Here is a 144,179-nt window from a genome sequence, read left to right as displayed (position 1 = left end):
AAGAGTTCAGAGCATTCTCTCCCTATAAACAAGTCACATGGGAAGCCAGATTATCATCATGATGCTTGATAATATAAACCAGAGCACCAGGAATTCGTCATATGTTTGGAATGTTTAATGATACTGGTTTCTCAGAGCCTAATGTGTCCGTCTCCATAACAGGTATGTGTGTGTCTGTGTGTCTGTGTGTGTGTCTGTATGTCTGTGTGTCTGTGTCAGGTGGCAGAAACTAAGAGTCTTTCTCTTTCCTGCCAATTTCTGGTGTTTTGAGTGTATCTTTCTGCTTAGCAAATATTGAGCATCTACTATGTGTCACATAAGAAAGGATTTGCGCCAGGTTCCCGCAAGGAGCCCCTAAAGCCCTCGGGATTTCCCAAGTGATAAAAGTGTCTTTGTTGTTCACGAGCTTCCTGGATCTCACCTGAGGTTTGCTAATGAGGCCACTTAGAGAGACCCCTTTGAGGGCTTTAGGATGGGAGCTGGGACCAGAAAGACCAACCACGCAATTAGACGGTCGAGACGTTGAGCCAGCGGGCCCTCCGGGGAGCGGAGAGAGGCCGGAGATGGGGTTCACTCGGGTGGCCGGTGATTTAACCAGCACGCCTCCCAGATCTCAGCCTCTGCGTCTCTTCACTGGGCAGATCCTGATCTGCGTCCTTTATGATAAAGCTGCGATTGTAAGTGTAGCACCTTCCCGAGCTCTGTGAGTCGTTGCAGGGACCCATCAAACCCGAAGGGGATCGTGAGAACCCCCAGACTTGTAGCCAGCTTTTATTTAGTTAAAATTTTATTGCAGACTCTCTGTAAATGTGAAATCTCATAACGGCGTGACACGTTCTCATGTAGACAAACCATAATTTGGGAACGTTGTAGGCTGTTTGCAGGTTTTGCCATTGGAAGACTGTCTGTGTCCCCACCGACAGGGGAATGGCAGGCTGTCGCGTCGCCTGGTGGAATACCACAGAGCAGGCACCATCGACGGGGGGGGGGGGGGGGGGCAGGTAATTAATTCTTTGCTGGGCTTTGGGCACCTTGACCGGGATCCCTGGCCTTATCCACCGTGTGCCAGTAGCAGCCTGCCTCCAGTTGTGACAACCTACACTGTCTCTAGATATTGTCACATGTCTCCTGGGAGCAAAATCATGAGCCATATTCATTGCTGATACAGCAGGGAGAATATGAGCTACACTTACAAAAGCAAACTATAGATGAATGTGGTAAAGGTGATGTCCATGAAAGAAGCCGGACAGAGAACGATGTATACGGTACAGTTTCCTTTGCATAAGGTTCGCTAAGGGGCAGAACCGAGGGAGGGAAGGTCTGGCTAATGGTTCCTCCGGGAGCAGCTCATGGCTGGAAAGAGCGCGGGCGGGGACTCCGCTGCTAAAGTCGCCTCGAGTTTGACCTATTAATTTTTGATATCTTAAATAAGAAATGTTGTTAGTTTATATAGTCAAATCTGTCGGGGTTTTTAAAATGACATCTTTCATCCCTTTATAAAAGCTTAAATTTATACAAGTCATACATATTCATTCCAGAATTAGACATCACAGGTAAGAAAAAATAAAAAATTAAATGTGATTCTATTGTGTAGAAATAACTGCTATAAATATGTTGGTGTATCCGTTTGCAGACTTTTCTCTATGCATATATGTACATGAAAATAGGTTACATAATTTCCTTCTGGGATCATGGTGTATACATATTTTATGACGTGGTTTTTTACATGTTAATGATTTGTCAACATCTTTCCGTTTCAGTAAGTATAGGATTGCGTGATCATTTTGATCGACTGAATTCCTAAACATCGAACTGCTGAGTCAAAGGATGTGATAATGCGGTGTCTTGGCTGCGGCCCGCGGTGTCCCCCGGCAGCCTCATAGGGTCACACTGAGCCGCGGGTGCTGTCACCCGCGCTAACGCCTTTCTCCATCGGGACGGGAACCACCCATATTTCATATCCTTGTTCTGAAGAGCTTTTTACGATTTCCGTGTAAAAGTCTTCAGAAAATATTCTTCCAGTGACAGCTGACGCTCAGTACCCCGTTGTATCGGTGTCAGGTGTAGGGCCCAGGGGTCACACGTCTGTGCAGGTTCCGCAGCGGCTCCCGGGAGGGTCCAGCCCCCGCCTGGCACCACGCTTACTACAGTGTCATTGACTGTGTCCCCTGTGCTGTGCCTCGCGTCCCCGGGACTGTTTCGCAACTGCCAGTCTGTACTTCTCAGTCCCGTCACCTCTTTCACCCTGAAGAGTGTGTTTTTTTTTTAAAAAAAGGCTCCTCTTTAATTCACTTTTTATTTTATTGCTGGTGATATTGTACGCTTTTTTATAGATTTATTGGCCATTTGGATTTCTTTTGTTAATTTCCTGTTCGTATTCCTTGCCTGTTTATTGGGATGTTCATATTTCCCTTTCTGAGTTTAAGAGCTATTTATAGCCTAAGAATTTAAACTCTTTGTCTATTATACAGCGGGCAAAAGGAGGGTAACAGCTGTTCATATGGAAAATAATACAATAATTAATAAATAATAATGCAAGAATAAACTCTATGTTTCAAGCACTCACAACTGCAAACCTACTTTTGCTGAACCCGGTATACATTGCAAACATTTCCTCACAGAATTACGTTTGATTTTTAACGTCTTAGGGATTTTTTGGCCATAGAACTTAAATTTTGCACAGTAAAATCCATCAATCTCTTGGTTAACAATGTCCCTAGCGTCCTTTGTCATGCCTCGAAAGCCTTTCTCCAACTCAAAATTATATATGTATTAGCCTATATTTTTCTAGCGCTTGTAGTAAAATCACGATTCCATCTGGAATTTATTTTGGTATGTAGTATGAGGTAAGAATCTAATTTTATTTTTTTCTCAAATAACTAGGAAGTTGTCTAATCCAATTGGCAAATAAATTCATCCTTTCCCAACGTCGAGATGTCACCTTTAACACAGGGCAGTGGTTTTTCAACCAGCGAGCCACAAAAATGTTTAAAACATGCAACACCTGACTGTCTAGTTACAGGCACTGACCCCTTTCCCCTAGACTGTCAAATGAAAAATGACACCAGCCGACAGCAATAGCCGGCCGGTGTGAATGAAGCAAAATTATACTTTTTTTTTTTTGGTCAGATGGGCAAAAAATGTATTTTTTGGTGTGCCGCAGAATTGTAGAAATTAGTCTGTGTGTGCCGTGAGATGGAAAGGGTGGCCCTGCTGACAGGGAGACTGTCCCCTTACAGTAAACGTGGGCCTGTTCCTAGGCCCAGCCCTGCCCTGCGAGTACCTCTGTTCATTCTCGCGCCCCGGTGGCCGCAGGTTATTGGGCCGTGGTTATCATTGTCGTGGTGTTAGAACATGTCTTTCTTTTAAAAAATGGTTTTGGGTATGATAGTGTGTGTGTTTTTCCCAGTGAACTTTAGGATTATTCTGCTAAATTTAAAAATCCTGTTGGTTTGATTGAATTTGCATTAACTGTACAGATTACATTGTAAAGGACTTGGCAGCTTTTCTGTGCTCTCCTTCTGTCCGTGAGAATAGAGCAACTACAGTTCTTCGTGTGGCCTTTTCCCTCTGTCAGAATATTATCATTTTCTCATCTAAGCTCTGCACTTTTCTCGTTACATTTGTTTCCTGGGTATTTTATATGTTTACTGTAATTTGGAAGGATCTTTTTTCCTCTATCGTTTCTAACTGGACTTTCTAGGTATATAGGAAAGCTGCGGATTTGTGCGCATATCCATGGTTACTGTTCACGTCCCAGTTAGTGCCTCTCCAAAAATAGTCCAAACTATTTGCAATGGATTCCCTTGGGTTTTCCCAGTAAAAAAAAATATATACTCTGTAAATAATGATATTTTGCTTCTTCCTCTCAAATATTTATTTAACTTTTTATTGCATCGATGAGAACTTTCCAAGCTTTGTTGGACAGCATCATAGTCATTGTCCTGGTCTTACTGGTGCGCCTCACTAGTAGGCCCCCTCAGGGCTCCAGTTTCAAGTGGCTCGGCCTGACTGGCTTCCAGTGCAGTGAGCTCTGGTAATCGGCACCCCCACCCCTTCCCTTAGGGAGCAGACACCTATCTTTATTATATTGTGGTATTCTTAACATTGATCGCCTGATTGCATCCCCTAGAGGGTGTATTTTCTCTCCAGTCATTTTTATCTCTATGCTTTTCCTTGTACTCATAGTTCAAGAAATGTTTTTTTTAAATTAATGCATAACAAAATCGGAAAAATTGGGGTACTTCCATATCTAATGTTACAATAAAATAAAAAACGAACGTCTGTTGTCAACAATAATGATTATAATAATAGCTGTCACCTATTGAGTGCTGTTCCAAGCATTAAATCTTTACATCAAAATATGAGTTTATACTTTTATTATCCTAGTTTTACAGATGAGTAGCTGAGGCACAGAAAGGTTAACTAACTTGCCCGGGGTTACACAGCTATAGCCAGCGCTCTGTGCCAGGCAGGCTGTCCCCGGGCGGAGGCGCTGTCCGCGCGCAGTCTCGCTGCAAACAAGGGACGATTGTTCTGCCTCTGAGCGCGACCTTCCCCCGGAGAGGCGCCCCCTGCCGGCCGGGCCTAAGACGCGCGGCCCCAGCGTCTCCCTGCGCGGGTGCCTCCCTGCTGTTGGTGGCTGTCCCCTCTCCCGGAGGGGTTTCTGGTGTCTCCCAGTGTCACTGAGGGTGGTGGTCGTGTTTCTGCTGCTCATCCACCCCCCCTTGTTGCTTTTGTGGGATTTCCGAGAGGAGTAGAGAAAATGGCAACGCCACAGTATGTTTAATACTGCAACCTGGTAAATTGTAAACTGTGATAATCCTGAATGTTAGTATTAATCGGATTGCATTTGAATATTAGTCCTGGTGTAGTCTCTGAACTTCTTGAGTTTTGAAAATTTGAACTAATACAATACTAATAAATATTTGTATGCATCTGAGATTTTAAAATTAAAATTCTAAAGTGATCCAACAGGCAAAATTAAACAATGCTGTTAGAAATAGGCTACTGGTCACCCTGGGAGGAGGTAGTGATGGAGGGAACTCAAGGGGGGGGCTTCTGCAGTGGTTAATGTCTCATTTCTTGATCTGGGCGCTGACTATATAAGTGTGTTCGGTTTGTGAACATAATTGAACTGCACACATGATATGTGACTTTTCTGCGAGTATATTACACATCGATAATCATTTTTTAACCAAAATTTGATATAGGACAGCATTTTAAAAATTCAAGCTGAGGCTTGGCCATGTAGCTCAGTTGGTTGGAGCACCACCCTGTATACCTTAAGGTTATGGGTTTGACTCCCTGACAGGACACATACCTAGAGGTTGTGGGTTCAACCCTGAGTTGGAGTGTGCCAGGGAGGAAACTGGTTGATTTTTTCCCCCCTCTTTCCCTTCCTGTGCCTCTAAAAAATCAATATAAATATGTCCTCAGGTAAGGATTAAAAAAAATTCTAGTTGATTTTAAACCAAAGTTCAAAAATGTTATAAAATGTATATTAGTAATTTTATCTTTCTTCTTAGCCTACGTATAATAAATGTAATACAGCTATCATTATTTAAAAGTTGTTAACTGTATTCCAAGACTTGACACCTTTGTTTATTAATAAGGTCAAGTACAGACTATAGACTGAAATGTAATGAGAGTCTGTGAATCCTTAAAAATTCACAGCCTAGTTTTTGTTTTGTTTTGCAACAGTTTTGCTGCCAGAACACAGGTGTCATTTGCTCGGCTTAGGTTGGGCAGGTTTGTTTCCATTGTTGACAAGAGGGGACCAGCAAGGGTGTGTTTCTAGAAGAAAGGACTTGTTGAGAATTTCAAACTTCAGGGTGGGGCCAAGCAAGATGAGAACTGAAAGGGATTCCTTTTCTTTTTTACTGATTTTAGGGAAAGAGAGAAACATCAGTTTGTTGTTCCGCTTACTTATAGGTTCGCTGACTGATTCTCGCATGGCCCTGCCCAGGGATGGAACCCACACCCTCAGCGTTTTCAGGGCTGCTCTCTAACCAGCTGAGCTGGCTGGCCAGGGCCAGGCGGTGTTTCTTAAATTTGCTAATTAAGAGGTCACCGTGGAGGAGCAGTGCGCCCGCCCGGTGGCAGGACAGCGAGGAAAGCGTGGAGGTGGGGCACAGGAGACGGGCACGTGGAGATCGCCCTGGAAGCGGCCTCTGTGGAGAGAGCTGGCCCGGGCCCAGGACGAGCTCTTAAGGGGTGGGGAGTGGTGGACCGTTTGGGGCCCGGAGGAAAGAGCCAGCAGGGGGGGAACCTAAAGACAAAGGCGAGGGTGGGGGGACTAATGGGCCTGTAGCTTTTGAGTGTTTACTAAACTCCAGACAAGTTTCCTGAGGAGACAGGGGGCAGGTTCTGGCCTGGAACTGGAGGAGGGACAGCTCTTCCTCTGACAGGTAAGGAACGGGGGAGGTGACAGTGGTGAGGGAAGAGGAAAATGTGGAATTTGCATCAGGGGACCTGACTCTGGGGTATTCAGTAGGCGCTCAATACGTGTTTGCTGACTTCAGCCGACTGAGCCCTGGGGCATGAGCAGCAGACACCCAGCAGAGAGAGGGAGCTGGGCTGAAGGAGGCCGAGGAAAGGACCCGGAGCGAGGGGCAGGCGCGCCTGCAGAGGCCCGGGCAGGCCAGCCGGAGCCCGGGGAGCTGCAGGGATTCCCGCCTGGGGCTGAGCAGTCCGTTAGGAGAGCAGTCTTTGCCTTTAGGGACCAGGGACGCATTGTCACCGTCCATCGTCCTCAGATGCTGCCTACCTGTCGAAGGCAGGAGGCAATTCAGTTCAGATGTTTTTGAGCACCTACTACATGCAAGGACCTGATGTGGCCACCAACTCGGAGAGACCGGGAACAGAGCTGGAAGTCATCCGGCCTTCATCTGCGAACGTGTGCTGGTTTGAACGTGCAGCGCGACATTCCGAATCTTAAAAGGGGCTTGAGGGTATTTGTTAAATTTCTCTATTGGTTGCTTACTGGTTTTTTGTTTTGTTTTAGTAAACGTTTGATTTTGTAATAATTGCAGATTCACATAAAAGTTGCAAAGATGGAACAAAGGGCTCCATGCACCACCCTTCACCCAGTTGCCCCGGTGTTGGCATCTTCCATTACCATGTATGTCAGAACTAAGACATCAGCACCGGCACATTCTATGCCTGAACTCGACTGTGTCTGATTCCACTCGTTTCCCCACTAATGTCCTTTTTCTGATTCAGGCTCAAGTCCAGGATACTACATTGCATTTAGCGTTTAGTAGTTTTTGTAGAGTAGGAGTTAGCTCAGTGATATTCTTCTTGCACAAGTTTTCCAAGAAGAGTTTAAACTTTCAAGCCAGTCCACTGAACCGGTCTGAAAAGCTTAAAAACTCTGATTGTCGTTTATTACGCTAATCTGCAAGTAAAACAGACACACAGGCACACCGCCCCCCTCAAAACCCATACGTTTTAACTACAATTTATTGTTCATAATAGTTCCGAGACAGAAGCCGTAAATTATGTTTATTATATTTGTGTGTCCTTACAGCACAATTGCTTTTCTACAAACTCTCGGTAATGAAACAAATGTTTGGAGCCAGCACGGGTAGATCCGCGCACACCCCTTGGGCTAAGGGTGGGGAGCAAGTTTTGCGCGTGTGTTTTGCGGCCCAAGGTGAAGCTCAGCTTGGAAAGGTAGAGAGCGAAGGAGAGGAGCCCGTGTCCAGTCGGCTTTTTTCTTTTAAAAGCACAAGTTAAGCAAGAGAAATGCTCCCCTTTGGCGTCAGTTCCTAGCTTTCGCTTACAGAGTCCCAACTGCAATGTTTTTAAAACGCGGGGACCCGCTTCCGAGCTTGTAAAGACAGCCGTCCCCGCGCTCGCTGCGGGGGCGCAGAAGCAGCACATTTTACAATTTCCTTTTATTGATACCCGCTTCCCTCATTGCCTTCTTCTCCGGTAAAAATGGAACCCGGTACGACCCAGATGGGACTCGAACCCACAATCCCCAGCTCCGGAGGCTGATGCCTTATCCATTAGGCCACTGGGTCACCACAAGAACAGGTCTCCCACAACGCCCTCTTACGCGATGCCATCATCGCGCCCCGCCCCCTGCGCTCTGCGGCCGTGCGTCGGGCGGTGCGTGTTTCAGAAGCCGCCGGCCGGCGGCAGCGCACACGCCTGCGCGCTTCGGAGCCCTGGGCCTGGACTTCAGGCTGACCATAGTGCGCCTGCGCGTGGCTCTCCGCGCCCCGCTGGCCGAGCGGCGGGGTCTGCTCGCGGGCGGTCCTCGCCCGTCTGCTGGGTTTTTGGAAGGTTCTCTGCCCCGGCCGCACGTTACGCGCACTAGGGGAGCTTTAAACAAAATTCCATTGGCTGTGCTCCTGCGTTTCTAGTTCCGTTTACCTGGGCAGGACCCGGCTCTGCATTTTACAAAGCTGCCCTGGACCGGCCTCTGCCACTGGCGTTAAGAAGCACTCTCTCGGCGTAAGGTCCTCCGCACCGCACCCCACCGCACCCCACCCCCACCGCACCCCACCGCACCCGCACCGCACCCCACCGCACCCCACCGCACCGCACCGCACCCCACCGCACCCCACCGCACCGCACCCCACCCTACCCTTCGCATCCCTTACAGGCCCTTCTTTCTCTTCCTTTCCTGCACTTATTCAGGGTACTGTCACTTGATGACCTATTATGTGCTGTGGACTGTAGGGGGGGGGTCCCGGGGTAAAAAGGCTTTTCTTTCAACCCGCCCTCGCACCCCACTTACCTCCACCTATTTCTCTCCTTCTCCTCTTTCCTTCCGGCTTAAAGGGAAAGTGGGGAGGCCCCTGGGCCCGATGACAGTGTAGGAAAATGAGGTACTCGCACCCTTCCACACCCACATCAGATTCCAGCCGAACTACAGAACAACACAATTCCATTTTCTTCTTGGACACGTAATACCTGGTCACTGTAAAACTATAAAATACGGATAAGCCAAACGAAAATCCTTGAAAATGACTATAATCTTACCATTCAGAGGTAAGCACTATTAACATTTTGGAGAGTACCTTTTAAATCTTGTCTGTGTGTCATGTGTCGCTCATTACCTGTGGGTCCAGTCATCCAGGAAATGCTTTTCATGAAAACTAAGACACTATTAGTGAATAATTAATGAATCATCGAGCACGATGGTGCAGAAGTGGTGGTGGGTAAAACTGTAGCCTTAGTGAATTAGGACAGTGGCACCAAATGGTATTTTCACCTTCATGCACTGGAAGGGGGGGGGGTAGTAAGCTTCACTTAAGTCAGCTTCACTTAAGAATGTCCTTGATAATGCTGTAAGAATTATTATTAATTGTATTAAATCTCCACCCTTGACTACACATCTTTTTAATATTTTGTGTGACAAATGGAAAGTATGCCTAAATCACTTCTGCCTACCAAAATACAGTGTTGGTCTCTGGAGGAAAACATTTGTGTGATGTTTGAGTTGCAGGCTAAACTAGCTGCTTTTTCACTGGAACACAATTTTTACTTCAAAGAATGACTGACAAACAGATTATTCATACTTAGACCTGTGTAAGAAAAGGTTATCTCACAAAGACCTTAGGACCCCTGGCCAGCTGGGCTTAGTGGTTAGAGTGTCAACCCACAGGCTGCAAGGGTCACGGGTTCAACTCTAGGCCAAGGGCACATACCTCTTTCGGTTTCCGGCTTCAGGAAGCAACCAATTGATGTGTCTCTCATCTGTGTCTCCCACTCTCCCTTACTTACACTTTCTCAGAAAAGCAATGGAAGAAATATCCTCCCATGAGGATTTAAAAAAAAAAAATGTCCTCAGTAAATAGTCTTTTGCTCTGCGTTACATCTGACCAAACCAATCCATGTGACTGGGGGTTGGAATGTACTGATGGCCTAGGCCAGAGGCCCTCTCCTGAATCGGGGAACTACAATAGCTAAGAGTGGAGGGTGGGTGGTTCCTCAGGGCAATCTTGTATCTTTCAAAGGTAACTCACTTTTGACATCATATTTCTGTTTCAGCTTGTTTTCAGATGCAAGTACAGAATAGTGGTTGAGAGCATGTATGGGTCCTGAAACCAAACAGCCAGTGTTTGTTAACAACTCGTGATTCAATCTCTTCTGCGAAATGGAACAGATAATAATACTACCTCGCAAACTTGTGAAGATTAAATGTATTAATATATGTAAAACACTTAGAACACTTCTGGGCATATAGTACTCAATATTTTCAAGCAAAAGAAAACCTGATTTGACTAGCTTAATCAACAAAGGAAGTATATTGGATGACATAATTGTAAAGTCATGTAATTGCAACCTTCAGAGGTTGGGCAGGCTGTTGATTAGAGTTTTCCTGGTTTCTCTACAATTGCCCTATTCACATTTCTAGGACTCACTTCCCTCAGTCCAGAACAGAGCCTCCTTTCCTACATCCAATCATCAAACAAAAGGCACAGCCTTCCCAACTGGATGAATTTAGTTCACATGCCCTTGCCTGAACCATTCACAGTAGCCAAGGAAATGCCCAACAGTGACTGTTTTAGGGGTGAATTCTTTTCACATTTTTTGCACTTAAGGGATGGGATTATGCTGACTGGGTAGGCAATGAATCCCATGGCTGCTACAAATGAGTGAGGCTGGCATAAATGTCTGCCAGAATGGACAATGTTCAGTGCTTGAGTTTATTTATAGTAAAACAAAACAAAAACTCCAATGTAACTTTTCTAAATATGCCCTTTTTAGAATACAGCACTTTGCAGAAAGAGAACAAAATGGCCCATAATCCCAATGCTCTGATAACCATCATTGCTACTTAAAAAAATACACATGGCGCCCGGCCAGATGTGGCTCAGAGGTTGAGCATCGACCTAGGATCCAGGGGTTTGGGGTTCGATTCCCGGTCAGGGCACAGGCCTCGGTTGTGGGCTTGATCCCCAGTTGAGGGCATGCAGGAGGCAGCCGGTCAATGACTCTCATCATTGATGTTTATCTCTCTCTCCCTCTCCCTTCCTTTCTCTGAGATCAATAAAGACATATTAAAAAAAAATGCACCTGGCAAGAAAATTCAAACATTTTATTCAGAAATGTGTAAAATACAGCAGAGAACATTACTGGAAGGATTGGCAACACTTGAACACAGACTATAAACAAGGGTGGGCAAAAGTAGGTTTATAGTTGCGTATTCTTGTATTATATATTAATTATTGTATTTATTTGTATTACAATTGTACAGCGAGAGAGGAAGGAAGAGAGAAGCAAATGTGGCAAGACGTTAACATTTGGCAAATCTGGGTAAAGATTTGCAATTCTTCCGTATTTAAAATTATTTAAAAATAAGTGTCTAGAGAAACAGGCATAATAAATCTTTTGTTGCCATATTCGTGGTTTTCATGCAGTATGACACAGTTAAAAAGAAAAATGCCACACATCTTCCTTGTCCCTCCCCTCCGTAATGGCCAGAAACCCCTGCCTGCCACGTTCCTTCTGTGAAATGCGCGTAGCAACATGTTTCTATATTAACATTTTTAAAGAGCATGATTTTGGTACTTGGTTAAGGCAGCCGCGAGGGAACGGACCACCGACCGCACGGGAACCCGCAACCCCTTGGCGAAGGTCAGGGTCGCAGGCCCAGGCAGGGCACAGGGCCCGCCCCTCGCGCTACCTGCCGGGATTTGTAGTCTTTCCCCCCCCCCCCGAACTGCTAGGTACTCTGGGATTGCCCGGCCGCTCCCTCATCTCGCGATGGAATCCTCGCTGCGGCTAGGCCCTATGACCACCCCCCCCAACGTGTTTTTCAAATCCACCAATTGACGCTCACCGTAGGCTCGAACCAGCCAATCGGAATGCGGAGCCACCGGGAAATTTAAATCGCGCCGGCCGGCTGCACGAGCCACACCGTCTTGGGCTGACCCGTGGTGGACGTTTTCAGAGCAACCGAACCGCAGCCTGCCCTCCGCGCACCGTCTCCTGAGGAAGCCCGAGCCGGCTGTGTAGGTACGAAGTCAGGCGCCGGCCCGGCCGGAGAGGTAACGGCCGGACCTCAGGCCGCGCTCTGCCCGCGGCGGCGGGAGGGGAGGCGCCGGGTTCACGCCCGGCCTGGCTTTGGCCTCTTTCGAAGAGAGGCCTCCTGGGCGTCGTTCGTTGGCGAGGGGGATGTTGGGCGATGCGAGCCGTCGGGCGTGGGGCCGCCGAGGCTCTGCGAACCTCCGCGGCAGCCTTCGCGGTTCGCGACTCGCGGAATCGGAGAGAGGCCTCAGGGCCAAAGCCCCGGCAGGGAGCCCGGCGCCGCCGCGTCTCCTGAGGGCCGGGGGAAGGGGCTGGAGGTGGCGGTGGCGGTGGCAATGGGAAGAACTGTTTCTTAAAACGTAGGCCTTGGGTTGGCTGTATCAGGCTCGTAAACTCACGTAATGGAATAAAGTTGAAAGGACTGAAATAAAGTTGTCGTCTTGTAGAGATGGCTCGTCAGTGTCCGAGTCTGAGTGATGTCAGCTAATACCGGCCAAATTAAGTGCATTCGCTAGAAATTCCTGGAAGCGAAAGTGTTACCGAGCTGCCGAAGCTGCAGAACTACGTCGCAAATTTTCAGTCTTGACAAAATGTTATGGGGGACTTGATAATGCGACAGTGAACCAGATTTTTCTCTCATTTTCAAATGTGAAGAATGTGCCTATTTGGGCCATTAAGAGACTCAATATATTCCGCCTAGGACATAGATTTTTAAATGTAAGCCCGGTTTCCCCACTTTGTCTTCAGTTAACTATTTATGGGCTGTATATAGTTGAGTCTAGAGCGGCACTGGCCAGCATGGTAGTTACCAAACATTGTGCTGTGAGCTTACAGTACACCCAGGATTTCCAAGGATTGGTATGAAAAAGGGACGTGAAATGTCTATTAACATTCTTCTTACTGACAAAGTAAACTGATAAAAGGGAAATTTTTTTCTCTCCCCCATCTTAGAGCTTTCTCCCTTTGTCTCATAACCATGTCCACCAACGAGAACGCTAATTCACCAGCTGCCCGCCTTAACAGATTCAAGAACAAGGGGAAAGACAGCACAGTGCGTACCTTCTGTTACTTTCATGTGGTATTTTTTAAATGGAAAGAATTGGGAAGGGGTCAGAACTCAGGGAATTGGGGGGGGGGGGTGTGGGAAAGCCTTCACTTTGCAACAAAACCTGAAATGATAGGTGACATGATGTGTTGTCCTTTCCAAAGGAAATGCGGCGGCGCCGGATAGAAGTTAATGTGGAGCTGAGGAAAGCTAAGAAGGATGACCAGATGCTGAAAAGGAGAAATGTCAGCTCGTTTCCTGATGATGCTACTTCTCCACTCCAGGAAAACCGCAACAACCAGGTAAATATATTTTAGCTTGTGAATTATGATAAACCTAGAAAATCAATATGGGACTTAAATATTTAAAAAATATTGCTAGCCTTACGGTTTTAACTATAAAATCTGTGAAGATTTTTTTTTTTTTTCCTGCTCTGACTCAGTAGTTCTGATGGGTTGTTTTTTCCTGCCCACTCCATAATCTACTCAAGCTGATTTCAAGGTCTTCTTTAGCTCTGATCTCCCTCCCTTCAGGTTTCCCTGCATTTACAGCTGCCAGCTCAGTAACTTGACCTGGCTCATTCCACTACCAACTGAAAGTGTGTCCAGAACCAACGATTTTCTGGCCTATTTCTACCCTTTTTTTTGGTATTCTCTATTTTTTTGTACTTGTTTGAGAACTGTTCTGCATGGCCTAAAATAATGAATATTAACGGACAATAAAATGTAGGGTTAATAAACATTTAGTAACTGATCATAAACCTAAAAATGTCGTCACTGTGGCAAATAGGGATTTTATTGTTTGTATTTAATCTGAAAAATGATAATTTGTAAAATTCCACTGCTTCTATAGGGCACTGTAAATTGGTCTGTTGAGGACATTGTCAAAGGCATAAATAGCAACAATTTGGAAAGCCAGCTCCAAGCTACTCAGGCTGCGAGGTAAGTCTTGTAGCGTGGGTAACCCTAGAAATTAGCTTTTTAAGATTTTTTTGGTGGGAAAGATGGTGTGGGTAATGAATGAATGGTTAAGCCTGTCTTAGGCCTATTTTCATTGGAATCTTCCCTTAGGTGAAAGTATAATTTTTTATAAGCCTAAAATCCCACTCACACCCAGTGATCATCACTATTGACCTTTGGTGTACTTTTAAAGAAAATTACAAAGTTTTTGATTGACTTCTCCATTTAGAAAATAACTATATTTAGACACTTCCTTTTTTCCCCCATTGACCCCCATCCCTAGATTTTTTTTTTTTTTTTTTAAATATATCTTTATTGATTTCAGAGAGAGGAAGGGAGAGGGAGAGAGAGATAGAAACATCAATGATGAGAGAGTCATTGATCAGCTTCCTCCTGCACTCCCCCAACTGGGGATTGAGCCCGCATCCAAGGCATGTGCCTTGACTGGGAATTGAACCTCGATTTCTTGGATTCTAGGTTGATGCTCAACCGCTGAGCCAAGCCGGGCCGGGCCCCAGATTCTTATCTTTCATGATATTACAAATATTTGTGACATCCATCACAGAAAGGATTAATAATTTCTGTAGCTTTACAGTTAGGAAAATCTAAGTCACAAGCAAGCATTAACAATGAGAGTGAACTGTCAGATTGTCAAAGTTTTAAAAAACAAGATCTAAAGTAGATATCTGCAGGGATGCAGAGAGGAGGGTAACCTATATTACTGGTAATATTTTGATTTTTGGAAGAAGGGTATAGTTAAGACACCACATATAGTAGTACTATGCAGTCAGTCTGTTCAGCTCCTTTTAAACTCCAGGATATCTGAGCATTTAGTGCCTTACTGTAAAAGGTTGTCTAAAGTTCTAAACTCCTAATTGCATTTTAATTCGTTTTTACACAAACTTTATTTGTTAACTCCTTCTACTTTTGTTTCTCTTTTTGCTCACCCTTAGGAAGCTGCTTTCTAGGGAAAAACAGCCACCCATAGACAACATAATCCGGGCTGGTTTGATTCCAAAATTTGTGTCCTTCTTGGGCAGAACTGATTGTAGTCCCATCCAGTTTGAATCTGCTTGGGCCCTCACTAACATAGCTTCCGGGACATCGGAACAGACCAAGGCTGTAGTAGATGGAGGTGCTATCCCAGCATTCATTTCTCTGTTGGCATCTCCCCATGCTCACATCAGTGAACAAGCTGTATGGGCTCTAGGAAACATCGCAGGTACTTGGCATTTTAAATTCTTTTGACAGAATGTCTCTAATCATGCTGAGGTTGGGAGATGACAACCTTTGCGTCAGGTTTTGAACTGGCTTTCTTCCAGTGCTTATTTATGTAAGTAAGTTGGGGGATTTCTGAGAGTCTTTATGTTAAGACATTGGTGAACTGAGTCATTGAACATTGATGGTGTAGAAAAGTAAATAGGATTAACTTTGCCCTTCTTTTCAGGTGATGGTTCAGTTTTCCGAGACTTGGTTATCAAGTATGGTGCAGTTGACCCACTGTTGGCTCTTCTTGCAGTTCCTGATATGTCATCTTTAGCAGTAAGTTACTGACATAAGTTAGTTACTAGTTGATTCTAATTTTCCCACCTCCTCAAAAACAGGACCTTTCATTGCATTTTTCTTTTTCCCTAGTGTGGTTACTTACGTAATCTTACTTGGACACTTTCAAACCTTTGTCGCAACAAGAATCCTGCACCCCCGTTAGATGCTGTTGAGCAGATTCTTCCTACTTTAGTTCGTCTCTTGCATCATGATGATCCAGAAGTATTAGCAGATAGCTGCTGGGCCATTTCCTACCTCACTGATGGTCCAAATGAGCGGATTGAAATGGTTGTGAAAACAGGAGTTGTGCCCCAACTTGTGAAGCTCCTAGGAGCTACTGAATTGCCAATTGTGGTAAGTTGTTAACTTTCAGATGAGAACATAAAGTACAAGGAACATAATCAGTTGATACTAATGTTGACATAATGTTCATTTTAGGCCATGATAAGCCTATTACTTGTCAAAACTTTTGGGGTATAGAGTTTTTGAGCAATATTGGAAAAAATAAAAGACAGCTTTTAGCATAACTTTTTTTTTTCCTTTTCAGACTCCTGCATTAAGAGCCATAGGAAATATTGTCACTGGGACAGATGAACAGACTCAGGTTGTAATAGATGCAGGAGCACTTGCCGTCTTTCCCAGCCTGCTAATGAACTCCAAAACTAATATTCAGAAGGAAGCTACATGGACAATGTCAAACATCACAGCTGGCCGCCAGGATCAGATACAGCAAGTTGTGAATCATGGATTAGTCCCATTCCTCATTGTTGTTCTCTCTAAGGTAATAAAGCCTTAGGCCTTAATCAAAGGGTTGTTAAGTATTTATGGACAAGCATTTGCTAGAGCAGTGCTTGATAAGATTCTTAATGTTCCAATGTTGGGTTCTACTTGCAGTCATTTGCTAAATAATAGCTAGTAATCTCTTAAGGTTCGATAGTTTTTCTAAAACGGCACTTTCAGAATCTTATTTTTATAACCATTCTGAAATAAACCTGTTTCCTTGTGTTTATTAGGCGGACTTTAAGACACAAAAGGAAGCTGTGTGGGCTGTGACCAACTATACAAGTGGTGGAACAGTTGAACAGATTGTATACCTCGTTCATTGTGGCATAATAGAACCACTAATGAACCTCTTAACTGCAAAAGATACCAAAATTATTCTGGTTATTCTGGATGCCATTTCAAATATCTTTCAGGTAAGTCTTAACAAGGTGTCATTTGTTTGTTTTGGGACTTGATGATTGGCTTGCCATTTAGACTAGAGGGAAGGCAGCTAAGTTTACTCAGTAGGTCACAGAATCAGAAAGCCATTTCATGTGGGCAATGCTTTAAAAAAAAAAAAAAAAAGTTTGGTTTCAGAAAGAGATAGAAACATCAATGATGAGAGAGTCATTGATAGGCCGGTTTCTCCATGGCCCCCCCTACTGGGGATCGAGCCCGAAACCCGGGCATGTGCGCTGACCAGAATCGAACTGTGCTCTCTTGGTTCATAGGTCGATCCTCAGCCATTGAGCCACGCAGGCCAGGCTAACTTCATTTTGATATTAACAAATAACTCAGGGAAATTTGTTTTTGTGCACCATAGGCTATCTTTGCCCTTCAGACAATGGTTCTCCACCTTGATTGCACTTTGGAATGATCTGGGATACTCTTACAAAACAGAAATTTCCACCCTGGCCAGTTATGCTCAGTGGTTAAGGGTATTGGCTCACAGACTGAAGGGTCCTGGGCTCCATTCTGGCCAAGGGGGCACGTACCTTGGTTGAGCCTTGATCCCCCAGCCTTTGTTGGGGTGCATGTGGGAGGCAACCAGTCGATGTTTCTAACATTGATGTCTGTCTGTCATCGCCCCCCGCCACCGAAAAGCAATGGAAAAAATATCCCCAGGTGAGGATTAAAGACAACCCTCAGAAATTTCCTGTTTCCATCACAGACCAATTGAACCTGGATATAGTGTCATTTTTAAAGTTGCCCAGGTGATGATGATGAACAGGAAAGATGGAGAACTATTCAAAGATCTTTGTAGCCAAAAGCTACAGAAGTTGCTGAGAGCAAGTACAGACATGATTACCTTAAATGTAAAATGTAAAATGGAGATAGTTTTTATCTTGTAGGGTTGTTGAAGGAACTGTCGGGCGTTTATTTCTGTCTAATATATATTAGTGCTCAAACATAGATTGGATTTTTTTTTTTTTAGGCTGCTGAGAAACTAGGTGAAACTGAGAAACTCAGTATAATGATTGAAGAATGTGGAGGTTTGGACAAAATTGAAGCTCTGCAAAACCATGAAAATGAGTCTGTGTACAAAGCTTCACTAAACTTGATTGAGAAGTACTTCTCTGTAGAGGTGAGTAACATGGAAATGTTGATAAGAACTTGGAAAGGAGACATTTAAGATCAAGCCCATAGACGTTTTTTCCCCTGTACTTTTTCAATAAGCCCTGTACCCTTGTTAAATGTGGCAAAATATCTGCGACATAATGTAATGCACATATTTGCTCTTCAAGTGTTTGGCTTGATATCTTTTTAACTTGAGATATTTAAAAAATCACCAATTTATTTTCAATTGAATAGCCTTGGGAATCTTAGAATTATCTTGAGGGTAAGCTTGTGTAGGAGTCAGTGGAGAAGTAGACCAACCCCACGACTATACTCTGGGCCTAATAAGCAGTTTTCCCCTTGCCTATTAAAGTGGAGAAGAAAATATTTTTCTGTTATAGTAGCATTTCTTAACCCATTCAGAGGACCTAACCTCCCTACTAACAAATTGGCAAGTTTCAGCAGCCCTCCCTCCATTATTTCAAATATGGTACAGGATTAAGGGTGAAATGTGCAAATGAAGACCTTAAGAGTAAATACAGACTTCTAGGCAGGCTGCTGCTTAGAAATATGCCATATTTCTGGGAATACATACATAGGTTTATTTATTTATTTAAATCCAGGAAGAGGAAGATCAAAATGTTGCGCCAGAAACTACCTCTGAAGGCTACACGTTCCAAGTTCAGGATGGCACTTCTGGGACCTTTAACTTTTAGAACGTACAACTGAGGCATAAAGTTGTTTGTTGTGTACTGTGTTTGGTATAAGTTTGTCTTACTCTTTCTCTACTAAGAACTCTTTTTAAATGTGGTTTGTTATTGTAGCACTTTTTACAACGAATCTATACTTGAACAGTTCCAAACTGTACATACTGTATGATGCTTCTCCTCTCAGTGGGTTTCTTATTTCTATGTGGAATTTCATATCTTGCAGTGTCCTGTAAATAAAGATTAAATTCCACCATTTTTGTTACTTTACCAAGCCTGTGTTTTGTTTTCCAATTTGGAGCTCTTAGGTTGCAAATGAACCAAAATGATGTGACTAATTAGAGGTGTAGTTCTGGTTACAGACATCATTTGATGTAAGGTTTATGATGTCATCAAGGATACGGGTGACAGCTTTTCCTGCCTGCTTCTGAGTTACGGCTTTGCTCTAGGCTGCTTCCCTTGGTGAGTAATAATGGCAGTTGGCACTGCCATTTCACACCAGCCAGAAAAATTTTTTCAGAGTTTTCACAAAAGAATGAATAAAATTTCCCAGAACCCCTCAGCCAGTCTCCTCACATCTCTGGCCAGGGAGATGGAATAAAAATCTTAAATTTAATCTTGAGTCTCTGGGACTTGCAAGTGACATTCATTCCTTCCAAACTTCAAGACTGAAAGTGGTTTCAAGGCTGCACCTTGGCATCAGCTGCAAAGTTTACCCAGAAGTTACGTTTATTTGGTAAGGGGTTGGTCCCCAGGTGCTCCTTCCGTGCAGTCTGGGTTGGAAAGCCACTACTCTAAGGCATAGCTGTGCTGTTAGCAGGATAGGAAATGGATTGGGGTGTGAGTGTTAACTACAGTACCCATAAGTGTGAGGAAGTGAAATGTTCTAAAAAGTAATCTTGTCTCTGCTTTTTGAGTGAGTTAGAAAAGTGAGGAACCAGGTTTCCACTGCTGAACTCTGACAGTGTGCCTGCTTTTTCCCCCCATAGAAGATAAAAGCCATGGTGTAGAGGTGGGGATTTGGGTTGAGACTAAAGTTAGGAGTGATGTGTACTTTACACTGTGGGTCGGCAGAATGGCTCCTGCAAAGAAGGGTGGCGAGAAGGGTCATTCTGCCATCAACAAGGCAGTGACCAGAGAATACACCGTCAATGATCACAAGTGCATCCATGGAGTGGGTTTCAAGAAGTGTGCCCCTGGGGTGCTCCGAGAGATCTGGAAATTTGCCACTCCAGATAAACTGTCTGGGCCAAATAAGAAATGTCCTATACCATATCCGGGTGTGATTGTCTGAAAAACGCAATGAGGGTGAAGATTCACCAAACAAACTATGCATTGGTCACCTACATATGTACCTGCCATTGATTTAGAAAATCTACAGTTAATATGGATGAGAACTGGCTGCTGATTGTCTAATAAAATTCTAAAACTGATAAAGTTACGTAGGACCTTTAAGGGCACTGTATTCACTGAGATGAGTTTTTCAAGTCAGTAATGTAATGTAACAAATTCCCATTTACCTTGTCTCAGCAGCAAAGGCATTCTTCCCCCAGTTAGTCAACATACACATTAATACATTTTTTTAGGGATCAAATCACTTTAATTTGTTGCTTTTCATTTTGAAAGGTAATTACAGTATTCATTTGCAAAATTCAACAAGGAAAGGTGCTGCCGATGGTATGTCCTGGGACCCACTGAGAAACATCAATATGTGTGTCACAAATACATTTTGCTTTGTGCAGGTAATGAGCTTTTAAAGTTTCCTCCATGAAATAGAATGTTTAGTGCTAATCTGTTTGGGTGCAGGAAAGGAACACAGCTTCTCACTGGGACACTAAACCATGTTACGTGTGGTTCCGCCTAAGCTTAGGGCATCTTGTTAGGAGCCATGGTCTTTTTCTCACTTTCTCTGTTCAAAGGCTCCCCCATGAAGGGGAGGAAAAGAGTGACAGAGCTGGGGCTTTCCCAGCTACTTGCTCCACTTCCCCTTTTCCTACACTTTCTGAAGCATAAGTTCCTTCTTGGATGCTGGGTCCGAAATTCTTTCAACTTGAGAAAAGGTAATGCAAAAGGAAATCTGGACCCTCTAGGCTTTGCTCTAAAGACAGGTGGAGCTTACTAGCTTTGGAGGGACTGGTGTCAACAGTACAAGGTCTGGGTTGGTTAAAGTAAAAAGCATGTTTCAATATGAAGTAATGGACAGGAGACAGCTGATTTCCAAAAATACATTTTCACATTTTAGATAAAATTCTTGTGCTAGTTTCCTGGGAGTTGTTAAAATTCGGACAGGCATTTGTTTTTATTGAACTTAACTGGATAACATTTTTGACTTTGAGTTTTCATAGCTTGATGTTTAAAAGTGAAAAAAACACTATATAGTCACCAACTTTTTCCTCTTTCACATGTTAATGTCTAATTGCTTTTGTTAATGCACAATTTTTTTTGGCTCCTAGAAGTTTTAAATCTCATTTAAGACTTTAATAAATTATATTTCTTTGCCTATAACTGTTTCATTTTTGTATTGTAGGTAAGTATGGGTGGGGAGGTAAGAAATTTTCATGAAGCAAACACCAAGTAAAAACTGCTGACACGTATTTTGCTTGTTACAAAAATCTTTAACATTATTAAAAGTGACTCTCAGTAGTAAACATTTCACAAAATATTCTTTAAATTTCTACATTGTATCTCGATTTTAAATCTAAGCAAGCTACTATTTTTTGGAGTAAAGTAGGAAATAAACATTTCATTTCCTAAAGTGGTTTGCTTTTTTTTTTTTCTCCCTTCACCCTCAATCTTTCTGTGGCTGCATCATCACTGAAAAGATAAACTCTGGATAATTTCTTGTTACAGTAAATCCTCATTGTTAAATAGGATTTTCACTTCAGTACTTGGTCTCTTAAATTGCTCTTTTTTTTTTTGCTTCCAGAACCAAAATTGTGTTCATCAAAGTGGTATGTTCCTTTCCATTCTATCAATAGTGGTAAAAGCAAAATCTTGTTTTGTTTGTATGGTCATTTGGAAAGCTTGTGAGATACAGGACCCCAAGTTCAGAAGGCCATTAAGGGAAGTGTAGCTGGCTGCTCCTTACCTCCCTCCACCCTGCTGAAGCTTGCCAAAACTCAGCCGGCTGATTTTGGAAAGCCCTTGAAATATCGCTAATGGTGCTTTCTTTAGAGATTGGGCTGTTGACCTCATTTGTGACACCGCCAAATCATGCGGTGTCCCCATCCCCCAAGGGAAAGTGTAAGTGGAAATGTTTTAGCCACATCACTGATATGTGTCATAACCCCAGCTAATAAAGATGATAAGAAACAAGCTATCGAGTAGGTTTTGGGGTTTTTTTTGAGGGCAGAACAATTTAATTTTGAACATTTGTATGTTAAATGGAGTGTTGGCATAGTTTGAAAGAATAATTCTGGTGTCTATAAACACCCAGTTCCTCCTAAATATTTGGGACAGTTTCATAACACTGTGTAGGAGTTGTATTCACCAAACCCTTTTAAATCGATCAGTTTATGCATTCCTCCCAGCTTTTCACAATCACAAATGTCTTTCCCATCCGCGTTCTGGGACGGGGTGCAGTGGACTCATAAATAGGAGCCAGATCTGCGCGAGTTCAAATATGTTAGTGACCTCTGGGCTGTTAAAATAGCACAATTCCTGGTATAACATAAGTACCCTTTAGATATTAATTACTATATATTATTAATATCCCAGGTAAGTATTAGAGTCAGAACAGCTATTCCCAAGCTTTTAACAGCAAAGCTTTTCTTTTATTCTACACACTTGTATTTTGATATATTTTACCTTCTAGGCTCTTTCTTACTACTTTTTTTCTTATTAATCACAGATATAAATCAACATGAGCTCACCACATGGTTTGTTTCTATATCCAGGATAGGATTCTATCCAAAAGGTGGATGTTTTGCCAGCCTTTAGGCCTTTACAAGCTTGACATAGACTTTGAACAGTGGAACTGGCCCAAGGCCCACCAGCTATCCGGTGAGAGCTCTGAGTTCTTTGTTCAATGTTAACCTTTCTCTCACTTCTATTGGACAAAATATTTGGAGCACCTCCTCATGCACCTCAGGGCCCTGAGGACAGTCACCTGAACCACCCAAGTCCAATGTGGTGATGGTTTGCTTGGAAGCTTGTCAGTATAAACAACAGAGGCCTTTGCTCAGTAGAGATACGAAGCTTGACTGTGAAACAGCAAAACAAACTAATTTCTACTCTGATTAGAGCTTGGACAGGCTCAGGCAGAAATATTGGAAGCTAATCCATAAAAACAAGGGACGGCGAGGAAAAATTGGATGAGCAAGAAAATTAAAAAGGAAAAGTCAAGATATGTAGAAGGCAGTTCCTGAATGGATCTACAAAAGTTACATTTTTTAAAAATCAAAACTGTTGGAATCAGGGAAAATGTGGGAAAACAGAAATAAGACTTTTCAAAATTCCAACCTTCACCAAAGTTTTAGGTGGCCGATGACTGTCTCCACACTCTCTTTGTGCCCATCCTCTCAACCAATGCCTCTGTCACTCGGAGGAAACATTATCATAGTGAATACAAAGCTTATTTCTTTTTCTTTCTTTTTGGTAACTTTATGAAGTAACTTTTCCTAGTTACAGAAGTAATACCAATTTTAGAAAATTAAAAGAACACAGAAAACCACAGAGGTTAAAATACTAACCTACCCAGCCAGTGTGGCTCAGTTGGTTGAGTGTCATCCCATGCACCAAAAGGCCGCCGGTTTGATTCCCGGCCAGTGCACACGTCCGGGTTGCGGGCTCCATCCCCGGTAAGGGGTGTGCAGGAGGCAGCCGGTCAAAGTTTCTCCCTCTTCTTCTCTAAAATCAATAAAAACATTTAAAAAAAAAAAAAAGCCTATAATCCCACCATGGGATTGTACATTTTTTCAGATACGAGCTCTGAATCTGAGTAACCTGGGATCTAGTATAGGCCTTCAGGGGGCCCGTGAACCCTTGAAATTGGATATAAGGTTTACTGTTCAGTGGGTACGTGTGGTGTGAGCTTTCCTGAGAATGGGGCTCATGGCCTGATGAAAATAAGGTTCTCAAAGGCAGAGCCACCTGTGGCAAAATTACGAACTTCAGGTGTAGATCTTTCCAGTTTATTTTCTTCCCATGTGTAGTGTGTTGTTTTTTAATTCACCCTCTGAGATTGCTTTCAGACAGTAGTTTAAGATCTCAGACCCATGAATTTAGCTTTAATTTGACTCAAACTCTAGTTGAATAGGAGTCGTAACCGCTGTCCCTAAACAACAGCCCTCAGTTGACATTCATTCCACAAGCATGATGAAGCCCACTAAGAATGCCGTGCGTTGGGCCCTGGAAACAGGAGATGGCAGGGGCTGTGGTTCTCCCCTTGGCCTCAGTTTGGCTTCCCTGTGGCCCCCGGAGGGTGGGCGGCAACGCAGGACACGGTTGGCTCCTGGTCCTCTGGCTGACAGCGGGTCCCCGAGAGCACAATCACACACTTTCCCAGTGTTGGATCCCGCGCCCCGCTGACCTGGGGGAACGAGTTGTTCCAACTGCTGTGAGACAGCAGGGAGCTTGCCTGGCCCTCACCAGCGTGATCAGGTCTGTGATTGTCTTCCAGAATTGGCTTTCTGGGCCCTGTTCCTTGCTTTGGAGGTAACGACTGCCATTTTCCTCTGGCATTTCTGCTGTGCTGAGCATGCCTGCCTTTCTCATAGGAGACAGGAGGAATTTGCCAGCCAAAGTCACAGCTGGCTCCCAGATGGCTCTCTGTACCCATGTCACCCCTCCCCCACCCCCACGTCCCAACATTGCTTTGCTTGGGATGGTTAAATTCTCTAGAGGTGGGATGAGGGTGATCAGTTTCCCTTTGCTGGACATTCTAGAATTCTGCCTAAAGCAGAAGAAATTGGCCTCTTTCTTAGCAAAGATCGAGGATACCTGGAAAACTAGCAGGCTGTCACTGATGTTTCTAAATTACCTGGTGAAGAAAGTCCGTCCCTCCCCTCTCTCCATATATATATATACACAAACACATATATGCATATGTATATCTACACACATACTCATAATGCTAGAAGAGTTCTCCAGGGTACATCCTTTGGGACATTGACCATGACATCACAATGATCTAAGACGACCGTGGTCTCCAGTTCCCAGAGCCACAGTATTCACCCAGTTCAGGTGGAAATGGGCAGCAGAACTCAAATAGTTTCTTGTTGCAAAGAAATTCTCCGGCGTCCATTTCCTGGAGATAATGTAGGGAATGCTAGCAGGTTTCTAACACACTTCAGCTGTTCAGGAAATACTTGGAATAATTCCCTGCTCCAGAGACTAGGAGGAGGGCCGGGAAGTTGGAAAGCATCTCTCCCTGCGCTCCGCACCGCGCTCCGCAAGGACTCAGCTCTTCACTCGCGCTCCTGGGGGCTCTTTCCTGGCTCTCCCGGCCCTTTTCTGCGGGAACGTTCTTTTTCAGGGTGCGGCGAGGGTCCCAGTGACTTGGCTTTCCCATAGCATCCTGGCCCGAGCTTCCTAAGGAACTGGACAGATAAGTACGAATGAAGCTCGGAAGGCCCGTGAGTCCTCCTGGGGGCACTGGGATGCGGCGGTTTGAGGTGCACCAGCCCCGCCCTTGCCCTCCGCAGCGACTGGAACTGCGGGGAGGGAGAGAGGCCGCCTGCCTCCTGCCGTGACGCTGCAAAGAGGGCACAAGCTCCGCACTGCGTCGTTAATTGTCCCTTGGTTGGCTTTCTGCTGTATTCAAAGGGGTTCAGATACTGGTTTTAAACTGGGTCATTTAGACTTTTGAGCAAGATGTCAGGTAATTGCAAAAAAAAAACCCCCACAAAACAAGTTTAAGATTAATTTTTATCTAAAGCAGTGGTTCAAAATCGAGGGCGATTTTGTCCCCCAAGGGGAAAGCTGAGTGTCTGGAGACATTTTTGGCTGTCACATCTTGGAAAGAGGGATGCTACTGGCATCTAAGTGGGTAGAGGTCAGGGAAGCTCAACCTCTTGCGATGCGCCGAACAGCCCCCCAGTAAGAATCATCTGGTCCAAAATGTCAGTGGTGCTGAGGCTGAAAAAGCCCTCGAATCGACTCAGTGTTGGCTTGTCCTTTCTCTCAGCCCCAGTCTTATGTTGGTGACCTTTGAGCCCATTTAGATCTAGGCTCTAAGCTGCTGGGAGCGGCCTGGGTTGCTGGCTCAGCCCTGCCGTGGGTGCATCTGCAGGTTACGACATCCCCCTAAGCTGTGGGGTGCTGGAGACACGCCCGCCTCTCTCTGCACCGTATGTTCCCTGGGAATCACATGCATTGTGCATCTTGCAAGTGGCTTTTCTGGAAAAGGAACGACTTTTTGCATAGTTCTCAGCTGGGCCCCAGAGCTTGGAGGTCCTGTTGTCCCTGCAGTGGGTAGAACGAGGTATTTCATTTCTCTGCCGGGGGCTATTCAGTGAGCAGCTACTTATTCCTGCCTTTCTGAAGGCCCAGCTGCCAGGGAGACCTCAGTGTCCACCTCGTGGGGTTGTGAAGGTGAAGTGGCTTAATGCAGGTGGATGGTTAAGGCAGTGCGGGGACCACCGCAAGAGCTCAGCGACACCCAGCTGTGGGCAGGCTGGGCGGTGGTCTTTGCCTTCCGGGACCTCCACAAGTTTTCAGCAAACTTCACACGGAGAGCTTTGGTTCAGAGGCAGAGATGTTTGGAAAAGATAAAGGAAACACAGTATCTTTGTCCTTTTAATGACTTTATTTTACCTGTTTGCAAATTCACCTACCTTTGTCCTAACACAATCTGGGCCTCAGAATCCCACCAGTGGGTCACCTGCCCCACTCACTCCCTTGCCCTTCCCTCGGGCTGCTTTTGTCGCCCCCCCCCCAATGAAACCTTAATTCACCACCCCCCAATCCCATCAGCTCTGTTCTAATCTAGTTAATGGGGTCACATTTGCTTCCAATCCCACCAATTAGATCAAACCTACCCCGCCCACCAGGACCCTCCTCTCCTGGACACTCCTGCTCGCCACCCACCACACAACGGAACTCACCGCCCAGGCCAAAAACGTTTGCTCTGAACATTGAGAGTTTTAACAGGAAGAAAATAAACCTGCCTTCCCGCCACCTGAGGCGTCCAAAACACCCGTATGAAGAATGGAGGTGTTTCTAAAACTTTGGAGATGCGACCTATCTCAGCGTTCCCAGATCTAGGGGTCCCAACCTGGGCCAGGCAGCGTCAGCTTCCAGATGGCTCCCAAAATGTGAGTTAATTTAATTCTTTTGGTTTTACACGGAAGGTGAGAAACAATGCTCTCAGAATGGTTGAGAGCCAGAGAGAGTGGAAGTTCTTGGTGAAAAGAAAACCAAACCAGCGCATTTTTTTTTTCTTTTTGTCATGGTGGGTTAATACTTCACGCATGTTGAAAATGTGAACAGACTGGGGTTTGCTGTGAAAAGCGGCGTGGGGGATCCTGAGCTCTGTGTCTCGCCAGGCGGGAGGGGCCAGATTTGGGAAAGCTGGTGACTTCCTCCCGACTGGAAAACCCACCACAGGGAGGCAGTAGAGCCCAGTGGTTAACAGCACCGGCTCCGGCGTCAGATTTGAGTTTGAACTGGAATCTGGCACCGAAAAGCTGTGTGACCTCCAGAAAGTTACTTAACTGCTCTCATTCCAACTCAGCAACGTGGGGATAAAAGTGGTATCTAACTCCAAGGGATATTTTAGGGCCGCATGGGATTGCCAGCTCCGCAAGGAGGCTCTCAACTGGTGGCAGTTTGAAGAGCAGGATGCTGGGTTGCATATTGTATTGTGTGTTCACCACCCCAAGTCTCCTTCCGTCACCATTTATCTCCCCTTTACCCTCTTATACCTCCCCTCACCCCCCTTTCCATCTGGTAACCACCATACTGTGTCTATGAGAAATTTTTGGGGGGCTTAATCCCTTCACCCTTTTCCCCCAGCGCCCCAACACCTCCCCTCTCTCGGCTGTCAGTCTGTTCTCTGTATCTAGGAGTCTGTTTCTAGGTTGTTGAGGGTAACAAATTTCTGACAGATAGGTAGATACGATGTTTTTGAGAACATATTTTCAACCCAGATATCTCTAAACGGTTACTCAATGAGCTTGTCCCCAGTCTTCACATCGCAGCCTGGTGATGACACAGATTCCAAAGCTGCTTCAGAGAAGCCGCGGCCCTTCATGCTACTTTTCTAGCTTTTCCTTCCCTGCGAAAAAATGTGCAATTTGTTCCGTTTCACTCTTGAGGGTGACAAGCTTCCTCTTAGCCTTTGGTTGCGTGCATGCAAACATACATGGAAATGATCCACATGATCTGATTGTTTTATTAACATATCATTCTGTAATAGAGTACATTATTATATGTTATAATTATGTATTTAATTTACCTTGGGCTTTTCATTGTGGGCTTTTTTCCCTGCTCTTTCTTTTATTCAAGGTTTCAAAGAAAGAGCTTTAAGCAAAAGCTTTCCATTTGGGTGTTGATTACACGGAACAGGGTCCAAGCTGGGGGCGGGCAGTTATGTCATGGCTGGTAGTTCAGTGGGTGATGGTTTAGGGGGCCGATAAAGAGTTTTGGGCGTGTGGGGAGCTGGGTGATCAGTGAGAGGACTTGAATTTTCATCACCTGATGTGTAGGTTAGCTGGCCGGCTGGCTTACAGGAGTGGATTAGATGTTGATGGACTCTCAGAGTCCTCACTGCTGAAAGGAAGCGAGAGAAACCGGGTGAGAGATTGTCTCTCTCCCCCAGGAGCCCTGGTAAATCAGTTGAGTTTGCAGGAATTATCTCGGGCTGGAGAGATTCCAAATGGGAGCCAACAATTATAGGAGCCAACCTTTACTGAGGACTTGTTATTGTTTTTTAATCCCTACCCAAGGATATTTCCATTGCTTTTAGAGAGAGAGGAAGGGAGGGAGAGAGAGGGAGACATCGATGTGAGAGAAATATCAATCGGTTTCCTCCCATATATGCCCTGATTGGAGATTGAACATTTTGGTGCACGGGACTACATTTCAACCCACTGAGCCACACCTGCCAGGGCTACTGAGCATTTATTATGCACCAGGCATTGTACTGAGTGCACCCCTTACATACTTGAACCTCTCAGGAAAGCCTCATCATACTCTATAAGGTGGGTAGTGTCTATAACCCCTTTTTACAGATGAGAAAACTGAGGCATAATGAAGTCAAATGATTTGCCCAAGTGTAGCCAGCTTCTCTGGCTTCATCTTCTTCTCCAAAGGACAAAGGGAGGTGGCGTTTCAGAACCTAGACTTTGCTCTGCAGGCAGAGCTGGCTGCCGGCCAGGGCTCTGCAATGGGCAAGAACACCCACTGAAGCGGCGGGGCTCCCCCGGACCACCCAGGCGGGCACTGGAGAAGAGCAAGCTGGTTGCATCTGGCAGAGGGACAATGTCCTTTCTATAAGTTTGAGGACAACAACAGGCAAGAGCAGGGTAGGAAGCTGAGGCCTCCAAGGGGCACTGGCCGGGATGCTGGGCCCCAGAGCTCTCCCAGAATGAATCAGCTCTCTTCTGGCTGCTGCCAATTTTTGCAAAGGAAAGAATTAATGCTGGGCAGACAGAGGGCCAAAGCTGATGGTTTAAAGAGAGGTTTCCCTGATGTGCATCCCTTTAACCCCATAACTTCGAGTTCTCTGAGCTTCAAATATGAGTCTGGGAAGGGAAATAGTTTACACCGCAAACCATCCCAACATGCGTTACCTCCCTCGATTCTCACAAACACCTGGGACGCAGGGGCAAGGGTTCCACTTCTACAGAGAAGGCAACGGTGGCTCAGACAGATTAAGGAAGGTTCCTCGAGTCACACAGCCACCAAAGGGCAGCTGTCTGTCCCCTGCCTCGTACTGGCACGGATGGTACTAATTGCTGAGGTACAAAGCCTGGAAGAAAAAAGTCCTTTCCCCCAAGCTTTTATTATCTACTAGAAGGTTAAGACTGGTATCCCAATGACCAGCGGGAATGGTGGACATTAACTGAGAGCTTTCCGGAGCAGTGACTGTGCCTTATGTTCAGTGCTTCTAATAGGCTAACTGTGGCTCCGTGAGGAAGGAATTGTTCCCATTTTACAGATGGAGAAACGGGGGCTCAGAGCAGTTAAGAAAGTTGCTCAAGATTCCACAGCAAATAGTTGTCCCTTCCCAGCCAAGGGAGGCATCCAGAGAAGCACAGACAAGCCCTGTGGGTGGAGGTGGTTACATTTGGTGTGTGTGTGTAGCGCCAGCCTCATTCCAGACCCAAAATGAGTCATCTGCAAGTCACAGAACCAGCCCCTCTGGACACACGATGAAGCTGTTTTGTACATTAGGCGGAGCTGGGCCCAGAGAATGTGGTTCTAAGCAGAGACGATGGCCTCATTCCAACGGCATCCCCTCTGTGAGCCCTCGGGAGCAGGCCAGGCCCGGTGACCCTCGGAAGGGGTGACGCTGTGCCTTGGTGTCCAAGCAGCACAGCTTGGCCAAGCCTGCTGGGTTTCGTCCAGCCCAGAAACCCGCTGGCTTTCACCCTTCGATGTGAACCAGATGTGGGGCACCTCGCTCTGCAGGGCAGAGGCCGCTCTGGGAGGCCCCTCACCACCTCCTGGCCCCTCAGTGCCAGGGGAGGGGGCTCGTGAGAAGCAGCAGCTGGTGACCCAGTCCCCCCGCCTACTACCCTCACCCCCACATCCCACTCCTCCTGGGCACCCTGCATCTTCCCTCTCCACCAACAGGAAATGACACTGGAAAGGTCTCAAAAGTCCATATGTCCTGGGCAGTCTCTCTAGGAATTTTCTGGGCCTCCAGTTTGCTCTGTGTCATATCCTTTCCACTCACGGCATTAAAAAAAAAAATCGGAAAAAGAAAAAGAAGAGTGAGCATCCTTACCCCCTTGTGATGTGGGGTAAGTAGTTTTTTTATGTCTGCATGGACTCCTGGAGTCAGTCAGTTACCATCCATTACTCTCATTACTTATTTTGTTAATTAAATTATCCCCGTTTGGCCAGTGGGAGCTCAGTCAAGCTAGTTGCTGTGTCCTTTGGCCATGATCGGTCATTCTTGGAGCTTCCTAGCACAAACTGTTCTAGGATCATCTTGTACTTTTCCTGGCCCAGCCCTGGAATCAGCCGTTTCTCCAAGGAAAGTGGTTTTCAGCGGAAATGGTATTTAGAAGTCAAGGTCTGGGCGCTGAGTGTGCTCATTGCTGGTAGAGCGAGGCCTCCCAGTCCCTCGGTGGGAAGAGCTTGGGAATGTCGGGATGTATACACTCGCACCCACAACACGACACGACACGCTTCACACATAATCATTTACATCTAGGTTTGCTTATTACTTTTAAAAATTATGGTAAAATACACATAACATAAAATTTACCATCTTAACCCTTTTTAAGGGTACAGTTTAGTGGCATTAAGTACATTCACCTTGTCTATATGACCATCGCCACATCTGTCTCCAGAACTCTTTTCATCTTGTAAAGCCGAAGCTCTGTACCTATTAAACACTCACCTCTACACCTTTTCTATGTCTGTCTGTATACACTGGCGGCCTCAGTTCACACTGCTATGTCCCATGTCCATCCCACGCCGCAGGGCTCGTTCCAGCCTCTCCCTTTCCCCGTCTCTCACTCCCTCCTCTGGCAGCGATGCTTTGCCCCCGTCCAAGGCCGCGTCCTGTGGGGACGCTCTTGTCCTGCTGGGGCCCTGCCTCCTGTCAGGTTCCCCCTTGTGTGGCGCCCGCCCGGGTCACCACAGCTCCCCACCTCCCTCCACCGTGGACGCCTACCTCGCTCTGTCCCACCTACGTTTTAGGACTGAATTTTTCAGGAAGGGACAAAGGAGGGGAAAGGGCTGTGAGGAAGAAAAGCTATTAGTCTCATGACCTTAAAAGTAAACTACAGGATTTGTTCATATCGCGCCGGTGGTTCTGCCAAAGGCCTCATTCGTGCCAGGATCCAGCCCAGGGTACCGTGGCGTGTTGAGTTTTCGTGTCTCCTGACTTCCCTTCAACGTGGGACAGTTTCTCAGTCCACCCTTGTTTTTCTTTACCTTGACACTTTTGAAGAGTACACACAGATATTTTGTATAATGTTCCCCAATTTGAGCTCATTTGATGTTTTCTCATGATTAGACTGGGGATGTTGATTTTTGGGAAGATTGCCAAAGAGATGAAGTCTCATTATATCATATCAAGGGGCGTCTGATATATGTGTGTTAGTTACATTTTAAAGGTGTAGACACTGGTGCCCTGGCCGGGCAGCTCGGTTGGTTAGAGTGTCGTCCGGATACGCCAAGGCTGCGGGTTTGATCCCCGATCAGGGCACATACGAGGATGAACCAATGAATGCAGAAATAAGTGGAATGACAAATCTCTCTCTCTCTTGCTCTCTAAAAAAAAAAATTTATATATATATATATATATATATATAAATTTTTTTTTTTTTTAAAGAAAATAAAGGCGTAGACACTGGGATTCAGAAGCTGCCACCTTTCTGAAGTCACACAGCCAGCAAATGGTAGAAGGAAGGTTTGAAACGGAGCCATTCTGAGCTCTGTGCCATTTCCTCAGTTTGAGAGGAAGAGCTGTCTGGCGAAGGAGATGACTAAGGCCCCTGGTGTGGAGCGGGGAGGTGGGAGGTGGGAGGTGGGAGACTTCACATCCACATTTGGTTCTTCAGCCGGGGCTGATTCACCCCCAAGGCCTCTTCCCCAGCGCCCTGTCCAGTCTTGTCTGTAATTCCGTCTGTCTGCTGTGAGCAGCTCCTCGTCAAGTAGACCTGCCAAAGACCATCTTTAGTCCATTAGATGAGATTGCCTGGTCTTTGGGCCTCTAGTGCCAGGATGAAAATAACCAGATAATTCAAAAGAGATGCATTTTTCATGAGGGTGAGGTTACACGAGAATCCCATAACCAAACCAGCAAGCAGTTATCAGGCCCTGATTCCCCCCAGCCTTTGGGGTTCCTGCCTGCTCACTGGGCCCCTCCCAGGGGCATGCCTGCCGAAGAGGCCATCCACATGGAACTGGCTGATGGGGGCTGGTGACACCGGCTTTCCTTTGCTTGCTGGTGACCTCTGTGCCTCGCAGTTACCAGCAAAACCACTGCCACTGCATTGGAAACACCCGGGGGCTTCAGGGTAGACGTTCCAAACGTCCTCTGGGCAGTGGTCACCAGCATCCGTGTCTTGTTTCGCCCTCACTTAATTAAAAAAGTTTCAAATTTGCTTACAACATGAAAAAATCAGGAGCTCATCATAAAAGTCTGGATTTTGGTGTCTCTTGAAAGATCAGATGTGGGAATGGATGGTCTGCGTTCCCACAGGGCAGCACGTGGCCGGAGCTGAGCAGTGGCTGCCCTGTTAGGTATAACCCATTTCACTCTCATTCTCACTGTTACTATTACCACCCCCAACCCCCTTCATTTGTATTGTCTGCCTGGCCTCTGAAGGCATTTAAGTCCACAACCCCTGTGTTAGATTCTTGCAGTTCGTTCATTCACTCAACAAACACTTACAGAGCCCCTACTCAGACCAAGTTTTGTGCTAGGCTCCAACTTCAATGGCATATGTACTGGCAGGTCTCTGATAAGCTCTGTTGATCTGTGAACCTTGAAGAGGGTCCCCCAGCTCAGCCTGGAGGGAGTGAGAGGAGGCCACCTGCAGGAGACACACATGCTCGAAAAGTTGTTCACCTTCTAAATTCAAGCAAGAGTTAGAGGGAAAAGCTGCTCCCCTTACGTTGGGACCCCTGACCCCGGGCTGAGCCATCTGCCTTCTGGCCTCGCCCTGTATGCCCTTCAATGGCCTCATCTCTCTGCTAATTCTTACAGCCCCATCACAGAGCAGGACTTTCCCGTGTTTATCTCAGGACCCGAGGTTCCAGGGAGTGTGAGAGGGGTAAGTGCAGGATGCTCAGCTGTGGCAGGAGATGACATCAGGGCTGAATGACCCATTATGTGAGTGATGGAGACTCCATGAGGCAAGGGGAAGGGCAAAAGGCTTGGAGTCAGGCAGATTTGGTTGAAGTCCTGGTTTTGCTATGTGATCATGTGGGGTTATTTACATTCTCTGAGTGTCTATTTCCTCTTTAAAGTGGGAATAATAGTTTATTCACACAGTTACTGTCAATACCATGTGTAATATATGTAAAGTTCCAAGAGTAGTGTTGGGAACATGGTACTTACTAAATAGACACTCATCATGGTTTAAAAAAACAACTCCTTTTTTAAAAAAAAATTATTGATTTTAGAGAGAGGAAGGTGAAGAGAGAGAGAGACATCAATTTGTCGTTCCACTTATTTATGCATCATTGGTTGATTTTTGTATGTGCCCTGACCAGGGATTGACCCTGCAACCTCAGTGTATTGAGATGTCGCTCTAACCAACTGAGCTACCCAGCCAGGGAACACTTCTTTTATCATTATTATTTTTTGGTGCATAATTCTATGAAATTTTATCACATGTGCAGACTCAAGTAACTATCCCCACAATCTGGACACAGATCTGGTCCATCACTACTAAGAAAGTCTTCTGTGTTAGTTACCCCTCAATAGTTACACCCTCCCTCCAGCCCTAACCCCTGGCAACCACTGATCTATTTTCCATCGCTGTAATTTTGCCACTTAAAAAAATCAAACAGTATGTAACTTCCCCCCCCAATTAACATATATTAGTTTTATTACCTCAAAAACAGGAGCTATTTAAATACTAGGCAAAAAGGAGCAAAAACAACTTAAGGGCAGGGTTTAATTATTTCTTTTTTCCCAGTTTTGTTGAAGTATGATTGACAAATAAAAATTGTATATATTTAAGGTGTACATGTGATGGTTTGATACATGTAAACATTGCAAAATGATTACTATAATCAAGCAAGTTAACATATCTTAACATCTTTAGTATGTAACCTTTTAAGATTGTCTTTTTTCACCCAGCATAAAGCCCCAAAATCCTCTCAAGTTGTTTCATGTATCAATAGCTCATTCCTTTTTATTACTGAGTAATATTCCATTGGATGGATGTACCACAGTTTGTTTATCCATTCACCTGTTGAAGGACATTTGACTTGTTTCCAGTTTTTGACTTGTTATGGTTACTATTATGTGTCAACTTGACTGGGCCGTGGGGCACCCAGATGTTTGGGCAAACCTTATTTTGTGAGGGTGTTTTTGGATGAGTTTAACCTTTACATCAATAGACTGAGTAAAGCAGATTGCTCTCCCTAATGTAGGTGGGCCTCGACTAATCAGTAGAAGGCCTGAATAGAACAAAAGGGTTGGCTTCTTTCAAGTAAGAGAATTCCTCCTGCCTGACTATCTTGAGCTGGGACATAGTTTCTTTTTGTTTTGTTTTGTTTTGTTTCTGCCTCCAGACTGCAACTGCAACATCAGCTCTTTCTGGGTTTCAGGCCTTTGGACTCAGACTGGAACTACACATTGTCTCTCTTCAATTTGTCGACTTCAGGTCTTGGGACTTGTCAGCCTCTATAATCACGTGAGTCAATTCTTTATTATAAATCTCCCTACATATGTATACGTGACTATTACAAGTAAAGCTGCTATAAACATCAATGCTCAGGATTTTGTATGAATACCAGTTTTTATTTCTCTGGGATAAATACCCAGGAGTATAATTGCTGGGTCTTATGGTAACTATATGTTTAACTTTATAAGAAACTGCCAAACTGTTTTCTAGAATGGCTGTACCATTTTACATTCCCATTGCTCACCGCTTTTATTATTTTACTGTAATAGTGAAATTAGTTAACTTGGAAATGGGCTGGCATTTCGAGGGCTGGTCACACAGGCATTTTTGCTTGCTTGTCTTATAATCGTGGCTGTCACATGCATCCTTGTTTTAACTTTCATATTTATTAGCCAAACACAGAGGTCTGGAGGGTTAAAGATTTGAAATAACAAACCTGGCTGCCTCAGATTTTCTTGGCTGGCACCAGGTCTTGCCAGGCCTTTGAATCAGCTGGGTGCAGGGAAGGGTCACCAGGAAACTCAGGCTGCCGGACCCAACAGGAAGCGTGGGATGAAGCTTACTCTGGGTCTGGCTCGTGGTCAGCCCTGCTGGGGCCTGAGGCTTGCAGGCCGGCTCGGTGTGCACCGTCAGGAAATGGCCTGGGCTCTTTAAGTCACCCCACCCCTGGAAAATAAATTCCTAAACAAGGAAGCTCTGAGCTCCTTCCTTTAAGAAATAGTATCTTAAAGCCTGGAAGAAAATTGACTTACAAAGCAATTATGACCGTGTGCTCCTTGGGTTCCACATACCCATAAGTCAGTGATGAGTGGCTCTGGGGCTCCTGTTTTTGGAGAAACCTACTGTGGAGTTATTTACTGGTGCTTCATACTATGACCTTCCCCCTTCTACCCTTTCTGCATGCCTCCCCTGAGTTCACATGTACAGAAGTATTTGTCTTGCCCATGTTATTATTACCTAACTCTAGGATTTTAGCACATTGCATTGGGGGTTGATACATAGACTCCATCAGGCATCACAACTGTATGAACCTTTCTAGTTTTAGTTTATCTTGCTGGAGTCTCCCAATAACTCTGTGATATGTGCAGATGAACTGTTAGCTCCCTTTTATTAGGAATTTCCCAGGACCAAGACCGAGATTCACAACCATTAAGCCACTTTTCATTGGTCCCATGGTTGTAAGTGGTGGAGCTGGGCCTGGAAGGCAGGATCCGAGAGCTGGTTTAGAACCTCGCTCCTCCTTCTGGCCTGGAGCTGTCCAGTAGGGAAGCCGTGGGTGCGTGTAGCCATTGAGCCTTTTTTTAAGAAAAATCTGTTGATTTCAGAAGAGAGGAAGGGAGAGGGAGTGAGAGAGAGAGAAACATCAATGATGAGAGAGTCATTGATCAGCTGCCTCCTGCTCACCCCTACTGGGGATGGAGCCTGCAACCTGGACATGTGCTCTGACCAGGAATCGAACTGGCAACCTTTTGGTGCATGGCTGCCATTGAGCCTTGAAATGTGGCTAGACCTAACAGAGAGATGCTGCTAGTGCAAAACTCACAAAGGCTTTTGAACACTTTGTATGGAAAAAATAATATAGAATATCTCATTAATGATTTTTTAATATTGATTACAAGCTGAGATGATGTTTTGGATATGTTGGGTTAAAAAATATCTCGTAAAGATGAATCCCATCGGTTGTGTTTTTTCGTTGTTAATGTGATTACTAGAAATGTAAAATTATACGTGCCTCATGTTGTATTTCTGTTGGACGGTGCTGCTTCAGACCACCTCCCAGGCAGTCTTCTTCATGGAGGAGCATTTTTAGACGTATGATCTCATTATCTTATAAAAGCATGTTCATCCCCAGTGTCTGCTCTCTGCAGGGCCTTTATGCAGATTTCTCCCACCTTCTTTAAATGTCACCCTCTCTGATAAATGTGGGTGAAGGGGACTTGTCATCTGACTGTTCCTGAGCGGTTACCTTCTTTTTTATTTTTAGGTTTTTTAATTGCAAAACATACATAATATAAAATTTACTTCAAGCATTTTTGCATGTACAATACATTGGCACTAAGTGCATTCACGACACAGTGCAACCATCCGCACTCCCATTCCCAGCACTTTCCCTCTTCCCATCAAGCAGTAGCTGCCCACTCCCCTTCCCCAGCACCTCTTAATCTCTGTTATATTTCTGTCCCTGTTAATTTGCCTAGTCTAGGTACCTCATATAGGTGGAGTCATAATAGTTGTCCTTTTGTATCTGGCCTATTTCACTTAGCATAATGCCTTCTAGTTTCCTCCATGGTGTAGCGTGTATTAGAATTACATCCCTTTTTAAGGCTGAATAATATTCCATCGTACACACACACACACACACACACGGACCACGTTTGTTTATCCGCTCATCTGTTGATGGCCATGTGAGTTGTTTCCACCTTTGGGCTACTGTGAGCAGGGCTGCCAAGCGCATCGTAGTGTCTGTCTGATCCCTGCTTTCAGTTCTTCGGGACATACTAACAGTGGACTTGCTGGATCATACGGTAATCTGCTTTACTTTGTGGGGAACCATCACACATTTCCCACAGTGGCTGCATCAATTTGTATTTCCACCAGCAAGGCGTGAGGGTTATCTTTTTTTTTTTTTTTTTTTAATATATTTTTATTGATTTCAGAGAGAGGAAGGGAGAGGGAGAGAGAGAAACATCAATGATGAGAGTCATTGATCGGCTGCCTCCTGCACGCCCCCCGCTGGGGATCGAGCCCACAACCCAGGCATGTGCCCTGACCGGGAATCGAACCCCGATCGCCTGGATCCTAGGTCAATGCTCAGCCGCTGAGCCACGCCCGGCCGGACGAGTGGTTATCTTTGCAAACATCTTTATTCTAAGTTCCACATTCATGCTTACCCATTCTGGCAGGTCTAAACTGCACAGAAGGAGAAGGTAAGCAGCTACTTGGTGGTCGCTGCACTGAGCGTTGGCTGTTTCCGTCTGCCCTTTATCTGTGCTGCTCCGTAGACGGCTGTGTCACCCTCCCTGCCTTCATTCCTGTCCCCTTACACTTATCCTCTGCACACAGTCACACTCGGCCTCTTAATACAAAGCAGAACATATGGCTTCCCTCCCTGGACACTTTCATGGCTGGCACCTAGTTCCCAGCATCTAGCACCTAGCACCTAGCACTTAGCATGGCTGGCACCTCGCACCTGCCTGGAAACTTCCACGGCTGGCACTTAACATCTTCCCCAACTGCACCCCCCTCCTTCGCTCCTCTGCAGCCACATCACCCACCTTGCTGTGGTTCACCCTCGCCAAGCTTGTTCCCCCTCTGGATGCTTGTGCCTGTTCGGTGGCTGCAGAGATTGTTAAAGCTCCCCACTCCTGTCATTGGTTCTCTGCTCAGTGTCACCCTCTCAGAGAAGCCGACCCTGAATGTCCTATCTGCTCTCTGAGACTTGACCCCCTCACTCGGCTCTTTGTCAATATGGCATTAATGGTCGCCTGCCTCATGGGATGCATGTTCAGTCTCCCTGATCAGGATGTAATCTCTATTAGACGAGGGTGTGTTTCTCATTTGTTCATCTTGTCTCCCCAGGGCCAGAACAGTGCCTGGCACGTAGTAGGTACTCATTTGTTAGGTGCATCTATTTGTTAGAGGGATGGATAAATGAATAAATATACATATGTATAATATCCACATATTTTTATTTATAAGTATTTTAGATATTTGAAATAAAACTGTGTTCAGATCTGCTTGCAAAGCGAGTGAAAATGATTACAGATCGAGAGACTTCCACCGATCACTGTGACATGACTGTAGCCGTCTTATAAGTAAATTCAAGGTAATTACGCAGGTTGAAAATATGCAGCGACCTTTTTCAACCATCACATTCCCTCCAGAGCTCATTTGTTTCCTGTAATCAGCATGTGTTTTGCTTGGCTGTGGGATAAAGTGGCGAACACTCCTGATGCCACACTGCAGCCTGTAAAACTGGATTCTGACACAGGGCTCCAGCTTCATTTCCTCATGGTCTTCGTGGGAGGACAGGCATCTGAGCAGCCGCCAAGTCACACTCCCAGATGCTGTGTGAACCCCCTCCAGGGAGACAGCGGGGGAGGGGCAGAGCAGGCCACAAACTCCAACGCGGGATCTTTAATGCGTTTTCTTAAAATAAAGTATAATCCATGTACCATAGAATTGACCCTTTACAGTGTATGAATCAGTACTTTTTGTATATTTACATTTATGCAACCATCACCACTATCTAATTTCAGAATATTTCATCGCTCCAAAAAAGAAACTGCGTATCCAATCGGCAGCCGCCCCCGCTTTACCCTCCCCTCCAGCCATAGACAGCCGCTCATCTGCTTTCTGTGTCTATGGATTTGCCTATTCTGCGCGTTTCATACAAATGGGATCAGACACTGTGTGGACTTTCGTGTCAGCTTCTTTCACTTAGCATGATGCTTTCTAGGTTCATCTGTGTTGGAGCATCTGTCAGTTCTTCATTCATTTTTATTGCCAAATAATATTCTATTGTATGGCTATATCACGTCTTGTTTATTGATGGACATTAGGGTTTTTTCTACTTTTTGGCTATTATGAATAATGCTGCGATAACTATTTGTGTATAAGTTTTTATGTGGACATGTTTTCAATTTTCTTGGGATATAGCGAGAAGTGGTATTGCTGGGTTGTAGGGCAATCTATGTTTAAGATTTTGAGGAACTGTCAAACGCTTTCCAAAGTAGCTGTACTATTTACAGTCCCGCTAGCAATGTATGAGGGTTGCAATTTTTCCACATTCTCACCAATACTTCTTATTGAGTATAGCCATCTAGTGGGTGTGAGGTGGTATCTCATGCTTTCGATTTGCATTTTCCCTAATGACTGTTGATGTTGATAGTATTTTCCAAGTGCTTACGGATACTGGTATATGTTCTTTGGAGAAATGTCTGTATAGATCCTTTGCCCACTTCCTAAGTGGATTATTTGCAATTTTATTATTGAGTTGTAAGTGTTCTTTATATATTCTGGATACTAGGCCCTTATCAGATATATATGATTTGCAAATATTTTCTCCCATTCTGAGAGTTGTCTTTTCACTTTCTTGATAGTGTCCTTTGAAGCAAAAGGTTTAAATTATAATTAAATCTAATGTACCTATTTTTTGTTTTATCGTTTGTGCTTTTGGTGTCGTATCTCAGAAATCATTGTCTAATCCAAAGTTACAAAGTTTATGTCTGTGTTTTCTCCTAAGAGTTTTTTTACAGCTTTAGCTCTTACATTTAGGTCTTTGGTCCATTTTGAGTTAATTTTTGTATATTCTATGTCCCTTCCATTTCTATAGGTATCTTAGGATCAGCTTGTCAATTTCTATAAAAAATTCTATTTTTTAAAATTGTAAAATATTTCAAACAAAAGTTTAGAGTTTAATACAGTATCCTTTGCACCAACCATCTATTTGAGTAACATTTAACATTTTACCAAATTTGCTTCTGAGTTTCTGCTTATTTTTAAGGAAATGAAGCGTTACAGGTAGTGGTCATTTCTGTTACTCCTGCTGCGTAACCTTCACCAGTCTGGTTCCCTTTCCTCCCTTCTCTAGCCTTAACTACTATCCTGAGTTTTGGTGACATATTCATAATTTTACAACATATGGAACATACACAAATAATATATAGAGTCTTTGTTGGAGCTACTTATTGGCTCTATTTAAATTCCATCATGTATATATTATACTTCAACATGTTTTCAAGTCTGTGTTTTTGAAATTTATCCAAGGAGATAGATGTGATTTTAGCTCTTAAAAAAAAAAATGAAGCTCCTGCACGGTATTCTTTGTACATTTTTGCTGCAATTTATTTACTCAGGCTTTTGCTGATGGATGTTTGAGTTTTTTGCAGGTTTCTGCTCTTACAGAGGTGCAGTGGGTGTTCTTGCATATGCCCCTCTGGACAAGTGCGTGAGGCTTTGCTTACGCTGGACACCCCCAAGCAGAGCTGCTGCAGTGAAGGCTGTTCGCCACCGTGTCACCTCGCTGTGGCCAACTTGTTACGCAAAGTCATTACACCAATTTACACTCTCACCATCAGTGCGGGGTGAGGTGGGGGGGCTCTCTTCGTGCCCATCTTTGCCGACACTTGACATTGTCAGTCTTTTTGATTCTTGCCAACCTGAAAGCTGTAAAGCGATCTCGCAGGCTCCTTTTACTTTGTATTTCCCTGTTAAGGAGCTTGGGGACTCTTTACACAGGCCCTTGACCATTCTCTGAATTTCCTGTTTATAATCCTTTGCCCATTTTTCCACCTGATTTGCTTGCCATTTTCTTCTTACTTTTGTAGGAGTTCCTTATAGCTTCTGAAAACAAACACTAAAGCTCACGGCTTTATTTTCACTGTGACCGTGGTCTTTTATTTTCCTTCCTTATTTGCTTTCTTTTGGTGCAGAAGTTTTCTATGTTTTTTTAAATGTAATTTTATAGTTTATCCTATTTGTGTCTTATTTGAGAAATCTTTTCCTACCCAATACTATAAAGAAAAGCTACGTGTGTGGTTTTGCTTTTTTTTTTCTGATGTCTTAAAGTTTTGCTTCCACAATTAGGTCTCTAATTATTCTAGAATTTATTTTTGTGTGTGCTCTGAGATAAAGATCTAAGCATTTCCCCCCATTTGTATAACGAATTCTTCCAGCACTTTCGAATAGCGCAGGCCTCTTTTCACTGGTGCTGTTTTTATACTGTGTGGGTCCCTTTCCGGCCTCTCTGTTCCGTCCCACTGGCCTCTTGGTTTCTGCTTGCACAAATACCACACTGTCTTATTTAGAATTTTATTGCAGCATTTGGAGAGGCAAGTCCTGCTACATTGTTCTTCTTCAGATATTTCTTAGCTTTTTTTTTTTTTTTTAAATCAAGTTTGATAAGGAAACCTATTTGGCCTGGCCGGCGTGGCTCAGCGGTTGAGCATTGACCTAGGATCCAGGAGATCGGGGTTCGATTCCCAGTCAGGACACAGGCCCGGGTTGCAGAATTGATCCCCAGTAGGGGGCGTGCAGGAGGCAGCTGATCCATGGCTCTCTCATCATTGATGTTTCTGTACCTCTCTCCCTCTCCCTTCCTCTCTCTGAAATCAATAAAGACATATTTAAAAAAAAGAAAAAGAAAACCTATTTGGATTTTTATTAAAGTTGTTTTATCGATTTCAAGTTCTGGATTACTTTGTGGGGAAATGACATCTTTATAATACTGAGCCTTCTCATCTCTGAACAGGCTCCATTTCTGAATATAGTTCTTCTTTTTATGTCCTTCAATAATGGTTGGAGATTTTTCTCCATAGTGATTTTGGACATATTTTGTTAGATTTTTCCCTAAGCATCTTAGAGTTGTGTTGCTATTGTAAACGGGGTTTTTTTTTCTAATTGGTTATCCCACTGTCTAGGAATGCTGTCAGGTTTTTGCATTCTGATATTATATCCAGACACCACTTTGAACTCTTATAAATTTAGTATTTTGTCTAAAGACCTTCTTGGAATTTTCTATGTAGCTATCATATCTTCTGCAAATAAATGCTGTTTGCCTCTGTCTTCTTAATTCTTGTACCTCCTGATTTATTTTTCTTATCTTTATTGCATTGCCTAGGCCTGCCAATAGAATGTTAGATAGAAGTAGTGACCGTGGACTTTCATTCCTTGTTTCTGTTCTCAGTGCTTCTACATTTTCATCATTTTTTTCTGAGTGTGTTGATAGAAAATGTTCATCAGGTTAAGGAAGTTGGCAACTATTCTGACCAGTAGACTAGAGTGATATTTTGGGTCTTTAGAGACATCAATTCAGAGCCAACATCTAAAAACCCCGAAAAAGTCTGGGTGTTCTTTTCCCCCCAGTCCACAGCCACCCTGGTAAATGGCTCTGGGATCCTCTATAGAGGCTTTGGGGAAAGATCTATAATATATAGTTGTGTGGCTGCATAGCAGACCCCTCCTCTAAAGGGCTTGGCCTCACTCAGTGGGAACTTGGTCTGTGAACGGGGAGGTCTGGGAACTGCACAGGACGCCCTCAATCCCTATTATGGCAACTCGAGTTAGATTTCTGCCCGCCAGACCTGGCTGGAACCTTTCCTTCTTTTATGTCGAGTAGCAGCATCTTACAACACAGCTCATCTGCTTGATTCCTAGGAACCCCGTAATCAATCGGCCATCATGACAGATCCCCACAGGTCAGTACAGTCTGAGCACCACTCCTCTCTGCTGTTTATTAGGTGATTGCATCATGTGGTGTCTGGCGACACCCACCTGACCTCTCCCCTTCTGGAATTTGGTAATTCTCATTGAGATCAAGGGCTCCGATTTCTTTGTAGCATTTCTGACCTCATGTCCAGCCCACAGTGACATCACAGCGCTCCTGAGGATGTTGGTGCCCCCATCACAATGCATTTCTTAACGTCTTGGTAAAGGAAATATCCTCCAGGCCTTGGGGGGGGGGCGAGGGAGATATGGTCAGAGACAGCTGAGAGGTCACGTATAATTGGTGCACTTAGACATTCCTATTTCTTTGAACATTCAGACTCCTTCCTCTGCACTCAGCATACCGGGGAACTTTCAGCATGTCAGCCTTGTTAACTTTAGGCCACTATTAAACCTCGCCTGAATCAGAATGAGTCTCCTTCGTTGTAGGAGATTACTCTTGCGAAACTCCAATGCCCAGACCTGGGAGAGTATATCCATGTCAGCGAATTCAGCCCAATTAAGCCTTGAATTGACCCTCCTTGGGCTATAGTGCATGGAATCCATTCCCGTACATGTTCCAAAGACTCTTGATTTAAATTGGCAGGTCCTGAAACTCATTCCATATAGAGACCGTCTCTTCCTGGAGCAGGGCTTGTACTTCCCCACCTGGGCTGTGTTGGGATCGAACTCTCCTTTTGGGCTTGGAGGGTTGAGGAGGAGATTTGACATCCCTTTTGTGAAGCAACTGTCCTAGATGCAGTCACTGAAGGGCTCCTAGACAGGGATAGTTGGTTCCCTCAGGTGAGGAGGGACTACCTGAGATGACAAGGGAGGTTCAGGGGGACATGAGACTTCAAACTTCTCAGCCTTGTCTGCGACTTCCCAGACTCTCCCAGTGTAAGTCCCAGGGTTCCACCACTTCCCTGCTGGGCCCTTCCCTGAGCATTTAACTTGTGCTACATGTACAGTGAAGCCTTGGGCTCAGTCTTCAGCCATAAACACTCTGCAAGGACGGGGATGAGGGCTCCTTCACAGCTGCCACCAAGCCTCCCTCACTGTCCACTGCATTCTTAGTTGGAAACCCACAGCTTTCAATTTTCCCTTTTCCCTACCTATTCTCTCTAGTGATGTCAGTAGAAGCCAAGTAACTCCACAATCTGTATAATGACCATTATTGTCATAGTATCTATGTGCCCAAGTCTCTCCAAGTCCTAGCGCCTTATCTTCCACCTGCCCTTCATCCCATGCCACCCCTGAGAAGTTGAGTGATTATAATGCTACCAAATGCCATTGATGACACACGGCTCATTCCATGCCCACTGCTTCCTTCAAGGAGGTTTCCGCTGCTCTCCTCAATGATAAAAGCAATCTAATCACAGGATTCTATTTTGAGGGGCTGCCCTTGGTACTGGGCCACCTCTGGTACCAATGACCAGCAGGAGACATGTGGCATAGTCCAGTTGGATGACTGGAGGGGGGTTTAATGAAAGGAAGGTGAGGAAAGCAACCAGGAACAGCACAGTAAGCCCACGTTAGGAATAGTGGAATCCTTCACCATGCCTGGGCCTGAAGGGCCAGGGCCACGTGGTTACTGACACCAGAGATGGAGCTCTGAGCTTCAGTCAAGGGATGAAGCGGCCTAGTGGGGGGCTCGCAGACAGGCATCTGGAGGAATCAGCACCCCAACCGGGGCTCCTCCCTTCCTCCTGCCTTCTCCTGGCGCCTGTCATCCGCTGGGCCTATCAGAAGCCAGGGCCAGGAGGAACGTTGATGTCAACTTTTCAGGCCAGTTTCCAGGGACATAGAACAGGATGGGGAAGGGTGAGGAGTGGATTTGGAAGGGTAGATATCCAGTGAGGCTATTATTCTTATTATCATTATATTTTTGATGTTGACTAATCTTTGAACTCCTGAGATAAATCTTACTTGATCTTTTAATTTCTTATTCCCTAATGAGTTCACATGGCAAATATATTGTTTAGGATTCCTAAAGCTCTGTTGTTGTTTTCTAGCCAATTGAAAAAGGGGTTTCCCCAGTCACAATTAGTGTTGGGAGAGAGGTCCTTTTGTGAGAGTTGACTAATGTTGTCCTCAGTATCCATTTTCCACCGCCAAACAATACCATGAGAGTGTTTTCCTGTTCTTTTCCCAGACCTCTATGCCATCTAGCTGTAGTCTTACAAAGCCAGTGGGACCCAACTTTTGCAAATCAATTACACAGAGAAAGTCATACTTTTGCATGAGATGCTGGGCTCATAAACCAGGCTGCTTACAGTGGGAGACACCCACCCAGCCAGGCCTGCCCCGGCTGCCCGAAGCGCCGAGGGGATCACCCTCTCGGCTCACCTGTCATCCATTTGCCCCTAGATGTGGCTGTTATGGCTGTGTTGTTTATACAACGTGAAGAGAAATGATGTGTTCAAACACCTGGGTTGTCCCCCCCCCTTTTTTTTTTTTTACATGATTATTTTTAAAATCACAAGCAATGAAAAGCAGCCATGGGTCAAGTGAGGACCCAAAGCAGGAAGCCTGCAGCTCCGAGGCAGTTACCATGGATCCCGGATATTGGTGGCGTCACACGGTCTTAGGCTCAAATAGGATTCAGCCAACCTGTGGCTCCGGGGTGAAGAATTTAACCTCGTGGGTCTTGGTGTTCTTATCTGTGAAATGCTGTGAGGATGCAAGGAGCTGCGATCATTTAATCTGGAGCATTCTGGGGCCCAGAGCAGGGCCTTAGCAAACAGGCTGCATGTTGCTTTTCGTCTCCTTCTCTGCCTGTCTCTCCTCCTTCCTCCTGTACTTGCTGTCCTGTCCCTTCTTTATTTTCACTTTTGGAGTTGCTTCTCGGTCTTTTTAAAAAGAAATTTTATTTATTGATTTTTTTTTTTTTTTTTTAGAGAGAGAGAAAGCGAGCTAGAGAGAGACATTGATGAGTCGTTCCGCTTGCTGATGTGTTCTCTGGTTGACCCTTGTGTGAGCCCTGACGGGGATGGAGCCCGCAGCCGTGGTGTGTGGGGACAACGCTCTAACCAGCTGAGCTGGCGAGGGCCTGGGTTGCTTCTGTCTTAGCAGGACTCGCACCACCGGCGTGTTTTACCCGGAGCTGCCTTCCGGAGGCCCGCTGGTCTCCCTGGCCAACCTGTCATTTCTTCTCCCTCCTTCTACAAAAATCCTTCTTTAGCCCCTTAAGAGATTCTCTCTCTCTTCTCCTCTCATCACGGGGCCATCCGCTGCAGAGAAATTCCCACAGGCGATGGTGACAAGTCCGACTTCGTGACCCGCCAGGCCATCTCTTCCGTGCAGTCACCTGCCTTTTCTTTCTCTACTTTCTCTCCCCAACCCCCAAGCCCAGGACAGGGAGCTGGTCCCCTGGGCCACCAAGCCAGTGGTGAGGCACAGTCAGCAGGGGGAGAGCGACAGCCAGGACTGTCCCTGGCTTTTGGTACATCAGATCTTGACGGCAGGCCATCCGTTCTCTGTGTTTCTCCGGGGCCTTGTTCCTGGGGGTTGCAGTCCACGTTTCAGACTTCCTTGGGGAATGTATGGGGGGAAAAGAAAAAACTGAGAGGGGAGGAAACGTGAACCAAAATGCCACTTATCCCGGAAGGGAGCTGAGGCCCTGACTCTGGGTCCCTCTTTCAGCCGCGGGGAGCCCGGCTTCCTGTGGTGGCCTCGCTTCTCAGGCTCCGAAGGTCCCCGATCACCTCACCCCGCCCTGAGAACGCAACCTCTTGAGCAGCCACATAAAGGTAACCAGTGTCTGGCGGCTTCATGGGACAGACTCTTGGGGACTTCCTGCCTTTTGATGCCTGCCATTCCCGTGAGCTGGGCTGGGCCTCCGAAGATGAGAGAAGCCTCTAGACTTCCTGAGTGTCTCAGCACTCAGACTCTTGGGGTTTGTGGTCTGAGACGCTGGCATGAACATTGTGTTCTATAAAGTGTGCCCTCTGGGTCCTTGAAGTTAACAAGCACAGCTTTGTGCCAACCCCACCCCCACCCAAATGGACCGAGCGGGTCTGAAAGGCCCTTGACCTTGCTGACATGCGGGGAGAGTGAGCAGCTGGGTGGATCAGGGAGGCGGAGGGGAACCGCCTGGGCTCCGGGGTAGTGACAGCATGACCCTCTGCTGAGCTGTCCCCTGCACTCCTCTCTGGGACCTCGGGGCAGACAGATGTCACCACCTACAGATGAGGAAACTAGGGCTCAATGAGGTGAGGCGACTGCCCCAAGGACACACAGAGGTAGGACTGGAACTCAGGTCCAAGGTCTTTGCGCCTCAGCAGAAGCCTCCCCACAGTTCTACAGCATCCCGCGAAGTCAGGAACAGAGGACAAGCTCTTTCTTCTGGAATCGCCTGGCTGGGGCGGGGTTGTCAGGTTTCTCCACTGTCAGGTCGCTCTCCCTCCCCAGTCTTCCAGGCGGCTGTTTGCAAGGAAGTCACGATGCACAGCTAGGCGCAAGGACCAGGGAGTTCTGTCCCCCTGCGTGAGTGTGGAGCACCTACGTCAATTATTTGGAATTCTTCTGCATGGGAAATTCATCTTTTGTTTTCCATTCATTTATTTAGTCTATCACCTATTTTTAAAAGTGTCTGCTACTTACATTTTAAAATAATAAGCTCATTGTGTTTTCAGGGGAAGTGCCTTTAAATTGAAATTATTGGGTCCAATTTTTAAGCCGAAAAAAGTACAATAAATGCACCACAGAATATCCAGGAAGTCTGGAAACACAGGGAAAGTTGTACACTTACCGTGTATTTTTCTGGTTAATAATTAGACCCATTGGTTGGTTTAAGCGTAGAGGTATTTCACCTGGAAAGGCGTGGGGGGCTGGATTCAAATGTGGGAAGCGTGTGGTTTGAAAGTGTCCCTGACATACTGCTTTAACATAAGTTTACCCTGGTCTCTGACTTTGCTGGCCCTGAGCGATGTCGCCCACAGGGACGGAGTAGGGTCTGTCCTGCCTGGTAGCGGAGGCTCCTCTCGTGGGGTCTGACTGGTGCCCAGCTCCGCCCCTTCGAGGATCCTGGCGCTCAGGGGGGAGGAAAAGCTCTGGGTCTTCTCCCAGGCTGACCCTTTTCCTGATCCCACAGGCTGGGATGGGGAAGGGTCTGGGAGCCACATCACTTGGTGACAGGGGAGAGAATCTGGGGAGAAGCTGGGGCTGGCCTCAGACACGTGATGGCTTTGCAGAGTGGAAGTGCTCAGCCGCCTGAGCCGATCCCCTGCCAGGTGGACGGGTCCCTGCCTCCCGACATCCACCCCTGTCCTGGCGATTGTCCCCAGGGAGGACCTAAGCAGCTCGGTCAACGAGAATCTCTGAGTGTGCCTTCCGGGAACTTCCAGCCTGACCTTGGTGGATCTGTGAAAAGGGGAATTCTAGCAACTTAGTCAGGATTGACCACACCCCGCTCCGACCCCACAATTCTGGGAATAGGGTGTCCAGCCCTCCTGGTTTTACTGGGGCTGCCCTGGTTTTAAAACTCAGTTACATGTCCCAGGATAGCCCTGTCGCTTTTGGGCAGACCAGGAGGGTGGTTCGCTCTGCCAGGGAGACTGTCGCTTTGCCTTCACCTCCAGTTTCTAGAAAGGAAAAAGTGAGGCTGGAGCAAGGTGAGGGGGAGTCCCGAGAGCGGGAGCTGTAGACAGCCGAGAGGAGACACCCTCCCCACCCTTTGGACTGTCACACAAGAGGGGGGTCAGATAGATGGGCCAGTTTCTGCTCGATGTGAGGAAGTGCTGAGGCGGCGAGCCCCTTGCGTGGGAAAGTGTAGTAGACCATTTAGCAGATTGGACGTCTGCTTTGGGGCCCACGTCCAGGCCACCCCAAGATGAAGCCATCTCTTCCACCAGGGAAGACCCCTTAGTTTCTAGGAAGCACGTAGGAGGATGTTGGTGTGTGTACATCGGTGGATATACGAGCTCACCGCCAATGCTGAAGCAAAAAAAAAGCAGGTTGCAGAATAGTTTGTACCATAGGAGCTCTTTTCTGTAAATAAAGAGGTTAGAGGCAGTCTGCCAGGATGACACCTCCTGCTATCTTTAATCTCTTATCATTAACAAGTTTAAGATGCTCGTTTTGGGTTTTCAGAGAGGAAGAACAAACACACTGCAGCTTTTATGACAATCATTGTAATGCTCATAAATAACCTTCCCAGCTTTGAGCTGCTCGCTGCGTTTCACCATAAACAGAAGGCTCAGAGCTCTTCTGGAGATTTCTGTGGTCATGCAGACCATGTGTTGGGAGGGTTTTCTCGCTTCTTTTGCTCTTCTGGGAACTTGAATTGGTGCATCTGCCCTTTCCATGCTGAGCACTGGGTTTGTGGTTCTTTTCTTAAACAGCCGCATTGTTTCTCACCGAGTTTCCTGGTATGGGGTTTGAGACGTTCATGCCTATTGGCCAAAACGCAGAGTCGGCATTTGAGAGCCCACCGAGGCAGAACTGCTGTGGAGAGTCTGTAGGAGCTGCTTCTCTCTCTCCTGCTGCAAAATTAGACTTCAGGCCATGGCCTCCGCGGCTCGGAGGCTGGGGAACCTCAGTAAAGCTGGGAGAGCCCTCTGCTGGGGTACCTGAGCCAGAGGTCCCAGGGCTCGGCCAGGCCAGGCTTGCTCCCTTGCCCACTCCTGGGGGAGGTACCGAGAGCAGGTTTCCTAGAGAACCCCGGGCAATGGCTTTCTAGACCGTCTAACCCCTGACCTCAAGTCAAGGAAGACAAGACCGGTCAGAGGACCTGCTAGAAAGCTGTCCCGGTTGCCAGTTCCCTCGGAGCCTTAAACACAGGCGCTCTTTTCTCTCTGGCCCTGAGTATTTCTCTCTGCAGCAGTGGACACGGCATCAAGACCTGCTGCCTTCCCTGGCTGGTGTGGCTCAGTTGGTTGAGCACCCTCCTGTGCACTAAAAGGTCACCGGTTCAATTCCCGGTCAGGGCACATGCTCAGGTTGCGGGTTCAGTTCCCCGTTGGGGCATGTACAGGAGGCAACCGATCGATGTTTCTCTCTCCCTCTCCCTTCCTCGCTCTCTAAAATCAATAAAAACATACTTAAAAAAAAAAAAGACCGGCTGCCTTGCCAAATGCTCACTTCCTCACCCACATCAGCCCAGGAAGATGCTGGCTTAATCTCACAGCCCACCTGAGCTGGCTGTGGGCTTGGCATGGGCACCCTCTCCCCATCAGCATCCAGTCACCCAAGCTGGGAGCCCCAGAGGAGGAAACACCTGTCCGCTCTGTCTTAGGGATGGGCTGCAAATTCCCCGAGATACAGACTGAGTCACCACGGGACCATGCAGCGGAATTTACTCATCCCCCAGGAATGGACCCTTGGAAGGCTCCAGAATGACTGGCCTCAAGTGTTCTGTCTCAGGCACAGGGTATTTTCCCCCCCGAAACCATGTCTGCAGTCACTTCCTCTCTGGACACATCCTGTTTCTGGGAGCAGGCGACTTGCCAGGCAGATCGTAGCCTCTGCTGCTGGGAGCAGACGGGCGGAGACATCCTTCCTCTCATTTCTAGTACCTAATCCCATCTTCCTCCCGGTCAGAGATCTCAATCAGCATCTCCGCTTTTCCCAGGTCCCTGCACGCCAGGAAGGGAGAGCATAGGGGGGACATGTTTCTATTGGCAGCTCCAGCTCACTGGAGGTGCTTAGGAACCGCTGCTTCTCAGGCACAGGTAATGAGTAAAGGGCCTAGGGCAAGGATCCAGCCGGCCGTTCATTCATTCATACAATAAATATTTATTGTACCTACTACGTGCCAAGCTCTATTCTAGATGCTGGGCTACGGAGGTAAACAAAACAAAAAAAATCAATGTCCTCATGGTCATTACGTTCACTGGGAGGGACAGCTGATAAATAAGATAAAAAATATAAAACATTACGGCGTGTAAGATAGTGATAAATGCTAAGCTGAGAAAACAAAGCTGGGAAACAAATACAAAATGTTGGGTATAAAGGGAAGAGTGAAATGTTAAACAAAGCGGCTGGAGACGTCCTTAATGGGAAAGAGAATTTTGAGTAAAGACCTGAAGGAAGCAAGAGAACAAGCAGTGGGAGCAAGAGCATTCCAGGCAGAGGGAACAGCAAGTGCAAAGGGCCTGTGGCCGGAGCATGCCTGGGCTGCTTGGAACAGGAGAAAGGCCAGTGTGGCTGGAGGGGAGTGGGGAGAGAAGAGGAGAGGCAAAGGAGTTAAAGTCAGAGGGGTTAAAAGGAGCCACATCACGCTGAGTGGTAGGATGGGCTTTGGTGTTCACCCTGTGATATGGAAAACCACAGGGGAGTTTAAATAGAGAAGTATCAGGATCGAATTTATGTTTCATCAGGGTCTCCTGAGAAGCTGCATGGATAGTAGCCTGAAGAGGGTGAGGGCAGGATGTGAAAGTCAGGAGACCACTTAGGAGGGAATTGCAATAGTGGCCTGAATGGTGGCCTAGAAGGGTAGTGGCTGGGGCATGGTGAGCAGTGGGTCCAGAATATTCTGAAGATAGAGCTCACAGGATCTGCTGATAGACAGGATATGGGGTGTGAAAAAATACACAGGAACAAAGATAACACCAATAATACCAATGTTTTCAGCCCAAGTAAATGGAAGAATGGTGCTGCCATTAATTAAGATGGGACCCCTGTTGGAAAAGCTTAGTTTTGGCCATAGAAAGTTCGAGATGCCCATTAGACAGCCACGTGGAGTTGTCAAGTAGGCTTTGGAGACATGGATCTGCGGTTCAGAGCAGAGGTCCTGGCTAGAGAGATTGATTTGGAGTCATGCTTTTCATGCTGGTGCTGATGAGCTTGGGTTTTATTTCATGTGGTGAATATTTTCAAAATGTAATCTTTAAAAATGTCTAGCATGGGATCCTCCTTTGGGGAGATAGGCCACATTATGTGATTTCTCTACTTTAAACCTTCTAACGGTTTCCCTTTCCTCTCAGATTAAAATGCAAACTTTTAAGACAGTTTGGTAGCGTCTTCTGAAGTAGAACCTTTGCCCTGCGATCCCACCCCTAAATATCTACTCAGTTGAGATGCACACTCATGTGTTCCAAAGACACAGATGAGAATACTCAGCAGTATTGTTTGAATTAGCTCCTGAATTCAAAACAACCCAAATGTTGGTCAATGGAAGAATGGAGAGATAAACTGTGGTTTATTTATACAGTGCAATACTACACAGTAATGAAAAAAAAAATTAGTAGAAGCATGACTATACCCAAGGACATAAAGAAATCGCACAAAAAAACATTAAATGAATGAAGCCAGACACCGAAGGGTAACACTTTGTTCCATTTGCATGAAGTTCAGAACCAGGTAAGGTTAATCTATGGTAATAGATGTGGAAATACGAGTCATCCCTGTGGGGGACAGTGACAGAGAGGCAGGAGAGAGGCGTCAGGGTTGCTGGCAACGTCCTGCAGCTCAAAGAAAGCATAAAGACAATTGATGGAATGAATGAATGAATAATTTTAGCCCCATTTGGTTTCCAAGCCATAGAAAGATACTGGATCAAACCCACCAGCAAGTTCTTGAAATCAGGTGTGCGTGTGCATGTGTGTCCCCATCTGTCTGCGTCCCTCCTGAGTTGATGTAACTGCCAACAACGTCAATTTACTGGAGATAATTAAATTGTACCACTTTTCTGTATCTTAACAAGACCATTGCATTCTGAGCAGTAGCTCTAGGGCATCGGAGCTCCCAGGACATGGAGATGGGACTTGTCTTGATAAGTAGGAGCAAGGCAGGGCAGGGAGGGGCTCTCGAGGAGCATTTAAGGCCGGGCTCCAGATCTGGGGATGAATAAGGGTACTGAGTGGGGTACCAAGGAAGGCATGTCGCTAGCTCTATAGGGAGGAGCTGCCCAAGGGTATGCCTGGGCTGGGGTCCCGGCTCAGAGCCTTACTCCCATTCCTGTCTTCACAGCTGGCCATGCCTGTCCTGTTCTTGCAGTGATGCGAGCATTTGGCCCGGCCTGCGGCTGCCCAACTAGAAGCCTGAGTGCTGATCTTTTGGGTGCATGAGAGGACCACAGGATTTAAAGGGTTACTTCACTGGTAATAACCCTCCGCCTGCCTATTGGATCTTTTATTCCACCAGCTCACATACCTTCTCAAACAGTAATTAACCTCCCTGCAGCCCCAAGTGGAAGCTAGAGATGTTAAACACAGCGTTCCTTGTTCAGTTGGGAGAAGAGACAAGAGCATTTCTAAGTGACTTGGCTCCAGGGCACACACAGTGAGTCAGAGATGTCTCCCAGGAGGGGAGTCTGGAGTCCTGTCCACAAGTGACATGTTTTATTTTAATCACCACCCCACCCAGCGTCTTCTGGTTCCTTCACAGCCCTCTGGTGTCTGTTACCACTCCTCCATGAGCTTGCCCTCTCCCAAAACGTGTCGGAATTTTTCAACCATGAGATTTTTCGTTTTCCCTTTTTTTCTGTGTGTGCCTATAGGTTTATAATATTTTCTTTAAAAAATGTTTTTTATTGATTTCAGAGAGAGGAAGGAAGAGGGAGAGAAACGGCAATGATAAGGGACAGTCATTGATCAGCTGCCTCCTGCACACCCCCTACTGGGTATCAAGATGGCAACCCAGGCATGTGCCCTGACTGGGAATCGAACCGTCACCTCCTGGTTCATAGGTCGATGCTCAACCACTGAGCAACACCAGCCGGGCTTCATAATTATTTTTAATTAATGTTAAGTATGTGTGGTAAATCTCACATAGTATATATTATTTTGTAATTTATTTTCCCTTTATGTACAGTATTATGAACATTTTTATTGTCCCTTAAATATTCATCTAAGATATAATTTTAATGGTTGCATAATATTTTCTTATCGTTTTTAGCAGATTTAGATTATTTTTCTTTTATTTTTTTAATTCAAACTCTGATTCAATGAACATTTTTATTCATAAATCTTTCTCCAATAGCCCCCAGTTTTTGAATTTTCTATAGTCTCTTGCATAAGGGTAGCCCAGGCTTGGATTTCTCTCCACCATGGGAGTAGGCAGATTTCACCTTGGTTTGCTCAGAGTTCTTGTGAGAGCAAAAGGGCATTTTATTCCCTCCCCAGATGGGCAGTCTAGACCGGTGCCCCTCCAACTTAAATGTGCATTTGAGTCGTCTGGCCACCTTTTTAAACTGTACCTTCTGATTCAGGATGTCTGGACTCGCCCTGAAACCCAACACTTTTCTAATGGGCTTCCCAAGAATCCATGTTGTGGTTCCATGGACCATACTTTGAGGGGCAGGTTCAAGGCCAGTATATCTTCTGCTCATTCAAACTACTCAAAAAGCCTTCCTCTTATCTAAAGGTCTGTCTCAATAGAATTCCAATCCCAGTTCCAGCACACTGGTCATAACTCCTCCTGCAAAACCACATGAACAAGTTTAAATAATTTGAATGTGTTTTTTAAGGCAGCTGATGTGTTCCTCTGGGTTTTCTTTCTCACTTCTGCATGGGACATGACTTGAAGCCCCTCAGCATTTTAATTTCATTACCCCTGGTCCCTTTTACAGTACAGCACCCAGAACTGAAAGTATTGCTATAACATAAGCTGATGGGCTGCAAGTATAGAGGGACCATCATGACCCTCATTCCCAACAGAATCCTGCTCTGAATTCAGCTAAGAGCCCATGTCGCTAGAATGACTCATGCTGAGCCCATTGTCAGCTAAGATCCTGAAGTCATTTCCACAGGGGCTATTGTTGATTCACATCTCCCTCAACTTTTACTTGAGCAATTGACTCTTTGAACCCAAGTCACCCAAGGAACCCCTCTTAAGCTCCAGTTTCTCTCTTGAATTTGGCACAGGGCTGTCCTTGTCTCAGAGAAAGATGCTATGACCACAGGAAGGGGGCAGTGTTGAGTCAGGGATCCCACCACCATTTGGACAAATACAAAGGTGTCACTGGGATTTGCAAATTACACCTTTATCAGCTTATTTAGGAATCCTGCTATTGAAAATCAGACATTTCTGAAGAAAGAATCTATAGCAGTTGAGGATAATGCAGAAGTTTTTATTTTTAGTTTATTGAAAGGACCTTTCTCCTAACTATGTAATCATTCCTTTTCTCCTGCCCATTCATTCTATATGGGGTGAAATTATATATATTAGTAATGTGCAATATGATTTTAACATATGCTTTTTGTGGAAAATTGAGAAAACATCAAAGTTAAAGAGGAAAATGAAAATCCCATATGATCCCTTCATCTAGTGGCAACCATTGTTGACATTTGGTGCATTTTTTTCATTATTTTTTATTTGTATCTTTTTAGTTTGCTAGAACCCACTATTTTTACTGTGTTATTACATGTAATAAATGTAATAGATGCTCATTATAAGAGAAGTGGAAAACACAAATATATGAAAGAAGAAGAAATAGAAATCCCCATTATCTAGAAATAACCTCTAGTTACATTTTGATGTGTTTCCTTTAAGACGTTTAAGTATACACATACATTTTATTTTTCTGTTAAGAAATGAATTTATACAGTAACATATTACAATATAAAGCTTTTTTCATTTGACAGCATGCTTAATGCATTTCCCATGTCAAGGAATAGACATGTAATTGTTCCTCAGACTTTTGGCTAAGATCAAGTGAAGAAACAGACATATTAGTAATATATTTGTATATTATATATGCTATGTATCTTATATTTAATAGATTTCTACATTATTAATATTATTTATCCTCACCTGAGGATATTTTGTTTCGTTGCTTTTCAGAGAGAGTGGAAGGGAGAGAGAGACAGCGAGAGAAACATCGATATGGGAGAGATGCATTGATTGGCTGCCTCCCACACGGGCCCCGACCGGGACTAGGGATGGAGCCTGCAACCGAGATACGTGCCCTTGGCCGGAATCGAACCCGGACCCTTCAGTCTGTGGGCCGACATTCCAACCACTGAGCTAAACCAGCTAGGGCTCAATATTATTTTAATAATTGCATGCATTCCATAGTATGACTATAAATAAATTCTGATTTATTTAACTGATCCTGTATGATTGGATATTAAGATAGTTTAAAATTTCTTGCTGGAATACAACCTCTTTATTCTAAACAGCATCACTCCACTAGGTCATATGTTTTTAACTTCTTTGTTAATATTTACTATTTGATGATGCCTAACTCAATGTTCTTAAACGTTTCTATGACTTCATTACAAATACACGTTTCAGTGTATTAATGTAGTTTAACTCCTTGGCATTTTTAGGGTCCATATGGCTGTCTATTAATTGAATATATTATAGATTGTGGAACTGTAACATAATCACAAATGGCACATTAGAAATTGCTATTTTCAACAAGAAAATTCACAATGAACATTAGCAAATACAGTAGTTAGCTTTTGTCTTTATTTTCTGTATTTCTATATTCTCTATATTTTCTATATCATGAGCACTTTCTATATCGATGCCCACCTCAAGCTGTAGAAATGGAGATAACTGAAGCCAGCAGCCCTTCTCCTTTCAGGCTGCGCTCCATGGGGGTGGGCAGATTTCACCTTGCTTTGCTTGGGCTCCTTTCTCATATCTCCAGCATAGTGACCCGGGAGAGGAATTCCCTCCACAATCGCCACTCCATCGCTTTCCATGGCTTTGGTTCTATGGAAAACTATTTAAGAGAACGTTTAGTGAACTTTGTATGTTTTCACATTGTGAGGATTTACTCTGTAAGAATATTATTTCACCTGTATTTAGAGAAAGTTGCTTGTTTTGGCAATTCCTCTTTTGTTATGAGAATTCACATGAGCCAAATTCCACTTTCAGAAATGTTGTGGGCCAAGCTTCATGCTGTGTAAGTTCACACCTAAAGACTGTAAATTTCTGAATGGGTTCATAAGATGAAATACAACTTGTGCTCGCTGCCTTTCCTTAGAAATGAAGGAAATGTTTTAGATGCCTACACACAGCCATAGATTTAAACTGCTAATGATAGCAGTGAATGAATTCAGAAAAAAGACATCAATATTTTCAGATAGATTAGACCACATGTTTAATAAGTTTGCAAATAAAGAAATTATGATATTAGGGGAAACTTTCTTAGTCCTATAAAGATAGCACAAGTCATTCTGAAGGATATTTTTAAAGACAGCAACTTGATAAGTAAGAATTTAATTCATTTCATTTTTGACAGAGTTTGGCACAATAAACATTTGATGAATGAATGTATAGCTTATACTTACCGGGATAGAAGAAAATACGGCTCTGGTCTCTTAATTACCATATGGAATATGATTTTTGGGGGGAGGGTGACACAGCTTGATGGCGTAATTTTATCTTTGGGTTTAAATATTTGGTTTTCAGATGCTCTCCTCATGTTTTCTTATCCCAGCCTCAATCCATTGACCACGGTGCTGCTTTTCTAACTCTCTATACTAAATCCATGTCCCAAGTCTTTTTTTTTTTGGTTAATCCTTACCCAAGGATATTTTTTCCATTGATTTTTAGAGAGAGTGGAAGGGTGGGGGGGGAGAAAGAGAGAGAGAGAAGCATCGATTGTCGATGCATGGGTGGACGCTCTTAACAACTGAGTCACACGGGCCAGGGCAATGTCCCACCTCTTGATGCTACCTGCCACCTCGAGTTAAGAGGCCTTGTCATCTGGGAGCCTAGGTGATGTGTTGGCCATAAAAGAGGCCAACCTATTTGAACACTCTCTGAACTACAAACACGGGAATGGGGCATAATGTTGCACAAGTGTTAGAGCATCAATCATTCTGTGGGATGAAGAAAGAAAATTCTTTTTCGGCTCATTTCCTAATCAAAAAGTGACCCTTCCTAGATCTGAGCTAGTTCTCGGGAGGCCTTGCATATTTCCACTCTCCCTCTTGGCACTCTGCTGGAGGATGAGAGACCATGTGGAGCAAAGGGAAGTCATCCCACGTGAGGCCATCTTAGACCAACCAGTCCCCAGTTGATCTGCTGGCTAGCTGGCAGCTGACCAAAGATGCATTAGTGAGTCCAGCTGCGACCAGAGCCCAGTTCGCATTCCTGACCCATATAATTGTGAACTAAATAAATTACTGTGGTTTTACACACTGACTTATGAGGTTGTCATACAGCAAAGGCTCAGACCTGTTAAGGAGGTCTGGCCACATCACACAGGTTTAACAAGTGGCTCAATTTTACTTGATTGTGAGGCAACCTTTGGATCTGTCCTGCTCTTTCTGAACATCTTCAGCTCTACAATAGCATTTTAGTGTGTTGGTTGAGGTCTTGTGTACTATAGTCTCAGACCTGGGTCTGAATCCAGTCTTTTCTACTTATTAGTTGTATGACCTTGGGCAAGTCACTTTCTTCTCTCTGAACTTCATTTTCTCATCTATAATAATGAAAAAGAATATCACTTGATGATATCAGTTGTGGTTGCTTATGCAGTATCCATTCCTGGCTCCCACACTTCCTAGCAGAACCCTGATTTCACTCAGGTATTCATACACCCTCCACACCCTTCTCTGTACCCTCCACATAGCCTAGATCAGGAGGTGATTCCTGATAAGTCTTGGCTAATCTTGGAAATTCCATTGCTCTTGCCAATGATTAGTTTAAGGGTGGGCATATATGATCAAATTCTGACCAGTGAGAGCTGAGAGGGAAAGATGCTGATGCTGATGTGGGAGGGCTTCTGGGAAAGATGTCTTCACTCCTAAGAATCAGACAGAGGAAGAGATGATGTTTCTTCTGAAGATTGTTTGGTCTGGATGAGAGGCCTGGGACTGCACTAGCCGTCTTGTGGACATGAAGGGAGTTACCTGAAGGCAAAACCAAAGCCCTGAGGGAGGCAGAGGCATGAGATGGAAAGAAGCTGGGTCCTTGAACATGTCACTAAACCACTGAAACCCCAATTATGGAATCAATCTATCTCAGAGCTCCTTGTTATATGACATAACAAATCTCTATTATTTAAGTTTGTCTGAGTCAGGTTTTCTGCCCCTTGCTAACCAAAGCATCCTAAATGATATGTTCTTTAGCACAGCACCTAGCACATTGTAAGCTCTCAATAAATATTAGTTCTTGTTGTAATTGTATTGGTTTCTTTTCCTGAATGTTAAGTGGTTTCAGATTTCACAGATCTTGGAAAAACTGAATCCTACTGACCCTTCCTTCCAGGTATAGTACTGTTCTCTTTACTTATGGCTCTAGATCTAGAGCAGAGGTTGGCACTATGGGCAGTGAGCCAAATCTAGCCCACTGCCTGCTTTTATAAATAAAGTTTTATTAGAACATAGCTACGCACATTCACCTATAGATGCTTTTGCCTTACAACAGTTGAGTAGTTTCGACAGAGACCCTGTGGCTGGTGAAGCCTAAAGTATTTACTCTCTGGCCCCTTACAGAAAAAGTTTCCCAGCCTGTGTTCTCCAGCCAGTTCTTTACCTCCTCAATGATTATTCACGTGGGGACCTAGTTACCAACGCAGATTGCAGCTTCCAGCCCTGAAATTCTGCTTCACTGGATGTATTCATTAGAACTCTTTGTGGGCAAGTGACTGAAAAGTTGACTCAAACTACATGGTAGCTTTAGGAATGGCTGGATACAGGGGCTCAAATGGGATAATCAGAATCAAATTCCACTCTCCATCTCTTGGCCCCTTCTCTTCTGTGTTGACTTCAATCTTAGACAGGGACTGCCATGGAGGGCCGCAATATGGCATAGCAGTGCCTGTCCGTCCTCGCTCATGTCTAATGGGAAAGAGGTACAATCTTTCTTAACATTTCAGTTAAACTTCGGAGAATCACTGGTACTGATTTGACTTAAGCATTGAAAGTGCATTCTAGAAAGCAACAGATAATTCAGTCCTACCCTTTGTGTTTCATGTATTGTCTTCTTGTTGGTTGTCTGCCTCCACTAGTCTGCAAGCTCTAAGAACAGTGCTCAACAGCTAGCATAACTATCATTTTGAATGAATGCATAAGTGTATTTATTTAAAAATTGGGATCATTTTTCACATATATTTTTGTTTTCTGCTTTTTAAAAGCTTATATATTTAAATCATGGGCATTCCTTTATGTCATTAAAGCTGTTTGGATTGGCTGCTAAAGGCAACGAGCAGTCATTGAAGGTTTTTAAGCAATGGTTGACATTGACCCATTGGCTTGTGAGCCATGTTGATCTCATTTTGGCCCATATTCTGTGCATTACCCATGAAGACTGCATCATACAAGTATTTCCACATCTCCTCCCATCCTGCCCTTAGAGGATTGTGTTGTAGCTACTACAGTTTTTATTTTGAAGATGATTGGATATGACTATTTTTTTGAGCCTCCTCATGTTGCTCAGTTGTCCAAAGTAGTTGCATTTGAGTGATGTGCCTGCTCCCTTTCCCCCGGGGCTGGGGCTGCTACCTCATCCTGAAAAGATGTGTTGTTTCATGATATCAGCTTACAGCAAACCATCCACAGATAACTTTTCAAACATTTAATTGTAATACTTCCATGCTTAAATCACCAAATTGGCTTTGGAAAATATGCAAGCTCTTCAAATTATATTCTCTTTTAACCCAGAATTCACAATATAATAGGGCAGTCTGCATACTTAAGACATTTGAAAATGGGTGCCTAAAAATGGCCTAGATTTACAGGATTTTCTATTTTTTAAGAAGCACAGTATTGTAAATGCGACAAATAATGAAATCAGCTATGCAGCGTGCCTTTTTACCTGTATTGTGTGTAACGTAATTGGGTGCGTAAGGGACTTAGAGGTTGTATTAGTTTCCTAGGGCTCCTGTGACAAAGTATAACAAACAGGATGGCTGAAAACAACCTAAATTTATTCTCATAGTTCTGAAGGCTAAAAGTTTAAAATTAAGGTGTTGGCAAGATCATGCTTTTTCTGACACTGGGTAGATAGATTCCTTCCTTGTCTCTTCCCAGCTTCTGGTAGTGGCCAGCAATCCTTGGCATTCCTTGGCTTGCAGCTACACACTCCAATCTCTGTCTCTGTCATTACAGGACATTCTTCCTGTGTGTCTCTGTCTTCATATGGTATTTTCCTCTTATCATAAGGATACTACTCACACTGAGTTAGGACCCACCCTAATGGCCTCATCTTAACTTGGTTACAGTTTCAAACACCCTATTTCCAAATAAGGTCACATTTACTAGTACAGGGGATGCAGCTTAAAACTTAAAATTACCTTTTTGAAGGCTATTTTCCCACTCTCACTAGGGTGAGATCGTTGCTGTTGAACTGAGTTAGCTGTAGAAATTGGATGGAGAGCTGGGTGGGTAAGATAAGATTTAAAGAGTGATGCAGGGAAAGTCTGGTGCTGGGCATTAAGAAGGCTGGGATGAGATGGTCATCATCTTCTAGATCATCACTGTCCGATTAACGTATAAAGTAAGTCACATCTGGAGTTTTGAAATTTCCAGTAGCCATATTTAAAAAAGTAAAAAGAAATGGGGAAATTAACTTTAATGCTCTATTTTATTTAACCCAATATAACCCAAATATTATCACTTCAATGCCATCAATATAAAAAATATTGATATTTTGCTTTCTTTTTCCCCTTACTGTCTTCAAAATTTAATATTCATTTTGTACCTGCAGCACAACACTAGCCATGTTTCACGAGCACCATAGCCATATGTATTAGGCCACTCTAGATTCTAGAAGTGCTGTCCCTCGGTGATAGGACCCCAGGCACCAGCTGAGTTGGAGGTGAGACTCAGTTCTGCGGAGGAACACAGGCAGAAGCAAGGCAGATGATTAAGGGTTTTGGGGGAAGAGCTTAGAACAGGCCTAAAGATAAAAAGTTATCCCACGTGGAGACAAAATGCAAGGGATAGGGACCTACTTAAACTTGCTAAGTAAGGGGGGGTGCTTAGTTGTTTTTTCTGCACAGTGAGACCCCTTGGAAATGAACTGGAAGACGGCACACCTGGGCCAGGAGTGGGGCAGGAAATCCATCAGACAGTCTCTCTCTTTGTCTCTCTCTTTGGGGTTATAAAGCCTCTTATCTCCACTTCTCTCTGTCTGCTTTTTAGTATCTTTCTACACACTCATTTCCTCTTTTGTTTATCCACTTGAACTTAACATGGCTTCCTCAGGGGCTAATTCTGTGACCTTTCAATCCAGTTGCCCACCGCTAACTCAGTGTCCCAGTGTCCTTATTTCATGTTCCAAGGAGAGGAAATGTGATTGGCCTCTCGGTCAGCCACCTTTGGCTCAGGTAGTTGAGGCCAAGCTCAACCACTACAACAGGGCCATCCAGGTTCATCCCTGGTGTGAGGCAGTGGTTCTCAAAGTGGGTTCTCCCCACCAGCAGCATTAGAAATGCAAATTCGTGGGCCCCACCACAACCTGTTGAATCCGTATCTGTGGGAATGGAGCCCAGAACACTATGTTAGAGCAATAGGTGAGGGCAGATTCTGTTAGAAGGGGGTGTGGGTAAGGACTACCATCTTGGTGTACCAAGGTAGAGGCTGAGAAGGCAAGAGCCATGGAGAGTGGCATAGGGGAGCCCAGACCTGGAGAGACACAGGTCTCGAATGTAACCTCAGCTTCCATCACTGGGGACCAGATCTACAGGGAGGGGTCATGGAAAATAGCCTGGAATGTGATCTAAATCCTAAACCATGTCAGGACAGGACTGCCCATGAGGGTTTTTAGTGAACCTTACTTTGAGGACCTGGGACAGGAAATCAGTGAAAATGGGGAAGGAAGGGTCTGATTGACAACCGCAAGTACATGGGGGCTGTGCTTGGCTGCTTCATCAGCTATAAGCTGATTTGGAGGAAGTTAGAACTAAATATTAAATTCATCATGATATTTTAAACATTAAAGAAAGTTGAATTTTCAGCAGGGGTAGAAATTGCTGAGCGCCTGATGTTTGCTTTTTCCATGGCGCATAAACTGTATTAAATTTGAAATTTATACTACAAAAATAGCTTCACGGGAGTACCGTTATTAACATAACCTTACCTCAGACAGATTTTTTATTACTGGAGACAACTCTTTTATGTAAAAAAGATATTAATGGCTGGAGCAGAAGAAAAATACCAACTACAGATGGTAAGCATTTGCTTGCAAAGTCACATCAGATTTAACATTAGCCTTGGAAAACAGAAACAAGTTTTAAACAAAAGGTTTTAAATGTTCTTATAACCTGGCATCGATTTTTACCTCTGGTTTAGGATACATCACAAAGAGTGCAACATTAAGTGATTAAAATGCGATAAGCCGAAAACTTTTGCTCAAAAAATGCTATTTAATGAGTTGTTACAGCATTTTCACTGGAAGGTTCTATTTAGTGGCATCCATGGAAAAGAGATTTTATCGACATGAAATAGGTGGAGTTTGTATACTTGAGACAGACGCCTAAACCAATGGTTTGATAAAGGTGCACATTTCAACCAGGAACAAATTAGAAGAAATAAGGAACTAAAAAGTCTTTGACATATTTTCTGCAATTCCCTTACCCATTAGTGACATGTGTAGGTACAATTTACATTGGAAGTGGATTTCTATTTTAGGAAGAAAGAAAAGGGTGACTTCCCTAAGAATTGTTATTCCTCCTTATTTCTCAAAAACATGACTAAAATTGTTACGGTGAAGCCAATGCTACGTATCTAACACTAAAATGGAATTAAATGAAAGTTTAGCTCTCCTTAACAGAATGGGCGGTTTTAAAGCATTATTCTTATCTGGATCTTTTGTTTTAAACAATAAGATTTACACTTACACACCGACAAGCCTAAACAGAGTCTTCCCTGCATATCAAGCGTGTGTACATTTTTCTGCAGGGTCTCTTCTAGTCGAATGCACTGCTTTGAACTTCACAACAAGCAGTCTCCCCTGCTCCCCTAACTTTTACCTAATAACAAACTACAAATTACGTTAGTGGGTGATTGGGAACCAAGTGTTTGCCATTAAAATAAGGCAAAAGTGTCTGTATCAGTTTGCTAACGTTCACTGCTGTTATCCATCCCCTCTCTTAAAGCGTGGTAGCAGCTACTGTTCTCATTGATTAGTATAGTATCGTCAGAGCTTTTTTAGTAAAAGAAGCATTTAAAAAGGGTCTTGTTCACTGGCACATAGTAGTCACTTAACATTTGTTGAATGAATTTCTAGTCTGACTTCTAGAACTTTATATAACTTGAATCACTTTAGCTGCAGGGGTTGTACTCAGATTGTTGAGATGCTCTTGGAAGTAGTAACTTCATCTGGAGCATGAAGTGACATCATCGATACATTCGAAATAACTACTGACACTGATTTAGGATTAAAACGTATTAGACTATTAAACATTTAAAATGGCATTACTGTTACACCAGCCTTCAACAAAGCACTCAAAAATCCCCCACGCTGTTACCCTCAGTGTTCATCGCGCTGGATACTTTTGGATACATACATACAACTTTTTATTGTGCTATTACGCTTTGATAATTTGGAGACTCTTCCAAATTATTGCGATCTTCACAATTGCCATTTAAATGGCTGCACAAAAACCCGTGCGGTTGGTGTAATATAATCACCAGCCTACTTACTCAGTCTCCCTTCTGCTATTAACCCAACTTTGCAAAGAACATCTTCTGTATGTGTCAGGAGTCAGTTTCTACGCGTGCAATTAGAGTCAAGGGTAAGGCACACTGATTATTTCATTTTTGTTTTGTTTTGTCCTGAGATGACGCCATACGGTACCGCATGAAAGCTTTGCACACATTTCTCTCCAAGGTTTATCTCGTGCATCACCCTTTCCTGCAGCGCTCCTCTCCTATCCTTGCGCTACAGCTGCAAAGAGAGCCCGAGCAGGCCGGGAACCTGATCTCGCCCGCCAGGTGAGCCCTGGACGGAGGTGGCCGCTCTGGGACCACGAGCAGCACTCCCGCGGGGAATTTGCTGGAAGGGAAATAGGTGTCTCTTCCCTCAGCGGGGCTCCAGTCCCAGGGGGCGGCGGTTCTAACTTTGTTCGCCCCACCTCTCCGGAGCCCCGCGCGCAGGGGCTACTGATCAACGCAGCCTGCGTCGCAAGGACACACGCGCCCCCTTCCGAGGGCTCGCCCCCAACCCCCTGGCGCCGGGCAGCGCCGCGCCGCCGCCGCCGCTCCGTCCTTTGCGCGCGCGCTTCCCGCTCGAGTTCGGCGCAGGACCCCGGCGGCCCGCGGGCGCCCAGGCGGAGCCGGGCCTCGCGCCCCCGCGCCCGGGGCAGCCAGCGCGCGCCCGCCCCGCCCATGCCCCGCCCCGCCCCGCCGGCACCGCCCCTCCGGCCCGCCCCCCGTCTCCTCCCCGCCCCCCGCAGCCGACGAGTGGCCGCGGCGGCCGCAGGACCCAGTTCGCTCAGACAAGAGGGCGGGTGGAGGAGGAAGCGGCCGATCCCCGAGTCTGCTCCGGCGCCGCCGAGCACCGCCCGCCTCAGCCGACCAGCCCCGTCGGCTCCGGGGCCCCGCCAAGCCGAGAGGAGGGGAAGGCGGAGGCGGCTGCGTGGAGGCGGCGGGGGCGCGGGCGCGGGCGGAGGCGGCGCGGCCGGCCGCGGCTGCCGCTTTGTTGTGCGGCCCGGGCCGAGGAAGGAGAAGTGGGAGGAGGGGGGAGCTCGGCGTCCCGCTCCCTCCGCGGCTCATGGCGACGACGCTCGGCACATCCGGGACCCTCCGGCCGTGGCGGCCGCGGCGCCGGCTGCTCGGGCCCCAGCCCCGGCCGCTGTGGTGACTCCGCCGCGCCTCGCCGTCGCCCCCGCCCCGCCCGCCGGCCGCCGGCCCCGGGCCCCGCGCCGCGGCTGCAGCCCCGCCGCCCCCGCCGCCGGGGACATGTCTAACCCCGGGGGCCGGAGGAACGGGCCCGTCAAGCTGCGCCTGACAGGTGAGGGGGAAGGGGGCGGGCGGGCGGCGGGACCCGGCCGGGGCAGCCGCGGGGCGGGCGAGCCGGCGGGGGGTGCCTGTGGCCTTGGCAAGGGCCGGGGTCGCGATCAATGGTGAGGTGGGGGTCGGGGCCGTGGGAAGGCCTAGTTCAGGGAGAGTCGTGGCAAAAGCACTCGCCCTTGTTTGGAAATACTTGAAAAAGCCAAGGGTGACTCGGGGGGTCTTTTGTTGAGGGGAGGGGGCCCCGGGTTGGAATTCCAGGCGGACTTGAGGTCGGAAAGCCCTGGCCGGGGAGCGCGGCTGCCTCCCGGGGCCTCGGGGAGCGGCCGCTGGGCTGCCGCCCAGGTGGGGTCGTTGAGGGGATGAGGCGCTCGGGTGCGGGGAGGACTGAACCCGGCGGCTGGCTGCGCGCAGTAAACACTCCTTAAAGATGGAGCGCTTAACGGAGGGTGTGTGTGTGTGTGTGTGTGTGCGCGCGCGCGCGCGTGTGCTCCCTGGTTGTTAACTTGTTCGCCCACTTGTGCCCGCGTGCAAAAACCTTCCCGGTCTGCTGCCAGGCGCAGCAGCCGGTGCCACACACCTGAGACGCTCGTGGCTGGGAGGGAAGGCGGCTGAGGGTGGCTTTTCCGGCGCCTGCCCGATCCGGCGGCCCCGGCCCGCCGTACGCTCTGTGTTTTGGAAGTGTTTGATTGCAGGGTGAGCATGTTTGGGGTTGTTCCTTGTAGGCCGCAGAACTTGTGTCTCACATCTTAACTCTAGACCGGCTTTACAAACACACTGACTTTTTTTTTTTTTTGGTACATTTCTAAGTGTGTGCTCATGCAGACTTTCAAGCGAAGTTTCCTCTCTCCTCAGCCTCCTCCTCTCCCCTTTTCTAAATGGAAAAGAATGTCTCTGGAGGGATTGCTAGATAGAAGGCTTCCCTTCCAAAGTGTGTGTGAGTCCAAGCGCATTGAATCTCTGACATGACAGGTCCATTTTGCTTACAGTGCCATTTTTGGTATTCCTACATGGTCGTGTTACCCCATTTTAAGGAAAAATTATTTTTGGTTTGAAAAGCGTAACTGAGATCAGCATAGTTATCCGCGTTTTAACCGTTTACTATTAATAAATTACCCACGTTGATAATCGGATGTGTGGTGAGAAAGATGGTTTTCCGTGTGTGTGTGTGTGTGTGTGTTTGGGTGGGTGGGTGGGTGCATGTGTAAGAGTAAACAGTAATTATGTTTGCCTACACTAGACTTTGAGATTTATATGGACTAATTTTTGTAATTGAATGCTTGTGTGTCACATCCCAGTCCACTGGCTCAACTTTCGAGATACAAACTTGCAGTGAATTTGGTATTTGAGAGTTTAGCCTATGTTGGCTGCAGTTTAAAAAATATGTTACTTTCATGACAGTTTTACTTTCCCTAGGGAAAATTGCAAAGAATCATTAACTGAGTGGTTCTTAATGGAAAAGCTGGATTGGGGGAATGCCTGCCTCCCCTGTTTCCCCCATTCAGTTTCCTTATTTTCTTAGGAATCAATGGAAACCTTTATAAGGGAGCTTTGTTGCTTTCGAGTTTATCTACTGCTGTTCCTCACCGGAGTCAGTCCTGTGTCAGTGATTATGAAAAGAACCTGTGATTCCAGGTGTGCAAAGAGCATCAGAAATAGGCTTTTGGCTATTTATTCCCTTCTAGCCTATATACATAATGAAAAAATGAGGGAGAAACAGGGATTTTTATTTTCTGCAGATAAAATGAGTCTGAGGTTTTTTGTGTGACTCAATAGACCTTAAAGTGTTTATCTGTGGTTCCCTGACTGCATATGATACATTATAAAAATTCATGAGTAAAGTTAGGAGAAAATATTACTTATTTGGGGGGGAGAAGAGAAACACTGGACTAAATTTATAGAGTGATTTTTGTATTTTTAGATTTTCCTGAGGAATTTTAAATATACCGTGTCCCTTTAATTGTAAAAACAGTCAAGGTATTCTCAGTTTCTTAAAACCATTGGGAATTTGTCTCTGTCATATTTTAAGAGAAAAATATTCAAATATTAAAAACATTGCTCTTTCCCTTTTGGTTACATATGATGGATTTTCTTCTGTTTTGCCAGGAAAGTTAACATATATTTTTTCTTTTTTGTTCATTTACAAATTAGATGGTATATATTTTAACAAATAGATCTCAAGAGCTGGATTCAATTAGCAGCTTTTTAGGACATAAACATTAAAGGGTTAGATGGAAAAGATTGTTTTGACTGACTGGATAAATGACAGGGCTGTGTTTGATGTGCGTCCAGGAATTGGTCTGGAGCTGGTGCCCAACTTTTCAGTCCATCTTGAGAAGCCAAATAAAATATTTAACCTAGGCCTCGTTTTGTTTTTTGAAAAAAAAAGTTGATTCTTTGTTAAGACCTTAAGAAATGTTTGGCATACCTTTAGACTAAGTGTTTAACAGTTCATTTAGACCCGGATTCCATAATAGAGGAAAATCGCTAAAAAAAAAAGGCAGATCCCACAGTGAGTTTGTATATGGCTTACAATACATTGGGGCTGTAAGGTGCTTTAAAATTACTGTTCTTTGCTGTATGTTAATATGATACCAGTATTTTAAATTTATAGAGTGCCTTTGATATCAGGGTGCTTTATGAACTGTAGTTACACAGTTATATCCTAATGTGGAGGTGCCCCTTTACTGAAAGGTATAAGCAACTCTCGCGTGGTGACACACTCACTCACATACACACAAACTGAAGGAGAAGAAATATTTGAGCTATGAGATCTCTGCCCACAACAGATATTAGGCTTTTCCACGTATTCTGAAGACCTCAATCAACTAGTGAACTGTTTGGTACTTGTTGATACTAAGATGGTAGGGCTATTTTTATCCCAAATTTGAGATTCCTCCGGCCATTAGTGGTTAAAATCTGATGGGGTCCATCAAGCTACGTTTGTTGTTCTTTATGCTACGTTAATACTTGTTCATTAAAATGGGCTCTGTGGTAAAGATACCAATTTCAACAAGTACTTCTAGAGCAAATTGATTATAAAATGTAAAATTTGTATACGTTGTACTTATGAGTGTCTGATATAGGTTTTTCTTACATATTTTTTGCATTTGCTTGTAGTAAAAACTTGGGGGTAATTTTTTGATGATACTGTTTTTGAGAACCAAAGGATGGAAAAAATAGTTTAATATAATTTCTGATATTTAAAACTCTTAGATACGGAGAAGTAACAGATTACTTCTCCAGACCTTTTGGTAATTCAAATGCTTTTCTATGCTGCTCCTCATGTTATTAATTTATAAAACCCTTGGCAGTAATGAGGTTAACCTTGTCTTGCTAATGTAAAAACTTAAAAAATCTCATTTTAGATATGCTGGTATCTTAATATTGTTTTCCTGAATGTTTTATTGATTCAAGGCTTTAAACATTACAACTTGATTATATTTCATAGACTTCTAAGTAGGAAAGTGCCTGTATACCATAGTGACTTATTCTAGGGGTGTTAGTGATTTAAATGTCCCCAATTCATTTTTTTTCTCTTGGTTTCTGAGGAGGAAGCCAATCTAGCTTAGCTCTTTCCTTTTCTAAGTTATTTCGTCTAGCCTAACCTTTAGACAGGCAGTTGGACCTGCCTAGGTGCTTCATGTAGTTTGGTGTTCATTGGCGAGTAAAGTGTGTGTGTGTGTGTTTTGATCATGGATTCTACTTTTTTCTCTTGGTTGAATTGTAACTGTCACAACATACTAACATGTCATTTATTTAGCATATAATTTAGTGTATTTCCCAAATAACTCAATTTTCAAGATAAATGAAGGGACTATACTTTAGGTAACAAGATTTTTACTTTAGCCATTTTTGATGTCATTTAAAGATTTTGAAGACTTTTAAAGATGTAATTTGTCTTATTCCTTTCAATAGACCATACTTAACAGAACTTAGCATTTTATTTATGATTCAGTATCATTATGAGTATAAATTATTGTACTGTTGTAATGTGTAGTATAAGGATATTGTCTTGGTGTGTAGAGAGAACTGTTTGACCCTGGCTATTTGGTGATATGTTGTTTAACCCTATTCTTACTGCTTTTTCTCTGCCCTCGTTTTGTTTACCGTTGGTTTCTTTGTTCTGTGAATGCTGGCCCCTTGAAATATACTCTTGTAATCAGCATTGTTATGTTTCCATATGAATAACATGTATTGAATGCTTATTAAGTGCCAGATACTATTAACAGCTTTAATTCTTACAGTAGCTCCAAGAAATAGAAACTTGGAAGAGGTTAATTAAGTACATGTCACAACCTAAGTTGTCTATGTAGAAAGTCTGTTACAAACTTGTAAGATTTTGTGTGGAAACACGAATACTTTCCATTTATTTGGAATTACCCTTGCTATCCTTGCCATCTTTTAAGGTTCAAGTCCAAGATTACCCTTATCCCTAAAACTTCCCTTGGCCTGAGTTGACCTTTCCTCTGTAACTCACTGAAGGGCATTTGTTGTTTCTATCTGTAAACTCCATGAAGGCAGAATCCTTGTTTCTGCATGGATTAAGAACTTTTGGGCATTTTATTGAACCAATGCTGGAGACACAGAAGTAGTTCCATGTAATTCCATATATGTTCTTTAAGGCTAATGCATTGGGTATGAGTGGCAAGACATGAGGCAATAGATGGGGACTAACCCAGTTAGGACCCTGTTGTATTTAGCCAAGAAGTTTAATTTTTTTTTTTTTTTTTTAAGGCAGTGGAAACCATGAAAGGATTTTAAGCTTTGAAATATTTGATGCTTAGAAACATTAATCTTAGGGCAGTAGGGAGGATGGCCCGGGATAGGAACTGTGGAGACTGATTTTTTAGGATAATCAGTTAAGAGGATGCTACAGAAACCATTGTTCATGTGGTTTTCTTGTTTTAACTTTTATTTATTTCCAGATTTTGTTATTACAGATAATTGCTGTAAACATCTTGGTGTAGATAACTTTGATTTTAAGGATTATTTTCTTAGTATATTTATATAGAAAGAGTGCTATTAATGGATATGGATGTTTTTAAGGTTCTGCATTCATTTTTTCGCAGACTGCTTCCTGAAAGAATTGTGCCTATTTCAGAGCAGTAATGGATAAATAGATATTCCTTTTTACTATTCTGTTACAAGCATTGCCTTTAGTTTGTTTTTAATCCTCACTTGAGGACATGTTTTCATTGATTTCTAGAGTGAGAGGAAGGGAGGAAGCGAGAGGAAGAGAAGGGGAAGGAGAGAGAGAGAGAAAGAGAAAGATCTATTTGTTGCCTACTGAACGAGCAGACAGGAATGGAGCCGGCAACCTATGTATGTGCCCTGAGCAGGAATCGAACCCGCAACCTTATGGTGTATGGACAGCGCTCCAACCAACTGTGCCACCCGGCCAGGGCTTGGCATATAGTTTTTAAACATTTATCTGTGAAGCTGAAGATTTTCCTCTCTGTTTACTAATTATATTCCTCTCTGTTGACTTGTTTGGCCTTGTCCTAGTTAATCTGCTAGGGTTTTAGTTTTTCCTTGTTGATTTGCCTGAAAATTAAAATATTAGTCTCTTGTCATATTTGCTACAAACCTTATCCCCAGTCTGTTATTTGTCTTTTAATTTTGACCATTTTTGGACATGCAGAAATTTGTTATTTTTAGGAGTCAAATCTGTCCAACTTTTCTTTTGTTTTTCCTATTATTTCTATACTTAGGAAGGCCTTTTTCTTCAAGAGGCTTAGTAAATGTTTAAGTACATTTTATTTTAGTATTTTAAAAAAATGGTTTAGGAAGGTCTTTCCCCCAAATGGCTATTTAGTCATCTCATCATTGTTTATTAACCAGTTCTTCCTTTCCACAGTGATACATCTTTTTAGTTATGTTAAATTAGTTATAGTAGAATCATATTATCTCTTGTTCTGTGCCATGCTATTTTCATTATAGTAGTTTTATAATTTATTTTAATATTTTCTTCGTGCCAGAAATTTTTTTCTATATTATATATTTGTTTTTTTCACATGAGTATTAAACTTGTTTAATTTAAAAAGAAATTTCATTGGGATTGTAATTAGGATTGCATTACTTTGGGAGAAGGAGGTATTTAAGTACAGTATTTAGTTTTCTCACCTAGGAGCATTTTATGTTTTTTTACATTTATTTAAGCTTTTGCCTGTATTGCTCAGGATTGTTTAATAATGTTCTTCCTGTGTTTTAACGTAATTCCAGCTAATTTATATTTGTAGCATTTTCATCGTATTTTCTAATCTTAGTTATTGCTTATATTTAGGAATGCCGTCATACATATTTTTGCTTGATTAGAGGAATTTTGCTGAACACTAAGTCCGTTAGTCTTTTGCTCGATGCTAGTTTTCTGGGTATCAGTATTAGACATTTTTTGCAGTTGACTGTTAACATTTTTCTTTCCTTTGGGTTTTCCCACTAATGTATAATTAATATACAAAGAGGAATTTTATGTTAATTTGTTTTAGAGTAACTTCTGAAAGCATTCACTGCTTTTTTAAAAAAGAAAACTGCATTTGACAAGGCATTAAGTATCAACATGTATTTTAAGTTTGGCAGTTTGGTTTGATTTCTTACTAAAAATTGACAGCAGACATAAAACTTCAGTTTTAAAATAAATCTTGATGATTCATTTTAGGTAGGAACTACTACATAGATGATTGCACAGAGGGCATTTCTTTCTTCCCCCAAAATTTCCTTGTGCCCCTTCATAGCCGGTCTCCTCCCATCCCCAGTCCTTGGCAACCACTAGTTTTCTTTCTGTCACTATAGTTTTGCCTTCTCTAGAATTTTATATAAATGGAATCAGGCTTCTTTCACTTAGCACAGTGTTTTGAGAGCCATTCATGTTGTATATCAATTGTTCCTATTTATTCCTGAGAAATATGGCATTGTACACATAGATCCCATTTTGTTTATTCATTCACATATATCCACAGACATTTGTTGTTTCCAGGCTTTGGCCATTATGAATAAAGTTGCTATGACCATTTGAGTACACCTCTCTTTGTGAACATGTTTTTATTTCTCATGATTAGGAATGTTGGGTCGTATGGTAAGTATGTATTTAACGTTAACAAATTGCTAAACTATTTTTCAAAGATGTACTGTTTTGCATTTTTACCAGCAGTGTATGAGAGTTCCAGTTGCTCCCAGTCCTAGTCAACACTTGCCATCGTCAGTCTTTGATTATAGCCATTCTAATTGGTGTGTAGAGATATTTCGGTGTAGCTTTAATTGTAATTCCCATATTGACCTACAGTTTTAGGCATCTTTTCATGGACTTAATTGTTATCCATGTATCTTTGGTTAATATCTGTTCAAATTTTTTGCTCATAGTTTTAAAATTGGGTTGTGTTCTTATTGTTGAGATTTGACAATTCTTTTTGTATTCTGGATACCAGTCCTTTATCAGATATGTGTTTTGCAAGTACTGTTCCCTGTATTGTGACTCCCCCCTCCCCCAGTAGTATCTCAAAGAGCAGAAGTTTTGAATTTTGACTAAGCCCTGTTCTTTATTTTTTTCTTTGTTTGTTTTTTTTTATGTCATATTTAAGAAATCTTTTCCTAATTCTCAGTTCTAAAGATTTTCTTCTGTATTTTCTTTTGCATTATTTATAAGATTAGCTCTTACGTTTAGATCTATGACCCTTCTAAAATTAATGATTTTTTTAATCCTCACTGAGGATATTTTTTTCATTGCTTTTCAGAGAGAGTGGGGAGGGGAGAGAGAGAGAGAGAGAAAGAGAGAGAGAAACATCGCTGTGAGAGAGACACGTGGATTGGTTGCCTCCCGCATGTGCCCCAACCATGGCCGGGGGTCAAACCTGCAACTGAAGTATGTGCCCTTGACCTGAATCAAACCTGAGACCTTCAGTCTTGGGGCTGATGCTCTAACCACTGAGCAAAACAGGCTAGGGCTGAGGTTAATTTTTTAATATGGTGTGAGAAGTAAGAGTCAAGGTTGTTTTTTTCTGCCACCCATACGGATACCTGATTTTCCTAGTACTGTTTGTTAAAATACTTTTATTTCCTTGATTGAATTGTCTTGGCACCTTGGCTGAAAAATCAATTGACAATATACACAATATACATGTAGTTCTATTTCTGGACTCTCTTCTATTTCTTTTATCTATAGTTCTACCATCTATAAGTTTATCATTTGTAATCTATACTTTTTGATTTCGGTAGCTTTCACATAAGTCTTCTGATTTCAGACATTGATATAAAAGCTTTTCATAAACATTTTGATAAGAATAAGTTAATAAGCATAATCGCATCTTTTGCATTTAGGATCCTGTAATGATTTAGGATCTTGTAATGTTTTAGAGCCTTTATTTCATTTACTTAGCCAACAAATATTTGTCAGTTTCTTGACATGTGTCAGCCATTGTTTTTATTATATAGTATCATGAATGGAGATACAAGAAATCAGAGTAAACTAGATTGGAATCTCTCTTTTCAAAATGTCAGACATTTTGAAAGTCATTTGCAATAAACATGACTTAACAAGGTTTGCCTATTTACCTGCTGTCAGCTCTCCTCAACCCATATTTGGAAAAGGTGGCATGAAAAGAATAATAAGAATAAACATCTCTAAAATGTAACAATAGAAAAGAAAGGAAAGAATTGATTTATTAAGTATGAATTGGATTGTTTTTTAAATTTGTATTATTTTATATTTATGATCATGTATATTTTTTTCTTTAAGACAAAAGAAAAGAAGAAACAATTTTATTAAAATCCAAGCAGGCTTTTATTTGACCACAGTGCATTTCTGGGAACTGTCACAAAGCAAACATCATAATGTAGATCTTACCTACATATCTTACTGTGAAAGATATACGTGGTAATTTTGTGGGAGGCAGTTGGGATGTTGTAGACAGAATATAGAACTTGGAGGCAGAAAATTTGGGTTCAGATACTATTTATGCTACTGATGAGCTTTGTGCCATCAAGCAAATCACTTATTTTCTTGGTGCCTCTGCTTTTAATTATAAATGCATTCTTTAAATGGCAGTTATTTATTTTAGGATTCTGCTGAACAAAATATAATGTATATGAAAAATACTGTTTAAGCTGTAAAATATTATGTTAATATATTTTGTGATTTTTGACCAAAGACTGTGTTTTAAGTAAGTTAGTTGTAACCAATTATATACTGTGTTTTATAGTAGCAAGTACAACATTAATATAGGTATTGATTTAAATGATATCATGTCTTATAAGATAGGTATAAATGTCTTGTACACCATTGGGGTACCAGTGTATCATAAAGAATTCATATAGTTAAATTAGCTACTATGTTATAAGTTTCATTTTTAAATAATATAGAAAACATTTAGAAAATTAACTGTATTCACCCCTCCACCTTTATTTTTGGTTAGAAGTAGAAGAACTTTGGAGAACAGTTTGAATGGCTCAGGATTTTGGAGGTGGGGGAACTGTTTGGATCCAAGTCTTAAATATTCGACTTGCTAAACTTCCCTGTAGCTTGCTGGCCTTTTCAAAAATAGCCTGTAGTTTCACCTCTTGCCAGTAGATGGGGCTATATCTGCACAGGTAGATGTCAAGAGTGAGTAAAGACCTGTGAAACTGGAACAGTCTAAATGAAGGTGCGCACTTGAGATAAATGGAGTTGGAGAACTGAACCACCAAAGGTGATGCTGGCTTCTAATGCAAATACATACTTTAGGATAAACTTCCTTATATAAGCTATGTGCTACATGTTATTTGTTATAAGAATGCAAACAATGTTTAGTTCTGTTTTTATATGAACTTACGTCATCAGGCTTTAAATATAACTTTCTCTTCTGAAAAGGAAAACTTATTGATTGGTCAGATTATTCAGAATCATATGAATCTAATAAGGTTAAAAGAGTTGTTTTTTAAAATTGAATTTTGGAATTTTTATAAAGGAAGAATGATGGAAAAAATATTTTTAAATTAAGAAAAATAAAATGGCATTTGATACATTCAAAATCCCATGTCTAACAGTACTCAGTACATAGTATACTTCAGTAAATATCTGTGAATTAAAGAATGATTTACGAAGTTGGAAAAACTTACATGGTCTTAAGGACCTCATTTGAAACTTATAATAGGATCTCTCTTTGTGATGTCAGTGTTGAATTCACTGACAACTGTACCTTAGTAATTTTTAAAAAATGTTTTTATTGATTTCTGAGAGAGGAAAGGAGAGGGAGAGAGAGGTGGAAACATCAGTGATGAGAGAGAGTCTGCCTTCTGCACAGCCCCATTGGGGACTGAGCCCACAACCTTGACGTGTGCCCTGACAGGGAATCTAACCATGACCTCCTAGTTCATGGGGCTACGCTCAACCACTGAGCAACTCCAGCCAGGTAAAAATTTACTTCTTTACAAAGTAAAGGTCAATCTGATATTCACTGCCAAACGATCTGTTTTTGCAGTGTCAGCTAAGAAAATTCACATATATAATCTGTCAACGTTAGGAGGATAATTAATTTTTTTCCAGAGCTCTACAGTGTTAAAGTGTTTTTATTATCTAATTTAATTACTCTTCAGACCCCAACTTTATAGGTATTCTGAATCAATGAAAGTGAAATGAGAACGTTTTATCTGATGAAATTTTTTTCTTGAATCTTATGAAGAGAATAGTAATAGATTTTTAATGGAAAAATTGATACAACTATTTCAGTTTCATCAAAATAAGGCTAGTTGTACCATAGTCCTTTGTAATAAAATATGAATCCTTATGTAGTTTAGTTGTCTACTTCCTAGTTGTTTTGAATTTTTCTTATTTTAGGTAGGTAGGACACCAATATTTTTGTTAGTTTAAAATGGAATTAGTGATGAAATTTCTTCTGCTCTCCAGTTTGGTTAACTCTTAAATCTGTTTTCTCTGAGTAGAAAGAGGACTTGAGTGTGGGGATGGAATATTTGCATATTCCTTTAGGGAACGTTTGTTGAGAGTCTTACATGCACCTAACACCAAAGTATAGGTTCTGGGATTTCAAGAAGAGGTTTGGACCCTGATCCTTCTTTCAGGGAGCTTGCATTGTCTACAGACAGGGACAAGACTTGATGGATGAAGTAACCAAACTGTCACTGCTAAAGTTAGTGGTACACGCAGTGAGGGTGAAATAAAAAGGATGAAGCCCGTGGATATTTTTAAGGGAGCTCAATTTCCAGATTCTAAAATTGATCAATCTCTTATTTCTTCCTTCCACCTTATAAAGGAAAGGTACATCTCTTGGCTGTCCCAAATAGTACATGCCCTGTGGTGAGAGGCTCCAAAGAGACAAATCAAATATTGGTGAGGTTGTTGGGAAGGCAGTGACTCCGATGACTGATGAACATCTTTTTACAAGTTACGTGGTTTCCAATCCTTAGTCTTCAACAAAATTGAAGGACCCGATCAAGTTGTTAGCTGATCATTAAAAGTAATTTCTATAAAAAAATAGAGAAGTCAAATAAATGCCATACTTTCCAGAAAATTTAAAAAATCACAATTGATTATTGTGATTTCTTTGCATATAAATTAAAGAATTAAAATAATTTGGCATTACTATAATAAAACTCATACGCTTATTTATGTGAATAAGATTTCTTAACACATATTTATAATAATGAAAAATAGGAATAGACTAGGAATAGAATATTTACAATAAAAAATATTCACTCATAGATACATGAACTAATTGAAAATAAGAAAACCTTATCCATCTCATGAAGAGATGCAGTTTAAATTCTTTTCTTCCTCTTCCCCTCCCCAGTTTTGAATAATTGGTTTGTTCTAATCAGAATGCAGAAAAGGTCTATTTGATGGGTGTGTCTCAAGTCAATCCCCCCTTTTTCTTTGAATTTATTTATTATAATTTTTTTAAAAAAAAATATCTTTATTGATTTCAGAGAGAGGAAAGGAGAGGGAGAGAGGGAGATAGAAACATCAGTGATTTGAGAGTCATTGATCGGCTGCAGCCCACAACCCGGGCATGTGCCCTGACCGGGAATCGAACCCCGATCGCCTGGATCCTAGGTCGACGCTCAACCGCTGAGCCACGCCTGGCCGGGCTGAATCTATTTATTATAGAAACCAGGCTTATTAAATACCTTCATCTAAAAGCTCTTTATGATTTGATTCTAGCATTGTTTCCCGTTACGCCTGTGTTCTCATCATAGTCCTGTTACACAGCCCTGAACTCACCTTTTCTTATGTTTTTCACATTCCCTCGTCTCCACGTTTTTGACAGTGTTGTTTCCTTTGACTCTATTACTTTCCTTCCTTCCTTTGTGTTCCTGCCAGATCTACTCAGCTATTAAGACAGAGCTGAAGCATTATCTCCTTTTAGAAGTCTTCCCAGGCTTTTCCAGTCTGAGTTAGGTACCCCTCTCCATCGGTTGGGGTTCAGATAGGAAACAGTTAACATTTGCACAATAGGTGAAAGGGAATGTCCTGAGGGACTACTTACAGTGAATGGGCAGGGTTAAGGGAATCCAACGAGGAATGGTTCAGCACCTAGGGACTAGCAGAGATAATAAGTTGCACCATCTTTGGGCCAGCAAGGGCAAAGGCACCTAGTATGGGAACCCAGAGAGACCCTCGCTGTTGTTTCTGATTTACTGAATCCACTTTGAAGTCAGAGGGCAAGGGACCCCAGTTTATGTGGTTCATAAAGGTCAGCCTCCTAGGACACTAAGCACTGGATAAAGAAAGGAGAATGGTTCTGGAGGAGCAGGTAGAGAACATTCAGCACACCCTAGTTATACTCCTACATACTTCATTGTATCATTTATCATATTGACTGGAAATTCATTGCTTGTATTAATGTTTTCTCCATAGCACCATGAACTCCTTTAGAGCTATAAACTATCTCTTACTTATATTTGTATAACCACAGTACTCATTAGATATTTGTTGATTAAGTGAATAAAAGTATAAAAAGATGGATGAGATACATAATTTAAAAGGTCTGTCCTACTTAGTGGTAATGTGTGGTGATTCTTAGTTCAGAAGAGTAAATCTAATAATATTTGCTTTGTTTGCAGTATGGATGTTTCTGCAATAACTGGCTCACTCATTTTGATTGAAGAGAGATCAGGGATTAATTTAGGCCATAATAGGTTACTACATTTAGAAGGATTATAATGCAGGACTCTGAGTTGGCAGCTTGGTGGCCTAGTTAGTATATTTATGCACTCTCTTTTGCTGTAGAAAAATCATGATGCAGGGAAAGAATCTGTAGAAGCCATAAGATCAAAATGTTGACTTCAGGAAGAATGTGCTTTTTCAAATCTCTTAAATATGTGAAAGCTGGTCTCTGTGGAAAATTCACCTCTATTGATAACCACCCTTATTGATGGAAATTCCCTCTTTTCCCCCAATTAATTGAACTAATTATCATATGTTTGCTATATAGGCTTCTTAGAATTGTTGCATAAAAAATTACTCTAAAACGTACAGGCCTAAAACAAACAATAATTTTTATAGTCTCATGGTTTCTGTGGGTTAGGAGTTTGGGAAGAGCTCTGCTGGATGGTTTTGGCTCAGGGTCTCTTCTCTGTTTTATTCAGATGGTGGTTGGAGCTGGAATAGCTGAGGCTGGCTGGGCATTTATATCTCTTCAGGAGGTCTGTCAGCATTGGCCTAGTTTATGGAAGCTCCAGGGCAGTTACGCTGCTAATTGTGACTGGCCCAGGGCACCAGCAGGAATTCTCCAGTGAGCAAGGTGAAAGCTGCATCTCTTTTTCTGACTTGCCACATTTTATTGGTTACAAGCGAGTTAGTTAGTTTCAAGTTTTAGATTCAAGTGGCAAGAGCATAGATCCCATCTCTTAATGGAAAAAGTGTCAGAGAATTTGCAGCTATTTAAAAATTTCATAGGTGGCAGCAGTGGTAGCTGCTGCTGCCTTTTGTTTTTTGGGTCGGACTACATACTCTTTGGTACCCTAATCTAATGGATACCATTTTCCAGCTTTTATAATTTAGTTATGGTATGTTCTGCCTTTGAAGTTTCCAGGAGTTTTTTTTACAGAGTACATAACAAGTAGCATAAGCATTTTCAGTAGCTTCTTGAAAAGTTATGATAGTTTGTCATTGAAGTATAAAATCCATAAATTATTTTGGTAAAGATTAAAGATACTCTCCCTGGCCGGGGTGGCTCAGTTGGTTGGGTGCTGTCCTGTGCACCAGAAGGCTGCTGGTTTGGTTCCTGGTTCAGGGTTTCAGCTTGATCCCCGGCGGGGGGTGGGCATGAGGAGGCAGCTGATCAATGTTCCACTCTCACATTGATGTTTCTCTCTCCCTCTTCTTCTCTCTTTAAAAATCAATTTAAAAAGTCTTAATAAAAAAAAAAGAATAAAGATATCAATGGAAACAGAAGGAGACTGGTAAAAAGAAAGAAGACATACTATTTGAATAAAACAATTTATGCAAATTTATGAATTTAATTCTTTAATTCTCTGGAATTATTTTTATAATGAAAAAATATAATTCAGGCTTCAGAATCAGAGAATTTTAGTGCTCCATCATTGGGTCTGAATTGTTTTTCTTTAGCCCTGTATAACCCATTATCCACAGAGCAGCTTCATTTAAAAAAAAAAAAAAATTGGCTAATTGGGTGCCGGTGATATATGAGGCTGAAAACTTCTGTATGTACTTCATACCAGGCAGCCTGGCGACTGTCCTTCCTCAACCCTCACAAAAAGGGAGGCTTATTTTGTGGAGAAAGTTAACCAAACTGGTTCTACATCCAGGGGACCCTTCACTGTGGAAGGTAGGAGAAGTGCTCACCTGAAAATGAGGGGACTGGCAATATCGTAAATAGATTTTCAGCCGCCTTGCACTGCTCAGGTTCAGGAACACTAGCAGCCAATTATGTCTTTTATCTTTTCTGGGAAAAATTGGACAGTTTACAGAAAAGACTTTAATAAATACAGTAATATCTTCATGGCTGCTTCAGGATCTCGCACTCTTGCAGTTTGAATGCCAGTGTGAATGCATGTTAGCATTGAAGTCTTAAGTAGCATAGGAAGTTGAATTGAATACATGGGACAGATAGATACATTTTAGAAATTTAAAAAATTACTGTAAAGTACTAGAAAAGTAAATCATTACCCAGAGATTACATTACACTTTAGATTATGTTTAAACATTTTCTTTGTTTAATAGTCCTCGGCCCAGAAATGTACGTTAATGGGGAAATTATGGTACTTTCCCCCCTAAGTTTAAAAATAGGTTTATATTGATATGCAGTCAAGGAATTTCTTTGTTATTGTTTTCTTTCTTTCTCTATTTAAAAGTTTTTTAACTTTGCTGCACAGTGAGGGAGGGAAAGATCCGAGTTACCGTGGGGTAATGTTTTTTGGCTTGAACTCTGAAGAACAAGACTTGGGCCTTGTTCTGATGTTCTGATTGATTTGAGGTGACTTAAACAAATTGTTACCCAGTGTTTTTATCTTGCGTGTATGATTTTAAAAAGTTAAAAAATAGAATAAGCTAAAATGTATATACATGGCAAATTTAGCTTGTACAGAAGACTACAGTGAAAAGATTAATTTTCATGTGCTGCCTTTTCTTAATGTGACTCCTCCAGATGTAATGTTGAGTTTCACCTACTTAGTAATTTGCCAACGACTGAAGTAGAGGATGCTGGTGGTTTTGCCCCCTTCTGTTGGTAACTTACCCTACTTTTTCTTTTGGAAACCTCTTCTGTCTCACTCACAGTCCAGGTAATTCCAGTGGCATAAGCCCAATTCATAGACTCAAGCTGATCTAATCTCCGGGTGGAGAGAGATGTATGAGCAAAACCATAGGCTATAAAATGCCAAGTTATGTGTATGGAGTAGGGTAGGGAGGGGAAGAAAAGCAACATCTGGTCAGATTGTACAGTGACTTGAATGACAGGCTAAGGAGTCTGGATTTTATGCAGCAGGTAGTCAGGAGTTAATAAACATTTCCATACAGGGGAAGGATTTTGAATTTAAAATTAATTTCCCATTCCTTTCAGCCCTGATGGTCAAATCCTACTTTTTCTCCTTTGAAATCTCTCTTGACCCATCCTTTCCTTTTCCATCCTTACCCATTCCAATACCATAATTCAGTCCTTGTTACATCAGACTGAGATTGTTGCCGTAGTTAACAAACAGATGGTTTCTCTGCTCTAAGCACTTTGTCCAGCAGCCCATTCTGGACATCAATATCAGATTAATCTTACCTAGAGCTTCACTTTGATCATGTCTTTCTCCTTCTCAGAAACCTTTCGTATCTCCCTGTTGTTGACAGGATAAGATCCAGACTTCTTAGCCTGACATTCAAGGCATTCCAAAAATTAGTCCAGTCTACCTTTTAAGTCTTACCTTTCCCCCTTTATTTAACCTGGATTCTAGCGAATTTGGAATGTTCCTTTTATCCTCTCATGTATCTAGCCCTTTCCATTTGTTAATTTTGTCTGTTTCTTCCTCCTGGGTTCTCCTTTCTCTAGTCTCTAGTTAAAAATTATTCACATCCTTAGAGTTCAGTTAACATTGTGCCTCCTTGTAAAGCTTCTTCAAATAATTTAGAAGCTGGTTTGAGTTCTTTCCTCTGAAATCTCAGAACTCTTTGCGTATACTTAAGGCACTTGTCACTTAATGCTTTCTGCTGTGCTTGTCTTAACTGCCTTGCTAGACCATATAACATAGTAAGGTGTTTATTTTCCACACACAGTGCTTTCATATACTCGTGCTTGATAAACATTTGTTCTGCTAATTGAGCTTTCCTATTTTTGACTACCTCTCCCCTTCTCCCCCTCCCTTTCTTCCTCTCTCTAAAGCTCAATAAACATATCCTCTGCTAAGGATTTTAAAAAATATATATTTAATTTCTTTGATTCTTAGTGTGGTAATAGCAAATTTTTATTTGCTATTTCTACTTCTCTGAAGTCCTGTGTTTATATTGTTTTAACCATTTTCTAGTCTGCCTGAATTTTTTCTGATTTGTAGACATTCTTTATAGGTTCTGGATATTAACCCTTTGTTATACTCTGTTTTGTTTCTGTCATTTCTTTTAACTTTGTTCATGGTAACTTTTGCCATATAGAATTTTTTAAATGATTAAATGTGATGAGATTAAAATTTAATATTGCATAAAGATCAAATCTGGCATTTTGTAGAATTGACATAATTATTATGCTAGTCTTAAATTTTTAAGGAAAGTTTGATAAATCTTAACTGATTATAGTTTTATTTCATTTTCTTGCTGTTACTTATAACATGGACATTCAAAAATCGTTCTTTCAAATATAAAGTTGCATACAGGAATCATTTCTAGTTGCATACTTGAAATCATTTTTTCAAGTATAAAGTTGCAAAAGGAACTTTTGTTCCTAATTTTAAATTATAAGGACAAAATTTAAATAGCTGGATTGTATCAGATGATATTGAAATGACTCAATTTTTAAAGGCCAGTAGTTTCTATCTGTATAACTTTTTTTAAAGTTCTTTTTTTCCCAGAGTTGGTTTCATTTAGAATTGATACATTTTTCCGAGAAATGAAAACCTAGAAAACCTATTTATTTTCTGTGAAAAAACAGGAAAAGGAAAGTGAAATCTTCTATCACTTTGGACTGAAGCTCCTCTTTACTGATGTTTTAATAAGTGCATAATTATGCTGCTTGAACAATAGATTCAAAGCATATAGAAGAACTTGTGTCTCTTCCACAATTTTGAGCATATTTTTCTGTGAAAGGTATGCTAGTGAAAATTCTGTCCTAAATAAATGATTAGTAAACTGATTGTAGTAATGTTTAATCTCTCAAAATATAAAATAATTAAAAAATAACAAAAATTTCATCTTGAATTTTGTCCAAGATTGCAAATTTTTCCCCAAGATTGCAAGGGTGATTTAACTATAGAAAACATGTTAATATACTTGCCCTGCTGGAGATCGAACACTGAACAAGGGTGTGTGCCCTGACTGGAATTGACCCCACCATCTTTTGGCACATGGATGACACTCCAACCCACTGAGCCACACCGGCCAGGGCTTTCCTTGAATTTCTTGAAAATGCTTCTCCACAGTTGCCTCGCTGTGTATGTTGTTCTTGAGAACTTTGATATCAGCCTGTTTTCTTACGTTAATTTGATCATGCCTGGAAGCCCTGGGGATTTCTTTTTTTTTGTCTTTAAAGTCTAGTCACACAAGGATATGTCTCAGGGTTGACTGTTTTGAGTCAGTTTTCCCATGTATATCATGGGCCCTTTGAATATGTAGATTTGTTTTCTCTTATTTCTGGGAAGTTTTCTTGGATTATAGTTTGAAATGTTAGTTCTAAAAAGCTTTCATTATTTTATTTTTCTCCCTGGGGACTCCCAGTTGTATGTATATTGACCTTCTTTGCCTCCCTTCTGTTTCAGCCTTTCTCTCTGACCCTTTCGACTTTTCCTTTATCTCACTGTCATTCTCTTGGCTGTCCTCCTGCCTTTCTTCAGTGACCCTTTATTAGATTTGCATTTGATTCTGTTCTCCCATGAGTGTCTTGTAATTTATTTTCCATTTCTGCAGTGGTTTTATCTTCCCTCAGGATCTTCCCTGAGGTTGATCAGTGGTCTTTTTCCTTCTCCCCCTCCCCCTCCTCTCCTTCTCTCTTCTCCTCCTTTCTTTTCTTAGTTTTATGTGCATCTCCAAGTTTTTGCTTGAGAATATTTAATTCAGCTTAGAGTGTTTGTTATGGTGTGTCGTGTCCCCCCCCCCAGTGTGTTTTTTGGGAGGGACAGTTTTCATCAGTCGAAGTGTTTTATTTGCATTTCCTGTTTTTATAGTATGTTTGTATGGAGAGTATAAAATTCTTCATAGCCTTTTTTTTTTTTAGATATATTTTTATTGATTTCAGAGAGAGGAAGAGAGAGGGAGAGAGAGAGATAGAAACATCAGTGATGAGTCATTGATCAGCTGCCTCCTGCATGCCCCCGACTGGGGATCGAGCCCACAACCCGGGCATGTGCCCTGACCGGGAATCGAACCCCGATCACCTGGACCCTAGGTCGATGCTTAACCGCTGAGCCACGCCTGGCCGGGCTTCATAGCCTTTTTTGGGTACTCTTTTTGTAGTTGTCTTTGTTCTTAAGTGAGTTTAAATAATATGCAGTGTTGAGAGTTGCTTAGTGTTCTAAGCATATTATTAAAGCTTCAGATTTACAGGGACCATAATTTTACTGATTCCCATGATGCCTCTAATTAATTGATGTTGTGAAATAATTCATATTTTGTGAACAGCATGTCAGTGAAGGTGGTTAAGTCCTGGAAGTTAAGCTGCAATGTAGTGAGTACGACACACTTACTGGTTCGTTCTAAGTTTTATTGTAAATATATGCTAAGACATTTATAGAGATGACTATTTTATTATTTTTATTATTAGCTTATTAATAATAATACATTTATTATTATTTTTACCCAGCTAATACAGACGTTTCACCTGGGATGGAATGACACTTGGGTGGATGTGGGGGAATCAACGGGAAGGGAGTTTCTTGCCTCTGTTTCTGTTCTGTACTCTCTTTCTCTCAAGTTCGTCATCCCTTGCTCTGATTTAAGGGATCCAGATCAACTCCCAGTACCCCGGATACAGAGGAATCTGTCATTAGGTATTTTAATAGTAAATACCAAGTTACCTCAGTTTGCCAAGTTTTAGGAAATTCTTTAAATCATTCCATGTAATTCTCAAAGTAATCCTATGAAGTAGGTGAGTCCAGATATTACCAGCAAACACTGATCTTAGAGAGGTTAAGTAATTTGTCCAGGGGCTCAAAGCTAGTAAGTGTGGGGGAGCTAGAGTTTGAAAACAGATGTGTTTTACTCTCATTTCTAAACTTGGTGTTATACTGTCTTCCTAAATTGTTTAGATCTGGAGGCCTTTGAACAGTTTTCCCCCCTAAGCAGTTCCTTTTTGTTTCAGTTTTCCCTCCAGCTTAAAAAAAAGGGGTGGGGAGGGAGAGACAGAAGCGTTTGTAACTTCCTTTAGAACCAGGTTTTAGGTCAAATAGGCTGAGCGAGTGTTTTGGATTAAGAGAAGTTTGGTTTTTCTCTGCACATGTCTCTTTTGACAGCTGACTGAATGTTAAGTCAGTTGGAGATTCATTTCGTTTAACTGGCAAATTCCCTGGGAGGACTGATGTTAGGAGTGTGTTGGGGCCTGGTGCGTTATTAACCATGTGGTGTGGATTACACAGGATACTTTGGCCGTTCTGCCTTCAGACTTCTAAGCTAATGGAGAAAATTGTGGTTAATGTGCCAGAACTTAATCAAGTCAAAACTTGTGTAGATTGAAAGCGTTGCCTTTCCCCCCTTTTAAAGAGAGAGGCTTAGAGGACACTGGAACCGGTGGGCGGTTAACAGCGAGAGGCAGCGTGTGATGGTAAAGGGCTGGCGCTGGGCGGCGGCTGTCGTCTCTGACTATTTTCCTTTTGTAGAATGGAAGTAATATTATTAATCTGGAGAATTTAATGAGATACCCATAGAAAGTGCCTGGGAAGTGGTAAACACTCAATGAATATCGGTTATTATTGTGTAAATACTTTTTACACCCAATAAAGAGTGTTTTAAAATGAGTTCAAAAGTAGAATTTGGGATCTTGTTATCCCCCCCCCCCCCATTGGTTAAGTGCATTTGGTATCATACAGAGCAGGTCATAGGACCTTGGGTGGGTTTTCAAAGAGGACCTGTCACGGTGCCTTCCACATCAGTCAGGGCCAGTCAGTTTTCCTTTGAGATCTGGAACTTTGCCCCAAGTACCTTTGTCCACTTCTTTCAGAATTTAAATACCCACATGTGCCTTTCATATTAAAAAGTCCTCCTTTAGCCCTTTTTTCACCTTTCATTTAAGTACTAATCCAGTGTTTGTTCAGTACTCCTCTAAAACTGCTTTTGGTGAGGATACTGGTTCCCTAATTGATAAAATGAGTGGAGACTTTTCTGTCTTACCTTTCTTGACCTCAGTATATACTTCATTTGACTAGTAGTTGCTTTTTAAGGACACCCTAGAGCTAGTTAGTGCTGGTGAAAGTAGGGCCTTGGGATGTTTAACATAGTCCCCAGTCATCCAAGGAAAACTCTTCCCTGGATCTTTGAAGGAGCTTGTGAAGCAGCTTGTTCTTATCTTTATCAGTTCAGCAAACGAGAGGCAAACGGGGGTGATTTTATAGTTTTCTAAGGATAGTTTAAAGAACCTGTTTGGGCTAAACTTGTTTCAACTGAGGATGGACCATCATTTGTTTCCTCTCCTATCATGGTTGTCTTAGAGCCTTTAGAAATTTTTAGGTCAAACTGTATTAACAGATAGCTCTGCCTTACTGCTGACACCAACCTGTTGCACCAGTTTGGGTGTGGTGGCAGGAACTAATTTCTTGTGTTTTGGCAGATTAGCTCTCTGCTCACTTGCAGAGTAGCACCTTTTGTGGCATTCAATTTGAGTGGGCTCATCATGTATTTTAGAAATTCCCAGTTGACTGATAATCTCTTCAAGTGAAGTGGTTTTCTACTTGATGGAGGTGTGAAGACTTTGGAAGCCTCTTATAAAACAAACAAAAACTTCTAAGATTTTTGCTGCCCACTTAATCTGCATTAATTTTATATTTCACTGCCTAAGGGCAAAAGCAGATGATTATTCATTTCCTCCAGTCACCTCAAGTGGCTGGTCTTTCCTTGTCATTCATTGTCTTCTTTTGTAAAACCACCCTGTTCACTGAGGTCTGGTTTACAGCTAATCTTCATATTATGGGAGCATTTCTGGGTTCAAACTACATATAGTTGAAATACAAAGTAATTTCATGTCTCTCGGGTTGATACTTGTTTCAGATATCAAATAGCTCTTTCCAGATACCTTTTGTGATTTCCCTGGTCATTCTTCTAAACCTGACTACACTTAAGCGTTATTCTCATAAGTTTTCTCTATATCTTCTCCTGGGCCTAAGCCTTTATTTTCTCTACCAGTAGCCTAGGTTTCTGGATGAGTATTTTTCTTGCAGTCACCTCATCAAATGCATTTCCTATAGACTTAGGCCAAAACTCGTGTGTCAAGGCAGCCTTCCTTGGTGGGTGTTCTAGGCTCTTCCTGTAGGAGGTTTCTGAGTAGACTTTCTTTGGTTCTGGATAGTTTACCTGTTTGTTAGATTGTTTTTCCTGGCCTCTGTGCTCCTACTTCTTTCTGTTTGCTTTCTGTTTCCTTTCGCTATGTTCTTAAAATTCTATTAATGTGATTTATCTCAGCCTCTTTTCTTAAAATTCACTTACCTCTAGCCTTTCTTCACTCTCTAGCCTTTCTTTCTACTGCAGTGTTACTAAAAAGTCTTCTTCAAGATTCTGCCCTAGGACATCAATCCCAGCCTCTAAGATTCTTTCCCAGCCCATCAGTTCATTCCTTTACAAATTTCATCTCTTTTAGAAACTTGTGGTTTACCTTGGCCTGGTTTTCCTTTTAATTCTAGTGCAGTGATAATTGCTCTAATTTGCTTTAAGTGTTCTTAAATATTCTTTACAATTTATAGTGATATTTTGGGTAGAGATGAAGTTGCTACAGTACATGAGGGGAGCTATTTTGTCTCTAGATTTTACCTATAAACTGCAAAATGTAATGAAAAGAGTATGGATCTTGAACTGAGAACATTTTGAATTTTAAATCTTTCTATTCCACTTGGTAGTTTTGAGACTCTTGAGTCTCAATTTCCTCATCAGTAAAATTATATGCACCTCATATGATTTTTGTGAGACTGAAAGGACAGTTTATATAAAAGATAATGCCTAGAAGATAGCATCTACGTACCAACGGTTTTATTCCCCCTTAAGAAATGGACCTCAGTTAACTAACCTTATTGTGGTAATTATTTTGCAATATATATGTGTATCAGATTATCACATTGTACACCTTAAACTTATACAATGTTATATGTCAATTATGTCTCAATAAAGCTGGGGGGGGGAGGAAGAGAAACAGATCATACCATTAAAGTAGTGACAGTCTAACATGCCAAATATCATTCATTCAGTAAAGAATTATTTATTGAGTACTTGCTGTGTGTCAGGCATTGTGGTAGGAGAAGTGGTTTAAGAAGATACTACCTTTGTTTTTAAGGCAGCTTACAGTGTGATATTTTAATATGATACAGATAAACACAGTACCAGGAGAAGACTAAGAAGGAAAAGTGAACTTGGCCAGGTTGGTGGAGGTCTGAGTAGGTGTTAAGGATCTTTTTGCTGGAAAGTGGTGGTTATGCTCCATTTTTAAGGATTAGTAGGATTTTGCCAGGTATGTAAGCTGAATAGTGAAGAAGGCATACCGTGTTGAAGGAGTATAGTGGACGAAGGGTACTTGTGAGCATATGAGGAGATTAGGCTGGGGGACCAAATTATAAAGCACTGTGTTTGCTAGGTGTTTTGACAAGCCATTGAAGGATTTTAAGCAAGTAAATGATGTAGTCTGAGCTCTGTTTTAGAAAATTTGCTATGGAAAGTGTATGGATGACGGATAAATTTCTAGGCTTCCTTGATGACTGTGTGGATTGGTGATGCTGTTAAACTTGAAGGGGAGAGGGAAAGATGAATAACAATTTAATAGTAGGGAACCCTAGAAACAGTTACTAAAGGGAAAAACAAAGACTAGTAGAGAACAAAAATGGAGCATTGAATGAAGTTTTATTGCCAAGCAAGGAACCTGATCTAGCAGAGTCTAGGTAGGCTCAGGGGGACAACTTTTTGGGAAGGAGAAATGAAGTAGCCGGAAGACCTCGAGATATCTCTGGTTTAGATTAGGAAAGCAAGCCCCTGAGTGATGATGATAGGCTGGTGACATATGGACTTGTTGGTCAGATTAGGTAGGAGTGGACTGACCAGAAGTGGTCTGTGCATGTGTCTTGAGTATATACATATGTGCCTGTCTTGAGATGATGGTGTGTAGTTAGCTGCCAATGCACAGGCTAACCTGAAAACATACGTTTGAAGTGTAGAAGAAATTAAACCTAGTTAAGCTCAGTTTCATTATACTAAGAGAAAACAATATCACTTCATATTTGAGTTAAATTACCAGAAAAGTACTATAACAGTCTTTTTTTTTTTTTTTTTTAAGAACATGTAATTCTATGTTTTGTTCCAAAACTTGTGCAGCATCTGTTAGTATATGTAGTCATAAGCTTGATCTGCGGTTTTGGGGCAAGTTGTGTGTTTCTTGGAGTCATCTGCTTCTGAGTCCTTTAAATTAGATTCAGCTTAAGTCACTCAGGGGCATGGAAATCCCAAATTATTTAGTGAATGTTTTAATTATATTGTAGATAAAAGTTTAGTAGAACCATCCCATTATAATCTTGGCTTATTTTTGCATGTATTTGGATAGGCTGTAGAAACATGCCTTCAAATTGTAATCAGACCCTGTACACATAAGACAGTCTCTGTTTAGCTTATGCTTTTTCCTTTCTACATATTACAGATTTATAAAAAGACATCGGTAGGTTTCAGGTGCTTTATTTTACATGCATACTAGCTGGGTGTTTGAGGGGGCATTATGTATAAACAGGTATCAGTAGATTTTTGGCACTTTCATTGTCAGCAGTGCTTCTTCTGCCAGTGTTGATAAGAATTTGGCATTCTGCCTTTCATTTAAACTCCACATAGCAAGTTAAGACGATCATCTGAATAGAGCTTGGACAGGATGATGTAAATGGCAATATGCCATTATAGAAAAAACCTAGGAAATGTGATGCATGAGTCCCTTGCACTGGAAATTTTTTCGGGGGAATACTTAACACAGTTTTGGCTTGCAGTGGAGTAAGAGGGAGGAGCAGTGGAAAAAGGAAGCCTTTTGTTTACTGTAAAACAATGCAGTGAATTAGACATAGCGATGTTAGAACAGGAGTCTAAACATGACAAATCTAGGCAGATTCCCTTGGAATGGCAAGTTATGCTGAGACTCAATCCTGAGCCCTCTTACAGAGGCTTGAGAATTTCTGAGACTTCAGTATCTATAGCAGTTATTGAATTGTGTACTCTGTGCATGGTTTTTTAAGGCTCTGGGGATGCAGTGGAGATCAAAATTAAGTTCTTGGCCTCATGGAGTTTAATGTTGTAGTTGGGGAATACCTTAGGAACTGAAGGGTTAATTAATTGGCTTAAATGTTTATATTTGAAAACTGTGGGTCTTTATGGATGTTTAAATTTGGTAATTCCCAGGTCTTCTTGGAGAAATGATTGATTCTGGGGCTGGGCAAAGGAACATACAAGATAAGCCTAGAGCATTTTCTAGAGTCATAAAGTATGGAAGTGTGCCTTCTTCCTCCCCAGTGATGTGGGCATGTCACAGGAACCCGGGAACCAACTGTAACAGCTCCCAATACCAAAGTTAGAACAATTTGAGCAATAAAATAAAGTAGTATTGGATTATAACCCAAAGTATAAAATAAATATTTATTAATCTATACTGATATAAATAGACGATTAAAAAACATAGATAAATGGCAGAGGGCAAACAAATCTCCCATGCAGAATTCCACATAATTTATGTAGACATTCCAATATTAAGGGTGGGGGGGATGATTCCCTGGTTCTTCAGTGTGGGCTGCACATAGTGACTTCCACCCAAAGAGTACAGTATGGAAAGGAGGGTAAAAGAGTGACTTTATAATGGGGAAGCCTTAAAAACACAGCTTGAGTCAAGTCAAGGTTAGTATCAACAGTGGTAAGTCATGTCAATAGTATGTACCCTTAATATGACATTGTGAGAATGATACTGTTACCTTTGTGGGTTTCCTCCAACAACCCATAAACCTAGAATAATCATGAAAAATCAGACACATTTAATTGAGGGCATTCTACAAAACACTTGGCCAGTATTCCTAAAAACTGTCAAGGTCATTAATAACAAGTCTGAGAAACAATAAAAAATCTGAGAAACTGTCATAGCTAAGAAGAGCCTAAGGAAACATGATGACTAAATGTAATATGGTGTCCTCAGTGGGATCTTGGAGCAGATAAAAGATGTGAAAACTAAGGAAATCTGAATAAAATATGAACGTTAGTTAATACAGTGTCAATATTAGTTCATTAAACTGTAACAAATGTACCATACTAATGTAAGATACTAATAATGGGATAAATGGGTGTGGGGTGTATGAAAACACTATACTATCTTTAATTTTTCTGTAAATCTAAAATTATTATAAAGTAAAAGTTTGTTAAATTTAATAATTCCCTACCAACCCAGGAAATACTTCAAAAGTATGAAGTTATAAAGAAGTATTTTTTACTATAAATTATAACTTTTTATAGTTGTCTTTTTTCCTATTTGTACTAGTGAGTGGCTTGTGTTTACAATGGAGCCTGTTTGGGAAACTAAGTGTCTTTGGCAGCCACTTTGCTCTATTAGAGCAGATCATCAAGTATTTGAGTGACTACAGTTTTTTAGAGGTTGAAAGGATGCCGAAGACCAAGGAGTTATCCTTGTTTACATTGTCGTAGAAATAGGGTTAATATAATTGGAGAACATTATATGACAATATACCTTTTTATTGTGCGTTAGAGAGAAGGCTCCTTGAGATGTTTGGTGTTGGGAAAGGGCGCCAGTAGGTAGCTGGGCCCTGGGGTAAGCAGATTGCTGACAGGTGGTGAGGAAGCAGCCCCGCTTTGAAGAGAAGGACTGGCGAGGTCGAGAGAAGTGGGAGTGAGCCTGGCTTCATATCCACCTTTTAGTCTGCTCATCCTTATGAGCAGACACCCTCCTTGGCAGTGGTTTCCTGAGGGTTGTCTTGATTCAGCAAGTAGTTGAGTGCATATTGTATGTAAGATACATAATAAACTGTAGGAGAGCTAAAAAGTCACTAGTTTGTCTCTAAGAAATTTAGAGCTTATTGGGCCATAGAAGGAAGGATAAGACATCATGTGAGTAACTTGGTTACAAGCAGGTGAGAAGGGACATATAAAACGAGTCAAAATGTTGGAAGTTCACAGGAAGGGCGAGATCACAATCAGATTGTGAGAAAGGAGAATCAGAGAAGGTTTCACATGGAATTGAAATTTGATAAATGGATAAGATTTTGAGGATCAGTGGTTAGAATAAGAGAACTTGAGGTGGGAGGAATATTTTGAATAAAGGCAAAGGCAGAAAAGTCCTGGGCTTTTTAGTGGGAACAAAGAGGTTGAGATTTTCAGTCTGGAGGTTAATGAGAGAAGGCTGGGTCGTTGATAGCCTTTTGAGTGAGTAATCTATGGAAACAGTATAGAGCCTGGATTCAAAATGCTCCTCTACTTGGGGACGGGTTGGGACTCCCTGTGGCTCTAAGCTGTAGTTTCCTTAAGATATTAAAACATAACTTACGAACTTTTAAGGATCAAGCAAGAAACTCTGTGGGTTATTTTGGCACATTATAAATAGATATATTATTTAAATGTGAACACTGGAAATGGAAATAGACAGAGAGAGATGTGATACTTGATATAATCTGGCAACTGCTTTAGCTGTAGGGTGGCCAGGGAGAGGGAGAGATAAGAAAGACGGCTGCTTTCTGGAAAGTGGGAGTGTGTGGTGCACTTCGCAGAGCAGGGCGGACAAAAGGGAGAGCTAGATCATTAGGGGGCCGATTAAGTCTGTTGGAATAAGTGTAACTTGAAGTGCTGGTGAGGTTTCAGAGTGGGCATGTGGTAGTCAGTTGAAATGTGGGCTTGCAGCTCAGGGGAGGAGTGAGGCTAAACACAGATTTAGACTCACCAATGTTTACTGAAAGCTTACTAGATACTAAACCCCAACCCCCAATCTGATGGTATTTGAAGGTGGGACTTTTGGGCGGTAGTTAGGTCATTCGGGTGGAGCTCTTATATTGGGACTTGTGTCCTTTATGAGACTTAAGAGAGGTGATCCTTCTCTTGGCCATGTGAGGATACAGCAAGAAGGTAGCTGTCTGCAGCACTGGGAGAGGGCCCTCACCAGACATTGATTGAATCTGCTGGCACCCTGATCTTGGACTCCCCAGACTGTGGGAGATAAAATGTTAAGCCCCCTCTGTGGTATGGCAGCCCAAGTGAAAACAGGCTTCTCACCAGGTATCTTGCTCTTTAAGATGCTTGCAACCTAGTGGGTTAATTTTATTATAAATTTTAGAGTAGAAGGAATAATAATAGCTGATATTTATTGAGCACTTGCTGTATACCAGGTACTATTCCAAGTGTTTTATGTGTTTCAATCTATTTAATCTTTAAACCTCCACTATGAGGCGTCTGTCTCATAGTATCCTCATTTTTACAGGTGAGATATCTGAGATGAAAAGATATTAAGTAGTTTTTCAGGGTCACAAGTTAAGTTACAGCAAAACCCAGGCATCTGACTCTTAAGTGTTTAACTTTATATAGTGCTTATAGCTTAGCACTTTACTATGCTGTCTTTTGTGAGTGGCTATAGAAAAAGAAGGTAGAGAGAAACTTGGGAGTGGCCAGAGAGAGGTACATCTTTTTGCCTATATGTAGTGTTCTGGCTTCTTTGCAACTATGGACTTGAATTGTATAATAAGGTTTCTTTCTCTTGGTTTTCCGATGAAGAAAGTTATTGTGTGGCTAAATTTAGATATACTAATATCAATTTCTTGAGCAGTTATCAGTAAGGAAGTGGGTCTGTTTGAATGAAGGTGTCCAGTGGAGAGGAGGGGGTGGCTCAGTCTCCAGTAGCGCTAGCCAGGATAGTGTTCAGTCTGCAAACAGCATAGGAGGTCCTTAAATCATAGTGAATTTACCACCCTTATGAATGGAGGAAAGTACTTTTATTTGTTTTCATCATCAAGTTGGAAATATTGATTTAAGATACAAAGCTGAAATACTTCCATAGTTTCTTGCAGTAATAGCTTCAACACTGTGCCTGCTATGTGCCAGGTACCTAGACTGCATACTTTACAGTTATTTCAAGCTTACATTTTATCTCCCACAGTCTGGGGAATCCAAGCTTACCTCTGATCAGTATAAGGTTAAAATGTACAGTTGTGGCTAGAAATAATATCTGCATTTATTTATTATATCAAAGTGGATCATTGCTTTTGTGTTGAAAAAGTTAATAAACTTGCACTTAACTTTTAAAAAGCTTATTTGTACACCCTAACCTTGTTTCAGTTTTTTTCAGTTAAAAAACTACACTTGTTGGGAAACTTTTTGACTAAAATCTTCATATGTTTGATATGAGTGAGCTAGAAAGGCCATTTTTAATTGGTTAACTTGAGAACTAGTTTTTCCTTTGGTGAAATATTTAAATACTGATATTGTTTGTTGTTTTAGTAAGAATATTTACCTCATTGTGGTAGAACCTGTATCATCTAATGCATCATCTTATACACTAATTAAATTAATTACCTGCCACGTACTAAGTACATTAAGTTTAACTGAGAGGCCCAGTTTGTTTTGCAACATGCATGAAATGAATTGCCTAAAATTCCTTGATTAAATGGCACTGTAGCAAGATACTTAGTTAAAAGCGGTCTAATACGATTGTAGAGGTAAACTATTATATGTATTGAAAGAGGAAAATTGCTTCTTATCTGTTGAAGGCTCTTCTTCACCCTAGGTTCCTATTAGCCATGTTGTGAACCTGTATCACCAATAATTGCTTTAACCAGCATTTAAGTTCCTTTGAAAAGGAAGAGCTGACCTGAGAGACTATGTTTCATTCTGTATATGATGGTTAAGAGTTTGGGTTCTGTAATTAGATTAATTTGACTTGGAATCTAAACTCTAGAATTTACGGGGTAATCTTTGGCAAGTCTTTTATGCCTGGACTTCAGTTTCTTTATTTCTAAAATGTAGGTAATACAAAAATTAATAAATAAAATGTAAGTAATACTTTTGACTTCACAGAGTGGTTGGTGTACACTTGCACATAGTAAATATTCAATAAATGTTATCCAATCTTTTTACATTTCTTACTAAAATTACATTGTATTAAACGTACTATTTGTAAATGGACTTTTACTCTTTAAAAAAAAATATATATATATCTTTATTGACTTCAGAGAGAGGAAGGGAGAGGGAGAGAGATAGAAACATCAATGATGAGAGAGTCATCGCTCGGCTGCCTCCTGCATGCTCCCTTCCCACTGGGGATCAAGCCTGCAACCTGGGCATGTGCCCTGACTGGGAATCGAACCGTGATCTCCTGGATCATAGGTTGATGCTCAACCGCTGAGCCACGCTGGCAGGGCTGGACTTTTACTCTTAATATCATATTAAGAAAATATTTTTTTGTCAGTAAACATACTTGCATAATTTTAATGGCTGTGTAATATTTCAACATGCTCTTTGTCATCCTTAACCATTTGATTATTGTGCACATAGGGTTGTATCTGATATTTTTGCTCATTGCAACATTTTATAATAAATCTCTTGAATGTGAATCTTTGTGTAACGCTCCTGTTTCAAGTAACAATAACTAAAACACATACATATAAAAATCATGTTGTGTACATATTTTCTGTAGAATTTGTTTCATTTTCATTTCACATTTAAGAGTTGAGGTAGAGGTCGTTTCTTGGAGCAGAAAGATGTAAATTGCCGTCATGTGCCAGGATCAGGAAGGATGCATATTAGTAGACATTTTTAAAACACTAGGCCATCTTGTTGGAATTTGTATAGGAATGTTATCCTGAACTTCAGTTTTATTTTACAATGATAATATAAGTTCAAAGAGAGCCCAGAGAAATCTACTCTGTTCAAAAATAGTCTGTACAACTTTTGAGTTGCAGGAACAGTATTATAAAATCTGTTTTTGTGGGGCGAAGGAAGACGGGATGTCTGAGTGTTTTTTTCCCTTTCTTTCAAGCAGTCTCATTCCAATCAGCAGTGTAATTGGAATGCAGCTCCAATCTGGAGGAGGAAGGGGAATTTTTGGCAAGAAGACACTGAGCAGTTGGGAGTTTTATTCAGATGAAGCATAGACAGCCATTCATTATGAGTACAGCTCAGTAAGAACAGCAATAGCATTCTATTTCTACAGCTGGGATTTATACTCTGATATTATTACATAGTGTTTTGCATGTAGTAACTCCTTTCCATCCAGAAAAGAATTATTGACTTAAGTGAAATGGTAATATTTATTACATCTGCACTTCTGCAAATGGTTTCCTCCAGTTACTGCCTCAAATAAAAGTTACTAAAAGGAGATTTTTGCAAAATTTGAAAACATTTCTTGAGAAAACAACAATATTTGAGTTATATTTGACATGTAGGCTCTGAGGGCAAAGGACTATGTCTTATTTATTTTTGTATCTGCAGAACCTATCATAGCACTTGGCACAAACTGGGTGCTCAGGAAATGGTGAATGAAAGCATGAATGATGTAGAAAGTGCTTCCTTCTCATTAAGCATCTTGAGATGGTCACATCTGCATCTGTGTGAAATAGGAGTTACCAGTATACAAACAAGGCCTACCGTAGCTTATTTTTATGATCTGTACCTATTTCAAACCATCTATCTGCAGAAGGGGTGAATAGAATAGCTAGAACAGGCTAGGTTTTGGGAATGTAAACTTAAGAATGAAAAATGCTTTGAAGGAATTTGAGAAAGGTACATGATCAAAGCAGTCTAGTAAGGTTAATCTAGTGCAAATCTACAGGCCATGTGAGACATGGTTTCTAATGGATTCTGGAGTAATGGCGTTGTGCTGGTGTAATGCCACATTTTGTAGTTAGCATTAATCAAATTGACACATGATTGCTAAATAAATATCTAGATTCCAGTTTAATGTTTTGTTTTAGTATAAAAATTAGTGAAAATTTATTGAATTATATACTTAAGATTTTTGCACCTTTCTGTATATGTTACTTTGGTAGAAAGCTTACTAAACATTAAAGTTATTGAAATATTGATAACTGTCTAGGAGAAATTCTACACTCCCTAGCCTTTGTTCTGGCCCCATCCACCTTACAAGTTTTCTCTCCTGCCAGTCCCTTCCAGTAGCTTAGTCCAGTGTTTCTCAAAATTATTTTTTCCTCTCCCCTGTAATAATCATTTAGAAAACTAAAATGAAAGTTCATCCACACTGCTACCCCTCCTTAGCTCCATGATTTCCAGTCTTGGTTCAACTTCCTATAGTTTCTATTACAAAAAATGGTAAATTTACAAATACAAATTTATACAATTATAAATATAAAATTATGTTACAAATATGAAATTATATTATAATATGTAATTATAATACATACATTCCCCAGGAGATTCTGATATATACCTCCTTGGTTGAGAATTTGTTATGGTGACAGATAGTTTGTCCTATTGAAAGTCTTTAACTCACTGAGCATTTCCTGAGTGCTTATAATTGGTACTGAGGATAGAAAGAGCAATGGACTGTGTGGTGTTCTAGTACCCAGAGTACATTCTCAAGAAAAAGAATAGTGTAGTAAAGCCTCCAAGGTGTGAAAATAATTTATTTGTGCAAATAAATTACCACATCTCATATTATGTTTGAGAGTCTGCCTTTTAAAATTTATAAATGAGAGTTTTTTTCTTTTAGGTACAAAATAATTTAAGCAAAAACTGGCTGGAGCTCTTGATCTCTAGCGTTAAGGTTAGCAATCTGACCAATCCTGGTATTTCTTTATGTTTTAAGTTAACCTGTAAGTGAACTTCTTGTAGGACCCTGATATTATCTTTCCTAGTCTCTGGGTTACTAAAATTCAGTTTCTCTTCATAAACTTTAAAACTGATTTTAAAGTTCTTTGTTCTTTTGATTTTTCAATTGCCCTTTGAAAGTTACTCATATATTAGCAACATCTTATTTGTGATTTTTGAAAGAAAATTTGTCAAATGTGACCTGAGTATGTTTTAAATAAAGGGAAACAATAAAAATAAGATTCCATAAGTCAAAATCATGATTACTTGAGAATTGGTAATTTATCCATCATATAGAATAAAAGTCCCCCTTTCAATAAAATTATTTCAGACTATTTTGAAGAGTGTTTCATTCATTCAACAAAAATTTATTGAGTGCCCATCAAATGCCTGACTCAATGTGTGCTTGGTGCTGGAGATACAAAGAAATGGGGCAGATGTGATTTTTGCTGTATGGAGTTTCCCACCTCCGTAGTTATAAGCAGCATTCTAAACTTACACAATTATTATAAAGTGTGATGAAGTGATGAATGCCTGTGATGAGAATGGTCTCCTGTGAAAATAGAAGTGGGTGGAGAGTTGAGAGAAACATGTTCTCAAAGGCTTCCTTCCCTTTTAAGGCCTAAAAGATGAGAAGGTGAAGCCTGAGAAAAATGTTTCAGGCCCCTGAAGGTTGTGGGTAAAAGATGGTGTACATTTAAGAAAGTGAAAGTATGACTGGATCTTGAACTTGGGGGCTTGGAGGGGAGAGATGGTGATGAAAAATGAGGTCAGAGGTAGGGGTAAGCATGAGCCAGGGCCAGAAGGGCGTTGTAAACCAATGTGAAGTTTGGGCCTGAAGACTTTGGGAGTGTTTTAAGGATAGAGGTCAGTAGAGGAGACAGGGACATGTTCCCTGAGAAAGTGGTAGGTTGGGTATGAGATACTGAGCACAGGTGGAAGGATAGTTCTAAGGAATGCTTTCAGGACCTTTGGAATGTTACTAGAAGCAGGGTAAATGGATGGAAGGATTAATCATATTTTTAGAAAGATCACTTTGGGTCCAGTGTGGAGAACTGATTGGAGGAGATTGAGGCTTGAGGCAGGGGACTGATTGGGAGGCTGTTGTAATGATCTAGACAGTAGTTGATGGTGCCTGGGCTAGGGTGGTGGCACTGATAATAGAAATAGCCAGATGAAGGATATTGATTAGAACTGGTAATTGCCGGGAAGTGGGGAGAGGGAGGAGTAGTGGAGGCTACTATGGAGGTTTCTGTCTGAGGCAGTGGAGTGGAAAGAAGGGCTATTTATTGAAAGAAAGTAGATTGGAGGAGTTTGGGGGAGAGAGAAGATGGGGATTTTATTTTGGGAGGTTATATTTAGTTTACCTGTGTGGACCTGGAATTCAGGAGAGAGCAAAGGGTTGAGTTTTTAGATTTAGGCGTCATCAAAATGGTAGAGACCAGAGAGAGTGTATGGAAAAATGGCTCTCCAGATGTATATTTTGAGAGGGAAGATCCTTGTCAATCTATTAAACTGAACTTTCTCCCAGAAAAAATGTGAGTTCTTACACATACATATAACAGTTTACAAATAATTCTATGGTTTACAAAGATGGACATCTGGGTTCCTCAGGTTATAGAGTAAAAGAAGAGGGCCTAGGCAAAACCATGAAGAACCTCAACTTTCATGGGTGGAGCATAGGAGAAAAGATCTGGCAAGAAAGACAGAATGAGTTTCATGCCTGGTGTAAAACCAGGTGGATGTGGGGTTAAACAGAAACCAAAAGAAGAGAGAGGTTCCAGAAGAGGGCGTAGTCAGTAGAGGCAAATGCCCCTCAGGGGTCAGATGTGATAAAGAATGAAGTGTCCATTGGATGGATTTAGTTATTAGGTTCCCAGGGCTTTGGAGAAGCAGTGTAGGGACAATGGTGAGAGAGGAAGCCATATACAATGGGAGGCAAAGAAGGGGAGTCACCAAGTAGACAGTTCTTTCAAGCAGTTTCCTTATGGAGGAGGAGAGGTTGGATGGTGGCTGGAGGTAGGAGGCATGGGTGAGGCTTGAGTACGTTTAAGTGCAGATGAGGCTGTTCAGTAGAGGAGAGGGGAGACAGGCCCCTGTGAAAGCGGTGCATTGGGCATGAGACCCACAGCACAGGCCGACGGGTAGCGGCAGGCAGAGAGCAGAGTGGGCATGGTAAGTGGGAGGGCGGAAAAAGAATGAGTGCCAAACTGTAAACTTGCATGTTTAGCGACAAGATGCTGGGAGAATTTGCATATGTTTTCTGTTTCGCCGAAGTAGGATGTGAAATCCTCTCATTTTTTGAACTAGGACCACTTCTAATACTAAAGACTAATTCATGTGTGTGTGTATATGTATTGTGTGTATATGGATCCTGAGTACTCTTCTTCAGTTTATATGATGATGATGGAAGTTTAGGGCGGAGTGCTTCTAAATCAGGTCGGTGACTTGGCACTCTTAGTTATGGCCTTCGTTTTCATGATTGAGGTTTTATGACTTGAAAAGCAAAACTATTTCTAAGAGATTTTGAATAATAAATCAGTATCTTGTGCCTACTTGATAATATTATTCATTTACTAATGACATCTGTTTTCAAAATGACTTTTGAGCTTTAAAAGTGATTAGTTATATTTAGACATATTCCCAAAGTTTATAATGTTAAATGAATTTTTACACACCAAACTTCCAGTAATTGTAACTAATTGAACAGAACATTTAAATTGTGAGTAGAAGTGGGTAGAATTAATCAAACATTACTTTTATAGATATTTTATAAATTAAACTATAAATACATGGAAATTGATGTTCTTCCTGCACTTGTATTGAGCTTGAATTAAAGAAATGAAGTTTATGGCTCTGTATAAGCAGTAATATTTTAATTGAAATATAATTCACACCCTATAAAATTCACCCCTTTACAGTGCAATTCAATGTTTTTTTAAAAAATTGATTTTTAGAGAGAGAGGAAGAGAGAGAGAGAGAAATATTGATCAGTTGCATCCTGTATATGCCCCAACTGGGGATCCAACCCACGACCTAGGTATGTGCCCTGACTGGGAATTGAACCTGAAACCTTTTGGTATATGGGACGATGCTCCAAATGTCTGAGCTGCCAGGCCAGGGCTGCAATTCAGTGGTTTTAATACATTCACAAGGTTGTGCATCCATCACCACATAAGTAACAATTTAATGCAAGGTAATCCAGAGAATGTAGATTTGGGATATTTAGTTCAGGGTATTAACTTTTAATTTTTGGAAGATATAGATCTGTCTTGTCGTTGAGCTGATTTAGAAGGTAATTAATTTATCTCTCCTGTAAAGTTTCTGTGGCATTTAGATGCAGAGTAAATAATAGAACGCTGTTTAAAAAAATCTGTATCAAGAAAGCTTTATCTTATTTATGATTCTCTTCAGTATAAAATTGTTTTATCCCTAAAACATACATAAACCTGAATTTACATATTTCCTTCTTAGAACTATTTTCTTCTTGCCCCCAAGCTACCCTGAGTACAGATCTTGTTGGAAGATAGGGATTGGGTCCTTATTAGAATAGCAGATTTATAAACTTACTTGTCCTCAGCTGTTACTGGTGATCGTTGCTAAGGTTGCAGCCACTAGTTTAGCTGTCTTTTGCTAGACTTTAATGGACATTTGTGATCATATTTCATAGCTTGCTGTAGTCAGTGTTTATTCAGTGGTGTTTTCAGTGTTTAAAAATGCAGTCTTACCATTTTATTTTAATTTTTCCCATGTATTTTTTGTTTCCTTTACAGTACTCTGTGCAAAAAACTTGGTGAAAAAGGATTTTTTCCGTAAGTAAATTAACTTTAAATCTTGTATGTTGTGTGTGAATTTTTTGGACAGCATTTTCAGAATTGTCTGGTTTAGGGGTTTCTCTATTCAGAAATATACTCAGTGTTGTTTTATGAATGCTTTGGTTCAGAGCCTTTTGCATTGCTTTTTTTAAAAGAGGATTTTGTGCTTTTAAGCCTTAACCCCCTTCCCTTTGCCCACTCCTCCCACATATTTGTGTGAAGTGTGTATGTGCGCGTGCGCGCTGGTGTGTATATGCAGATGTGTGTAATGTATATTGAAAGTGTCATGCTACTAGATTTCTAGAAAATGTTTGAGATTATTTTGTAAACACTTTTTTCCTAACGCTTTACAGGACATTGTACCCATGCATTCAGGATTCCTTGGAAAGTAGAGAGGTCATTCAGCTTGTTTGGAATTTCCAGACTGTAGGAAAGAAAAGTCTGCCACATTTGATTGTGGATGCTCTTTAGTCTCACACTCCGTTGGACATTTGGCTCCCATGTTTGCAGTCTCTTTGCCGATCTGTTATGAAACTTTTTTTGTGGCTTTATTTAGGATTAAGTTTTGTGGAGGAGGAATGTTAATAGCTTTAATTTATTGAGTAAAAAATGATAAAATTTTTAGTAAAAAAGCTTTTAAAAAAAAAAAAGTCTTTATTGATTTCAGAGAGAGGAAAAGAGAGAGAGAAACATCAGTGATGAGAGAGTCATTGATTGGCTGTAGCCCGCAACCCAGGCATGTGCCCTGACTGGGAATCGAACCTCGATCTCCTGGATCCTAAGTCAATGCTCAGCCACTGAGCCATGCCTGGCTGGGCAGAAAAAAACCTCTTAAGCCAACAAAATTTTATATGTAAAGTATTTGAAGTTAGACATAAAGATTAGCTTTTTAAATTCAGGTCCTACTAGTGAGCAAAAACTACCTGCAAGTGCTAATTTAATATGACATTAGATAATGCTCAAGGGTTTGGTTAAAATAAATAATAGGCTCTTGATAGATTTTCAAATCATACTTAATTCATTCCACTTGAAATTTTATTACTTCCAAGTCTTCCTAGAGTAGAACCTGAATTAAAGTTTATAAAATAACATCTTATAAAACTATATAATTAAAAAGTTTTATGGTATCTGTGCTTTAGGACATAGTTAAGAAGAAAGATATAACCAGCTGATGTACCATGTACCCTCTACCCCAATTTTTGTACCCAGTGGTCTTTCGCTGGGCTGCCACCAATTAATACTGTTTTCACAGGCTAATGCTAAAGTACCCACCTCACCCCTGTCCCTAATAACCTAATAACCACTGTGTACCCTTCTTAAGACTGATCTGAGGTAGGATTTATCCTAGTAGGACGGCAAAGTGGCAAATAGGATCAGATAGGCAGGTGACAGGAGCAAAGGATGGGAAGTGAGGACTGCACACTCTTACAACTGCTTCTGTACCGTCCAAGCCATCTGCTCTGGTTTTAAAGATAAAACCTTCAGTTTTGTCTCCTGGCCTTCCTCACCAAATTCTTTTCCTTCCTCCGGGTCCCAAGACACAGCTTCTTCAGTAAAATACCCAAATAGCTGTGTCTCAGTTTTCCTAGGAAATCTAGACAGATCTTTCTTTAGTCCTTTGGAAACCTCCAGAGGTGATGGTTATCACTCAGATGATCTTTATCTGTCCTTAGGTTGTATGTGAAAAAGAAAAGAAAAAGAAGGAAACTCTCCCATTTTATTGGTGTAAGCAGTAAAAATTGATAAAAATTCTTAAGAGCTGCGAGCTTGCTTTAGGGATAAAAAAGTTAAGGGAAACTGTGCGATTATCTTTAAAACCCAGAGTGGAAGAAACACTCGATGGCCCTGGAATGGGAAACAGGAAAGCCCGTCCCAAGGTCTTCAGAAGGGACTTGGCCGGGAGCGGCCCTCCCAGGTCACACTGGTGAAGGTTCTCCTGCTGTGGTGGATTTACCTTTATTTTTCCTCTCTTCATAAGTTGAGAGTTGCTCACATTAATTTCAGACAAAGAAATAATAGTTCCTAAATCTCTTAAGTTTGAGTGAGAATTTGTGTTTATTGATAAGGATGTAATTATCATTGATACTGAAATATACTTAAGTTTTTGCTTGTTACTCAGTTTAAATCATGTTGAATGAGAAAAGTAAATTTTAATCTGGAGCAGGACTATAAGCTGATGAAATATATATATATATATTTCTGTTTTAACTATTCATTTTATAGGAATAAATTGTACTGCCATGCGTGGTCTTTTGTAGAGTAATTTGTAATTTGAGATAATACTATTTATTTTAGGGTATCTACCCTTGTTGAAAACGTTTTCCTCAGTCATTTCTTTTAGAACTGTTTATAAGCTTATTGGCTTTTTAAAATAGGTACTTCCTTCTTCCTCCCAAATTTTAGCAGCAAAGTTTTCAAACATATAGGAACATTTAAAGAATTTTACAATGAATATACATCTAGATTTGACCATTAACTTTATCCATTTATCCATTATGATGTTTTTAAAAGAATATTGTCATTAGTATCAAATTATTTTTTTTCTTTCATGCAACATTAAAATAAAGGATTTGTGTGTAACATACTCTCTTAGGATGTTGTATAGGGGCCATATTGAAGTTGCTCAGAACCAAGATTGGTTAGCTGAATGTTTATTTTCCTCCCCCAATCAAAAACAAAGCTATCTTTTCCCTAGTAAGTAACTTACTTTTAAGTTGAAATTTTTATTTCATTATTATTTTCAGCTCATTAAGTGCATTTGTGTAGTAAGAAAATTCTTGAGCTTTAGCTATTTTATATGATTCAGTAATGATGGGGAGAATTGAGAAATTTTTAAAAACACAGAAAATCCTTTATCCACTTTATATTTACCACTAGAGGTCTCACTAACTTCAGCATACTTGATAGTTTTTGCCCACATTAGAGTAACTTGGCCCTCAAGTTAAATTTTTGAAGAATAATATAATCAGGTAAGTTGAAACTTAGGTATTTTTTGGTTAGGGTAGAGAGCTGTATTTTGTGTTAACAGAAGAGAGACATAGGAAGGTGGTACTCATATTTTTTTTAACTTTATTTTTATTTTTGACACTATTATAGATGTCCCCACTCCTCTCCCCACCTTTGCCCACCTCCACCCAGCTCACCCCCTTCCCTCAGGCCATCACCTCCGTGCCCTCTGTGTCTTTGGGTTATACAGATGCCACACCTAGTGTTTTTGTGTAGAAAAAGTTTTTTTTCTTAATCCTTAATTCTTTAACTAGTTGAACAACATCCATAGAGAAAGCTAGCAATGTGACTTTTTTGTTTTTGCTTACAATCATACATGTATATGTTTATTTGCTTATATTGTAGAATCAAAAGAACAAGGTAGACCTATGTTAGTGAAGGTAGAGGGACAAGTATTCTTCCATTAAACACATTTACAAATTGTTAGGTATTATGGAAATTATATGAATAGCAGTAAACTTCAAGAACAATACAGTAAATTGGTTGATACCCTAATTTACCAAGTTTCTTCTTAAGTACTTAACACTCTTAGATTTGGTCTTATTTTTTTTGAAGTTGCAGATCACAGAATCATAGAATTGGAACTGGCTAGGTGATTTCTGTCTGGCCTTGAATATTGGCATGTTAGTATTTTGACTTTAAAAAGAAATCAGCATAGATGTCAAGGTGCAAAGTTTCTCCAGTTATCAACACTTACAACATTTTGTTATGGCATTTTCAGCTGTCCATAGGAGATCTATACTGTCCCAATATGTCTCACATCTAAATGGTCTTTTTAGTCTTTTTAATGTTTTATTTAGTTCTACATTCTCCTATCAGTTTTTGGTCAAAAGGGCCACTATTATAAGTGTTGTTTGGGCCGAAAAATGTAGTGTCAGTTTTGACATTAGTTTCTTATAAATTCATATTATATCTTTGAGAGCAGCTTTCTTCACTGTCACTTCCTTTTCCTTTCTGTGTGACTTCCCTCGTTCAGGGTCTGCTCATCCTACTGTTCTTTATGCTGCTGTGTGAAGCTTACAGCAGATTCACAGATGGCCTTTGTACCTCTGGTATTTTCTTCCCTCAGTCCATCCTGAACACCACTAATAGAAAAACATGAAACCATATCTGCAGCCGTGCTCAGGAACCCAAAGTTTGGATTCTCTGCCTTCTAAGCCTCTCTCAGGATCAGTCTTATCTCTCCAACCCGTTTATTTTCACACCTTAGCACCAACCCTTTGGTTAGGCTCCTGTAAGCCCTTCAAATACTGTCACACTCTTCTTGGTGCTTTCCTACTTACTCTTTAAAGCCAGATGAGAGCCATTTCCTCAAGAAGAAAGAAAAAAACCCTTGTTTTACTGTTCAGACTCAAACTGTTCTCTTTCCTGAGCTTGTACAAGCTGCTGAATGGCATAGTAAAAGAGAGGTATAATACAGTGTAGTGGTTAAAGCATGAACTCAGGAACCAGACTGTGTGTGCTTGGGCTTAGAATCTAAACTTTAGACCCTGGCTCTGCCACTTACTACTGTGACCTTGGACTAATCACCCTTTGTGATTCAGTTTCCTCGTAAATAAAATAGAGATAATAGTATTATTTACTTCTTAGGGTTATTGTGAGGATTAAGAGATTTTATATATATATATAGCATTCAGAGTATTACAGATCAGTACAGTCAAACACTGATTTATTCTTAGGTTCATGTGTGTATGTGTATGGCATTCTTATTTCCCCAGTTAGATACTAAGCTCTTTTAAGGCAGGGTATTAGATTTTTTTGTTTTAATTTCTCACACTCATGGAAGTTATTTAGTAAAACTTCTTGGCTAACTTAATTTCTTGTAGCCCATGTTCCTGTATGAAAAGCTTTAGTAAGCTCTTTCTTTAAATAAGCTACTAAAAGAGACCTTGGAAAAGCTCCAAGAGCCAGGAGTGTTTTAAGCATTCTCCTTTCTGAGGTCAAAGGTAAAGGCCTATAAAAACTTTCACATTCCCCCCCCCAAATATATCTTTATTGATTTCAGAGAGAGGAAAGGAGGGGGAGAGAGAGAGAAACATCAGTGATGAGAGAGTCATTGATTGGCTGCCTCCTGCATGCCCCCGATTGGGGATCGAGCCCGATCGCCTGGATCCTAGGTTGACGCTCAATTGCTGGGCCACGCCCGGCCGGGCAAAAACTTCCATATTTGAGGTAACCTCTAGACTTCGGTAGTTTAAAGCTGAGAAGGTTTTGAGATAAATGTATTCTGGTATCTAATGTAGAATTAACTTTAATCTTAAATGTTAATTTTTTAAATGGACCACTTTTATAGCTAAATGTTAAACTTTTATAAAGAATGAGGTAATCTTTGTAGCAAATAATCATCTTTATATAATTAATTCTTCTACCTTGCGTGCCAAATATTTTTTAATTAAAAACTCTTCCCCTTTTTTCACAGGACTTCCGGACCCATTTGCTAAGGTTGTAGTTGATGGATCTGGACAATGCCATTCTACAGATACTGTGAAGAATACACTCGATCCAAAGTGGAATCAGCATTATGACCTGTAGGTTTAAATGATTAACTGAAATGAAACATAGCATCAGTGTAATTTGATACAGTCTTTGAAAAGAATCACTGAAAAAGATCAGAGTTTGATCTGTGGTATAATTTGGTCTTGACAGAGGGATACAAAACCTACTGAGAAGGTATTTCGGTTAATTTATAGCTGGTTTTGGAAGATGAGATACCCTTCAGAATGACCCTGTGAAGAACAAAATGTATACACAGTATGGAGCTGTTCCCTCCCCCCACTTCTAGTAATTAAATGAAGGTATTAATTCATTTTTGGCCAATTAAAAGTATAAAACCAGACATTGTAATTGGGGTGTACTTATAGGCATTTTTTTTGCTTCTTTATGGAGTGTTTCTTTCCTTTAAATTTTACTTTAATCGTAGAAATAGACAGTAATGCCATTAGAGGACTGATAGGAAGATTAAGTGAGATAATACATGTAAAGTGCTTAGACTAGTACCTGGCGTGTAATTCTCAAATGTTAGATGGTTTTAGTAAATACGTTATTTTAGGTCACAAAATTTGTATTAGTTGATTTGACCTTTGGGGATTTTGAAAGCACAGCTATACTAAGCTACTCTCTATGCAGCTTGACCAAGCTTTAGAGTTCTTAATCTGATTGTTTTAAGCCATTTCTTTTTAGCTTCAATCAGATTTAAATTCAGCCAGAGACCCAGCTACAACAGTCAACAAGACATAGTCCTCCAACCTCACAGCCAGGTGGTGTAAAAAGACAAGTGAATAGGAAACGATAAACAGTGTGATGACAATATGGGGGAGAATAGGGTGCTGTGGAAATACACAGAACTTCTTCACATGGATTTAGGAGTTGGGGAAAGCTTCCTAAAAAGGTGGCATTTAGGCTCAGAACTTAATTAGGAGTTAACTTGAAAAGGGAAAAGGAGGGCAGGCCCTGAACAAAAGCATTCTGTGTGAGGACCCAGCGGTGAAGGAGCACATGGCTCTGAAAACAGCTTAGAGAGACGGCACCGGTGAGCTCACATACGCCAAGGGGTGCGTGGGAAGGACAAGCCCCAAGAGGCAGGCAGAAGCCGGCTCCTGAAGGTCCTTGAAAGCTTATTCGTACCTCTGAACACTCCTGAAAGCAGTGGGAACAGTGAAAGGGTGCTTGGTGGGGAAATGCTTTCATCAGGTGTATATCCGAGAATGAACATGTCGGCTATAATATGGAGAAGAGCTTAGAGGGGGCAAGAATGACAAGGGGACTATGTCCACTACTATAGGGGAATCCAGCAAGTAGAAAACGATGACTTTGTTGAAAAAGTGGTACTGCGAATGGAGAGAAGACGATATTCTAAATATTTTTAATATGGCCTTAAAACCTAAAGATTTTTTTTATCCTTGGGGGAAAAAAGAGAAATCCTACTATATGCTGTGTTCTTCTGGCTTTGGCTCGCAGGCTATGGTTTGCTCACCCCTACCTTAGGCTCCTTGCTTTTCTAGCCTTGCTGCTATCGTCTTTCTCAACACCGCAACTGGAGTGATCCTGTTAGAACATATCTCAAAGCTTGTTACTCTCTGCTCCAGATCCCCTTTCTGTCTTGCTTGGAGTAAGAGCCATAGTTCATACCATGGCTGACATGGCCCTTTATGATTTGTCCCCTGTATTGGTTAGAGCAGGCTAACTGATATAATAGGCAACACCACATTTTCATTGCTTAATACAATAGAAGTGTATTTTGTTTGTAAAGTCCATTTGGCAGGGAGGTGAGTCACTGTCAGTCACTCAGGGATACAGACTGGCAGAGGCTTCCCTATTTGCAGTGTATAGTCTCAAGATCTCTATGGGTCTTGACATCTAGCCTCCAGACAGAATACTTTAGCCATGGTGGGCTGCTCTAAGACCTGAGGGAATCAATATTTAGCATACCTGTAAATCAACTCCCCATTTAAAAAATGTTTAGTTTGGGGTGTTTAGCTATTTTAATGCATGATTCTGGTTCTAGAATTTCGACATCTTCTGTAGTAGATACCTGCTATGTTAGGTCTGTTAGTCTATTTGAAAATTAGTACATTCATTCTGAATGATATTTTAGTTCAGATTTTTTATTTGCAGGCAACAGACATGAAATTCAAATTGGCATAATTTAAAAAAGGGGATGTAGTAGCTTGCATAATTAAAAGTCCTGGGGTGGGGGGTGTTATGCTTTAAATATAGCTGGATCCAGGAGCACAAGTGTGGCTTCCATGTTCCTCATGTAAAAGTTTTAGTCCTCACTTAATGGTTTAGGTTTTTTAACATACTAGGTGAATTTTTCTGAATTTGCTGCTTTATTGAATGACACATTAAGGTCAAGGTTGTTGGACCAAAAATTTGACCTCGTAGATTAAAATATAGTTAGGGTTCTGCTGATAGAATGATGTTATCTTATTATATTTCTGCATGGGATGACACCATGTGAACAATTGGCTGTGGTGGAGCTTTCACATACTTGCAGGTATATGCACAGACAAGTGTAGTAACGCTTTTCCCTGCTCTGCTTGTCTGCAGGCAGTGAAGTGAAATCTGCAAGAGTCCTGCTCGCTCAAGGCCTGCATACAGGAAAGAAGCAGGGGAAAAGCGTTACAGTCAGCTTTTGTTCTGCAGCATTTTAAAACATAACAGGTATGTCAGATTTTTGGTCTGTCAGCCTTGACAATGCCCCTTGAAAATGAACGGAGTACAATCTGAAGTTGTAGTTCGTATCATTGAAATGTATTTAAAATGTGACTGGTAAAAGCTCCTGTAAGATTTTTGTTCTTGGAAAGAAAGAACTATACACTCCCAAGGTGTTATTTAAATCCAGCTACCAAATTAGTTTTTTTCACTAACAAAAATTGTTACTCAGCCTGAGAGTGGCAGATGTGATAAAGGATATATTAAAAATTCTTTTTAGCCCTGGCAAGTGTGGCTCAGTTGGTTGGAATGTCGTCCCTTTCGATTCCCAGTCAGGGCGCATACCCAGGTCTCAGGTTCAATCCCCAGTCAGGACTTATACAGAAGGCAACTGATCATTGTTCTTTTCTCTCTCTCTCTTTCCCTTCTCTCTAAAAATCAATTAAAAAACCAGTTCTTTTTTGATTTTACTCTTAAGTTTTTAAAAAAAAAATTAAATTCAATCCTGTGAATTGATTGAACTCAAAACATGTTTTACATTACCTATCCATACTCTGAAACATTTGTGACTCTAGACTACAAAAGCAAAAGAAAAATTTTATACTAACTACTTGTAATTGCCAAGTTACTCATGCAGTCATTTTGTGTTTTTAGGTATATTGGAAAGTCTGATTCAGTTACGATCAGTGTATGGAATCACAAGAAGATCCATAAAAAACAAGGTGCTGGATTTCTTGGTTGTGTCCGTCTTCTTTCCAATGCCATCAATCGCCTCAAAGACACTGGTTGTGAGTAGATACCAGTACTTTAAAAAATTTACATATATACATAAACATGTACACATATATACATGTTTTGGGGAGGAGTGAGGGGTCTAAAAACTTAACTTCCTGTGTATGTTTGAAACACTGGTAAAAATTCCTGGTCTAAATATATTTGATTGACTTAAAAAAACCACAATGAAACATTTTAGATATGTGAATCCTGGAACTGAATCAGAGCTGGTGCTAGGTTTTCAGTGAATACGTAAGGGTTCAGGAGTGATTGCTACCCGGAGAATAAAAAGAGAGGTGTCAGGGTATAGATGTGTTTTTTATTTCTTAGCATCCTTCTCTGGTTTTGGTGGATTTGTGAGATAAAGTGAGTTTTATTTAGGTGATTGGAGTATTTAAGGTGGCAGTTAAAGGGGAATTATTAGTGAATAAAAATGATATATAAAATTGAAAAAATTAAAAGTTACAGAAAGGTAAACATGGTAGATGAGGCATGAAAGAATGAGTTGCTCCTAAATGAGTTGGTAGCAGAACTGGCTCAAACCCTTATCTTCTAGTTTTTACTTGGCTGCTTATTAATACTTACTGTGTGTGGTGGTGGGGATCTTTGAAATGGTTAGAGAAAAAAAACAAATGGCAACTAACATTTATTAAACATGTATGTGCCAGGTACTTTGCTGAGAACTTTTCATAATTATCTGATTTAATCCTTAGAAAATATGAAGTAGGTACTGCTGCTATGCACGAGAAAATCAAGACTCAGGGATAAATTGCTCAAGAACAACAAGTATTTAAGTGGGAGCCAAGACACAGACTGAAGTCGTCTGAAATCTTTGGAAAGGAACTGCATGTTGGCAGTATCACACCAGTGTCTCATGGTTTTTGAAATATGAATTTATCAAAACTTTTGTTGAGACATTTATATTAATTATACATACAGTCAGAAAATTTAAACCATTTGTCATTAAAACATGATTACTTTTTTAAATGATAGGCCTGATTTCCAGCGGATTGTGGAAATTTACTATTGCTCAATAGATATTAGAATCTCTGATACCAGCCTCTTTTTTAATTGCTTTTTGTTGTTGATTTGAAATAGATCAGAGGTTGGATCTCTGCAAACTTGGGCCAAATGACAATGATACAGTTAGAGGACAGATAGTAGGTAAGTGTGGAACTTAAAGTTACGTGAATTTTGGCTTCATTCAAGCTGACCTAAACTCTAAATATCTTTTAAATCAAAGTATAGCCCTGGTGGATGTGGCTCAGTTGGTTGGAGCATTGTCCTGTGCACTGGAAGGTCTCAGGTTCTACTCCCAGTCAGGGCACATGGATACATTTCTGTAGCATTTTAAAATTTTGTTTGGTAGTTTGTGGTGGGCAAATAATTAATTTAACCAGTCCTATTGTTGAACATTTAGGTTGTTTCTGATGTTCTAGTATTATGAGCAGTGCTCTGATTAACAACATAGTTTTTTTATGACTCATTTTATATATTGCTAGAATTAGGCTATTTAAAAGCAGAATCCCATCTAAAAATTGCTTAGGTCTTTTGTAAGACAGCATTCTGGAGATGAAACATTGAAGCTCATGAAATCCTTTAGCTTTGATCTTTATTATTATTCTGAACAAAGCTAGTGAGAAATGCCTTGTTTCTGCTGTGATTGTATTGCAGTAAGCATTTCACTTCTTAGCCTTTCTGATAAAAACTAATAAAGTTTACTAGTACAGTTTTAACACTAATATTTTATTTACATTCACTGAGAAGGTGTATTATAGTGTTGTCTCCTATAAATGGAACAATGTGTTGAACTTTCTGATTTTTCACAATTTTTACAGAGCTGGAAAATTTCAGAATTTTGAGACCCTTCCTGGAATGAAGGGTCTTAAGATGTCATACTTTATTTAGTGTTCTTTAAGAAGTGGGGCTGTAGTCAAGTTTTCCTGTACCTCTTCTGTCTTTTGAGAGAGTTGCCAAAAATACAAATAGAGAATAATAGAGCAGCAAGGACTTGAGGCATATTATTTAGCCAAACTTCCTCCTCATTCAGATTGGGACTATAGCCTGATTTTCTTCAAGGTCACAGTGCTAAACTAGCCGCTATAGCCTGGTTTAGAGTTCACATTTCTCGCTGCCAAGTTTATACAGTGTAGTTTTATACCACCCTGGCTGATGACGTACTGTTTTAACTCATGGAATTCAAGTATTGCCCTATGCCGGCATCTAGTGTATTTTTTTAAAAGATGAGTGAGGTATTAAACTGAGATTAATTCTTCTGTACATGAGTAAAGCTTTTCATGTGTTATGCCTTATCTTAAGTGCAGTAGTAGCCTTGCATTGCCCACTATGATGGAAACATGTAATTAGACTCTTCTCCATGAACATGATAAAGTGTAGGAAGCCTTAAAATTCTAATATCACTACTAAAGGGAAAAAATCTCATGGAAAAAGAAATTACAGAATTTAGTAGAAACTAAAGAGTTCATTCTAAAATATTGAAATAAGCTAAGCCAGATGTCTTTTAAAGATACGTATTTTAAATTGTGACAGTTCTTTCTCATCTATGACTCTCAGTAATGTTTTTGTTGTTTAATAGTAAGTCTTCAGTCCAGAGACCGGATAGGCACAGGAGGACAAGTTGTGGACTGCAGTCGCTTGTTTGATAACGATTTACCAGATGGGTAAGCTGAGATCATTAGAGAACTATGTAGGTAACATCCTTAAAATAATAAAAAAGAAGTTGGTGCTTATTGTATACGTAACTTTAAAAATTTGATGATCAATTCTAGAATCTAGGTTTTCCTTGTACTTGGAAAATTAGTAAGGAATCTTGTTATAAATTTATAAAATAAGCCATGAATTAGATGTTAAATTTGGTTTTTAAGAGTTTTGACTAGGAGGCAAGTCAGATTTCTTGACAAAAAGAACTCTCCTGTAACTATTATATATTCAGAAGAAAAATATTTTTTTTGTTTGATTAAATTACTCAAAACTGGGTGTATAAGTACTGAATCTGAGACATTGCCCTGTTTAGAGGGATGGGATAGAGAATCTGTGTAATAGTAATTATAATTACATAGTAATATTTATGGAGCATACATGTAATTTAATTGAGTATTATTGACATTATTGGAAAATTCTTAGAGTTTGGCTGATGGAAAATATTAATCACACCTCAGTGTGAATATTTTAGGAGCTTTAGAATTCCAGAAGATAAGTGTACATTTTAAAAATAAGTTGAAAAAATTCCTTTAGTCTGTGGATTGATCTTTCAGTTTGTGGTTCTTGATTCATACAAATCTCTTCCTGACTTGGTTATTACACTGCAAACATTTTGTATCCAACTTCCTAGTCATACCTTATTCCTCAATATTTTTACTTAAGCTGGGAAGAAAGGAGAACTGCCTCTGGAAGAATCCAGTACCTAAACCACATAACAAGAACTACGCAGTGGGAACGCCCAACACGGTAAGAACATACTACAAGTATCTTCCTGTGGTCTGTGCTCTTCACCTTCCTGAAATCGTTTGTTTCTGTTTATCTGTTTAATCAGATTTCCCGTCTTGGTTTATACTGCTCTAGATCAGTAGATCTTATAGCAAGTGCCATTATTATTTTTAAAAGGTCATTTTCAATAAGGATTGTTTAGCAGGTCATTCTGTTATTATAGCTGCAGGGCCTGTGAAGATACTCAATAAATATTTATTAAATGAGTTAAATGAATAAATTGAGAAGTCATCTTATTTTTTGGACTCCTAAATTTTTTCTTTGAGTCCATTATTGAATGGCTGTAACAAAATACATATACAGGATCTGCATTTGTTCAGTTGTGTAGGGGGATGATTATGTTATATTGCGTCCAGCAGGGTCTGTGATCAGGATAAGAACCAGATGCTCTGAGACCATGTGGAGGGGCACCTGACTTAGAGTGGGGGGCAAGGGGATGGCAGAACACGCCGAGGAAAACTCTGAAGGAGCGGGATCTCTGAATTAAATCCTGAAGAATGTTAGGGTTTAGCCAGGTAAGGGGAAGGTGGTGAGAAGTGTTCCGGGTAATAGTGCTCACAGTCATCGTTCAGTGCACCAGTGGCTGTGTGTCAGGCACTGTGCTCAGCAGTTGGTCTGTGACACTGAATAGGGTGGAGAGACCTTCATGGAGCTTAATGTGTAAAGACATAGGGATGCAAGATAATTTTTGGAAACTCCAAGGAAGTGCTTTATGAGTAACAAAGTGAATAAGATAAGTGGCTGGATATTTTTTCATTTTTTTAAAAAGTAAGAACAAAGTTCAATAAATAAGAAAAAAAAAGTAAGAACAAAGTTTATTGCTACCTGTACTGTGTTTGTTTTGCCCCCACGCCCTTTTTTTCTGAGCAGGACTGGCTGGCACCAGACTTAGAACCTATCAAATGCTGCTTATTTGCTATACATACTTTTATTTACTAGGGATTAATTGCTTAACTCGTTGGATCACAAAGTTTTCTCTGTTGTGATTCTTGGGAAAAGCTTAGCTATGCTGCCATTTTAAAAAATGCATGAGAGCTGCATTTCCAGTATTAAATTGCCAAGGTTTTTATTGATGTCAGATAGCCCATTTTTATTGTATCTGTAAATGGATGTGTACTTATGTCAGTGTTTTAGTGAAGTCCATTTCCTTCTAATTCATTTAACTGATAAAATTGGCTTTAATTTCCACATGTCTAAAGTTGATTGTGTTGTAAATGTTAGTTTGAAAATTAACTCCTGATTATCATGGTATTTTGGATGACCTGCAATAGACTGGACGCTCTTTGAAGAGACGAACTGTCCTCTTTCCTTTATTCATTCAGTGTTCATTGAGCTGCTCTTACATCTATGCCAAGCACTATTCTGGGTGTGGGGATATGTGTTTTGGGAAACAAACTGAGCACTCTGATCTTCCATAAGTATTCTAGTGCTGGAAGACAGCCAAAGACACGGATGCAAGTTAGAATGTCAGAAATAATTGCTGTGCCGAGGAAGGGGGGGTGATGTGCTATCAAGTGCCTGCCTGACTGCTTTAGATTCGAATGTCAGGAAGGACCTCTTAGAGGGAGGCCACATTTAAGCTAAAGCTATGATTTGAATGATGGGGGGAAAAAGAGCCTGGCCTAGGAAGAGTAGGAGAAAAAAGTATTTTAGGTGGAAGGAAAAGCTACTGTCCAGAACCTGTGCAAGTTCAAGGAACAGGGAGAACGTGAGTGTGTCAGAAGCAGGGGGAGAGCAGTGGGAAACCAGGTCTGAGAGGTGGGCTGCAGCTGCATCAAGTGGTGCTGTGTGAGCTGGCCCTCACACCTACAAATGCATGTGGACTTCATATAAAATGTAATTAAAATCAGTACTGAATGATTTAAAGACATTAATTGACATTCTGCTGATCACTTGAGTTTCATTGGTGCTTAGAGGCTTCAGGCTTTTATTCAGAGTTTTTGAAATCATTATATTTGTATTAGTCATTCCATTTCCCTCTAAGTGGTTGTTACTGCGGTACATGCATTGTTTAGAGAGCTCTACTTTTGATATCTTAACTGAGTAACTTTTTCTCCCTGTTACTTTTCAATAGACCGGCATCTGAATATTCTAGTCCTGGCAGACCTCTTAGCTGCTTTGTTGATGAGAACACTCCAATTAGTGGAACAAATGGTGCAACATGTGGACAATCTTCAGACCCCAGACTGGCAGAGAGGAGAGTCAGGTCACAGCGACATAGAAATTACATGAGCAGGACACATTTACATACTCCTCCAGACCTACCAGAAGGCTATGGTATGACAACTAGCAAAGGAAAAATAAAGTGTGGTTTACTGCTTTCAGCTTGCTAAGAAAGCCGGAAAATCAACTTTTAAAGAAATTATTAATCTGGGTTTAGGAATTCTGCATGAAAATAAAAGTAAATGTAAAACCTCCCAACTTTGAAAAGTCTTTGAAGTGGTAGAAGACTATCTAGCCAACAGTATGACCTTGGACTAGTCATTTAACCTCAGCCTTTTTGCTCTTTTATAATGAAATAAAGTGAATGATACCTTTCTTTATCACAAAAGTATTGTGAGGAGCAAATGAAACAATGTGAGACTTCCTTGTAAATAGGCACTGTATTAAAGGTAAGATGGTATTGTTATTGATCATGGAAATCTGAAGTCAGACCTGAAATGTAATTTTCTAGAAGTACATTTTTAGAAATAATTTTAAAAGCATATTTCCGATAGTATTCAAATATTTATATTGTCTATAATTTTGGGTTATCTGAGTTATTGTTGTAAATGATTTAGTCATTTCTGTTTATATAAAATTATTATAATCTTATATAATTTCCTAAATTGTAGTGTTTCATGTGGAAGATGACATGAATCTTCTAGATGAATACAGAACTTTCTAAATCACGACTTGTGAGCACTCTCGTAGATAATATGAACTCAGCTATCCTTTCCTCTCGACAGCCTGCCCATAAATTATCCTGGGCTGCTGGTGACACCTAGTGACCAATATTGGGAATTGCCTGATCTAACTTGTATTTTTTCCTGTAGAATATTTTTTAAACTTGTATTTTATTTTTACTGTAGAATATTTTTAAAACTCTTCTGCAGATACAAGATTTTAATTTTATTTTTTAACATAGTTTAAATCTTTACTTAACTTTTAAAGCCCAAACTTGTCCATTGTGCTATGCTGCACAGGTGAACTTACAGCACAGCTTGGGCTTGGGAGACAGGCAGACAGTTTCTTTCCTGGCTTTGCTATATATTAGTTGTGTGATAGTGGGCACATTATTTAACCTCTCTGAACTTTGATTTTATCCCCTATAAAAAGGGGAAAATAATAGTACCAATCATGTAGGTTTGTTGCAAGAAATAAATGGTAATTTCATGTGAGGCGCCTGACAGTGACTGGTGTAGAAAGCATTATATTGTAGCTGCTATTATTAATGTTCAGACCTCAGAATAAAGTATTTCCTGACGTTTCTCTTTAATTGAGATTATAAGGCAAGCTATTCGGAGTGAAGGTGGTTATACTTTTATAATATTTGTATGATAGGGAGTAAAAATTTTTTACTTCAAAACAGAGGAGTAAAGTGGGTACCGAGGCTGAAATTATTGCAGCTGTTATCTATAACCAGTTTTAAACATTTTTATGTTTATAATTTTAAAAAGTTTAAATTCATTGACTTAATTATAGGTTTATAAACAAATTTATACTAATAAATTTTAGCAGTAGTGTTATCATTTTATATGTTGGAATTTTTCTTTAGATTTTGTTTAAAGACAAGTAGTTCTGTTGCTTAAAAACATGCATAAATAAAGACTGAAAACCACGCGGGAAGGAACCTTTCCCAGACCCCCCACCTGGCTTCCCAAGGGCAGACCCACTGCTCTTTAGCCCCCCCCCCCCAGCGTAGTTATTCCCCATCTTGGCCTGGTGCTGACTAGAGTGCCTCCCCTGTATTCTGTCATTTTTGCTTCTCTTTAAGTCCAAACGCAGTCTTGAGAATACACGTCTCAAGAAAACAAAACAAGTTTTGGTAAAAATTAGGCACAATAAAAAAAATCACCGTCCTGCAAACCCTTTAAAGTTCCTGAAAGTCCCTCAGTCTTCCCAGAGTTGGCTAGCCGCCTCCTCCCAGCCTGCTCTTGTTCCCTGCAGGCTCCGCATTCAAGACAGTAAAGGATCGTTTCTTCACTTCTGTTTTGTTGAGTTATTGGTACTGTCACTATCTTGTTTTCTATTTTGCATTGCAACGTGGCTAGTATTTGCGCCACATTATAAGTCTAGTTTGCTTTAGATCGCTGGCCTGTGGCCCCTTGCCACTGTTTATAAGGTGGTTTCCAGGAGAAAATGCATTCTGAGTTCAGAACAAATGATTTGTAAAGTAAAATTTTTCTAATATAGATTGGTAATGTGGATCATTTACTTGTTAATATAATATATTTGGACGTTCTGAATATGTTTTTATTATCAGTGTTTCTTAATTTTACAGAGCAGAGGACAACACAGCAAGGTCAGGTGTATTTTTTACATACGCAGACTGGTGTGAGCACCTGGCATGATCCAAGAGTGCCGAGGTAAGACCACATTCTGAGTACTCTTCCTACCACCGAGTATCCATTTACCTAGGATTTCTTTGATTATTTAATCTTTAACTTCCTAAAATAGCTTATGTAAAAGTTAGGCTCTTTCTAATACTCATTTCAGTTTGACGTTTAATAAAAAGTCCTACCTACCTCTCTCTAATCCTACCCCAGTGCCCTAATGCCCCCCCATCCCTCTCCACTCTTCCGTTTAAAAAAATCTGCACAAAAACATGAGTCTTTTAGGAGTTTGAAAATTAACCTTGGGGAAAAAAACATACAAAACCTTACAAAAAACATACATACCCTTTTTTTAAAGGCTAGCAAATTGATATTTTTATTTCTGGTTACGCTTTTTAAAAAAAGGTTTCTTTATTTTAACCTTATATGAGTGTTTTCAGTGTTCTTTTATGTGCCCCTTAATAAAGTTTCATTTTAATATAGAAAAGAAGTAACCTAATTAAATTAAATTTTTATTAAATGCCAAAGCTCATGCATTTGAACTACCCAGTATTGTTAAGTGCATTTACTTGAGGTCTTTTTTTGCCTAAGCTTATACTCAGAGCTCTACTTGTCAAGATTCATGTATTTGAATCAAAACCAGATGTGACTAGCTGATCTTGGATTGCTTTGATACTTTCTCTTTATTTATAAATAAAGCAAAATAATAAAAAGGTTTTACTTTGTCATAGAGCTTAATTAGAATCTTTCGAGGGTGGCAACCAAAGAAATGTGCTATCACTAACTTTGCATCAAGATTGCCATTTATGTGTCTTGGTGTAATATAAGCTGTTTTAAAAAAGTAATGGGGAGGAAATTTTTGTTTTATTAATAGGCTCACTGACAAAAATCTATGGGCCTAACTTTTAGCAACAAGACTTTTATTATGTAAGTTATGAAAAGAAGTGTTAGGAATTCTGTTTGTCCAATTGAAGGTCATTGATGAGCTTTTTAATATGGTGTTTTTTTTAAAATTGACGTTTTTAGAGAGAGAGGAAGGGAGGGGATATAGAGAGATAGAAACATCAGCGAAAGAGAAACATCATTGACCGACTGCCTCCTGCATGCCCTCCACTGGGGATCAAGCCTGCAACCAGGGCATGTGCCCTAACCGGGAATCGAACTGGTGACCTCTTGGTTCCTGGGTCGATGCTCAACTGCTGAGCCACACAGGCCAGGCAGCGATGAGCTTTTTAATAAAATAATTTAAAATCATTCGAAGGAAATGTGCAGAAAAAGTGATTTTTAAAAAATAAATGTTTTACAATAGTGAGAAAGTAGATCTTGAGTTATCTGTTGAAAGAACAGTATGTAAGCTGGCATCAGAAGATGAACTAGAGAGAGGTTTTGGCAGCACTGTTGGTAATATGTTCTTATTCCTAAGGAACATGTCAGGTTTTCATTAATGAATACGTGGTTTCTGTAAAGGTTTAACATTTCATGTTGAGTACTGAATAATGGCTTTATGAAATTATGCTCTGGATTATTTTTCTTCTCTTTAGTCTCTGTGTTCCAAATTGTTATCTTAAAAATCATATCTTTATATCATCATATCTTTTGTTTTTGGAGTTTCCTTTAGTAAACTTGCCATTTGTATGGAGGATCTTTTATCAAAGCAGACTATAAATATTTAGATTCTATTAAAATTTCATCACTATTCAAAGACATTTATAAAATAGTGTAATTCAGATACTTTATTTAAAGATATCCAGTGAACTTAGATTATCTGAGAAGTTCTATTTCATCAAGTTTTGCATATCTCTTTAAAATAGTGACTAATGCCATTGCACCATGATTGTGTAGTCTTAGTCTTGAAATACAGATCTGTATTCCTTTTTATGGCTGTGTAACATTCTGTTTTCCTTCAATCATTTTCCAAGTAGAAATAAAGATTGTTTCCAGTTTTCTGCTCTTTTAATCAGTTTTTTAGAGCTCTCCCCTGTATGACTGTAGAATTATAAAGTTCTAAATAAAATGATATAAAATCAAATTCTGCTTATATCAAAAGAATTATTCTTTGATTTTAGTATATGCTTTTCATTTCTAAAAGTTCCACTTTAAATATCTATTTGTTCATTCTTAATAATCTCTCATTGATAGTTTGCCTTTGTATTTCCTTATTTTTTTTAAGGGTGCACGTCATAGCTGTTCTCCCTGATCTCTGACAGTACTTGGGGCTCTAATTCTGTGGTTGATTGTTTGCACTGACTTTCCTTTCTGAAGTGTTTGGTGATGTTTGTGAGTTTGTTTGATCTTAATTGGTTTGAGTTCTGTGGACATAAAGTAGGAATTTAGGAAGTTTTCCTGGAATCACTTCGTTTTTCCTTTTTGGTTCTCAGCTTGAGGAGGAAGTTTCGGGTTTCCTGTTCCATCCTTGCTGCTGCCCTGAGGCTGTTTTCCAATGAACAGCTACCCATGAGCAGTCCTACCTACCCCTTACCCCTGTGCCTAACTGTCACTTGGGTCCCAGCTCCCGCTCAATCCACTTTTTTCTTTTAAATTTGAGAAAGATTTTTTAAAAAATTTCCCTTGTCTCTTTTCAGACTAGCAGTGTCTCAAACAGTGTGTTCTTTTCAAGCTCTAGTTCTATAGCAGAAGAGTCTCATGGAACCTGTACGCAGAAGCCAGAATTACCGTTTCAACAAATCTGTGGGCACCTCTATGTGCTCATCTCTGGGCTTCAGTATGACCAAGAGGAGATTGTGTTAGGCACAGTGTTTTTCTCGTTTAACTTTTAAACATGATTTTGAAGAGATTTTTCATTATGATTATCTGTTATAGTTTAAGTTTACATTAGACATGCTGCTTTTATTTCATTCTTTAAGGTCCTGTAAGTCTTTGTCTATGTAATAGTATTTTAAGAATGTGTGATACAGTAATTATGGTCTTTGGTCCATTAAAAGTCTTTCTGCCTTTTTAATTGTAGCAGCAGCCTTAGAGTGTTCTTCCTGACATGTCCTAAACAGGTTCTTCATTCACTAGCTTTACAGCTTTCACAATTCAAAGTGGAGAAGTTGCCCTTTAAAATGTGTACTGGGATTCTTTTCAGAATCATAATTTTAATATTTCCAGTTTTGCTTTGTCAGAGAGCTTAAAATTAAAGGAATGAACACTTATTTACACAAATTTTACAGTGTAGTAATGAAAGAAAGAATTGAAGGGAAATTTTAGAAACATTTAATTTCTTATACCACTGACATTTGTAAAACAATATTTTGTCAGATAAGGATTGAAGTACAGTTTATGTTGGCAAGTTTTGTGATTGCTTTTATATTAATTTAAAATCTGTGTCACATTAAAGCCCAGGAACAAACTTTCTAAAAATGTAGGCTATGTGATAAGTTTCTGAGCCATTTATGGATTGGCTTTTGAATATGCAAGTTTGTTAAACCTTTGGGAATTAAAGATTCCAGCTGAGCATCTCAAGTTTCTGAAACAATACATTTTCTCAGACTTCATGGAATTGTTCTGTGTCATTTACACTTGCTTGGCTCAGCAGGCCCAGCAATGAGGTATTTTTTATTTTATATTTGTTTTTGCAGGGATCTTAGCAACATCAATTGTGAAGAGCTTGGTCCATTGCCTCCTGGATGGGAGATCCGTAATACAGCAACAGGCAGAGTTTATTTTGTTGACCATAACAACAGAACAACACAATTCACAGATCCTCGGCTCTCTGCTAACTTGCATTTAGTTTTAAAGTAAGTTTTTGAAACAATATGTGTGAAAATGTGGGTCTGAACAAGAGAAGACTGATGCTGCTTGTTTTAGTAAATATGATAGACTGTCTGCTGTCTTCAATTATAAGTTACTTTTGTTGAACAAAATTTTATGTGGAAGAGTATGACGAGTTTCACTTTGATGTATGAGTATTTAATCCTACTGTGCTCCAGTAGCAGCCTGTCGTTAAAGCTGGGAGAAGGGGATGAATCTGAGGTGCGCCCTGGCACACCGAGAGAGACAGGCCGCTTCCCGAGGTGTGTGGAGACAGCACATTCCCGCCGAGGGCATCAGCAATAGCTCCAGGACAGCTGAGTCCAGCCCAGGACATTTTGTTGCTGTTAGCTTTGTTTGGTAGCTCTAAGTCTTCTTTCCCATTTGCAGGACTTAGTCTTCCATACAAGTCTTTGTGAATGGGCTCAATGTACCTTGGATTTTTTAATGGGCTTTATTGAAATGTAATTGACATACAATAAACTATGCATATTTAAAGTATACAGTTTAAGTTCTGACATATTAAACACCCGTGAAACCATCACCACAGTGAAGGTAATGAACATATCCATCATCTCAAAAGTTTTCCTGTGCCTCTCTGTACTTCCCCCAAACCCCCCCTCCTGTGGGGCTTCCACCTGTGTTCGTTTCCTAGGGCCGCCGGGTCACAGGCCACAGGCCACAGTAGGAGTTCATTCCCTGTCAGCTCTGGAGGCCAGAGGGCCAGACTCGAGTTGTCAGCGAGGCTTGATTCCTTTTGGAGGCTCTGAAGGAGAATCTGTCCTTTGTCTCTCACCTAGCTTTTGGGTGCTTTCAGGAAACCTTACTGTTCCTTGACTTGTAGACACATCATTCCAGTCTTTGTCTTCACATGGCCTTCTATGATCTGTTTCTACCCACAGAACTATGACACCAAAGGGGTCATACCTACCAATTCTCCAAGTCTCCAAACACCAACTGGGCGTACAGCAATTGAAATCAGTTCTGACAATCCCTGCAGATAGTGTCAGACCCCATAGGTTAAGGGCTCAGTCCCTCAAAACTGTCCCTACTTCAGATGCCAACTGCAAATCCCTGTTTTTACCAACTGGCTATAAATTGGGGAGTTCCCATGACCTGCTCCTTGGGTTCAGTAATTTGTTAGAATGGCTTACAGAACCAAGGGAATTCTTTATTTACTATGATCAGCTCATTACAGAGGCTACAGCTGCCAGCAGTGTGAGAGTTGTGGCTACTCCACACCCTTGCTAACATAACGCCTGGTATCTTACTAACTTGAGATGTTCTAATAGGTGTGTAGTGGTTTCTCATTATAGTTTAAATTGCATTTCTTTCATGACTAATGATGTTGAGCATCTTTTTCTATGCTTTTTGCCATCTGTATCTTTGGTGAAATTTTTTGCCCCCTTTTTTAAAAAAAATTGAGGTTTTTTTTTTTTAACTTTTGAGTTTTGAGAGGTTTCTTTACATATTTGCGGTGCAAGTACCCATTCCAGGTGTGTGCTTTGGAAAGATTTCTCCTAGCCTGTGACTTGTCTTTTCACTTTTTTAATAGTGTCTTTTGAAGAGCTGTTTTTCAAAGAAAAATTTTCTTTGAGATTTGATGAAGTATTAACTATCCATTTTTTATGGATTATTCTTTTGGTATCATAGCTAAGAAACCTTTGCCTAATAAGTCATAACAGTTTCTCCCTGTGTTTCAGAAGTTTTATGGCTTTGGGCTTTACATTGAGGTCTCTGACCATTTGGAGTTAAGTTTTTGCATCTGCTGGAAGATATATCTAAGTTTATTTATTTTTTAAGGTCAATACAATTGTTTAGGGAGTGCTTTTAAATATCTTCTGTTTTGATTGTGTGTGTGTGTGTGTGTAAAAAACACCTTTATTATTATTATGCTCGTGAGAGTACTAAATAGTGATTTGTAATTTTCATCAAAGATACATTTTCCTCTGGATAGTTATATATTTTAGGTATAAAGTTTGGTCTAGAACAGAAGACCCACTGTCTATAAAAAAGTTTAGGGATTTGTCAGGGAACTGAAAGTCATTTCTGTTTATTTTGTCATAGGTACCATTGCCCTTTACATCTAGGATAGGAGATTGTGCTCTTGGCTGTTATGTGCAAAATTAAACTCCAGTGGAATCGCTCATTGTCTGCTATTGATGTCTACAGTAGCAAATTATCTGACTTTTTATTTCTTGACAACTTACTGAAATTAGTTCATTATATCATCAGATTCTTTAAAAAGTTCTTAGATGCAACTTATAATACTTTAGTTAGGAGAATAAAAATATCTCTAGGTAACTTGCTTTTTAAAAATTATTATATTTCTGCTGTACCTGGGAGATTATTTTCATGTATTTGTGGTAAACCATATACGTGCAGTTAAAAGTCACTTTAGCACAACAATGTGAGTGTACTTTCTGCCACTGACTATATACTTAAAAGTGGTTAAAATGCTAAATTTTACACTGTATATTTTACCACAATAAGAAGAAAAGTAGTCACTCTGTTAAGCACGTAGACTTGTTAGTAAAGTGCTACTTCTCGGTGCCAGTAACTGCCATGTGTCCTTCCACATTCCTGTGGTCTAGACTAGCGTGTATAGGAGGAGGGTCCCTGCCAAGCGGCCAGTTCCTGCTGTTTGTCTCTTCCAGACGGACAGACTCTAGATAACAGGCACAGCGCTTGGCACATACCTGAATTTTAAAACGGGTGATGGTAAACAAGAAAAGGGAAACGGTATCTGAGAAATTTGTTCTCAGCAGCTGTTTAAAGCTTTATGGGTAAAACTCCATTTTCCAATTCCATAAATTCATATGGATTCTGAGAAATGACCTCTGGAGCTAGTTTATTGTCAAAAATGACAAACCAAAAACACAGTGAATGAGGCATGGAAATGATATAGCTAGACTTGTTTTATAGTGGATGCTACTTTAAATGTACAACGTAATCTTTTTCATTTAAATATTCTAAGAGTATTTTGTTTACGTCTAGTCGGCAGAACCAGCTGAAAGACCAGCAGCAACAGCAGGTGGTGTCGTTGTGCCCTGACGACACCGAGTGCCTGACAGTCCCGCGGTACAAGCGAGACCTGGTGCAGAAACTAAAAATTTTGCGGCAAGAACTTTCCCAGCAACAGCCTCAGGCTGGCCATTGCCGCATCGAGGTTTCCAGGGAGGAGATTTTTGAGGTAAACTTACAAGTCTTATTTTAAAATTGAGAAAAATTAAATTTCAGTGTTTTGCTGTTTTCCAAGAACACTTTTTGTGACTGTAGAATGGGAGTGTTTTTATTAAATTCTTTTTAAACTGTGAGCGCTAAAGGCAGTACCATTGGAGAGATTTAGTGTGTAAGGTGGACGTTTAGTGGGACAAAGAGTGTTACGTGTCCAGTTGGCTCTGCGTGGTCCCTGCATTGCGAATATTCATTGTCAAGGAGCTTTAAAGACCACGAGCATCACCGTCTTTTACTTTCTCATCCTTCCAAAGGTGAGGGGCTCCTCACTCAGAGATCATTTTGTTTACTTCCGTAAGTTACTGAAAGCCGCCCTTCCTAGTGGGTCTTTTATCTTTGGATTTTATAGCCCCACTATCAGCTTCAAAGTTCTTCCATAGTCAGTGGCAGAGCTCCAGGGCACGGGCTTCTCTTCCTTAGAGGCTTCCTGGCAGGAGCTGTGGGACTTGGTCATCTTTTTCCCAAAGATGAACTTTTTTCTCTCAGAACAGTCCTGGCCTTGTTTGTATCCATCATTTGTATTTTAAAAAATATAATATTGTCGATTTCATGAAGAGAACACTAATGATTACTTATATTCATTTGGAACTTTCATTTCTTACTTTCTACTGGTGCCTGTGACCTAGATGTAGGTCAACCAACTAAAAATTTTTGTACTTCTGTCACATGTTTTTAATATGAGTGAAATTCTTGCTGTGGTTCATAGAACTTAAATATGGAGTTTTGCACTTAGTAGGCCTTTAATATAATATTACCAAGTGGATTGGTTTCAGTAGTATTAAGCTATCTTCATTTTGTTTTTAGAAGTTCCAAGAGGTTTCAAACATTTAGAGTTTATCCTTTGATTTGATTGTTGAATTTCACCTTATTTATAAACATGTTTTGTAGGTAGAATGGGAGAGAGAGCATAAATGACTGGTTAAAAGCACCTAGCAATTATAGTATATTAAAAATTTTTTTCAGGAGTCCTATCGACAGGTTATGAAAATGAGACCAAAAGATCTCTGGAAGCGATTAATGATAAAATTTCGTGGAGAAGAGGGCCTTGACTATGGAGGGGTTGCCAGGTAAAGACTTGCTCATCAGGAAATGACATATGGATCCTTATATATACAAATTTAAGATACTCTCTGTGGTGTAACCTTCTCATTGATATTTATTTTCTAGTATAATATTCCCTAATGTTTGCAATAGGGAGGGTATCCTAATCGATACATTCATGATGAGGTTAGGATAGTACTTTTACCAGAAGAGTATTGGAGAGTTCAGTATATAAAAAGCATATAAGACACGTCAGGTGAGTGTCGTGTGTGCTGGGAAGGTTGCTTAGATGGACGCCTCACTTTTGTTTTTAATCTCTAGAGCTTTTCTAGAGCTTTTCGAGTATTACATGAATGGTGGTGATTTGAGCTAGACTCCGTCACATTATAGAACTGAAAAACATTTTTCTTTAACTTTTTGTTCAAAATTATTTCACTGTATTTCCTTAAAATGTATTACCCAAGGTAATACATTTAATCCATAATAGTAGAATATATATAAATACCTTTTCTAGCTGAGGAGTGACAAGAATTGAGACTAGAACTGCATCTCTTTAAGTCCTAGACTAGTGATTGTACTTCAGTTTCCCCAAGGTGAATGTTACCTTCCAAGCTTTGAAAAATGTGAAGGGTTTAATAAATTTAAGGTGATAGTACTATTTATTACGTGGTTTTAAAAATATTGATGTACACGTGAAACCAAGAAGTAAGGAACACACCAGAAGGTACAGGCGAGGGCAAGAATGTGTTTTATGTTTTGCTATGTGCTCTACCACTTCTTAGTTTCAGGTGACAACTTATACTTTTACCATGCTGTATTTAGGGCTTACACAAAAAAAGATGATGAATAATGAAATTTCCTTGTAAAACAGTACCAACAACAAAGCACACCCTGTCCAGAAGCGAGAGTAAATTACTGTGGTATCATATCATCTGCATCTGTGTTACCTAGTGCAGGTCTGCCACGACAGGAGCCGTGTGGATCACATGGATATTTTGAACCATACCCTTCCCTTTATTTGATATTTAACACAGATTACAAATTTATTTAACAATTAAAAGGAGCAGACTTCTGGGATGCATCATGTAATTAGTTGGTGCTTCTGGGTAATACCTTTATACTGTGCTGCTAATATGTCACAGTTGCTCCGCATGAGTGAGAAGTGATCGCATAGTAATAAAGCAGGAGTTCCCATTTGCCTTTTGAGCACGGTCGGTTTTCCCTGTGGGATCTTCTATAACTAGTTAGTGCTTTATTTTCTTTTCTTTAATAAATTCTTTGCTAAAATGATTAATAGCATATTTTAATAAAAATATATTCTTTAACAAAAGGCTCCCTTGTGATACCTTGTTTTCTAGGGAGTGGTTATATCTCTTGTCGCATGAAATGTTGAATCCGTACTATGGCCTCTTCCAGTATTCACGAGATGACATCTATACGCTGCAGATCAATCCTGATTCTGCAGTTAACCCGGTATGGCTGCTGCTCCAGTGATACGAATTAACTTGTGACCTGCAGCACTCTTCATCTTTAATGTCAATGTAGTTTATGACATAGGACTACTCTCCTTGTCCCACTCACAGCCTTAGACCTAGCAATTCCTCTTAGAAAAATTTCAAAAGTAAACAATTATGGATGTGTTCAGCAGTTTGGGCCCAGGGATGCTGACTGTGTCATTGTTTATAGAAGCCCCATTGAAAACAGTATCATTGTCCCTAAGCAGGGGGTTGATTAAATTGTGACGTGAAGCAGAATGACATTAACCGTTACAAAACATAGATCCTGGAGTTAGAATGAGAATATATCCAGGTCCTATTACTTAATAGCTTTGTGACCTGGGGCACATTCATTGACTTGGGCCTCAATTTTATCATTGCTAGTAATAATAAATATAGTTTGTACCTCAGAGGAGGGTTGTAACAAATCAATGAGACCCTGCACATTAAGTATTTAGCATAGTGCTATACATTATTAACCCTATTATATATCATTAAGCACTCAGCAGAAGTTGGCAGCTGTTACTAATATGTTGATTCTATATTATTTCTATTGTCTTTCCATACAAGGGCATATGGATAGCCCCAGAATAGCCACTAAAGTGACATTGTGTGGTAAAAGTTAATGACATGTCAAGATGGTGTTTGTGACGAATGATACAAAATAGTATGATACAATTTTGGTAAATATGTACATGTGTAAACATCGAAAGGCTCTATTACAATATTGACGTTAGTTATTTCTGGGTATTAGATTATGGATAGTGAACAGGTATTACTTTCTACAAAGAAACAAAAGCTTGTCTTTAAGGTAAGAGGGAGGTTTAAAGATTACTTATTAAATAGAGAAGTAAAAGAAGTGTAAAATCAAATATCCGAATAACAAAACAATTTATCAGGAAAGATCAAACATATCGAAACATGGCAGGAATGTTAGATTCATTGCAGGGAATGCTTTATAAAGGAAGATTTTTAGGTAAAGGTTCTGCTTGGGGACCCATTACTGCCACTCAAGTTGTAGTAACAACAGTTCACGTTCGTTGAGCTTTTACCCTGTGCCAGGTCCAGTGCCATAGCTTCATCATACTCCTCACAGAGATCCTTTTTAGATACTATTATTACCCTTATTTTTCCAGATGTGGAAAATTAGTCCTATAGGGGTTAATTTGCCCAAGTATGCATAGCTAGTAACTGGCACAGTCAGGACTCCAGTCCAAGTTAGACATGAAATCTGTGCCCTAAATCTGTGAGGTTTTGAATTTCAGTTTCTGGTTAGGTCAGGGAAATAGGAGGTTTAGGACTGAAAGCTTTTTTCCATGACAGAGCCAGGCTAGTAAAGGGCTCAGCAGGATATGCGAGGAAGAGAACAGGATCTGTGAGTGGTTTAATGAAGCTGCAGTGGGACTGTTGTCTGGACTTAATTTCCAAAGATGAATTTTACAAAGTGACTGTACCTTTGAGAGAGGCATTGACTCTGGTGTAACGCTTTATAACAACGTGGAGAATATTGAGCATGCCCAATAGAAACTCTCCCTATGATTACTGAGCTTTGATATGATAGCCTATTCCATCTAAATAGTTATAAATTAGAGTATAAGTTGATACTTATTATAAAAAGATTAATGTTGCTTAAATATTTAATTGTTATTAAAAATTGCCTGGATAGTGTCTAACTTGAGTATTTGTATAAACTCTTTTCAATTACAGGAACACTTATCATATTTCCACTTTGTTGGACGAATAATGGGAATGGCTGTGTTTCATGGACATTATATTGATGGTGGTTTCACATTGCCGTTCTATAAACAGTTGCTGGGGAAGTCAATTACTTTGGATGACATGGAGTTAGTTGATCCAGATCTTCATAACAGTTTAGTGTGGATACTGTATGTATTGAGTCTTGTTCATTATAGTTAGAACCTGAGCTTTTAAAAAAGATCCTGTCTCAATGGATGTACTTCTTTAAAATTTAAAAAACACGCAGAAAATATTAAGAGTGACTATTTGAGTGATAGGACCACATTAGATGTTCCCTCTTTCTACTGCTTTCCGGTATATTTCAAATTCCTAAAAGTTAGTGAATGTTACTACTTTAAAAAGGAAAAAAAATCTAGTGTATTCTATTTTAAAAAATACTATATATAAATGCTTTTCTTGACGTGATGCAAGTTTGATTCCAGTCCTGTGTTAGAATAGCAGATTCCTGCGGAAGCGGTGATTGTTGAAACCGTCTGTAAAAAGGGCATCTGTTAGAACCAATTCTGTTTTGTGGGATATATTAGTAGGGCATTAATTTATGAAGATACATTGGCCATACTTATTTTGCCTAACACATGAGTAGCTTTTTCGCTGGGGTTACTCGGGTGTTTGGTTACTTGGGATACCCAGACTCAAGTAGTGCCTCTTACCTGCAAGCCAAAAATAAACTGAAGTTTCCCTGTGTCAAGCCCGGCTTCAGCCAGCGCTCTTTCTCCATACTCAGGAAGTGAAACACTTCCTGTGTTTATGGGGTTAAAGCTCTTGGACTTTTCTGCCCAAGAACTGGAAGGTTTGGTAGTGTAGGAATAGTCAAAGGAATCTGATTTTATATTTGTCATGTCATAAAACTTTATTTTTATTTGTCTCACCAATTAATACATCTGTAGGGTCTGTATTTTAGATTTTCCATTAAGCATCTTTCCTCTTTGCTTTCAGTGAGAATGATATTACAGGTGTTTTGGACCATACCTTCTGCGTTGAACATAATGCATATGGGGAAATTATTCAGCATGAACTTAAACCAAATGGCAAGAGCATCCCTGTTACTGAAGAAAATAAAAAGGAATATGTCAGGTATACAAGACTGAGAATTGTTTGAATGTTCTGGAATAGCAAGGGAAAAACATTTACGTATTTAGGTCATGTTACTTATGGCTACAAAAAAGGCTTCTGCAGAATTCAGCGGCTTAAAAACAACAACTGTGGGTCAAGAGTTTGTGTAAACAACAGGATAGCACATGGCACCTGTGTGCGGTGTCAGTGCGGGTGGAAAGGGCAAGATAGCCTCTTCACTCACATGCTGATGACTTAGTAGGGTGGCTCAGAGGGCTGGGGCTGGCCTGAGCGGCCACTGGGTCACCATCTGGGACCTCGTTCTCACTGTTGGCAGGGTTCCTTGGTTATCCCTACGTGGAATCAAGAAGCCTCTCATATCCCTCAGGCCTTTCTCTCCCCACCAAGGTAGAAGGAGTGGGGTGGCTGGTTTCCCAGAGCACAAGAAAAGTTGTCGGATCTTTTTAAGGCCTAAGCCTAGAACCGGCCAACGTGAGTCACCTCTGTGCTGTGTTGTTTTGGTTAAAATGAGACACATGCCAGCCCAGGTTCAGTGTGGTACAGGCCCAGATACCAGGAAATGTGGCGCATGGGCATGTGCAGCGCGGCTCCCTCACTGGCTGTGCATGTGATCTGTGCTGCTGACCGTCACTTACCCTGCTTATAAAGAAGCTCATTGTGAGCTTAAGGGATGGATACAAGAAAATGTTCTCCAGGTTTTACAGAATCACCTGTTGACTGAGGCATTTAAAAGTAGTGGGTAGATCATTTGGCTTATGGTAGCTAAAGTTCTCCTAAACATAGAACTGTGGTAATCAAATTTAGGAGAGTGAGCGTCACCATATGTACACAAAAACATGCATCTGTACTATTTTATACTGATTATGTCCCCAAGTCTTTCTGGCTAAAATTTTCCTACTTTACACATGAGGCCCATTAATCTCACAGACTGTTGAGGGGCGTGAACACTGATTTAGCTTTTTTGGAAGCAGTTTGATGATAACTTCCAAAATAAAAATGTACATGCCTTTAACTAGCAGCTCCAGTTTTAGGACTCTGTGCTGTGCAAACTCATTTACTTAAATAATTATGAATTAGGACGTTCAGTTAAATACTTGTAAAAAGTGAAAAACTCAGTGTTTTTAGAGGAGAATGGTTAACTGCATATATTCCGCAGAATATTATGTAGGTTTTTAAAAGAAAGAGAGACTCTGTAAGCTGTCGAGTTTAAAAAGCAAGTCTTAGAAGAATTATGTAGGGACAAAGCCTGCGTTGTTTTATAATTACATGGAAGATGTTCAGAAAGGCTCGATCCCAAATAGAGTGTGTCTAGGATGAGGGGGTGAGGGGGGGTGGCCCTGGGGGTAGCGAGGGAAATGGACTTTCAGGTTTGTTCTGTCTCCACATCTAGGGTTTTATTTATTTTTAAAAATCTAACAAGCACCTATTATGTTTCTAATTAAAAAATAAAGGAATGGATGGGAATTTCCTGAATTTCAGTCGTGTGTGACTTGCGAGACCTGGTGGGGACTACTCTGTCCCTGGCACCACTCGCCAGGATTCAGTCACGTTCACAGCACTTAGTGATGGTCCCTCACCAAGTATAGTTCTGAGATTTAAAAAATGACAAAGAAAGCCTTTTACAGATGAGCAGTTTGAGTGTCCCCTTAACCAAACACACAAAAATGAGGTTCCCCCAAAGGATATAATGTTAAGTAACTTATTCTTGAAGTAGAGAACTATTTCTCCAAGTTTGGAAAAGGAGATGTTGACACACTTGGAAGATGAATAGTTCTGAGATGTGGGAGATGGAGAGGTTTTCCTGGGTAGATTAAAAAACCAGGCAGTTCACTTATAAATTATTGGTCATAAGCACGAAGAGAGCTACACATTGGATGTAGTGTACTTTTTGTTGGTAAATTATATCTTCCAGGATTTTTAAAGCCTCCAGGGAACAATGAATATTTAGCTAAAAAGTGCTTACTATTGGCTTTTACTATTTCTTTTCATTTTGGGTATACTGCCCCCAAGATATAAACAAAACACCCAACATTCAGACCATATTTTCAAGTGGATCCAGAAGAATGGTGATTTTTGGTTGAATGGGCTCTTTTGTGCCTGTTGGCATGCCTGTTAGAAGTTTAGAAAGAAGTCAACCTGATTTTGGCTTCAAGCACCTAAACTGAAAGCACCTAAGCTCCAGCAACTTTGAGTGTACTAGGAGCTCCTCTGAGCTGAAGAGTTGCTTTATTGGCGCGGCTCTTGTTAGTGGAAGGTTACCACTTTTTAATATTGCCGAAGTAGAGATTCATCATAATTACCAGATCCAAACATATTTGATCATATGAAATCCCTGCCCAATGTTTCTAGGCTCTACGTGAACTGGAGGTTTTTACGAGGCATCGAAGCGCAATTCCTGGCTCTGCAGAAAGGATTTAACGAAGTAATTCCACAGCATCTGCTGAAGACATTCGATGAGAAGGAGTTAGAGGTCAGTACCTTTCAGTTTCATGGTGCGATGCTGTGAGCATTCGTACTCATGGGGAGTCTGTCCTGCTTTGGAATTTCTACAAGTGAGCTATCTCCCTTATATTACGAACATTTATTTTTCCGTATTATTATTTCTTGTTTTCAACAGATTTCATGTCTTATGTGCACTTTCTTCCAATGTTGTTTTCTATTGAAATTTACTCGGAATGAAAGCCTAGGCTCAATTGATTTACACTAAGCTTTGCAAAAAGGCATTTGGTAAACAAGGTCATAGGAGAAATAATTAAAACACTTAAGATAAACTGTATCTAAACATCCTGAGTCTCTTTAGAAACATTATTAACATAGCTGTAATAAACAGTTAACTTCTTTTTGTTTTCTTTTACAGCTGGTCCTTAAAGCACCTTAGGTCTGGTTTTTTAATTAAGACCTTTAACAAATACATCTGAATTTCCACTGAGCTACGTTGTGAAAAAAGTCAGTAAGGTTTTATTCTGTCCGATTGTCCCAAATTTAGCTAGTGGCTAGGGAGAGCATAAATACGATTTTATTAATTAACTTCAGTGTCCTTTTTAACTAAATCTGTTAATAGACTGTTAGCAAACACGTCCAGAAGATTGGTTTGGCTCAGCGCCGCCCTCATTCATTTTTGTGACTGAACCACTCGGCAGTGAGATGGTCAGAAGGAAGTAGTCTAGGGAAGGAGGAAAACAGGACTGGCTTTTTCCTCAGTGAACGAGGAATCCGGCCTTATAATTACCACCTCTCTGAGGAAAAGATTTTAGGAGTTACCTTTTGTGTTATGAATACTTCTATAATCCTGTTTGGATAACCACTTCCCTCTCATTGTGGTCATGGTTCACTAATCTCTTCAGAACCCTATAGAAGCCCTGTTGGAGATTTTATTCAATAAGGTTAGGGTTTATTATACAGTTTCTGCTGCTAATAGAACGAAACTCTTTACAAAAATATATGTATTTTATTTAATGTTAATACTGGGTTATAGAGCAAACTGCTGGCAAAGGAGGTGAACTGAATTGCTCAGAACCCCCAAGCTACCAAGTGTTGAAAGTACAGTACTATGATGCAGGTCTTAAGGAAGGCACATATAAATTGTATGTTACTCTAGTTTCTGCCCATTAAAAATATCTAGAATTCTGTGAAATTATAGAACTTTCATCTCGTTGTTCCCTCATAGGTGGTTCACACTCTGGGTGGGAACCTGAAAGTGAATAGGTACATGGAGCTTTTTAAAATACAGCTTCTTAGTATCACCCCAGACCCACAGAATTAAAACCTGGTGTTTATATTCTGAAAAACTTTCAAGGTGATCCTGATGTGTGCCCTCAATTAATTTAAGAACCACCCTATGAGAGCCAACACTGCAAATCTGAAGTTCTATTTTGAGGAATTTTTGGCTTAACTTGGGTTTCCATTGGCTCATGCTTTGTGCACTATTTTAACAGCTTATTATTTGTGGCCTTGGGAAGATAGATGTTAACGACTGGAAGGTAAACACCCGGTTAAAACACTGCACGCCGGACAGCAATGTGGTCAAGTGGTTCTGGAAAGCTGTGGAATTTTTTGATGAAGAGCGGCGAGCACGGTTACTGCAGTTTGTGACGGGATCGTCTAGAGTGCCTCTGCAGGGCTTCAAAGCTTTACAAGGTACCAAACCAGAGGGCCAGCGACGTGGCAGCAGATGACGGGGGGAGGGCGTCGGCACTTGGGGTATCTAGTTGGTTTACAACCACGTGCTTCTAAACAGATTCTCTTTCACCCTGTTTCTGACCTGTAACGCTCACACCGTGACCCCCTCCTCCTTCCTTTCTTTTCTTTCTTCCCCCCAAGAGCCTGTTGTGCTGGGCTTCTCTGACTGTATGAGTGCCGCATGCGGAGACCGCGCGCGGGGCTGCTCTGCCTCCTGCTCACCGCGCGTGTCCGTTCTGCTGCACATTCCCTTAGGGGAAGCCTGTCCACCTCCGTCTCCACATCCAGCCTGGCAAAACGTCTACCCACGTGGGATGCCTCCCTCTCCTGTTTCATCCTTGTAACAGAAAGAGGCAGCATGAGTTGTGGAAGCCATTTGTTTGGTCAGCGCATGTTACTTTCTGCATGGCATCAGCCTGTTTACAGCCATGTTCCCTTTTAAAGGCTTGTTTTCTGTGGAATAGCCGTGTACTTTTTGGATGAGTGGCAATACTGCTAGTGACTGTGGCGCTTCACTGGGTGGCAGTTGCTTCCTTTAGCTCTGAAGCTCTTCATTTTCCAAGTTGCTGCTGCTGGTGGTGACTGAGGATGCACGAAGCAAGATGAGCGCGTGATCCTCCAGTGCTGCGCACAGCAGTGTCCAGAGTCCCTGGGGAAAGCGTACTGGGAGTTGTGCTGAGAGTCCCTACGTGGGGTCATGATCAGACTACGCATAAAGTGAAGTTGTGTTTATTTGTATGGACTGTCTTATGTTAACTGAAATTTATTCTCTAGACTGCTGATCTTTTGCTCTCAGCCAAGTTTGAATCATGAAACCTAAATTTGTATTTAGGCCGTCATCTTTCTGAATGTGTGTATATTTAATCTGGGATTTGCCCATTTACTTTTCTTCTCAGGCTTTTGGGACATTGATTTCCTATCTAAAAAATGAAGTTGTCAAAGGATTTAAATCCTGAACTTTTTTCAAATTTGAAATGCTAGCGTATTAAGGAATCCAGCCTTATCCAAGGTCAATTCCAGCTTTCCAACCCAGATTCTTTTCCTGGGAAAAGAATTTTTTTGGCAGCTCATGTGGAGTCACCAGTATTCCTCTATCCCTAGCCCCTGTGGTTTACGTACTGGCTTCACTCTGAGACTTTAGAGACTGATACAGGCACCTGCAGGGACCTGACCCATATCTTCTTCCTTGGCAGGTGCTGCAGGCCCACGGCTTTTCACCATCCACCAGATTGACGCCTGCACCAACAACCTGCCCAAAGCCCACACGTGGTGAGTTGTTCTTGTAGCGTTTCCTCTTACTCCGTGTGTGCAGGTGCTAGTTTCAAACAGGCAGCTTTTCATTTATTGTTCTTACTACTAAGTGGACCTTTAAAAGGAATGATAGGCAACTCTTCGAGTGAGTTAAGATTATTCTGAAGTTGGCAGGAACACCCGGAGTGGTCCCCTCTGCTGTAGAGAAGTACAACCTTGCTCCTGTAATTCTGTGTGGCACGGCGCGTTGCGGCTGTGTGAGTGGGCACTTGCGAGGCTGGCTGGCTTGTTTTGAATGAACCGTGTAAAACCTGATGTGCTTATTTACAGCTTCAATCGAATAGACATTCCGCCCTATGAAAGCTATGAAAAGTTATATGAAAAGCTGCTAACAGCCATCGAAGAAACATGTGGATTTGCTGTGGAATGACACACGTCAAGGATTTACCCAGGACTCTATTTATACCCGACAGCCTCCTTTCAGCAGAGTTTCAAGGAATGCTGAAATACAGGAAAATGCCCCCGCCCCCTTTTTTAAATTTTAGGACACTGTGAGGGGAAAGGACAATTTTGAAATTCCTTTTCAAGGGAAAAAAAGAGGTCTTTATGCTTTGCCATGAGGCCGCATTCAGCTGCTATTTAAAATTAATACCTTGAACCTAAAGAATGCTGACTTTTCCTACATTTCCAGAGTTAGGCAGTATTCTCACTTAAAGACTACTATTTTTATAAGAGGTAACCTATTCACATCGCGTCACAGGTTTCACGTCTCAGACACCAAGACAGCTTCAGCAGGCGGTACAAGTCACATTTCATTTTGGTCAAATACATGATTTTGAACAGCTCCTGTACTTGCTCTTTGTAAAAAAATGAAATAAAATTATTTTGAATTGCTCTGCCTTTGTAAACGATTGGCTCACAGAATCATTATCTTTTAAAAAGCCATTTACACATTTAATTACAGTTTTCTATAGCAAAACATATTTTAAAAGCATCATATGTTTCAGCCTAGCCTAAGGGAGTCTTTTTTTATATTTTTCAAGCACAAATTTCCTGGAATACAGCTTTTGGTTGTCAGATTCCTAATGCAACCATTTAGTCTAAACTTGGTAGCTTATTTGCTACAATACGATGCTTTCAGGGGCTCCCTGTTTTTAAGAGACTTAAAAAAAATCCTAATTTTCTATCTTGAATCAATGTGACCAGGTGTTTTGGGTGTGCTTTTCATCCTCAATGGAAATCTGCATTTTTATAGCTTCTCAGATCCTGTGGATGAGGTGGGATTTTAACTCCTTTGCTGGGTCAGCTTACCTTTGATATATATACTATTTCTTGTAAACCAAAGTCTCCTCTGACCAGGACACTTAGTTTATATTATATTTTAATTACGGTGTAAGTCTCTATCAAGTAAACCATCCTAAATCTTTGTTTAGCTGCTCATGATATTTTAATCAGCTAAAATTATGAAAAAGGAAAAAATTTGCTCTAAATATTATTTAGCAAACTTTAAACACCCTGCTTTTAACAAAATGAAGGGGAGGGGGTGGGGTAGGGGATGTGATTACTAAGAAACAGCAATTCTAACTCAATGGTATAAATTTCTTTAAAAAGGAAGAGTGAATTTTGAAAGTAAGGGAATCCCAGTTCCCTTGGTGTTGAAGATCAGCATCTGATTCTGAAATAATCCAGATTTAGCTTTCAAGGTGTGTGGCATGTTGCATGATCCAGAAGGCAACCAAAATTCTGGAGTGAGGGATTGGAAAAATCCTAAATCACGGGTAGGTTTTTAAATTCAGCCATCAGAAATCTGCACTATTTTTTTTTTTTTAACATTGATGTGAAATCAACAATAGCAAATTTTGATGATATAGCTTTGTTTAAATTTTGTGGCTTAATTATAAGTGAGTAATAGGCCTGTGTGTTCTTTCATTGGATGGATTGGTCTTCAGTCTGTGTTCTTGGAGCCAAGGGGTTCCTCAGAAGTAACGGTTTAGGAGAGAAGGGACGGAGTGAGGGGGAGGAAAGGACTGGCTGGTGTCAGCAGGGGCTTCTCACTCCCCACCCCCGTGCCCAGGGCAGCTCCCGCTTTCCTCTCTTATGTTGGAATGCCAAGTGAGCTTTCATGGGGTGAGGGCCGGGAGCGAAAGAAGTGGAAATCTGCTTAAAAAACAAAGTTGAGAACTACTTGTCTAGTTTCTAAGAATTTAAATTTATTTCATTCATCCAAATTTGACTGCTACATGCAAGCTAGTTGCAGTCCTGACCGCTTCTGCTGACCTTTCTCCCCCCTTTGTGCTTTCCTACCGCCTTCTTAGTACCGGAGAACATCTGGAAATGGACAGAAAGGTTTCTTACCGTTTGATAACTGGTAGTTTTCAGCTTTCACAAGGGTACCTTACAGGTCGCAGGCCCCTCTCTCGTATTACAGCGCTAGTGCAGTGTAATTGTGCCTACTCTGAGACTCAGTAAAAAGTAAGTACACGAACACTCTAGGGAAATCATAGCTGACGGAGGCAGTGCCAATGAAGTGCCACTGTCCTAATGTACAGTATCGAGCAGGCAAATACCATCGCTTTCCGAGTGCCTTTTTAAACTTTGTAAAAATGACTTCATAGAGCTTTAAGAGAAAGAAATTACCCTAACAGTCTGTGGTATCGCCAACATAATTTATAAAAACATGATTTAGATTTCATCTTCAAAAGTATTTTACCTATTTCCAAATAGGTGCTAAGCAAACAAAACCCCCAATGTGTTATTGACCCTTGGACTTGCACCTCATGTTTAATGTGAATATTTATTTCCACACGTCCCTCTTAACTGGGTTTTTTTCCTAATCCTTCCTCTAGTTGTGTTATTTCAGATATATGATGTTGCGTATTCATACATTGCCTTTCCATCATGAATACTTAATTATGAACAGTGGTTACTTTGTAGAGCTCATATGCAGTACAGAGGTGAGTTTTATTTCAGAGGGTCTTATTTCTTGGTGTAAAGAGTTTTTAAATAGTGCTGTGTATAGTGTACATTTTGTTTTGCACATAGTTTGTTGCCCCGAATGGGTTTTATTTTTATCGTCATGTTTTTTCCTTGTATTTACAGTCCAGAGCACAAGTTTCCTTTCTTTGAAATACAATGTAATTTGCTTTATTTTACAACACTAAGTCTGCTTTGAACTTCTGGTGCATTGAACTGATTGCATCGATGGGGGTTAGAGGTTGTCCCATCTTTCAGTTTGATAGAGCAGCTCCTTCTGCTTCTCATTGTGAGCTGCAGCACCCACCGGTGGGTGCCATTTGTGGTACTTAACCTCCTCCTGTTAGGATATGATTGTACCAAATGCTGAGTTGTTTTGTTTCTAGATGTAATTAGTTCACTTAATGTAATATTCTTCCTTCTTTCAAACTGACTTTAAAAACAAAGTTTTATCATTTTCATTGTATTTGTATTTATTACAGAGTGTTTTAGCTTTGATATTCTTTGTATTTTTACTCAGTTGTTACATGAGCTTTTATCAATAACATCTGTATAAATGGTTTTTAAAAATTAACTATGTATGTGCCCATGCCGACATTGAGCAATAAAATGAATGCTGTTTGCACTGTCACAGCATCAAAGTTTTTAAAGAATATTGAGTTTATAATGGTTTTGAAAAAACTCAGTTGGCTCTTTGAAGGGCGACAGCATGTGAGCCATAAAAGGAGAGGTTTCGGGAGATTCATACGCCTCCCTTAGTTGATGCCTCTGCCACTTTGGAGAGCTGGAGCCTCGGAGAGCTCAGGACCTCCTTTCTGTCTCCAGGTGAAGCAGGGGAGGTGCCATGTGGCATTTCTCCTGCCGTGGCAAATTGATGGTTGGCAGTGGCTCTCGGGGTCATGTAGAGGTGGATTTCCGAGGCCAGTACAGTGCTGCCACAATGTCTGCCAGGGCTCTAGCTACAGTAGGCACCTCATTTCCTGCCCTGGTGTTGGGCAGTAGAATCCTCAAGATGAAAAAGAGCCATGACTTCAATTAAGTGTCATGATTCACGGCGCTGTAAATGGTAGTGGATGCAAGTCCCGCTAAATGCACGGGGGGAAGAAAGAATGGAGACAGCGTTTGCCGTCCAGTGTTGCCTCCACAGAGGGAGGTCGGGAAGTGCAGTGCTGTGCAGGGGCGTGAGTTCCCAGGGTGGGCGTGCTGTCTGTTTTACCCTTTTGAAGTTCCTTTTTTGCTTTGTCTCACATTTCCACGTTTCCTACTTATCAAATTTGTCACGTTTTAGTACATGAAGGATTTTAGTATCATCTATAAATTGCCCAAAATTTTGATTTGACTAGTATGTGATGTTTTCCTTTGTGGTGACCTGAAAGGTTTGTCCTTTCATTATAAAGGAGGTTAACCTTGGCACCCACTGCATTTATTTGTCCTAACTGCTTAAAGTAGGAAATACACAGTAGAACAAGAGCCTAGTAACAGGATAGAGGTAAATTACACGGAACGAGGGTTACAGTCCTACATTAACATCCTTAGCTAACTAGACAAACTACATGTTAAAGTTACATTATATTAAAAGGTATCTGCCCTAAATGTGACTTGTTCTTTGTTCATTCAACAAATATCTACTGTGCTCCTACTATGTGTCAGGCTCTGTACTAGCTTAGGATGGTTGTTAGAAGCTGAAGTTCAAACTTAGATACTCAGAACTGTTTGTGTATGGCAAAGAAGTCATGATGGGAGCACAGGATTAAATGCCTCACTCCAGCAAGGCCTCAAGTCCTGACTTAGTTTTTAAAACAATCGGTTTTGTTTCCCTGCCTCCTGCCCCATGACACTTCAGGTCCTAGGGACACTGATCTCCAGGACTGGTAGATTCTTCCTTTGTGTTCGTGTTCATACAGTTGGCTGCATTTCCAAGGTAATGTGCTCAACTCTGGAGTAGCGTACCTCTGTGGATATTTGGGCTGGGAGTTACATAGGTTATCATTGTCTCTAACAGCTGGAACCCTTACAGAGAGTCTCCCTTACAGTGAGTGCTTTATAAGTAAAAGAAGTGGAGAGGCAGCTGTTGCAGCAGCACGTGGGGTGGCAAGGGGCCCTTCCAAGATGTTTCCCCCCCCCACTCAAGTGTTCTTGAAGTCTCACTTTCAGCCCAGGAACTGGGAGTGGAGATGGAGAGAGAGCACATCAGATTCAACCTTGCAGACCACTCACTTCCCCCAAAGACAACACTGGCGTGGCTGGGTGGTAGAGAACCGTCGAGACCAAAAAGGTATTTATTTCTTTTAATTAAAGTATACTTGACATACATGTTTCAGGTATACAACATAATGATTCATATATATATTTGTATATATTCTGAAATGATCACCACAATAAGTCTAGTTAACGTCCGTCGTCATAGTTACAATTTTGTTTTTCTTGTGAAGGGAACTTTTATGCTACAGTATTGCCAACAGTAGTCTCCATTCTGTGCATCACATCCCATAATTGGAAGTTGGTACCTTTTGACCCGCTTCATCTGTTTCACTAACCTCCCCAGCCCCTTCTGGCAACCACCAATCAGTTCTCTGTATCTGTGAGCTCAGTTTTTGTTCTTTTAGATTCCACATACACGTGAGATCCTATGTTGTCTTTCTCTGGCTTATTTCACTTAGCATAATGTCCTCAAGGTCCATCTTGTCACAAATGGCAAGATTTCCTTTCTTATGGCTGAATAATATTCTGTTGTGTACATACACACCACATTTCTTCATTCAGTCATCTGCTGATGGGCACTGGTTTCCATATCTCGAGTATTGTAAATAATCGAGCAGTGAGCATGGGCGAGGTGTGTGCAGGTATCTTTTCCAGTTAGTGTTTTCGGTTTCTTTGGATAAATACCCAGAGTGGAATTGCTGGGTAGTTCTGTTTTTGACATTTTGAGGAATGTTTTCCATGGTGGCTGCACCAGTTTACATTGCCACCAACAGTGCACAAGGAAGGGCTCCCTTTTCTCGCATCCTCAGCTCGCACTTCTTGTCTTTGATAACAGCCCTTCCAATACTTGTGAGGGGACACCTCACTGTGGTTTTGATTGGCTGTTTTTCAGATGATTAGTGATGCTGAGCATCTTTTCATGTACCTTCGGTCATCTGTGTGTCTTCTTTGGAAAAATATATGTTCAGTTCTGCCCGTTTTTTAGTTGAATTGACTTTTTGCTATTGAGTTGTGTGAGTTCTCTATTATTTGGGATATCAGCCTCTTTTCAGATATCTGATCTGCAAACTTTTTCTCCCATTCTGGAGGTTGCCTTTTCATTTTGTTGGTTTCCTTTGTTGTGCAGCTTTTTTAGTTTGATACAGTTCCAATTGTGGATTTTTGCTTTTGGTGTCACATCTAAAAAATCATTGGCAAGAGCACACTGTCAAGGAGCCCACCACCTGTGTTTTCTTTTAGGAGTTTTATGGTTCCAGGTCTTATGTTCAAGTCTTTAAGCCATTTTTAGTTAATTTTGTGTGTGTTGTAAGGTCCACTGGTCCAGTGTGCCCAACATTTACAGACGCTGTCCTTTCCCCACATTCTTGGCTCACTTGTCTAAACTGACCATATGTGTGGGTGCTCTGTTCTGTTCCATTTGTCATCGTTCATATGCTCACTGCCATGCTACCCTCTACTTGCCCTAATGGGAACCTCTCTTCTCCTTCCACTCCTTTCCTGGTGTCCTCTGTCACTCTGTGGTTTTGATCAGCAAAAGTCCCCATATCCTCAAGTTCTCTGAAGCCTTCCTCCAGCTCTGAAGCCCTCTTCTCCATGGAAGACGCCACCCCAAGTGGGTTTTCTTTTTTCTCATGTTCCGCCACACTAGAAATAGGGTTGGTGTACTCTTGCTCACTTCAAGTCCATTATGCCTCCTTCCCACCCGCAATCACTAGTTTTCTTTTGAGGCACACACTGGGCCTTACAGCCCCAGCCTCTACCAACCGCTAGAAGCCAT

At 41.2% G+C, this 144,179-nt stretch overlaps 2 protein-coding genes, 2 long non-coding RNA genes and 1 other non-coding gene across 5 annotated transcripts in view; 4 read left to right on the top strand and 1 right to left on the bottom strand.

Annotated features, from left to right (window-relative positions):
- The window catches only part of LOC107530760 (uncharacterized), an 8,355-nt gene extending 3,999 nt beyond the window's left edge, over positions 1 to 4,356 (top strand). The window contains exon 3 of the long non-coding RNA XR_001602566.2: positions 1,761 to 4,356. This is a non-coding gene — a long non-coding RNA (uncharacterized LOC107530760). The remainder of the gene's footprint in view (positions 1 to 1,760) is intronic.
- Positions 4,357 to 7,957: 3,601 nt separating this feature from the next.
- TRNAR-CCG (transfer RNA arginine (anticodon CCG)) lies at positions 7,958 to 8,030 on the bottom strand. Its single transcript has one exon. It is a non-coding gene; the product is annotated as a tRNA-Arg (tRNA).
- A 3,842-nt stretch (positions 8,031 to 11,872) lies between these two features.
- KPNA2 (karyopherin subunit alpha 2) lies at positions 11,873 to 18,836 on the top strand. The gene is made up of 11 exons (XM_016204663.2): positions 11,873 to 11,979; positions 12,943 to 13,042; positions 13,201 to 13,338; positions 13,889 to 13,977; positions 14,949 to 15,217; positions 15,443 to 15,537; positions 15,631 to 15,894; positions 16,088 to 16,321; positions 16,554 to 16,736; positions 17,738 to 17,887; positions 18,483 to 18,836. The coding sequence occupies exons 2-11, from the start codon at positions 12,968 to 12,970 to the stop codon at positions 18,573 to 18,575; spliced, it is 1,590 nt and encodes a 529-aa protein (XP_016060149.1). The 5' UTR covers positions 11,873 to 11,979; positions 12,943 to 12,967; the 3' UTR covers positions 18,576 to 18,836.
- A 7,735-nt stretch (positions 18,837 to 26,571) lies between these two features.
- On the top strand, positions 26,572 to 53,424 carry LOC148091301 (uncharacterized). Its single transcript, XR_015715883.1, has 3 exons — positions 26,572 to 26,821; positions 34,974 to 35,059; positions 53,168 to 53,424. It is a non-coding gene; the product is annotated as an uncharacterized LOC148091301 (long non-coding RNA).
- Positions 53,425 to 65,960: 12,536 nt separating this feature from the next.
- On the top strand, positions 65,961 to 138,135 carry SMURF2 (SMAD specific E3 ubiquitin protein ligase 2). The gene is made up of 19 exons (XM_087826311.1): positions 65,961 to 66,055; positions 102,421 to 102,459; positions 107,888 to 107,996; positions 111,277 to 111,410; positions 112,495 to 112,560; positions 113,993 to 114,077; positions 114,781 to 114,864; positions 116,978 to 117,180; positions 119,387 to 119,471; positions 123,020 to 123,178; positions 126,189 to 126,384; positions 127,392 to 127,495; positions 128,828 to 128,942; positions 130,673 to 130,851; positions 131,660 to 131,797; positions 134,147 to 134,267; positions 135,733 to 135,934; positions 137,170 to 137,245; positions 137,558 to 138,135. The coding sequence occupies exons 1-19, from the start codon at positions 66,004 to 66,006 to the stop codon at positions 137,655 to 137,657; spliced, it is 2,247 nt and encodes a 748-aa protein (XP_087682437.1). The 5' UTR covers positions 65,961 to 66,003; the 3' UTR covers positions 137,658 to 138,135.
- Positions 138,136 to 144,179: the final 6,044 nt, after the last annotated feature.

The sequence above is a fragment of the Miniopterus natalensis genome, chromosome 17, assembly GCF_054644295.1.
Source record: "Miniopterus natalensis isolate mMinNat1 chromosome 17, mMinNat1.hap1, whole genome shotgun sequence".
Taxonomy (NCBI): domain Eukaryota; kingdom Metazoa; phylum Chordata; class Mammalia; order Chiroptera; family Miniopteridae; genus Miniopterus; species Miniopterus natalensis.
The sequence above is the reverse complement of the archived record's forward strand: the minus strand, read 5'-3'. Positions and strand labels throughout refer to the sequence as shown.

Excerpts from the sequence above, each read along its gene's own strand:
- KPNA2 (XM_016204663.2), top strand. The coding sequence starts at position 12,968 with ATGTCCACCAACGAGAACGCTAATTCACCAGCTGCCCGCCTTAACAGA. Across the intron at positions 13,043-13,200 it reads ACAAGGGGAAAGACAGCACA|GAAATGCGGCGGCGCCGGAT; the intron begins GTGCGTACCTTC and ends TCCTTTCCAAAG. Across the intron at positions 13,978-14,948 it reads CAAGCTACTCAGGCTGCGAG|GAAGCTGCTTTCTAGGGAAA; the intron begins GTAAGTCTTGTA and ends GCTCACCCTTAG.
- SMURF2 (XM_087826311.1), top strand. The coding sequence starts at position 66,004 with ATGTCTAACCCCGGGGGCCGGAGGAACGGGCCCGTCAAGCTGCGCCTG. Across the intron at positions 117,181-119,386 it reads AGACCTACCAGAAGGCTATG|AGCAGAGGACAACACAGCAA; the intron begins GTATGACAACTA and ends TTAATTTTACAG. Across the intron at positions 123,179-126,188 it reads AACTTGCATTTAGTTTTAAA|TCGGCAGAACCAGCTGAAAG; the intron begins GTAAGTTTTTGA and ends GTTTACGTCTAG.